Raw genomic sequence first — 140,175 nt, forward strand, 5'->3', positions numbered from 1 at the left:
TACTCAGTGGGCTGTGAGTGTTCCCCAGGCGGTGACCTGCTGGTGACGGGCAGCGCCGATGGCCGGGTCCTGATGTACAGCTTCCGCACAGCCAGCCGGGCATGCACGCTGCAGGGGCACACACAGGCCTGCGTTGGCACCACCTACCACCCCGTGCTGCCCTCTGTCCTCGCCACCTGCTCTTGGGGAGGGGACGTCAAGATCTGGCACTGAGCTTTTTGTCACGGAACTTCCCTGATGCCAGCTGGGGTGAATGAGAGGAATGAGCACAGAGATCGGCTGTGGGTCCTGGGCACCACCCTCTGAGCCCCAGTTTCCTCATCTGCAAAGTGGGGACAAAAGTCTGTTTGTCTCAGGAGTGTGAGGGCTACACTAATGAAATTGCCGGGCAGGCAGCCGGTGATGCTCAATAAATGTATGTTTTGCTATTTCTTCAGTTGTTTCAGCAACAAGCATGTGTTAGCAGCCTCTTCTCACCTCCCTCCTCCCAGGCCTGCTGGGGCCCTGGAGACAGAGAGAACTGTGCGAGCTTGAGATGGGGTCAAGCTCCAAGCTCACCTGAGCGCTCTGCAGGGGAGCCCTGAGGTGGGGGGGTCTGGGTCTTGGGTCTGCCCTCAGGGACTCCACCGGAGCTCTGCACCCACCAGCCTCACAGGCCCCAGCCCCTTGCGCTCCCCAGGAGTGTGGCCAGCTGGGCCCCTGGTTGGCCTAAGCCCTGATCGCCTTGGGCAGCCTCTTACCCTGCCAGTGTGCATGCTGCCCATGCAGGTGTGCCCGTCTGGTGAAGGAGCTACATGGAAAAGCAAGGTACCCTTAAGGAGCCTGGACAAGCTGGGCTGGGAGGAGGCCTGGCTCCCCAGGCACCTGCACAGGCTGATGAGATAGAACCCCTACCAGAATTGTAACTGAGGGGCCACTCCAGGAGCCCAGGGATCTGTCAACAGGTGAGGGTGGGGCCCACTGGTACCTTAGAAGGCTTCCTGGAGGAGGCAGACCTCAACTTGGTGAAGAGCATGTCCCCGGCAAGGGAGTCAGTGGAGAAAGGCAGAGGCTGTGAGGAGACTGCCCAGGGTCCAGAGCAGTGGGATACCCAGGAGGAGGTGGGCACTGGGCTCCCTTACCCCCAATTCAGTCCCCACACCACTGTCACTATAGCTGAGGTGAGGCCAGGCACCACTCCCTTCCCAGGTTCAGTTCTGCATCTGTAAAGTGGGCATTGGAAGAGCCAGCCTGCAGGCTCAAAGCGAGGGTCAGAGAAGGCCAAGTCTGTGGGGTGTCCTGGGAGGGTGCTAAAGCTGGCCTGGGGCTGGTGGGTGAAGACCTGTGTGGCAGTGTATCCAGGGGGTCCTCGGGATCTCTGGGCTCTGTGGGAGTATCCCAGACAGAGGGAAGAGCTGTGCAAAGGCCCCGAGGTGGGGCTTCTGAGGGCTGAGCCCTCCTGCCCCAGAGTCACTGCAGAGCCTGCCACATACACGGCAGGCATCGGAGCTGCAGCACCTACTGTGTGCTTGTCTGTGAGTGGGGAAGCTGGAGCTGAGCACTGGGGGTGCTGAGTGCATGGCCTTAGTGTCCCCCTACTGTGCCCCTGAGGACAGAGTGAGTTAGATCCCCTGGCCCACGTGGGGCAGTGTCCCCATGACCCATAGTGGGAGCACCTTCCATGTATTTCTACTTTCAGGCTCAAGATGGCTGCTTTGGTGAAAAGAGTTGCACCCCACGCCCGGCGAGCTTGGTCACCGGCAAAAGTGGAGACTGCCACTGGCCTGAGCCGGGCAGCGGGGGCTGAGGCTGGCGTGGGAGGTGGGCAGTCCCCACCCTCTGCCCCATGTGGCTGCTGTGGCTTCCCCCTTGTCACACCTCTGGCCTTTGCCCTTTCTCCTCCTGCTCTGAGAGAGAAGCTCCTGTGACCTATGGAGCCCACCCCATCCCTCCCGCCCAGGAGGCTGATGGTGCCCCAGGGCCTTTGCACCCACCCTTCCCCTCCCCTAGGCTCCCTCCTTCCCTCGGAAGCTGTCCTCACCCTCAGCCCCCTTTCCCCACAGAGCCCCCTGCCCTGCCCAGGGCCCACACCTGCATTTTCGGTGGAGCACATGGCACAGGCTGGGGTTCCCACTCCCTGCTGGTGCCTGGCCCCGGCACAGAGTGAGCCTTCCATGAGTGACTGCACGCGTGGCTCAACCACAGGATAGGGACCTGCCCTTGTCTTTCATTGCCGTGTGACTTTTGGCAAGCTGCCTAGCTTCCAGGGCCTCAATTCCACCTTCTGTGAAACGAGAACACGTAATGTCCATCTCCAGGGGATCATGAGGCTGGGTCTGTGTGTCTCCCACTAGGGCCCGTGTGTCATAGGCATCCAAGAGGCGGTGCTGGGACTTAGTGTCAGACCGACCACTTGACGCAGGAGCTGAGCCAGTTTAGGGCAGAGGTGGATGTGGCTCCCTTCTCAGACCTCGCCACAGTGGGCCGTGCGGTGGCGGGCCTTGCTCCTATCCTTGCTGTCCCTGTCACTCTCTGGGCATTGAGCTTGTCCAGGTTCAATCTCATGACAGAAGCCACCAGCTGGGGCTACTACCTTCATTTGTCCCCATTTGGCAAGTCCAGGGAAGGACTCAGATTGGCTAACTTCTGTCATATGCATGCTCCAGACCCAGGTTCCTCGGGCAGGTGTGGTGGGAACTGTAATTTGTAGAAGGGAAAGTGATTTCCTCCCCAAATGCAGGACCCCCCTACAAATACCTTCATGAGGATGTGTCTCCCCAGCTCCAGGCCTGAGCAGGGCTTAGCACCTGTTTGTGGAATGAATGAGGGCTATACGAATCAGCCTGGACGCAGGGCAGGGGGCAAGCTGCAGTGTTCAGGGTGGAGGGAGGCCTGGCCTCCTCCCGGCGTTTCTCACTCCCTTTCCCATCCCCACTTCTCACTGCCCCAGACCTCGGAGTCCAGATGCTCTGCTTCCTGACCCAGTGCAAACCCCAGTGCTTTTCCCCCTTCCTGACGACGATTTTGTGATTGAGAATTTCATTGCATCACTTGCTGATTGTTCCCTACTGTGATGTATTTCAGTTACCACTGACTTCATGGGAGCATCCATTGCACGTGGCACTGTGTCAGGCTTCTGAGTGCTGGGACATAGCTGCTTAGAGGCCTCCTGTCTACCTGGGCTCCTGGCCCCACTCCTGTGCTTGGCACACATCACTACTGCCTGCCACCTGTGGGACTTGCAGCCAAGAGACCAGCTCACGTCCCAGGGCCGTTTCCTGCTGGTCTGAGGCCTTTGCAGGGGCCTTGCTTCTCTGAGCCTTGTTTTCTCATCTGTAAAGTGGGCCTGTGGGGATGAGGAGAGATGAGGCAAAGGAAAGGACTTCGCAGATTGTCACCGAACTTCACTTGGGACAAATGCCATCAACATCTGTGCCCCTGAAGTCCATTTATTTTCCAAGCTGGTGTCCTTGAACCAGCCGAAATCTCTGACCCTGCTGGGGTGGGGGCCACCCAGGGCTCCGCAGAAAACCCACTGTGGCAGTTTCTTAGCTCCACCCTCTGCGGGTCTGATTTCTCAACACAGGCCCTGTGGGTGTCGGCCCCTTCCCTTTTTAGGTCATTTTATTGGGAAGAATGGCAGGCGTGCGCCATGCTTTTATGTTTCTTTTTCCAAACACTTTCTTCCAAAGAACATTCTTAAAGACTGACTTTGATCCTCAGCAAGGTGTCAGGGAGTTCACCGTTTGCAGTTTTAAAATAAGAAAGCTAAATTTAGAAAATGTGGAGCAGGAATAGAAAAGAAGTGTGGTCTCTTCCCTCCACCCGCCTTCCGAGGGCTGAGTGCTCACCTTCGTCCTCATCTAGAAAATCCGAGATGCCAGATCCGAAGCCGTCGTGGAGAAAAACAGCTTCACCTCCAGGTGCCATGCAGGCTGTATGTGCTGGCTGCACTGCAGTGCCGGGGTGGCCCTGACTTTTCTGAGTGGAGCTGATGCTCGCAGCTCCTGACAGGGTGTCCGTGATCCCCACTGTCCAGCAGAGGAAACTGCTGCCCTGGGGCAGGGAGCTATGCCTAGGGCCCCAAGCCTGTGCTCTTTTTTGCGCTTGAGATTCCTTCCAAAATGGCCTCCCTTGGGCTCCACCTCCACCTCACTGAGGCTCTCTGTACAGTGGGAGACCCAGCTGCCTAGAGGGTCCCTGGAAATTGCACTGATGAATGTCCTCAGGCTCCAGAAAGGGAAACTGGCCAGGAGGCCCCGGGTCTTGCCCAAGGTGACACTCAAATGATGGCAGAGCCCAACCCTGCGCTGCTCTGCTGAGAGTTGAGGAGAAACATACATGGACGTGTGGGCAGGTGGTGGATGCCAAGACAGGGCCTCCCTGAAGGCAGGGCAGGATCTCAGTGCAGGGAGAGGGCACGGGTGGAGGAGGGAACCCCGTGCCATGGCCAGCTGTCTGGGTAGATGGGGACTGTTCAGGACTTCCTGTCCAACTGTGGGGACAGTCCAAGTGTAGAATGTTGAAGGGCAGATCCAGAGAGAAGCTGCCAGCTCCAGAGCTCAGCCCCTTGGGAGCTCCATGGGAGCACTGAACAGTTTCTGGAATTCTTCAGCTGTCACAGATGTGTGCCTCTTCACGACTGTTTCATTTGCCAGAAATACCTGTTGAACTCCTATTCATCCTTCAACACCCAGTGTGGGCCTCTCCTCTGAGCCCTTTCAGCAGTGAGGGCCCTTCCTTCTCAGATGCCCACAGGCCCTGTGTTCTGGAAGCCCTGAACTGAGAGTTACACTGTCTGCCTTCGTCTTCCACCTCTGAGTTCCTTGTGGGCAGAGCCAGGTCCCCGAGGCCAGCATGAGGCTGTCAGCTGACACCAGCACCAGGGAGAGGAGGGTAGCACCGAGCCCGAGCCCAGGGGATCCTGGGAGAGAAGAGTCATGCGTCAGAGCCACAGGTGTTCCTGTCTCAGAGCCCTGCTGAGCCAGCTTTGAGCCGTGAGAATTGGGGGTGGTAAACCATGGCCCCCAGCCTCAGCACCACAAGGAGCAGTGTTCTGAGTGCCATGCCCAGCAGGCAGGCCCCCACCCAGAGGGCGTCAGCCTGACCCTGCTGCAGTGAGCTGCATAGACCCTTACCTTCCTCTTCTCTGCTGGGCCTGCAGGCTCCCTGGCTCTGCAGCCAAAGTCATCTACCCAGTCCTAGGCAGGGGCCTAATGGTCCTGGCTGCTCTGGGAACAGAACACCTTTGAGGCCCAGCTGTGGCAGGCTTTGCAGCCCCGGCAGGACAGCCCTGTGAGGAGCAGAGGCTCTGAGGTGGCAGTGTGGGAGCCAGCACCCTGAATCTGCCCCTCAGATCAGGGCTAAGGCTGCTGCCCAGCGCAGGTGCGTCCGATTTGGTAACCCCCACGAGTCAGAGCTGGGCAGGCTTTTGTTACTTAGATGTGAGAGCTGAGGCACCCCCCTCTTGCTGGCCTCAGCCTTCCCGTGTCTAGGCAACAGGTCTCACAGCTGACATTGGGGTGGCTGAGGCTTGAGTTCCCCTCTGCGAGTGCCTCTGCCCACCAGGTGACAGGTTATTTCTCTCTCCCACCCTCCCGGCTGCCCTCAGCTCAGTGAGGGATGCAGCCCCTGTTCTGTCTGCCCACAGGCCCCCCCCAGAGAGGAGACCGGAATCCCAAACCTCTCCAAGCTTCCTCCGGCTCAGGGAGACTGCTTCCTGGGGCGGCAGATATGGCTGAAGAGGACACAGCCAGGCTGGCTCTGGCTTCTTCCGCAGCGGAAGGGGAAGGGCAAGCGTGCAGGAAGCTATGGCTGATGCGCGCTCTCCTTGGAGTTGTCTGATCAGTGGCGGCCCCACGCTGGAGCTACACAAAGCCAGGTGTGCCAGGGAACCTCCAGGCATGAACCTGAGGTGAGGTGTTCCCTACTGGGACATGCCCCAGGCACCTACAGGGACAGCCATAAAGGTCCCCTTGGGGAGGAGCCTCCATCCTCGGCCTTGAACCCACACATGCACATCTTCAAGGGCAGGGGTGAGCATGTGTCAGATCAGCCGGTGTCCAGAGAAACAGGGCCACCGAAGCAGGAGCCCCGGGAAGGCCTGCACAGACCACCGTCTAGTCCAGACCAGCTTGTGAAACGGCTGCTCACCGTGTTGATAGAAATGAGACGAGCTAGAAGATACTCCAGGGAATGGGTAGCTACGAAAGTGGCACTGTGGATTTGTAAAACACCCAGATAGAACCTTAAGACATGGAAAACATGAACAACTGAAATGAAAAACTGTGTCTGTGTGTGGTAGCCGAGCAGACACAGGAGGGACTTAGTGAACTGGAAGAAAGGTGCGTGGTGCGGGAGGAGCGCAGCAGCCGTGGAGGGTGTGGTGTGGGCAGAAAGGGCCCGCTGCAGGCCTGAGGTGGCACAGGGCACGGTAGCGGGGTGACGGGGCCGCCACAGGCTCGAGGTAGCACAGGTCTGGGCAACAGACCCGGAGGAGAAAACAGAACGGGCAGAGAAATGTTTTAAAAAAATAATAGTTGAGAATTTTTCAGAACTGGTGAGGTACACCAATCCACACGTGTCAGACTCCCTGAGAATCCTAAGAAGATTCCTAAGAAGGAACGCCACACCCAGACACAGCCCAGGGAAACCGCAAAGCCAGAGTCAAAGAGAAAAATCTTAAAGAGCTGGGGAAGAGAAAGCAATTTTTCTTTCCAACCAAAGGAACGCCTCCCAGCCTGGCAGCCAGTTCCCAAATACCAACAGGAAGCCAGGGCAGAGCGGCAGCTCCCATGTGCCAAGGAGCAGCCGCTGGCCGACATTCTGTCCGCAGCCTGAGTACCTCTCAAGGAGAAGCAAAGTCTGAGACGTGAGGATTAGAGGCCAGGAAATCCGTGGGGCAGCGCACAGGGGCAGGAGATGAGAGGAAAGAGAGTCGTGTCCAGTGGGCTGGGAAAGGCCGGGGAATCCGCACCTTAGACAGGAACTTGGATACTGGGGTGGGGATGGGTGGATATGGGGATGGGGTGTGAAGTGGGGTTAAGGGGCTCAACTTGGCTGCAGAGAGCAAGGCTGAGGGCGGGGACACCAGGGACTCCAAGTTCCCAAGACCAAAAGGCAGGAGGAGGAGAAATAGCCCAATCTGGATTCTTTCCACCAGTGTCTTTTATTAATGAATGCAAAATACAATAGTAACTGACAGGGCATGCATCAGAGACGACAGGAACGCAAGCTACAGAAACTGGGAGTGGAGGGCCTCATCATGTCTGAGGTAGAGTAAGACGGTGTCAGGGATGGACGTGGGGGCGGGACGAGCGCCAGCCGCACTGGGGCATCATCCCCGCCCACCCGGGACTACGGGCCGTGGGGGGGCTCAGGGCGTTGTGGTGGCCACACTGCAAGAAATGGATTTTTAAAACACTTCATAGCCCCAAATTCGTTTCAGCTCCCTCTTCGTGGACACAACTTCTGAGTTCCCTTGTCACCGGCTTGTGGGGGTGGTCTCCCCACTTGCAGAGTCCAGTCTCCATGGGACACGGTCCTTCCCTTCCCTTCCAAGGGGCAGGCCCCACGCACCCTCACCCAAAAATAAAGGAGCTTTGTGTTGAAAACGCCAAGGCAGCCGTCCAGGGAGCTGGAGGCCAAGTGCGTTAAGAAAGACCCTTTTTCTCTATAAAAATAGTTTCGCTTTATAAAAGGGGGGATGCCCCTCTCAGATGGGGGAAGGACGAGTGTGAAAAACGTTTTAAGTGGAGTTCCACGGGGCGGGGCTGGTGGACACCGCAGTGCGGGGGGATCCTCCTCTTGGGCCTATGGGGTTGGGGAGGAGAGGAGGTACGGGGAGGAACAGACGCCTGGTTGTTGGCGGGGGCGGGGGAACAGCAAGGGCTGGGGGCTGAGGCTGGCCCCTTGGGGCGCCATGGGCTGGCGGGGAGAGGCCCACAGCCAGGCCTGCACGTGGTGCTCAGTTGAGCAAGGTTCCGTAGAGCTGGGCCTTGGTGAGGCTGTCCTTGCGGCTCAGCCCCGAGCTACCAGTCCTCGGGAAGGCCTGCTGGGGGCTGAGGCGGGCGGCGGGGTGCATTTCCGGGGAGGCCTCCATGGAGCTTGGCTCCAAGGAGTCCCTGGAGCCCGGCTCGGGCTCAGGGCTGCTGGTGGCCCCACACAGCTGCACCCCGAGCCTGTCCCCATCGCCCCCCTCACTGGGTGTGTAGCCGGGCAGTGGGTCAGCCGAGCGGCCGGGGCTGAGGCTCAGGTCCCCACCCGCGTGCAGGAAGCAGGGCTCTGCCAGGTGGCCCTGGGAGAGGTCATCCCCCTCGGAGAAGCTGTCGGCCTTGTAGCTGGCATAGAGTGGGCTGGTGCGGCCGTCGGCCTTCTTGCCCGGGCTGCCCCCGGCCCCACCGTAGTAGCGTTCAGAGAAGCTGCAGGGTGAGGCACGGCCAGCGGCACTAACCGGGTAGGAGTAGGCGCCGATGTCCTCCACGCTCAGGGGCCGCCACTGGCCCCGCATGTCCTCCCCGGAGAGCCGGGCAGTCCCCGGCTTGGCCCTTAGGCTCCACAGGTTTGGGGGCATCAGGGCCTGCTGGGGACCCGGAGAGGTCGGGAATCGGAAGGTCTCGGCTGGGTACGGTGACATGGTCCGCCCAAAGCCTGGGGCCACCTCGGCCTCCAGCGGGGCTGCCACCACGGCCGTGGCCTTGGCAAAGCGAGGGCTGCCCTCGTAGGTGGCGGAGGGCGGCTTGCGGTCGAAGAGCTCATCGCGGCTGTTCAGGTAGATGGCCTGCTGGGACGCGGTCAGCGTGCTGGCCTGCGCGTGCTCCTTCTCCTCCGACGTGGCGCTGAAGCTGGAGTAGGAGCTGGATGTGGGCAGCGAGCCCGCATAGCCAGGGAAGGCCTCGTGCGGGAAGGCCGCCGGGAAGGCCGCCGCCTCGGCCTCTTCCTCCTCCTCAGCCGCGCTGTCGGTGGAGTTCTGGGCCCGCAGGAAGCCCACGTCGGTCACGGGCGCGTCCACACTGGGCTGCCGGTCGTGCCGCCGCTCCTCTGGGCAGTAGAGGGCCGTGTCGCTGCAGTAGATGTCTCCCTTGTAGGGGGGCCGCGGGCCTGGCTTCTCCACCCCGTCGCAGAAGGCCAGGTCTCGGGCCGAGGCATCGGACAGGTGGGAGGACAGGCTGGCAGGGTCAGGCTTCTCTAGCACCTTGGCGATGACGCAGGTGGGGACGCTGTCGGCGTAGGCCGGGTGGCAGACAGAGGAGGGCAGGCTGCAGCCGTGCTTCTCCATGTGCAGGCTCACACGCTCCTGGAAGTCCGACGGCAGCTGGAGCAGGCGCAAGGAGTAGGGGGCGGGGACAGGGTCACTGTCAGCATGGTGGCCCAGTCCTGGCTCTGAAGCTGGGGACTGACGTTAGCCATGACCGACAGGCAGGCAGACGCACAGGGCCTCCCAGCTTCTCAAATCACACCGGGGGGAGCCGGGATCCAGAAGGCTGAACTGAACAAGCTCCCAGGGGTGTGGGTGCTGTGATGGCCTGGGGATCCCGGGTCACTTCCTCCCTCCCTACTCTGGGCCCAGGAGAGCCCAGAAGCTGAAGTCACCTGGAGAAGCTGGAACCTGGGTCTGATTCAGGCCACGCTCAAGGCTGCACACACCCCTACCCCCACCCATTTAGTGCCCAGAGAGGGGCTGACTTGCTCTCTGAGGTGCATGGGTTCTATGGAAGCAGGGGAACAAGACCCCCCCACCCCTCATCCTGCCTGAGCACTCCTGAAGAGGACAGACTCAAACAGATGCAACAAAGATTGAGGGCCAGGGCTGAGACTGCCTGGTGCCATGTGGGGGTGTCCCGCTACTGTTTGATCTATTTTCTAAGTGTCTCAGGTATGGCCCAGGACCAGGGGAAGGCACATAGGAGACTGCATGTGAGGGCGGGCAGGGGGCGCAGGGTGTGTGGCCGTAGGTGGGCGGGGGTGGGCTGCTGGCCCATCTGCCTTTGGCATCAGACAGCCTGGTTCTGGGTCCTGGCTCTGCTACCTGCCTGCCGTGTGGCCTCGGCCACGCCATCTTTCCGGAAGTGTTTTCTTTCTGAGATGGGCACTGTCAGTAACCGTGCCCAGACACGAGGCTCCTGCGAGGCTCACACGAGGTCACTGTACCATGTCAGTGCTCAGAGGGAGCAGGGACCTGGACAGCCCCCAAAGGAAACTGAGGGTGACGGGCAGCCAGGGTGGGCCAAGGGGGCTCTGGTGAGGGCCAGGGGCTGCCCGTCTGGGTGAGGTGGGTGCGTTTGGTGCCCCTCCACCACAGGAGCAAGGGGGACAGAGGAGGCTCGGGTTTAGCCAGCATCCTCCTCCTCCAGGATGGGAAGTGGCCTTGGGGTAAGACCAACACACAAGGAGGCCAGGGGTCCTGGGACGGGACGGCCTGGCTGTGGGGCCACGTTACCTCAGACACCTTGTGGACCCTGCCGTAGGTCTGGCTGCACTGCAGCAGCTGGGCCGCTAGATTGCAGTCCTTCCTATAGAGCTCCTAAAAGACAAGAGAAGGCGTTCGGCGCCCCTCCCCCCACTGGCTCTGGCCCTGTCTGGGCGCCATGCTCTTGCCTGCAAAACAAGGGCCTCATTCTGACCTGGGCTGCCAGAGCATCGAGGGCCCTGCCACTGCCCTAGCTGGTGCCCTCGGGGCCGTGCTAAGATAGGAACCCCCATAAGGTCGGGGGCAGTGGTAGGAGGAGGAGCCCCAATGGCCCTGAGCTCCTGGAGGCCCCCCCAGGCTCACAGAACAGGCCTGGTCTCCTTGTCCCTCGGGCTCCCAGAGTCCTTCCAAAGATGACTGGGTGGAAGTGCCAGGCAGGAATGGGTGGCAGGATGAGCCCCCAGCACCTCCCATCCTGCACCTCAGACTTGCTGCTCACACCCGCCTTCCCAGAGTGTGGTCTGGGAACAGGGTGGCTGGAGGGCTGGGCAGGGACCAGACAGGTGTGTGACCGCAGGCCCAGGCGGGCGCTGGCTCTGAAAACAGATGCCAACAGTAGATTTTCACCACTGAAAATCTCTGTCGCATGTGCCTGTGTTTGGGGCTTGCATGCCTGCCCCTCGGGGGTCCCCACTGCGAGGGCTCTGACGGCTAGCCCTGGGGCGACCCCGAAGCCCTGTGACCCACCCAAGCTGCCCCATGGCTGCTCCTGGCGAGGGCTGGCCAGTGTCCCAGCCCAACCAGCACTGCTGCCCAGGCAAGGCTGTCTCTGACACAGCACCTTTCTGTTCCCCCACCATGGCCCTGGAGCCTCCTTCACTGAGGCTGGTTCCCCCAACTTGGCCTACACGGTGGAGGGAATCGGAGTGGCCAAGCCCCTCTCAATGCCTCCCTGGGCCTCCTTGGAAGAGAACAGCACAGCTGCCTGAGCTGAGACCCGGCCCCTTTTGTAACCCCAGTCGACTGGCTGCCCCTGGGCACCAGAAGGGCTGCAGACACTGCCCAGCAAGCCCAGGTCTCCCACTGAGCCCCAACAGCCACAGCCAGGAGCAGATGCCACTGGGAAGCCCGTGCTGTGCCCACAGCCCCTGGGGCACCTGACTGGGCACCCAAGCGCCTGGGCTGTCCATGTGTGCGGTGGCTGGCTCTGGAACAGCTGGGAGCCTTTCCTGAGCAGCCACAACTGCTGGCCCAGGGAGGAAATGCTCACGGGACGCTCTGGCAGAGCCAGCAGGTGGAGGCAGGCGCTCTGGCTGCCCAGGGCCCTGGGCTGCTGGAGTCGGAGTCCCGAGCTTGAGTTCTGGCTCCATCTGTGAGCGACCACATGGATTACCTGGGAAGCCACTGAAGCTGGCTGTGCCTTAGTTTCCTCAGGTGCTCCGTCCCTGCAGAGGTCCCCGGGACTGGTGCCCACTTACGTAAGGGGTCTAGCCTTGTCACGTTAAGAAACACCTCTTGTCCTGAGCCCACGTCATCCTGTCCCCTCCTGTTAGAGCCACACTCCGCAGAAGGGCGGCCTGTGCCTGGGACCACCGCTGCACTCCACCACGGACCTCCAGGTCTCCAAATCCCAGCGCCTCTTCTTGGCCCTCTGACCTGATATCTCAGCAGCTGGTGAGCCAGCCGGCCAGGGCGCCGATGGCAGCCCCCTCCTCAAGTGGCCGTCGGGCCACCACACTCGCCTGGTGTCCCCCAGCCTGCTGGCCACTCCACCCCAGGCATCCTTGCTGGGCCTCCCTGCTTCTCATCAGCAGGCTGCCTCCGTGGTCTCCACGGGCGCGCCAGTCTTCACCCTCAGCTCCAGGCCTGGGCCTCCCGCTACCCTGGTAACATCTCCGCTCGAAGGGCTCCTGTGCATCTCCTACCCAGCTCCTGCCCCTCCCTTGCTGTCCCCAGCCAGGAATGGCCGGCAACGCCTTGTGTTTGGGCTCTGAACCTTGTAGCTGGGTTGGACTCAGTTCTTCTGGCAACCCACATCTCAAGTCTTGGTCAGTCCTATTGATTCTATTTCCAAAAGAACCAGAATTGCAGCTCTCTGCCCCATTCCACCACCACCATCGCCTGAGCCACCATCGGCCTTTGTACTAAGGCCCTGGCTGCCTCCTGATCTTCCCGCTCTTGCTCTCATTCCCATAGCCTGTTCCCAGCATGGCAGCCATGTGGGCCCTGGCAAGCTGTACGTGTGATCACGTTGCTCCTCTGTGTAGGAACCGTCTATGGCTCTCGACTACACTCAGAATGAAGCTCAGATCTCTGAGAGGAGCCTGTACAACATCGCCTCCTATCGTCTTTCTGACCCTGGCCGCCCCTCCCACTGGGCGCTCTCTGGCCTCTTTGGGGTCCTGCAAGTTATCCGGGTACAGCTGCACACCGTGGTTGCTTCGGCCTGGAAGCAACGCTCTTCCCACAGATGTCTGCGTGGTGGCCCCTTCACTCCCTCAGGTCCTGGCCCAGCAGCCCCTTCCAGAAGCACCCTCTTGAAATCTGCAGGCCCTGCAGCTGGCGACTCCCTGGTGCTGTTCCTCGCTCTCTGTTTCTATACAGCATTTCACACTTCTAACACACTCTAGAGTTTGCCCCACTCAGATGTGAACTCCACGTGGGCAGAGGTTTCTTTTTGTGTGTGTGTGTTTTGCCTGTGTTGTTCACACCATAATCTTGGAGCCTAGTAGGGTCTGGCAAGGAGCAGGAGCTGATTCGCGACAACGTGTAGGCAGCTGTCCCGGGCCTGCGGGGGCAATTGGGCCCATCTCACAAGGTCCCTGAAATTAGGCCCCCCTGGGCAGCCACATACACGGCTGTGATGTGACACTGGGACTGGCCAAGGGCGGGAGTCCTGGGTGGCCATGACCCTGCCTTGGGGTCAGGAAGCCTTGCCTTGAATGGGATGATATGGCTCCCCCTCCTCTAGCTTGTCCTTACAGCAGAGGGTCTGTTTAGGGACACCCCTGGCATCCTCAGAGAGGCAGCTCATCCTTCCCCAACTGCACCAGGTCCTTCTCAAAGCCCTGACCGGCCCGTCCATCCACCCGTACCCTGCACCAGCCCCTTGAGGCTGGGGCCAAAGCAGCTGGACTCAGGCCCCTTAGGAGTCAGCATGTGACTCCCGGCGCGTCCTGGGAAGCCCTCGCCTGGGCCCGCCGGTAGCCCTCAGTGGGCCGAGCGTGTGTGGCACTCACGTTGTCCTCCGACAGCTTGTCGATGGTCACCTTGGCTTCCAGCAGGTGGCTGTTGAGGGCAACAATCTCGTGGCTCAGTGCACGCTTCTCCTCCTCATAGTGCTGGCCCTGCGGGTGGGACGGTGGGAGGAGGAGGTCTCTGGTCAGCTCCTTGTCCCGTCACTTAGCTGCAGCACCCCCATGTTGCCCCTTGCAGCCATGAATGACAAGACACTTGGAGGGCCAAGGGTGCGGGGCTTACGAGCACAGACAGACCCTGGTTCAATGCCTGGGTCTGACACTGCCCAGCCAGACAGCCTTGGGCATGTCACTGCCTCCCCGAGCCTGCTTTTCATGTGCAACACAGAAGTGACAGTGTCCTGCCTCAGAAGCTGGGAGTGGGGACTCAGGACGGATGACTTGTGCCTGTCACAGAGCCCAGCCCATCTCACTGGAAAGACTGGGAAACTGAGGCTCAGAAAGGAAAGGGCCCGTGTCCAGGGACCCAGGCAGAGCCAGGTTCAGCCCCCAGGCCTGCCACCTCCCCAAAGGCAGCCAGGTTGTTGCTTTCGAAAACAAAACGAGCTGGTCACTGAACTAGAAAGAAGGGAAACCTCTTCATTCTAGTGATGGAGTGGCTCCAGAAGTCCTCACCCTGTCCCTCTTGGACATGTGTCCCAACAGTGCAGTCACAGAGAAAATGGCAACCCCACTGAAATCATCGGGGTCCCCATGAGAGGCACAATTGGGGCTGGAACCTGTCTCTGGCTCACTCAGAGCCTGAATTTGGGCCTCCCTCTCCTCCTGGGCCCGGGTCCCTGGAATGGCGGGCTGAGCTGGAGGGCCTGTTCCCAGCGTATGCCCTCCGTCCACAGCCCCTCTTACATGCCCCGAGGCTGGAGTGCTCAAATCTGCCACTCAGGCAGCACAGGGTAACCCTGGACCCTAGTACTTCCTTAGCCTTAGAGCACCCACCCCACCCTGCACGTTCTGTGGAGAAAGGGGTGGGACCAGCAAGACCTGTGTCCCAGCTCCTGAGTGGCCCAGGGGTGTCCGCTGGGTGGCTCTCCCAGGGAAGGAGGTGTGGGTTGGGGAGTGGGTGCTGTGTGGCGGCCTTACCATGCGGTACAGCTTGTCCTCCAGCTCCTGGTTGATCCTCTGCAGTGCCATGTAGTTGCTCTGAATCCTGGAGCAGGAGGCAATGGGGTCACTGGGGTACCAGGCCTGGCACTCCCACGACCCTCACGGCCGCACAGCCTGCTGAGCAGGGTGGGGCTGAACTGGGACCTCTGGAGCTCACCCCACCAGCCTCACCCTGGTGGAATGGAATGTGTGCCCCTCTGCGCAGGGCCGAAAACATCCCATTAAAGCAAACTTGTAGAGGCCTATCCTAGGCCAGGGTCCAGGACCATTTTCCCCCTTCGCCCTGGGAGCCCCTGAAGATGAGAAGCAAAGGCTTGTTATTCACAAGAGACTGTCCCATCTGCACGCAGAGCCAGTTTACTCACATTTGACCCACAATTCTTACAAACCTGTCATGGGGCTGACAGTTCGAATGCGAATGAGCCGGGAAGAGACTTAACTATGTGAGGGGTCCGGGGTGGGGCTGGAGCATCACAGTGAACAAGACACGGTTCTGCCGGGAAGCGTGAGTGGAGCCGAGTGCCAGATGGGAATCAGGTGCTTGGAGCGGCCATTGCTGGTGGGAGGGGCTTGGGGGTGGCGTCCACTCAGACAACCTATGTGTCCTGTGATGGCCCCGTCTTGCCAATGGGGAAACCGAAGTGAAACTTTAATTACTTAACAAACACAGTAACTGGCAGGGCCCAGACTTGAACTGAGGTCTGACTGCACTGCCCAAGCTTGGCTTCTACAGGAATGGAGAGTGACATTCAGAACACTCAGGAGGGCGGGGCTGTTCGGAGAGGACAAGCCCTCCACCCGCAATAAATCCTCCCTGGGCGGCACCAGTGGATACTCTACAAATACCGAAAACAAATCAAGCCAACAGCAAAATGTGCATGCTCCTTGCACGTTCTGTTTAAGAAGATGGGAAAGTGTATATGACATTTTAGAATATCCATCCTAAATGTGCACAAAAAAAGCTTTTAGAAAACTTTTGTAGCCGGCGCGGTGGCTCAAGCCTGTAATCCCAGCACTTTGGGAGGCCGAGGCGGGTGGATCACAAGGTCAAGAGATCGAGACCATCTTGGTCAACAAGGTGAAACCCCGTCTCTACTAAAAATACAAAAAATTAGCTGGGCATGGTGGTGCGTGCCTGTAATCCCAGCTACTCAGGAGGCTGAGACAGGAGAATCGCCTGAACCCAGGAGGCGGAGGTTGCGGTGAGCCGAGATCGCGCCATTGCACTCCAGCCTGGGTAACAAGAGCGAAACTCCATCTCAAAAAAAAAAAAAAAAAGAAAACTTTTGTATTTGAAGGAGTCTGGCAGGTGTGGCTAGACCGTCTCTTCATTGGCCTGCAGGCACTCAAGGGAAGGGTCCCTAAACCGGTTCCTCTCCTGGCTAGACACAGCTTTCCCCATCAGGGCTCAGGGGATCATGGCTGGGACCCGGGTGGATCAGTCTGGGTCTGGAGATCTGCCGGGTTCAAATCCTGGCTCCGCTGCTCCAAAGTAGGAGGAAGAGCTTCCCCATCCAGAACCTCTGGACTCCCCATCTGCGTGGGGTCAACAGCCGGCCTGAGAGAGGAGCACCACGTGCTGCTTCCCGGCCCCACGCTCGCTCCGCTTTCCTGGTCCCACGCTGGCGCTCCGCGACCCGCCCCCTGCCCCCTCGCCCCCCGCCCCCTCGCCCCGCCCCTCACCTGCGCAGCTTCTCCGTGACCTTCTCCAGCTCCTCCTGCGCGCGCCGCAGCTCGATCTCCAGGTAGTGGCGCGTGGAGTCGAACTCGGTCTCGAGCTTCTCGAGCTTGTGTGTGGTGTAGGACAGCCGCTTGCGCAGCTCGCCCTTCTGCTCCTGCAGCGCGCTGCAACGACACGGCGGCGGCGGACCGGGCCGCTGCGCTGAGCGGGGGAAACTGAGGCCCGCGAGCCCGCCCGGGCACGCCGCACTAACACGCGGGTACCCGCACGCGCGCGTACACACACACACACACACACACACACACACACACACACACACTCTCCTAGGCAACTGGAGACCCGAGTCAGACCCTCCGACCCCGAGCCAGTCTGGTCCTGGCCGTTCCTCAGACTCCACCAGTGCCGCCCTCACAGATAAATTCCAGGTGCTCGCTGAAGGAGTGGTTGACCCCAGAACTTGGCCAGTGTGTTGGGGGTGGTTTAAAGGACCAAGGCATAAAGAGCGCCCATCAGCACCCAGGCTGTCCGTCACAGAGCTGGACCCTGGTGGCACAGGGGCCCTCACTCCTGCTCCTCTACCGTGCTAGGGTGGGATCGCTGAGGCCCAGAGTCGTCCGTACCACACCCAAGACCAGACCTGCCTTTCCCCAACTAGCTGTGTGGCTCTGGCACTCTGAGGGTTGGTGACAATGCCCCATGCCCAGGCAGTGTCCATCACCATGGCCAGGGAGGCTGCACGCAGCACGGGAAACGTGGCAAGGCCCAGGCTCGCTCACGTTCCCCTTCCTTCAGGAAGCCTTCCAGAGGCCCAGACAGCTCTTGAGGCTCTGTTGTCTTCCCCCAGAATGGGAGCTCCTGGAGGTGGGACCCCAGGCTGTAGAGCCACACATGCTCAGGAAACAGACCCACCCTCTCCAACTGCCTGCGACAATTCACCTGAGCTAAAGCTGTGCAAAGCAGGAGGCTGGTGTGGGGGCCTCCAGCAGGGGCGGTGGGGAGCTCCCCAGGGCAGGGGCCACGCTTCCAGTTGGCTGGGGCAGGCAGAGCTGGCCGATCTTTCCTCCCTGTGAGTGCACAGCCCAGGGACTGTCTGGGGCCAACAGCTTTGGATGGCGTTGCTGTGAGATGGGGCAGGACAGAAGCCCCAGGTGTCACGCAGGAAACTGAGGTATGGAAGGGCCTGGAACCCTGACTCTGCCCGCATGTGCTGTGGGACCCTGGGCAAGAGCCCACGTTCTTGTGACCTTCCCGACCTTCCCGACCCAAACCCAAGTGCGGGGAGCAGAGGGCAGGCAGGAGGTTTCCTACCAGACCCACTAGGGACTGTCCCCCAGCCCCGAGCAGAGGCATCTTCTGTCTGGGCCCTGTGAGTAAACCCATGTGACGTCACAGGCACACACCAAGTAAGCCTCCAGCAAGCAGCCTTGGATTCCTGTCCAGGGCTCTATTTTTAAAAGTAAATAAAAATTAAGAGTTGCTTACGTTTTTGAGAACCTCAGAGAAGGGTGGGGCGGGTCTTCCCAAGAGTCAGTCCCCACAAGAGGATGTAGAGTAACAAGCAAAGAGGGAAGCCCCGAGACAGAGTGCCGCCGGGGAAGCGGGGAGGGCGTCATCCATCCACCGTGTGGCCACCTCAGCCCCGACTCCTCGCCCCTTCTCCAGCCACACCCCAGGCCTCACTGACCAGCCTCAGACCCTTGCTATTCTGAGACCTGCACCCCCAGATCACTGTGCCCCCTCACCCAGCCCTGCCCCTCCTGAGCACCCCGAGGCCCCTACCCTAACCTCTCAGAGCCAGCAACCTGTCTGAGACCTCACAGCCAGGAGTAAGACACTCCAGAGCCTGTGGTGCAGAGGGAGTCGGGCAGTGAACTAGGCAGGAATTCTCCACCGGCAGGCGTGGAAGGGGAGGGTGGAGGGGTTGTGGGGTGGGCTCGCGGCAGACATCTCACAAGTCAGCTTCACAGAGCCTCAGTTTACCCCTGGCCTTTGGATGGCCTTCCAGACACAGCGTCGACTCCCCGCTCCACCAGCCCGTAAATACTGCTCCCCTCCCCAAGTCCCTCGCACCCACCCACCTGCTACACCCAACCAATCTTTGGGCCTGCAGTGCCCCCAGCCCCTGACTCTCGCACCCCTCTCTGCCTCAGTGTCCGCTTGCTGCAGGTGTCGGACCCTGCACACGCACCCAGACCCCAGGCATAGCTGATGCCCCGAGCTTGGCTGCCCCCTGGTTCCTGCCACATCTTTCCCTACCTCTGCTGGTCCCTCCGTCACAACACAGGCCCCTCCCGACCTTGCCTGGGCTGTTCCCTTGCCCCCACCTCCTGCATGCTCAGGCCGAACCCCCTCCATGCCTCCTGCACGAGGACCCTCCCAGGCCCCCATCCGACTCCAGCAGGGTACCTGTCAGGCTCCACACCCCCACCACGGTCAGCCACCCCTGCCATGGCCCTCGGGCATCTCAACACCCAACCGTCCAGTGTAGCCGCATCCAGCACACGCTCACTGCCCTCCACGTCCCCACCCTGGGGGTGGCCATGGTGACCCCTTTACCCTTCACCCCTCACAGCCCTGTCACAAAGTCCTGGGGTTCAGCTTCTCAGAACCTCTGAACGTGTCTCTGCCCGGTCCAGGCTGCACACCTAGGGTCTGTGGTCACCCAGATAATGCCTCCTTCCCTGTCCAGTGTCCCCTCACCAGGCACTAACCAGAGCCTGCTGGGCCACAGCAGCCTCAGTCTCCACATCTGCAGAATGGGATGGTGCACCCAGACGGGGGGCAGGGCTGTGGCTGGTCCACATTCTATGTAGTAGCACCCCCCACACAGTGGATGATGTCAGAGGTGGCACTGTGTGTGGCACAGGCCACTGGGAATCTGAAGGCCTGCGGCTCAGAGCCCTCTGCCCCCTGTGCTGGGTGAAAAGGTGGCCTGGCAAGTGCTGAGTTGGGTCAGGGAGTCCCCAGCCTCTGGAAACAGCTCCTTAGCAGACACACAGAGAAGAGTGTGGTGACCAGAGGAGCCAGGGCCCCGCCCTCCAGGCTGGGGCCACCTTTCCAGGCCTGGGGACCTGGGGGGCCCTGCTGGGTTTGCTGCCTGGTAAGTTACACAAGGATCTGGGCCTAAACTGGCAGCGTGTGTGTGTGTGTGTGGGTGCCCGCGTGTGCATGCATATGTATGTGTGTGCGTGCATGTGTGCGTGCGTGCATGTGTGCATGTATGTGTGTGCATGCGCGTATGTGTGCGTGTGCGTGCATGTATGTGCGTGTGCGTGCATGTGCGCGGGTGCATGCGTGCATGTGTGCATGCGTGCATGTGTGCGTGGATGTGCATGTATGTGTGCATGCATGTGCATGTGTGTATGCGTGTGTGCACATGTGTGTGCATGCGCATGCATGTGTATGTGTGTGCACACCGGTGCAAGTGCTTTTCTTGGCTCCCTCCTTGCCTGTGGGAATTCCCCGAACAGAGCGAGTGCCCAGCTCCCCTGGCACATGGTGGGGCCTCGAGGGATCTCCCTTCTGCTTTCCACCAGGAGCCCCTTCTGGCCACTTGGCAGGGGCCCAAGCCCAAGGATGGTGCCCTTGGCTGGGCTGCTGGGGTGGGTGCTGTGAGGCTGTGCTGCCACCCCCCACCTTCACCTTCACCTTCTGGGCCTCCCTATCTGTCTTGGGGAGTTGGATGCAGACACTGGACAGATGTCTGGGGACTCACGCAGAGACACCAGGGAGCCAGGGAAGACAGCAGGTATGTTACCTGTCCCAGATCGAGGGCGAGGACCTGGCCAGCCGGCCCTGCAGGACTCGGGGCTGCCCGAGGCACAAGGGCACCCAGGGGCTGCGCAGCCTGTGGGCAAAGAGGACAGAGCTGCTCAGAACAGGCAGGGGTGGGCAGGGCATCAGGGCATAGCTACAGCCCCTCGCCTGAGACCCAAAGATGGGGAGTTGGTCCCCACCCCCTGCCAGGAAAAGTCCTTGTAATCTACAAAGTGGCAGGGGTTGGGGGGATGGTGGTACCAGAGAAGGGCCCCAGCCTGTGCACCTGCCAGCCCCCTCTGCTCACTCTGAAGGTCCCAGCTCAGCGGTGGCACCAAGTCCCACCGTGGCAAGGTCACTGGTCACTTGCTCCGTGCCTCTTGATCATCCTCTCCTACCACTGTGGGGAACGGCAGCAGCCCCTCAGGACAGTTGTTCCCTGCAGGGCGGCAGGCTGACCCTCAGCCCTGCCTCCACGTCGCAGCCTCCGAGGGGACCGACAGGACAAGCTCCCTGTTCCCACTAGCTCTGCGTCTGTCGGGTGAATGCCTGTTGCAGGCCTGGTTCCCGGCGTGCAGCATTGGCTGGTCAGGAGGAGGCCCTGATGGCTGATGTTGGGAATGTCCTGTAGGCTGCGGGGATCTGGTGGATGTTAGGGACCCGGGGTCCACTTCACCCTGCCCCTGCCTATGGCCTGTGTGGGCTGGACGGATGGGTGTGAGGAAGGACATGGGCCCACCGGAGCCCTGCTAGGGTGCTGGCCTGCCGCAGGACACAAGAAATATATCAAGGCCTCAGACAAGTGCCCACTTGGTTGTCCCCTTCCTGGGTGTTCTCTGGGACCAGCTGGTGGGCTCGCGGGGATGTCTGGGCAGCCCTACTGACCCTAGGCCAAGGTGGGAAATCTGACCTCTGCCTAGAGGGGCTGGTTCCATCAACAAAGGCTCTGATGCTGCCCCAGAAATTAGGCTTTCAAAGAGTACTTAAAGATATGGGCAGAGCTGGGCGCAGTGGCTCAAGCCTGTAATCCCAGCACTTTGGGAGGCCAAGGCGGGCGGATCACGAGGTCAAGAGATCGAGACCATCCTGGTCAACATGGTGAAACCCCGTCTCTACTAAAAATACAAAAAATGAGCTGGGCATGGTGGCGCGTGCCTGTAATCCCAGCTACTCAGGAGGCTGAGGCAGGAGAATTGCCTGAACCCAGGAGGCGGAGGTTGCAGTGAGCCGAGATCGTGCCATTGCACTCCAGCCTGGGTAACAAGAGCGAAACTCCGTCTCAAAAAAAAAAAAAAAAAAAAAAAAAAGATACAGGCAGATGGGAGCGCTCCGAAATAGAGCTGTATAATCCCGTTTAAAAAATCGCTGCCTGTGGACAGCCGCAGGCAACTTGAGCAATGAACTGTTAGTGTTGTCACACCTGCGTGGTGAAATGCTGGATGATTTAAAAATTTTCTTTTATGCTTTTCTTAATTTGTCATATTTTTTACAGTGAGGATGATAAATCAGGGAAAAAATGCTAAAGATCAAATTTTGGTACCCCCCCAAAGTCACCATGAGCACCCCATGGGTCAGCCCGAGGGGCAGCAGAGGTCAGGGAAAGCTCTTGGCCCTGGCCATGAGCCGCGTGTCCATCACCGCTGCGAGCGCTCTTTCCACATCGTAACATGGGGCCATGGCCCCTTGATTGCTGAGCAGAAGTGGGCAGGGGTCCCATGCCCAGCGCACGGTGGGGAGGGGAAGGGGTAGGGGCGGTGGGCCTGACCTCTGGCTGGACTGGACTTTGGAATTCCGGTCCCAGGTCCACCCTCAGCAAATGACCCCAGCGCTGCTGAGTGAACAGAAAGCAGGATGGGATGAACGCGTTTGCTTGAGAGCCGCCAGAAACAACTGCCCTGCCCCGGTGGCTTGACCAAGGCTAGTGTCCTCCTCCCAGCCCCTGCCAAGGAGACCCCACCCCAGCCGGTGCCCTCTGCAGGGGGCCTCATGGTAGGTGGAGTTTCTGAAGAATGAAGGCGCTCGGAGGAGAAAGGTCCCAGGGGAAACTGAGGCCCAGGAAAGGGGGGGCCTGCCTGTGGGCACAGTGGGCCGGGGCAGGGTCGTGACTTGATGCAGGCTCTGACTCTGCCGTCTCACAGGACGTTGACTAAGCATGACTGATGACCCGCTCTGGTTCTGAGCCAGGTAACAACACTGGGATGGAAGTTCTCACTCCCAGCCTGCGGCGCGGGGGGCGTCCCATCCTAGAGATGAGAAAACTGGGACCTAGAGAAGTTAAGCAAGAGGGCCCAAGATCGAAAAGCAGTCTCAGTGAGGACGAGAGCAGAACCGGGCTGCCAGGCCGTGCCGGGGCTGCCGCCCTCCTCTTCCTTGGCCTCCCCATGAAGGAAGGTGGGGGGTTATGCTACTGAGAGCCTGCCACAGAAGGGCTGCCCTGCTGAGAGCAAAGCAGGAGCCAGTAGAGCACGTGGGCCCCGGGGACAACCTGACTCAGTGTCCCCTCCAGCTGGGTGCATGGAACCACCTTCCTGCTCCTGCCGGCAGAAGGACCTGGTGACCGCTGGCTGCACAGGTGGACTGAGGCTTGGCCTGGGCCCCTGAGGCTGACCTGCCCAGAGATCTTGCCTTGGTGCCCCTTGGCAACCCTTGCGGACATGGGTGTCATCACGTGGGGAGCAGGTGCCACCTGGGCCCTCCGTGTCTCAGGATGAGATGACCCCAGGAAGCCTGGAGCCCTACAGGAGACTGTGCAGGTGCTGCCTATGCCTCCAGGACACACCTCCTCTCAGGGCTTGGACCCTGGGGTGGCACTGTCAACAGATGCCTGTCTTCCTCCCCGAGGGAATGGCTCGAAGGCTGCACAACCAGCTGCAGGCCTTGGCCGGTGGGGAAGGGGAATGGAACACTCAGGGTGCGCCAGGCAGGGACCACACGGTGCATGTGTCCTGTTCTCCCAGTGAGATGCCCCTCCCCCTCCATCTCAGTCCTGGGAAGGATGCCACCATCACCGCCATCCTACACATGCAGAAAAGCCTGTGGCCACCTGTGGGACACTGTGCCTGCCTCCACCCCACTCCAGGACAGAAACAGGGGAGGAAGCTGGTGACAGCGGAGTCTGGTCACACCCCAGCACCACACTCCTGGCCCCCAGGCAAGATGACAGGACAGTTTGCCTCAAGCCAGCCAGGCCCGGTTGTTCTTCTTGCCCTTGCTAAAAGAACTGTCTCTCTAGGCCTTCAGATTTCTCCCAAATCACACCCATCCAGACCCTTGTCCATGCTGTCTTCTCCTCTGGACATGTCCTCCCTCCCTTCTCTGTGTCCCCAGGTCCTCTCCTCTCTTGTGAGGCTCTGCTCAGATGGCGCCTCTTCCGGGAAGCCTTTCTGGGTTCCCCCTGCTGAAGGTCCCTCTCTTCCTCTTGGCTGCCTCCCCTCACCTCTGCTTGTGCTGGGCAACCCTCCTGCTAGGATACTGCTTCCCTCCTCGGCTGGGCTCTCTTGGCTCTGCCTCCCGAAAGGCCACTAAACAAGGCAGCCAGAGGGCACTTCCAAACAGAGGCGGGGTTCTCCCTGGCTCCCCACCGGACTGCAAGTCGTGGCCCTGCCAATGGAGTTCAGACAGGGTGACTCTGGTGGAGCAGGTAAGCCTCCACCTAGGGTCAGGGCTGGAGCCTCGGGGCCCTGCCTGACCACCTTGCGAAGCCACCGGGGCCCAGCCCTTCCTGCTCCCCTGATGCCCACGGGGCCCTGCTGGGCTGGGGTAGGACACAGCGTCCAGGGCCCCTGTGTCAGGAGGAAACCCTTCCCAGCTCCATGGTGGACTGGAGACACAGGATCCCTGAGCTCAGAGGGCGATGAGCAGGTTCCTGGAGGGCAGAGGTGTGCCCTGGAGGCTGTGGGGGAGGCCTGGCTCCCATCCTCCCACTGAACGTCATGGCGATGGGGTGGGGCTGGGCTTCGGCTGTCATTGTTGTGGTTGGCCGAGGCCTGAGTGCTCCTCCTGCCTGTATCCCTGACTGAGGTGGGATCCCGCCACACCCTGGCCACAGCCTGTCTTCCCTCGTCTGTCGTGGCTCTCAGCCTGGCCCCAGTCATGCTCCAGCAATGCCAAATTGCTCCTTCCGTCCAGGCTGCAGGCAGCCAGGCTCTCAGCTTGGTGACTTTCTCCCCGTGTCCCCATCCACCAGGATCTCACTCCTCCCTCTGGCTCCAAGTTAACTGCTCCCCATCTAGCACCTGAGGGGTCCCGAAGCCCCAGCTCACCCCACCCTGCCCTGGACGAGGTCAGTCGCTGCCCCTCACTCCCCACCACCTCCGTCTGTGAGTGTTAAATGCCTGGGTCTCCTGTTCCCACCCTGGCCCCCCCAAACTCCAGAACCCCCCAGACGGCTCATTTCTAGGCCAAATCAGACCATGCTCTCAGAGCTCCCAACTCCTTTCTGCACTAAGACTAAAAGCCCAGCTCCTCACCCTAAATTCCTGTCCCCTGGGGCCTACCGCCGCCCCAGCCTCGCTGGCCCAGGACCCGCCGCCTTCCCGCCAGGCACGCTGGCCTTCGGGCTGTGCACGTGGCCCCTAAGCGCCTGCCTTCCCACCTCCAATGCCTAAGAGCAGGCCGAGCAGGGGGGTCGCACCCCCACCCTCCCAGCCTCCACCGAGTTGATAGCAGCTATGGGAGGTCTTTGTCCCCAAAGCTGCTGCAACCCTGCCTGGTCTTTCCCAGCAGAAATTCCAGTTGACACCTGGGGGAGCCCACATTAGACCCTTAGGATGCCTGCTGCGGGCCCAGGGCTGAGTCCCCACACAGCTGCTTCTGCCCCAAACCAGGGCCATTCCAGATCTCCCTGCAGAAGACCTTTTGCCCCAACCCTTCCATCGAACGAGCAGCAACAGCACTGTGGGCACCTGGGCTGGGTGGGCAGAATCCCCTGGCCCAGCAGTATCCCCTCACCTGGCGGAACCCCCTCACCTGGCGGAAGCCCTCGCTCGGCGGAAGCCCTCACCTGGCGGTATCCCCTGGCCTGGCGGAGTCCCTCCTGTGCTGGGGGTCTGTGTTCCCTGCGCCCTCGGCCACCCCCGCTCTTTCCCTCTAGCTTGCTCCTGCCACACTGACTGCCCTTTGTGTTGCCCAGAATCCACCAGTGGACCACTCCCAGCAGAAGGTGGGACACCCCAGACTCCGCCCCACCATGTGCACCCATTTATTTAGTCCTCAGACCCCTGAAAGGGAGGTGTGTACCCCACCTCATTTTCCAGATGAGGAAACAAGTTCACAGCAGTCAAGGAACAGGGCCCGTCCGAGGTCACACAACCCGCCTGGGGTTCAATTCCAGGCCAGCAAATAGTGCTGCAATTTTAATGCAAATAGTGGCGCTTTAGCCGTCCTGGTGTCTCCTGCACGCTAGACAACTATGATGAGCTGCCCTCTGCCTCCCTGTGTGACTGGAGCGTGGGCCACAGCGGCCCCGGAGCCCACCAGAACAGCCCGTCACTGCTGTCCCTGCTCTGGGCTCAGCCACGCCCACCCAGGCCTGGACACTCCTGCGGCTGACCTCTGCAGTGACGACACCAGGGCTCCGCCTGCACAGAAAGAGGGACTCTGAATGTCACCACCGTGGCCGCCGGCTGTCATGCTGCTGCCCCTGGGGGACAGACACGTGCACGCGTATGTGCATGTGTGTACGTGGTGTGTAGGCCTGTGTGTGTCTAGTTGGGGGAGAACTGTCACAGTGCTGAGCCAGGTCCCACGGCCAGGAGGGGTGGCCTGGAGAGGAGTGAGCTGCCATCATCACCAGCTCAATTGGGGCCACCCTGATGGTGCAGACTTGGGCTCAAGGCCTCCCCTCCTGCTCCCCTGCCCTCTGCTGACCCCTCCTTCACAGGCCCCGCCTCATCCTTTGGACCCTTGGCCCTGGGATGACCGGGCCGGCTGTGGAGACTGGAGTCAGCAGGAAAAGCTTCATCTCGCCTCATCTTATCAGGCAGCCACAGCCCTGCCCAGCTGCCCCCCGTCTCTGCAGAACCATGTACTGGGAGCTAGCACACCATGTCCTGGGGAGCCCTGGGAGGGTGGGCAGACCCAGGACATGCCCTGGGGCGGGGCAAAGCAGGCCAACCCAGGGAGGTAGTTGAGGTGGTTATAGAGTCACCCCTGAACCTTGGCACAGGCTGCCCTCCTGCTCAGAGCATACTTTCCCTGCACATTGGTTCACTCTGCTCACCTCCTCCTGGAAGTCCTCCTTGACCTCCCCTAACCCGAGTCAGGAGCCCTCTTCTCCATCCTCATCCCAGCACTACAATGCAAGGGTGCTCTCTGGGCACAGGGGCTGTCTCCTCCTCAGCAGGGTCCCCATGCCTGCTGCAGGGCTGGATGCGCCTCAGGAGAGCACAGTCAGCTCTGAGCTCCCAGCTGTGCTTTCAGGAAAGACCTGCAGGGAGAAGGCCTGGGGACTCGGGCCCCCAGTGAGGGGACAGCTGGGTGTCCCAGGAGGGTGGGTGGAGCAGAGCTGACTGGGGCAGCAGGCTATGTCCCTGGGCACCCCTCCATGCCACCCTCTGCAAGTCACAGGCCGCCGCTGTCCCCGCTGATCTCCATTCATCCTGGATTTCAGACCGAGAGTGCAGACCGTAGGCAGCCGCATGACTGAATACCACCCCTGAGTCAAGGCCAAGCCCAGGCCTCCACTCTCAGCTTGGGGCTCTGTCCGCCTCTTCCAGCCACAGAACCTACAGAAAGGAGATAGCCAGGGAGCGCATTGGCCTCCAGAGCCCAGGACTGGGAGGTGGGATGGGGGCAGGGAAGGCGAGATCCTGGCTCTGAGCCTGGTGGGCAGGACACAAGCAATGCTTGCTGCGAGATGACCGCCATGGCGAGGCTGCCCGGCTGGAGGCGGGGAGGGGAGTCAGGCCCAGCTCCCAGACCCTCTGTGATGGCCACTGTGCTCGGACCCCTGTGCAGTCCCACTTCTGACACCCACTCTCTTTCCAACTCAGGCCTGAGGATGCCCCTTGCTCCCTCAGTGCCACTGGGGGCTCTCACAGCCCCTCTCCAGCCTTGCCCTCACTTGGCAGCCAAGGATGGCATGACGGCCTCCTCCCCATCACTCTCCTCACTGTACGAGGGTGCTAAACCCACCTCTCCATCTATTGGGCTCCTGCACCCACACAGATGGCAGGAGACAGTGGTGGGCAGACGGCCTCACTCTCTGTTCACCCACAGACGGACGCAGGAATCTTAGGCATGTCCGTTCCATTCCCTCCCCACTTGCCTGGAAAGTGACTTCACACCTTCCCCTCTCTGCCTCTCACCTCCCAACACCTCCTCCCCACCCCCACTCAGGCTGATTACCTCGCTTCCTTTCTTCCCATTCTGCTGAGAAATGAAACCATCCAAAGGGAACTGCCACAGATGTCACCTCCACGTTCCCCACCTACCAGCATCTGCCCCGACACCTGGTGCTGCCCGCTGTTACTTACAGACACCCAGCCAGGCAGCCCCTCAGCTGGGCTGGACTGTGGCCACCGGCCTCCCCCAGCTGCAGGGGGAGGTCCAGCTAATCTCCCTCACTCCTGAGCCATCCGTTTCTCCTCGCTTCCCGGTCATTCTCTGGTAGGCAAACCCAAACCCGTGGTTACTTTTCTCATATTGAGAACAGCCCTCTCTTCACCCTACAGGCACGGCCCCTGTGCCCCGCTCAGTGGAAGTGTCTGATCTTGCCACCTCTGCCTCCTCATTCCTAGCCTGCCAGGACCAAGGCCCACCAGGATCTTGTCCCCTCCGTATCACTGGACTGGTCCCGTCTCAGTCATCACCTGACCTGTGCCCTCAGCAGCAGGGGACACGCGGCCTCTCCCTGATCCCACACCTCCCACCCTCGCCAGGCCGTCTAGTCTAGCTGCCCCTTCTCGGGCTCCTGTGTGGGGTACTCCTCATCTCCCGGCTTCCTGGCACCAGCGCATCCTGGGGATCCGGCTCCAGCATCTCCTTCCCTGTGTGCACTCCCCAGTGGATACCCCCGCTAGCAAATATCATCTCTCTGCTCAGGACCCCCACATTTATGCCTCCCCAGCTTCACTGCCTCCCCTTTGTTTCATGGGCAGCACAGATCTGCCGGGCCCAGCCAAACTCCCCTCGCCCCACAAATCCACAGCCTACCCCCACACTCTGCAGCAAGACAAGTCCTCCCCGGGCCTCCACGCATCGTGACTCCGCTCCTCCTCTCTCGTCCTAGGCCGGCAGCAAGCCCCAGGCTCTGCCTCCAAAGTGTACCAGGAGCCTTGCCTTCCAGGACCACCCACCATGCTGGGCCCACTCCTCTCTCGTGGCTGCTGCACAGCCCCTCACCGGGCCCCAGTGCCTGCCCTCATCTGCTCTCAGCCCAAGACCTCCTTAATCAGCGTCAGACCCATCTGTGGGGAGGTGGGACATTCTGCGCAGGACGCATGGCTGGGAGCATGGTGGTGGGGTCAGGAGGCATCCTGGAGATGGTTGTGACCAGCGCCTGTGGCATGAGGGTTGTGGGGGTGTGGACAAGGGGTGGGCCTGGGGTCAGCCGGCAGAAGGCCCTGAGCATGTGCCGAAGCCTCTGCTCCTCTTTCTGGGGGCCCCAGAGATGCTCACACCGAGGAGGTCTGGAAGTTGGCTTGGGCTTGGGGCCGTCCTGCTGGCAAGAGGGCGGCACGGAGCAGGGAGCCTCAGGGGGGCTGTGTCCGAGAGGCAAGGGAAGCTTCGTGGTGGATCCAGGAGGTTCCTTGGCCCCCTGCCTGGGCCCCTTTCCCAGCACCAGCCTGGCACCGCTGTTCACCACTCCCTCATCTCTCCCTCTAGAGGGGATGGGACTGCCAGGGGGTAGGGCTGTACGCACCTTGGCCCTGGAACCCCTGCCTGGCTCTTCCACCCACAGTCAGCATGCAGGGGCAGGATGGGCAGACGGATGGCCACGGGCCGGCCCCATAGCCAGGAAAGAGCGCCTCATGGGACTCACACATTAACCCTGCGGTGCCTGCCACCCTCCCTGGTGTCCAGGAGAGAAGGGGCTGCGATTCAGCACTCACCTGATGACTGGCTTCATTACTGGCTACCAAGGAACCCACGCTGGCTTTGCTAATTTGGCCACCCCACCAGCCTGCTCACCATTGCAAACAGACGTGGGCACACTTATTAATTGGATCGGCAGGAGGGCTGCTTTCTGGAACTCCGGGGGTCGCAGAGCTAATCGGGGCAGCAGACACTTATAAGTAAACCTGGTTGGCAGGACCTGGGCCCCCTTCGCGCCCTGGGCCTCTCCGGGATGCCCTCCGTCCTGGGCTGGTCCCATTCCACCCTCACCTCTGCATATGCGTGCATCACACTCACATTCGCCAGGCGAGACCCAGTCTCCAAGAAAAGCCTGCAGCTACGGGGAGGGTGGTCAGCAGCAGCAAGGGCTGGAGGGAGGCGCCAGGGCGAGGAGGGAGCTAGGGGCACTGGTGGCATCTGCCCTCCCTCCCGAGGCCAGGCCCAGGGCTCCCTAGGCCTCCCTCTGGCAGTGTCTAGGATCCCCCCATCTCTGTATCAGCCCCAGGAGGGCTGAGAGGGTCTTGTGGACTATTTACCCTGCTGAATGATGTGGGCGGGAGAGGGTGGGTGGCTGAGCAGGCCCCAACTCAGCACTCTCTGCTCTGCCACAGGCCACTGGGGGTCCTGAGCTTGGCACTCGAGCTCTCAGAGCCTCAGTTTCCCCAAGGAGGAATGGGGGCAGAAGCCACAGCCAGCCCCTAGATGCCCCTGAGATCCGGGGATCATCCCGGTGGCCCCAACCCACTCTGAGCTGACACCCTCAGAGCTGCTCCGAAGGGAGGGTGACTCAGGCCTAACTCTTAGTGTCTTGGGTCCTCCTGTGTCCCCAGCAGCACCCACCTGCCCCTGCGTCTCTTTTTCTTCTGTCTTGCTTGGCAAAGCCCTACCCAGGGAAACCTTGCCATGTGCTTCCTCTGGGGACCCCACAGACACATGGCTGGGGCCTGTGGGGTGTCCAGCCTCAGCAGCCTGGGGTGGTGTGTGACAGGGCAGCCTCCCCTCCCTGGGACGGTCATTCCAAACGCCACCACCGGCCCCTCACACTCCAGCCAGGTCCCCAGGACACAGAGACACAGCACTGCTCGCTTCCCTGGCAGACCCACACCTGCCACCGTCACCCATGCTAGTGACCAGGAGGGGCAGAGGAAATGTGGCTGAGGAGCCCAGAAGAGCGGGTCCCAGGCCAGGCTGCCTCTCCCGCCTCCCGTCTCAGCTCCTGCTGCTGCTCAGGACAGACACCTTGGCTGCCCCGACATGAGCCCCAGAGCCTCAATGGGTCCATCAGGGGACGGAGCATGCGGCCTCTCTCAGGCTGCTCTGCAGACACAGGGGGACCTTGAAGAGACGGGCACAGTCCCCACCACAGAGCCCAGGCCTCGGAAGGATTTTCTGCCTGTAGTAGTGGGGTGGGGGGGATGAGGAAGGGGAGCCACATGCAGACCTGGCACGGAGCCCTGAGAAGCAGGAACGTGGCATCGCCTCCTCTAAAACACCCAGCAGCTGCCCTGCCCGTGAGAACAGTGCAGACAGGCAAAGACGCAGAAGAGCTGGCCCCGCCCCCAGCTCAGAGACCCTCCCACCGCCAGCCTGGCCCTCTCCTTCACAGGGGAATGATGGCACGGCTCGAGGGATGGCCAGCAAGGCCCAAGCAGGGCAGAGCCACCGGAGATGGGCAGAGCCTCCCCAAACAGGCAGGCCACAGCAGCCAGGCCCAGCCCACAAGCCAAGCGCACGTCCTGAGTTCACTGAATCCCCAGAGCTGAATCCCCAGAGCACCAGGCAGGTGCTGTTACTACCCCATTTATAAATGTGACACAAGAACCAGGAAGCTTCCTAAACCTGCCCAAGGCCGGGTGCGGTGGCTCATGTCTGCAATCCCAGCACTTTGGGAGGTTGAGGCGGGAGGATCACTTGAGCCCAGGAGTTCAAGACCGGCCTGGGTGACATGGTGACACCCCATCTCTACCAAAAATACAAACTTAGCCAGGCATGGTGGCACATGTCTGCCTGTAGTCCCCCTTATTTGGGAGAGGCTGAGGTGGGAAGATTGCTTGAGCCCCGGACTGCACTCCAGCCTGGTGAAAAGAGCAAGGCTGTGTCTCAAAAACCAAACCAAACAAAACAAATTTGCTGAAGGCCACACAGCCAGAAGGTGACAGACGGGGGTTTGAAACCTAGGCACGCCCACCTTCTTAACCACATCCCCCATCAGGGAGGCCTTGCTGAGGAGTGGGAACTCAACTGGGCACCCTGGCCCCGCCTGTAACCCCAGCCCCCCCAGCTGGTACTACCAGAGCTGCTCCAGCTTAGGTGTGACTCCCAGACTCAGGCCCCAGCTCTCAGTGTCTTGGGTGTCTTGGGTCCTCACCCCCTGAGCCCCTAGCCGCAAACAGAGAAAGCAAAGTGAGGCAGTCATTCACACCTTAGTGGGAGTGAGTCCATAAGACTTCCTCCAGCAGGATGAGGTTTAGAAGTGGGCTAGAGCACCTCGAAGGATCACACTCAGGGAGGGGTGTGGGGTAGTGGGTGGGTTGGAGGAGACAAGAGACGGAGAGCGGGGCCCTGGGGGGAAGGGATAAAGAAACTCAACAGCTATCCTGAAAGTCGGTGCCAGCAGGTGGCCAGCCCCACCCCAGGATGTCTCTCCCTGAGTTGTCGGGGCCCAGACCACAATGAAATCAGTTCCCCACCCTCAGTGAGCACCTACTGCATGCCCAGAGAACCCAATCTGGATGCCATCTAGGACAGGAGCCTGCCCAAAGCAAGTGCGGAGCAGGGGTTGCTAAATAAAAGGGGACACCTCAAACCGGCACACCCCCAAACCCGCTCCTCCCATCACTGTCCCCACCTCAGGTGAAGGAAGTTCAGCCTTTCAGCTTCTCACGCCCAGTGCCCTGGAGTCGCCTTTGACACCCGCTTCCCCCCACACCCCATGTCACACCCATCGGCAGACCCCATCGCCAGATCTTTCAGCACATCCAGAACGCAGCCACCTCTGCCCTCCTCCACGGCCGCTGGCCCTTGCTGCTTCCTGCAGGCCACCGTCCCACTAGCTGCTCCCTCTGCCTGGACCTCCTGGTGCTTTGACCTGGTGGCACCTGCTTCGGACCTTCCCAGGCCATGCTGTACAAGTCACCCACTCGCCCCCCCCCCACCCACTGCCTTCCTTTCTTTTTGTCCCGGTGGCACTTGTCATCGTGATATTTATTTTAAAAAGTCTCCTGTTCCCGCCAACTAGAAGATTCTGCCTGTGCGGTCAGTGCGGTGCCCTCAGCACCTGCAGTGGCCTCTGGTTCAGCGAGTGCGTGTGGAATCCGTGATCGGTGAACAAGAGTGGCAGGGACGGCCGTGGGGCCCAGGAGGGAGGCTCGGGTGGGAGAGGGTGTCTCCTCAGGGCAAAGCATGGAGGGACAGGGCAGGGCAGGACTCGAATCTTGGAGGCCGCCTGATCTCCATGTGGCTCCATCCCTGGGATGTCAGCCTGGCGTTCAGCAGAGCGTCTTAGCCTGGACAAGCATCCGACATGCACAGGGTCACAGGAGTGAAAGAGAGTGTGGCCCCGGCACTTGGCTGTCCTTGTGCAAAACCAAAACCAAAAACAAAAGGGAGCTCAACCTTGCCCTCTAACCACAGGCAAAACCAAGTTCAAGTGGATGAAGAGCCAATAGCCTGATGATTTCAGGAGGGTTCCTTAAGCAAGACACAAAACGCTTTAATCAGAAAGTGAAAACACTGGAGACATTCAACAAAATTAAAATTAAGAACTTCTGTTCATCAAAGGACCGTGAGAACAGCGAGACGCGGCATCCCGAGGGAGGTGTTTCTGCTACACGTGTAACTGACAACGTGAAGAGCTCCTGCAAATCAATTAGAAAAACACAGACACCTTGGTAGAAAGTGCACACAGCTTTTGCCAGCGAGGAAACCCAGAGGGCGACAACCCAGGGCAGTGTGGTTTGCGCTACGCCCACCCCAGCAACACTGGAGGGACAGTGGCAGGGAGAAGCGGTTTCGAGAGTCCGGTCTGATCCTCCAGAGCTGACCCTACGAGCACCCTGTGCCCGGAGGTCCCACTGAGGGTGCACGCCCAGAATCGCAGCCACATCCCCGGATGCCTGCACAGGAGTTCCTAAGGTCGCTCAGGCTGCACACTGCCCAGCAGTCCACCAGGAAACAAACAGATTGCAGGGGAGTCACCAGAAAGGCTATTTGTCCTGACAACAACAACTGGTAGCTCCACCTACTGCCACGAGGGGCCCTCACAAACAGAATAGTTTTGGTGAAAAAAAAAAAAAAGCCAACTCCAAAGCGCAGGCTGAAGGAATCCAGCTATGAGGTCCCAAAGCATGCAAAATGCAACCATCTCTGCTGGGGACGCCCTCTCAGGTGTCAGAACCATGATGACAGCAAGGAGCCCCTGAGCACAATGTCGGTGTCCCGGCGACCACTGAGAGCAGGATGGGGCTAGCTCTGGGGAAGGGTCTCGGGGGATCTCAGGGCTGGCTGCATTGAACTTCTTGACCAGGGTGGTGGTCGCCAGGTGGGTGTTCTGAACTTAACCGCTGAACTGTGCGGCTGTTTATTAATGTCTCTGCATGCCTATCACAGTTCATGACTGAAAAATTCTATTTCGGGGGGAAAATGTGGACACTGAACAGGAGTAGCTCTGGGCACCCCAGGAGCCATGAGAGGCGACTGACCCACTTCCCTGTTTGACAGAGGAGGGAACCAAAGCTCAAACAGAAAACGGGGCTGCCCCGCAGCAGGCGGCAGGAGGCGGGCAGGAGGGACCCTGTGCGGAGGGAGAGGAGGGAATTAATTTGAGGGATTAGCAATGCAGCGGCCCTGAGCACACAGAGAGCCAACCGGGACGTGGTAATATCTATAAATATTTGAGAGTCACAGGAATAGTTTTTCAAGCAGTCGGAGGCAGGATAGCTAAGCGTGGCTGAGCAAGGGTCAAGGGACGAGAGCTAAGGTGGCCAGGCCATCAAATGCTGTGGCTGCATATCTCCCATGTGGCCCCCACCCCCGGCCTGTGGGAGCCCTACTGTGCGCCAGCCTCTGCCAGGCACTGGGGCTGGTGGAACGCCAGGGGCCAGACCCAGGCTCCGCTCTCTAGGTTGCCCATCTGGAGCCCTGGGGAGGACAGGACACTCCAGGTGTCAGTGAGGTCCCCGTGGACCTCCATTCCCCACCCCTCACCCGTCTCCCTGAGCACATCTGCTCTGGGCAGCCCCCAGCCAGGCCTTTGTGCCTCTTGGAAGGTGGCCTGTCTGTCCTTGGAAACTCATATTCATCCTTCATGCCTCGGCTCAAGTGTCCCTGCTTCCGGGAAGCTCTTCCCAATACCCCAAGCCAGGGTTCAAAACCTGAGACCCCAGCACATTCCAGGCAAACCTCTACTATATTCTATCTGCTGGCTGAGGAGGATTTGTCATCAGCCTGTGTCTCTGGCACTGGAGGACCAGCCTGAGTCTTTTGTGGAGCCGGTACCCGGACGGGCCCGGAGCCCACTTGGGAGGGAGGGGCAAGAGCGTCATGAAAATCACAGGGAAAAGGCTACAGGGAAGAGACAGGGTTTGGCACGTGGACAAGAAGGCAGGGAAGGGCATTCTCTACAGCGGGGGCTGCGTGGGCAAAGGCAGAGGCAGGAAGGTGGCAGCTTGTGGGGGACTTGAAACAGGGCGACAGCATGGGGGGCAGTCAGCTGGACGGCCAGGGAAGGGAAACCCCTCAGTGTACACCTGCCCACCAAAGGGAGCCACTGAGGACCACGGTGCCACCAGGTGACACTGTCCTTTTACTCTTCCGCAAATATTTACAGGACTCTCCTGTACTGGCTCCAGGTCCTGGGGGGTCCGGGAGAGGAGGGGGCCAGGACCACCGCCCTCAGAGCTTAATCCAGACCCACAGGCCCGGCCTGTGATATGCAGACCCCACATCTAAGGGCCAGGAGGCAGGACCAGCTACAGGGTCATCCCTCTGGACACCCCAGGACCCCTTCACTATGACCACTGTGTGGTCTCATGTCCCCCAGAGACCCTCTACCTGGGACTGCTCTGGGCCAGATCCCAGGAGAGGCGCTTCCACCACAGGGGCTCATGGCACCCGACATCCCTGCAACCTAGTTGTGGTTAGGACACCCACTTTACAGATGAGAAAACTGAGGCCCAGCCAGAGCCAGGACTTTGCCAGTGACTGGGTCTGTGGGACCCCAAATCCCATGCCTTTCCCTGCAGGAAGCCATGCTGACCAACTTCCCTTACATGCCCCTGGGCTTTTGGTTCCCATCTCTGGCACTAAATGCAGGACAGAAATCCACTGGGGCAGCCCAGACACTGGCCAGGAGGGAAGGTTCTGGAAAACCCCTTGAGGCAACTCTGAGAACATTACTTGGGTTAGAGGGAGAGGAGGGCAGGACCTCTCCCCAGTTCTAGGAGGCCATGCCGAGTCCTTGCCTGACACCACCCCTGGCAACTCCAGAAAGGCCTCATGGTCCAGTGCAGCCCAGGAGCGCAGCCCCTGGCCACCACCTCCGTGTTTATGGCTTCACCCAGGGAAGCCTCAGCCCACCTGGGACAGCAGTGCTGATGCCATCAGCAGCTCAGGCAGCAGATCCGCCCACCTGGCGCCCCGTCTACCTGTGCACAGCTGGCGGGGGGGAGGTCATGCCTGTCCTCAGTGTTGGAGAGCCTTGGCTGGGCACAGGGAAGGAGGGACAGAAACGGAACCACCATGGGGAAACCCCAGACTGGACTCAGAGCACCCCACGAATGCTACGTTTTTCCTTAAGTCAGCTGAGTGTTCCCTCCCCCACAGGCGGTGCCACCCAGGCCATGAAATAACAGCCAATGTGGGGCATCAGGGAGGGCCCTGGGCTGGGCCAGAGCCTGAGTTTGGGCCTGAGGTCATCAGTGTGACCACAGCCAGGGCCATCGATCTTTGGGCCTCCCTGCCACCACCTGGACCTTGGCCACAAGAAGGTGGGCCTGGGTGACAGATATCGGATGTTTCCGGTCTGCGATGGTACCACCTCAGAGACTGGACTCTTCCTCCCAGCACAGGACATGGTGTTCCTTTCGCTGCGGGACCCACAGTGGGGGCTGCACACCAGCTCCCTGGCCCAGGAGATGGCCCTGCTCTGAGCATCCAGCCTGGGTCTCAGAGCCCACCTGTCTCCAGGCTCCCACCTGGGTATTTCCAAGCCACTTGCCCACAGCACTAAGGGTCAGCTGGCAGGGTCCAGGGCCCCTCTGCCCTAGACCTCGGCCCAGCCTGGGCCTGCTGGGGCTCTGCTCCGTGGGGGAGGGGTGCTTTTCTACCCAGCCTCCTCCCCAGGATGCCAATTCTGGCCTCAGGAGGGAGAGGGGAGGACAACGACCCTCTAGGCCAGGGGAGACAGAGCTGAAACCCAGCAGCCAGAGCTGGGCCTGCCGCCCACGCAACGCCTCGGCTCAGGCTCCGGAAGGAAAACACGGGAGGGCTGTTCCCAAAGTAGGGGTCAGGGTGCCAGGGGAAGTCGCGAAGGAAGTGGTCAATATTCCAACGGGCTGATCCCAGGCCTGCCGCGCAGGTGGCCCCGTTAAGTCTACCGAGGCTTAAAGTTTAGCACCGGGAGGGAGGCCGCGGGGAACACTCCCCAGACGCGGTCGCGGGATTCCCCTAAAATGGCTCCAAGACGCGGCTGCCTGGTCCAGCCGCGAGGACTCCATCCCCCACCCCCGCCCCCAAGAGGCGAACACTTAAAAGCTCAGATCCAGGCAACTGGCAGCCCGGGGAAAGGGGGGGTGGGGGGCGAGCCAGCGTCGGGGGCGGTGCGGAACTGCACGAACGGAACCTAACCCGGAGGGTCCCCGGGGACCAGCGAGGCTCCCCGGCAGGTCGCACCGGGGCGCCCAGGACCTGGCAGGACCCGGCGGCCCGGGGTCGGGGGCCGCCCGGCCCTGAGTGACACGCGCCCCGGCTCCCGCCGCAGCGGCCCGGGTCAGCCGAGGAGCCCCCGCGCGGGGCTTCCCATCGCCTCGCGGCGCGCACACACGCACCACACACGCACCCGGCCCGCAGCCCCGCCGAGGCCGCCCGCGGGCCCTGGGGGGCTGCGCTCGGGTGGCGCCCCTCCCCCCGCCTCCCCTCTACTCCCCCCAGCGCCCTCAACCCCGACCCGGCCCCCCGTGAGCCGCCGCACGGGAGACGCTCCACTCACCTGAGTTTCTCCATGTCTGCGGCAGAGGCCTGCGAGAAACCAAACGAGAGGGTCAGCAGGCAGGAGGCGTGCGCTCCGCGGCCGCGCTTGGCAGAGCCGGGCACAGCGGGCACGGCCGGGCGCCGCGGCGGGGCAAGCCCGCCGGGCCCCGTCCGTGGGAACCCCGGCCCCGCGCGTCCCCCAGCGCCCAGTCCCCTCCACGGCCCCCGTGACTCAGTGGGCGCTCTGGGCCGGGGCCGAGTAACAGGTGAGCCCGGCCGCCCGGGCCACCGCGCTCCCAGCACCGAGTTACGCCCCCCGGGGCGAATACGGGGCCGGCCCGGGACGGCCGGGCCAGGGACGGTCTCAGCCTCTCCGGGAGGAGGGGGACTCGGCCTGTCCCCGCGAACTCCCCGGCGGCCGCGGCCCCGGCCCCGCTCTCCCCCCGCCCCGCCCCGCCCGTTAACCCTTCCTGCCCCGCGTTCCCTCTCGGAGGAAGCCGAGCCCCAGAATCGCAGGATCTCCAGAGTCCGAAAATGTTGGGGAATTCGCGGCCGCGCAGGATTGTAGAACCTGACACACGATCCGAAGGCGATGGCATTTAGAGCCTCAACTCCTCAACCAGGGACCCGCTGCCCTCAGATTCTGGGGTTCTGGGCCTGGCTCGCCCCTCCCGGGCCCGAGGGATTAACCCGCGAGCGCCCGGCTAGCCCGCGGGGCTCCCAGTCGGGCTTGCGCAGACCCACCCGCGCGCGGCTTGAGACCCTCCCGGCCCAGCCCCGCGCGGCCAGGCAGCCCCTCCGCGCGCCGGGCGGGGGGACCCACTCGCTGCCGTTAACCTTGTGGGCGCGGGCAAGCGACGGGGACCGCGAGCGGCCCGGGCGGGATCGCACTTCCTGCGTGGAGCGAGGGGCGCGGGGCGGGCTCTCCACCACCCGGGAGAGGCAGCTCCCCCGTGCTTTCCCCGTCTCTCTGTGCCGCGACTGGCTCTCAAGGGGGACGGGGGTCCAAGCCCAGGGACCATGCGACAGACCTGGGAAGACTGATGACTGCCCATCCCGGCCCCTCGCGCCGGGCGCCGCCGCCGCGTCCGCCGGGAGCGCGCTCCGCTCGGGTCCGGGCCCCACGCCGCCTCCCCCACCGCCCCGCCGGGCGAGGGCGCAGCCCGGCCGCAGCGCCAGGCTAGAAGGCCCAGCCCGGGGGCCTCGGCCAGGCTCGGCCACCAACTTCCCGGGTGCTCAGGCCGGCCTTCCGGCGCTCTCCCGGCCTCAGTTTCCTCACCTGAAAGCTGGGGGGAAGGGGAAGTAGCTTGACGAGGCGCTCCGCTGCCCTTCGGCACCCGCGGGCTGCGGAGGGGCTGGGATGGGAGAAGGAATTTCAGGGGAAGAGAACCCCAAGGGGCCCGGATGGCGGCTGCCCTCCCCAGACGCTCTAAAAGTTGTCCAAGACCACGAGCCTGGACCCCCTCCATAAACCCTCCTCCTGCAAGACAGGGAGTTTGCGGGGAAGACTTTGCCGGCGGCCAGCGCGACCCCCACACGCCTCTCTTCCCCAGGCCCACCTTTCCGGGTCCCCATGACAGCGCTCCTCCTCATGCTAGGTCCCAGCATACAGCAGGCGCTCAATAAACACGGACAGTGCATGCCTGGATCCTACGGCACAGGAGCCTGTCTCTCCCGGCCCTTTCCCCTCCTGGCTGCGAGCTCCCGGGCAGGAGCCCTGTGTTTTCACCAGGACACCCCCAAGCACCCAGCAGGCTTGGCCTCCACTGAGCCAGCGCAGGGTGGGAGGAGCCGTCCACTCAGAGGGTCAGACCTGAACCAGGATCAAACCAAACCCAAGAAATCCAAGTGTTCCTCCACCGACGACACCCACTCATTCACTAGCTCTGGGCTAAGTTCTCCAGCAGAGAGGGGACAGCAGAGGAGGCGAGCCCTGCTCTCCGCGGCTAATGATGAAGACCCCCCACCCCCACCTCAGGTCCCAGGAGGCCACCCTCAGCAGAATGGCCACAATCATCATAACAATCACGTCCACCGCCCCTTAGACACCACAGCGCGCATTCCACTGCCCCTCGCCACAGCTCTACCGTGGAAGCCCCGTACCCCCCATTTTACGGATGCGGGAGCAAAGCTTGGAGAGAAGAGGCTTGCTGGAGGTCCCGCAGCTGAAGCGGCCAGCTGCACCTCGACCCCACTGCTCAGGAGCCTTGCCCACCCAAAGGCTGTCTTCGGTTCCCTCAATCACTCACTGTGAATGCCCTGCTAGGGAGTTTGTCTAAAATTAATAAGAATGTATTAAAATTTAATTAAAAAAATCTAGCATTAATTATTTACATTGAATGTTTCAGCTCTTCTAAAAGGCCTGTCTGGGAATTCCCCCCACCCCAGAAGGGAACTGGGGGGAAAGGTGGGGGAGGTTGCTGAGCTGCCCTGATGGAGGGTGGGGGCTGGGCAGGGCAGGAGACAGGCAGGGAGCAGGCAGGCCCCGCCCTTCACGCCTATTCCAGAGCCTCAAGCCTGGCTTCGATCCTCCTGTGGCTCAAATCCTCCTCTGACCCAGTGCCTTAGGTGCAGCCACTGCCCTCGACCTTGGAGCTGTGTCCTCTATGCGGCCCTCAGTGGGAATTCAGTGGAGTCACTGAGTTCACCGCCACATCAGATGGGACAGGGTTCTGTGTCTCAGCTCTGCGTTCCTGGGCCAGCCTAGCACCTGGCAGGGTGGGGGAGGGGGACCAAGACAAGGGTTGTGCCTGAGGCGCAGGCATCTTTGTACGTGGCTAGGGAGGACACAGAAGGGAAGCTGTGCCCTCAGGGACAGTCTCCTATGAGGCTCCTGCAAGGGACCAGCACCCCGAGTGCAAGTTTCAACTCAGCCATTCATTGACCACAGGACTACATGATGTTGCATGAGGCCCTTGCTGTGGGTGGGGAAACTGAGGCCAGCGCATGAGTGGCTGCTCCAGTCCCCTGAGGTTAGCCGGCCTGCCAAATGGGCTGGAGAACGGGTGCTGCCTGGGTCTTGGGCCAGTGGATTGGGGCCATGAGGATGAGGAGTCTGTGGGGTGGTCAGGGTTCCCACTGTGAACTGGGGGCGGGACCTGCCACAGGGCAGTGGGGAGCACAGGCTGCACCCCGTGCTCTCGGGGGTCCTTAGGGCACAGTTCTTCCCTGCCTCTGGGCACTGTCCAGCCACGCTCACACCCACTGCCTCTTCCTGCAACACACTTCTCCCCACCGTCTGCCAGTAAGTCCCCTGCCTCTTTCTGGGGGTCCAGCCCAGCAGCCACCTGTATCTCCTGAGCCTTCACAGGAGCTCTGCCTGTTGGCCACTGGCCCCAGCTCTCTCCTCACTCCCGCCGGTGGCTGGCAGGGTCCGGATATGGGCTGAGTCCTGCGGAGCTCCTGGCTGGCCCCCTTCCATCCCCTGCTTCCTCTCCTTACCAGTGTTGGGAGGGCTGCCTGGGTCGGAAATAGGCCCATCCACCCCTTCCTTCGCTGCTCTGTCCCCAGGGTGGCCTTGGGCCCGGTCACAGAAATCAGTTCCACTGAAGCATCACAGCAGCTTTGCCGGCGGGTCACATCAGCTGTGCATTTGCAGTTTACAGGCAGGACCCTGGGGATTGGGGACCAGGGCCCTTGCCAACCTCCCTGTGGCACCTGGGCACAGAGCTGACACACAGTGGGGCCTCCCAAGACAAGGTGGGGGGGGGGGACTCCGTGCCACCTGTCAGGCCTCCATGAGGGGTTGGTAAATGCTGACCCAGCGCTGCCTAACCCTCCGACCCCCACGCTCAGCAGGATCCCCTCACTAGGCACATCATGGCCACGCCGGTCGCCTTACTGGTCCCAGGCTCAGCTGGCCCATCCCTGTCTCGGGCCTGTGCACTACTTCCTTGAATCTGGAATGCTCTGCCCTGACCGAGGGCCAGGGCCTCCCTTCCCTGACCACCCATCTAAAGCACCGGTGGCGCCCTGGGCTCCTCCCTTCTGCCGCTGCATCTGCCTGTGTTCAGGGCCTGGCTTGCAGGCCGTGCGCTGGTCTGAAGGAATGCGGTGCACCTTAACCCCCAGCCGGAGGCACCTGCTCCCCAGCCCTGAGCATCCCTCCTGCTCTCCCCGCAAGGTCCTTATCGTTCACACACCATCCTTGTCCCTTCTTCAAGCCTGCCCCTGTGCCAGAGAGCACAGAGTCCCCTTGGTACCCAATGCAGTATCTTTGAGAGCTCTGCCCTGGGAAACCCCTCTGCAGATGTGGGTCAGTCTTGCTGCGACCCCGATGACCAAGGGCCTAAATCCTCTCCTGGACCATCTGGCCCCATTGCATGGCTGCCCACTGCCCCCTAAATCCAGCCGATTTCTGACAGCATGAAGAGGAGAATGAGCCCCTCTGCGGGGGCCTGCCAGGTGCTGAGGCCATGCCAGGAACAGAGGCCTGGTTCCTGTCCCAGCTCTGCCTCTGACCCAGGCCAGCCCCACCCTCCCTCAGCGCACGGGGCTGGCCTCCCCCACCCCAACCCCAGTGCTTGGCCCCCTGGGCCTCCTCATACCCATGCTGGGCTCCAGTTTCCTCAGTTTCCCCTGCATCTGGCTGCCCCTACCCCTCCTTGGGGGAAAGTAATGAGCCTAACATGTGGAGGGCAGAGAAGAGGCCTGGAGGGCGGGGCCTTGTATGCAGCTGTGGAACCTTGGGCAAGGCCCTCCACCTCTCTGAAACTCAGCTACTCATCTAGGAAAGATGGAAAAGCCCTCACCGGGAGCGACAAGGTGGCTGTGTATAAGGGACCGTCCTGGGGCCAGGACTGGGAAAGGGCTGTGGCTGTTCTGGAGACCAGTCTTTTCACTGACCACTTGGGGCGGATCCCCTTCTAAGATGTTTTACATGGTACCCTGCCTCCTGACATTAATGCAGCAAACATTTCCTGTGTGTAAATTCTGGGGCATTCAGCACTGGTGAAGCTGGATGAAATTCTCTGTTCTCACTGTGCTGATATTCTCATGCAGGGAAACAGACTCCAAGAGAGGAATCAGTAAGCCACCCTTCCACCCTGTGTGTCCGATGGGGATATATGTACAGAGGAGGATGGGAGGCAGAGTGGGGCAGGGAAGGGTGCAGTGAAAACGGAGGCCCCCATGAAGTGGGCTGAGCCCAGGAGCAGATGAGGCTCAGGAGCTGCGGGAGGAGGGGTGGGTGAGTCAGGGTGTGGGGGGCCTGCCGGAGGAGGGGTGGGTGAGTCCCGGGGACCATCAGAGGAAGGGCAGGTGAGTGGGGGGACTGCTGGAGAAGGGGGGTGCGTGGGGGACTGCTGGAGGAGGGGGTGGGTGAGTCCCGGGGACCATCAGAGGAAAGGTGGGTGAGTAGGGGGGCTGCTAGAGGAAGGACAGGTGAGTGGGGGGCTGCTGGAGGAGGGGTGGGTGAGTTCTGGGGACCACCAGAGGAGGGGCGGGTGAGTGGGGGGGCTGCTGGAAGAGGGGCAGGTGAGTGGGGGGGCAGCTGGAGGAAGGGGTAAGTGGGGGGCTGCTGGAGGAGGGGGTGAGTGGGGGGCTGCTGGAGGAGGGGGTGCGTGGGGGCTGCTGGAGGAGGGGCAGGTGAGTGGGGGCTGCTGGAGGAGGGGCAGGTAAGTGGGGGCTGCTGGAGGAGGGGGTGAGTGGGGGGCTGCTGGAGGAGGGGGTGCGTGGGGGCTGCTGGAGGAGGGGCAGGTGAGTAGGGGCTGCTGGAGGAGGGGCAGGTGAGTGGGGGCTGCTGGAGGAGGGGCAGGTAAGTGGGGGCTGCTGGAGGAGGGGGTGAGTGGGGGGCTGCTGGAGGAGGGGCAGGTGAGTGGGGGCTGCTGGAGGAGGGGGTGAGTGGGGGGCTGCTGGAGGAGGAGGTGAGGGGCTGCTGGAGGACAGGCAGGTGAGTGGGGGGCTGCTGGAGTAGGGGCAGGTGAGTGGGGGCTTCTGGAGGAGGGGAGTGAGTGGGGGGGCTGATGGAGGAGGGGGTGAGTGGGGGGCTGCGGGAAGAGATGTGGGTGAGTCCTGCCGGGCCGCTGGAGGAGCAGCCCTGGGGCTGTGCTTGCTGAGTTTGGGAAGCATTGCAGTCACCGGTGGAAAGGAGCGGCTGGAGTGTGGCCCCGTGGGCCCTTGTCAGGACCTTGGCTTCTGCCAGGAGAGGACGGGAACCCCTGGAAGAAGGTGTGTCCTTCGCACTGCAGTGCGGAGAGGGGCAAGGGCAGGCCCAGGGCATCCAGCCAGGCCCACAGCCCAGGCTGGAGGTGGGAGGGATTCTCGGATTCCCAGACAGTCTAGAAGCGGATATGGAAGGAAGAGACACCCCGAGGTGACAGAAGCATTGTGATGAGAGCAGCTGGAGGCAGGAAGGGGGAACATGGGGAACTCAGGTCCGGAGGTGTCCCTTGGCCACCCCAGAGGAGACACCAAGGGCTAGGAAACGGGCTTGGGGTTCAGGGGAGGCTTCAGGAGATGTCAGCCTGGGAGTGGTCAGATCAGAGAGGACACAGCTGCAGCACTGGGAGGCCGCTGGCACAGCCATGGTGGAAGGGGACAGGGGCTGGGACAGAGCCGGGGACTCTGCCACTATCAGGGGTTAGGAGGCGAGCAGGACCAGGGAGACTGGGAAGAGGCGAGCGGGAGGTGGGGGGAGAGTCTGCAGTGGGGCAGGGTGGTCATTCGGGGGCTGTCTGAAGGAGGAGAGTGGGGTCAGCAGTGTACGGGCTGACCCACAGGTAGGACAAGGACACCCCCAAGGGCCTCGCCAGTGCTGGGCGCACGGTGGGTCTCCCCAGAGCATCTGCTGCAGTACCAAAGGAGCTGTGTGCACTCTTGGCCTTAGCTGATCAATGGGAGAGCGGAGAGCGCTTGCCCAAGGTTACTCAGCGAGTTGAGGATCTGAACCCAGGCCCTGGCTTGGGGCTGTCCCCAGATGGGCAAAGAATGTCCTTCCCCTGGGGAACCCGGGGCACCTGGCCTCGGCTGCAGAGGTGACCCTGTCCCACCTGTGACCTGAGCCCCGGGTCTTGTCTAGGCTCCGTGTGACTTCACACAGGGCCTCCCTTTCCCCAGCTGTGCCTCAGTGCTGCTGCGGGCTAGGCTGGTGACTGCGAACTGGCCTCCTGGAGCTAAATCTGGCCCACCAGCATGTTGTATTTGGCCTGCACAAGGGTTTTTTTTTTTTTTTTTTTTTTTTTTTTTTAAACATTTGAGCCAACATTCAAAAATTGGGAGAGTTTACATTTTAAAATTTGTATTTTTGGCTTCTACTGAAAATTTTGGAAGATCTGGCAACGTCAGCCCACATTCCCACATGGCAACAGTCGGGGGCTGGAAAGCAGCTGCCCCCTCTCCAGGCACCTTGGGGGTCCCCCATTCATGAGAGGCACCATCCACACCTGAGCTTTCCTTATCATCGGGAGGCTGACGCGGGGGGCAGAGTGACTGATTCAAGGTCACTCAGCTGGAAAGCCTCTCGGACAGGATCCAACTGCAGCCTTGGGGACTGGCATTGGGGGTACTGTCATGACGCCACCCAGGGCCATGCCCCTGGCCCCTGTGCCTCCTGCTCCTTCTTGACTTTTGTTCTCAGATAAAGATTGGATTGAGTCATTCACACTGTAGTATAAATGAGGCTCAGTCCCAAGTCTGTGATAACTAGAGGTCCCAGAGACCTTCTAGAGTAGCCTCTTGTTTGCTGAGCAATGAAGAGGAGGAACAGGGACTCACCTACGGCCATTCAGCCAGGCAGGACAGCACAGGACAGGCCTGAAACCCTGGGCCCTCCTGGGTGGCAGTGTCCTCCCAGAGTGGTTCAAAGCCCCAGGCATTGTCTCTCAAGAAAGGGCTTGCGGGCGGGCAACTGCAGCCAGGGGTCTGCCTCGCTTCCCCAGAGTTTACCTCTCGGGAAAGCATTCTGGGGACACAGGCGTGTCCAGGCCGGGAAGGGAGGAGGAGGTAGAGACACACAGTGGGTATCAAATCGACAGGCAACTCCTGTGGAGGGCTGGCATCACTGTCTTTACCGCCACCATCATTCCAGCGGCTGAATCCCTACCTTGTGCCAGGGTCCTTCCCCAGGTATCTCTAATGTCCCCATGGAGACACCAGGGGGTGTGACTTGAGCCAGGGTACAGCCCAACCAGGCCTCTGCTGGCCCCTCAGTGCCCGGTCCATGGAGTGAGCCTGACCCTAGGGTCACTGTCACAGGCTTGCTGTGTTTGATTTGAGGCTGGAGCTGGGGGGCTCAGAGTTGGTGCCCACCATGAGATACGATCCTGTGGGGGCTGGTGGGGGAAGGTGGGGGGCAGCAGGAGTTAGGCCTAGAGACAGGGGCCTCCAAGGCCAGCCCCTCCTGCCAGGGCTGCTGCCCACCTCTCGCTCCCAGGAGCCAAGCTGGGCTCCAAGGTAGGGCCACCTGGCCAGGCCCCAGGGTGCAGCCTCGCCCCAAACACACTGTTGGGCCCCAACATGCCCCAAGGCCCTGTGCAGCTCGGTGGCGTCAAGAGATACGTGCGAGAAGCCCTGTGGAATCCTCCAGGGCCTGGGTGGCACCAGGACTCCCTTGGGGCCCAGCAGTTCCCAGGGCAGAGTCCTCTGTGTGGTAAGTGGAGCCCAGAGCAGCAGAGAAGCGGGGCTCCCAGCTCACCACCCTCTGGAGGAACAGGGAGGGACACAATGCTTATTAGGTGCCTGTGGTAATGACTTTCACTGCTGGGGAAACTGAGGCACAATGAGGCTGGGTGACCTTTCCAGAGTCACACAGAGAACCACTGACCCTTGAGATGCACTTCCCAGAGCCGCCCTGCCCTAGCTGGCCACGCAGACCTACAGGGAAAGAGCTGGCAAGGCTTCATCACCAGAACGTCCCACCAGCCGGACTGTCGCTGGCCATCCTGGGACAGAGAAGGCCACCTGAGGGCCAGCAGCATGCACAGAGGAGGAGGGCAAACTGCCTGGGTCCAACCCGGCTCCTCTGCCTCCCTTCTCCGTGCACGGGGGAACATGACGATGGTGCCATTCTCCTGGGGTTGCGCCCAGGCTGAGGGTCAGAAGCAGAGTCAATGCTCAGCGAGTATCCGCCGCCTGCTCACCGGGATTTGTCTTCAGAACAGACCCTCTCCCGGCAGGAAAGCCTTCCCGGGAGGCTGTGGGTTGACATCACACAAAACCAGCCCATGGCCTCTGCCTCCGTCCTGCGTCAGGAGAAGGTGGAACTGGGGCACGAGCCACGTCCCTGGCAGCCCAGGAGGACCCTCCCTGACCCAGGGGACACAGATGGCGCAGGACATGGAAGGTCACCACCAAGGTATGGGTGCCAGCCCCTGGGTGAGGTCCCCCTGCCCAACGTTCTGCACAGCTCTGTCCCCGGCGCAGCCAAGGAAATCTCACTACATCTTTGCCCGTCGCCTGTCCATCTGTCTCACGCCAGAGTGCACGTGTGGATGGGTACAGAGAACGAGCTCACAGCTCAATCCTGGACTCCGTGTCACCCGGGGCAAGTGGCAGCCCCTCACAACCTCAGTTTCCAACTCCATATAATGGGGGCATCTATGAAGGCTCCCCGACCCACCCGACAGGCCTGTGGGACAGCCTGCCTCTTGTGGGTCGGTCTCAGGTTCAAACATGTGAAAGGAGAGCCACAGGAAAGCCCGAGGCGAACCACCAAGGCTCTGCCGCAGCAGGGAAGGGATGATTACTACTGTCCTCTTTACTGTTCACTCTTGCGTTCTATACAGAAACAGTCCGCCCGCCCCAAAGCCAGAAATTTCACCTTAGAGATTCATTCCTTTGGCGCTTAAGGTCTTTCCTGTTACAGACATCATAAAAGGGTGTGAGGAGGAGACTCAGAGCAGGTCGGCCAGGACCTGTGAGGAAACAGCATGTGGGGAGGGAAGAGACCTCTGGGGTTGAGACTCACCCGACCTGGAGGCCTCCAAGGGGAGGCAGCTCGGCCTCCGTGCTTGCTGCTGCCCAAGCAAGGCCCTCTGGTTTCCACAGCCTGGCCTGGCCCCACTCTGCCTGTAGCCTCTGCAGCTGCCTCCAAAGAAAGCTGGGGGCTCAGGGCTGGGGCCTTCTCCCCTGGGGCTGCCGCTCCTTCAAGGCCCTCCTGGGCCAGGCCTGGGCCTCGATCGACTGCAGAGGGCTCTGGGCTGCGGCCTCTGGGCACCCTGAAGGCCTCCAGGGTCCCAGGGTCCAGAACCCGCACAGTGACCTCATCCAGGAACCTGGAGAAGGGCAGTCTGGCCTCCCGCCGGCGGCCCAGGCGTGCGAGGGAGCCCGTGAGAGCCCTGCTGCCTGGGTTCAGGGACTCCGGGGAGGACGGTCGGGTGGGTGACACCCGGGCCGTCTCCTGGCCGGGCCGAGCTGCCCAGCTGGGGTGAGATGCTTTGCCCTCGGGGTTGTGACCCGGCTTAGGGCTCGGCGTGTGGCTTCGAAAGTCCTGTCTGTGCACTTCCTTGATGGGAGCCTCTGCCCTGGGCTCTGGGAGAGAGCCGTAGCCATCCTGCCTGGGACAGGCAGGGTTGGGGCCCCGGGCCTGGGAACTGGCCCCCGAGAGCATCCTCCCGAGTCAGTCCAAGGTCTGTGCTCCCCAAGAGTGCCGTGACCCACTCCTCTCCTCCCATGGGACCGGGATCCCTGTGCCCTCTTGGGGGCTGTGCCTCCCGTCCTCACAGGCCAGGGCAACCAGCCAGATGCCCGCCTGCCCATTGATCCAGCAGCAGGGCCTCATGGCTCCCACCCCCAAATCGATTATCACTAAATGGGAGCTGAGCTCCAGGGCTTGGAAAGTGCTAGAGAGGGGAAGGTCGTGTCCTGGGCTCTGCCTGGGGAGGCAGCCTGCCCTGAGTGAGCTCCCGTGGTGCACAGGGCCCTGGGCTGGGCCTCCCCTCTCCTGCTGTCACATCTCTTCTGCCAGGTGTGGTGCAGGGTGCAGGGCACAGAGGGCAGGCAGTGGATGGATGACCACGATGGCCACCATGACAGTGTGAGCACTGGGCCCGAAGCAGGGCAAACAGCAACTGCAGCAAACTAGCAAACAGAAGTGGGTGGCAGAGACCGTGGGCGGCCCACTGTCCTCCCATGCATCCTTATTACAGAGCCTTTCTTTTCTTTTGGGATACAGGATAGTCAGCTAAAAGACCACCTTTCCCAGCTTCCTATACAGCCAGGCTATCAGATGGCCAATGAACTACAAACAGAAGTTGCCAGTGGCAGAGCTATGCAAAAGAGATCAGACGGCCGGCCTATGTCCTTTTTCCACTCCCTATCCTCCTGCTTCCTTTCTAGAATGTGGAAGTGATGGCTGGAGCTGTGGCAGCCATTTTGCACTATGAGAAAAACTTGTGGCAGAAGCCATATATAAAAGATGAAAAGCAGAAGAACAAAAGGAATCCTGATCTCTGATGACCACTGAATCATCACACCAGCCCTGCATTATTTGTCTCTGGTACCTCCTTTTTTTTTTTTTTTTTTTTTTTGAGATGGATTTCCCTCTTGTTGCTAGGCTGGAGTGCAGTGGCATGATCATGGCTCACTGCAACTTCTGCCTCCCAGGTTCAAGTGATTCTCCTGCCTCAGCCTCCAAAGTACCTGGGACTACAGGCGTGTGCCACCTTGCCCAATGAATTTTTGTATTTTTAGTAGAGACAGGGTTTCACCATGTTGGTCAGGCTAGTCTCGAACTCCTGACCTCAGGTGATCTGCACACCCTCAGCCTCCCAACGTGTTGGGATTCCAGGCATGAGCCACCGCTCCTGGCTTGCCTCTGGTACTTCTTTAACTTGAAAGAAAAATAACCCCTTGCCTTCTTTAAGCTATGGTTAGTTCATCTCTGTTGGTAGCTGCTATGCGCAATTCTCCAGTGTTATACGGGAGACAGGGTGAGAAAAGGCAGGTGCTAACGCTATTAGCAACAGCCTTCGGCACATGGAAGCCTGGGCTGTAGTTAGGTGGGAGTGGGGTGGGGCAGAGAAACTCAGAGAAGAGCCAGAACCAGGCTCTGTGTGAAGGGAAAAACGCATGCCTGGTGTGTCCTCTGCAGAGATCCTTCCTAGGATGCACTTTTGTGGACACTAGAGTGAAAGGAAGCCTCGCTAGGGGCGGCAAGTGGCAGCCCGGGTCCTTGGCTGGCCAGCTGGCGGGCATCACTACCATCCCCGGCCTGGCCTCTGGAGCTGCTTGGAGCGAGGCCGACGCCCTGTGCGGCATGCCATGGCTGCACACCTGGCCCTGTCTGGATGCCTCCCTCAGGTGCTGGGGATCCCTGCTTTTCCAGGCTCAGCCGGACACCTCTCGAATGCCCAAGGCACCAGACAGTCTGTAAAACTAATGCATGACCTCACCATGGCCTCAGCCACCCAAGACAGGAAGGGGGGCTGCTTCGACTCTTTCCTCCCCTCTTCCCCGTCCCCACCCCTGGCCACCAGGCCCGGGCGGTTCAGTCCTCTCAGACCTGGGTATCTCCCCGCATCCTCACCATCAGTTTGCTAGTACCAGATACCACCATGGATACCTGTGACCGTCCCTCCCTGCGGCTCCTGACTCCATGCTGACCCAGCCCATCGCATCCCACACACACGGCCCATAGGACCTTTTAAAACCGCAGACCAGGCTGGACATGGTGGCTCACGCCTTTAATCCCAGCAATTTGGGAGGCCCATGAGGGCAGATCACCTGAGGTCAGGAGTTCGAGACTAGCCTGATCAACATGGTGAAGCCCCATCTCTACTAAAAATACAAAAATTAGCCAGGTGTGGTGGCACCTGCCTATGGTCCTAGCTACTTGGGAGGCTGAAGCAGAAGAATCGCTTGAACCCTGGAGGCAGAGGTTGCAGTGAGCCGAGATCGCACCACTGTATTCCAGCCTGGGCAACAGAGCAAGACTCCATCTCAAAATAAAAAATTCATACATAAATAAAAAATAAATAAAACCATAGGCCAGGAGACTAGACAATGTCACACCTTCATACACACTGCAAGGCCCTGGCAATTGCTGGTGTCTTCTCTCCCTGCGACCCTCCCACCCCGTGCCCCCACTGTCACGGAACGGCTCTCAGGTTCCTGAATGTGCTAAGCTCTGTCTGACCTCAGGGCCTTTGCACTCGCTTTCCCTCTGCCAGAAACACTATCACTCTCTCTCTTCCCCTCCTTCCCATCATCTAATTCCCAGCTAACCTTCAGGGTCCCAGTTTCACAGACTGTCCCCCTCTGTCCCTCAGATTAGATCAAGTAGCCCTGCGGCAGCCCCTTACAGCCCTGGCCCCCAACTGTATTTAAGGGGTTTAGCAAGTATTTGTTATCTGTGTGTGCCCCCACTAGAATGTGAGTTCCACTCTATCCCAGCTCTCTGCATAGGACCTGGCACATAGCAGGTGCTCAATACACAGTTCTTGAATGACTGACTGAATGAATGGCATGGCAGGTTCAGGCTGTCAGTTCACAAACATCCCGAGCCTGGTGTGGGCCTACTCTGACTGGACACAGAATGGGAATACAGGGGAGGGGTCGCAGGCTCTTGAGAGGCCATAGTGTCCTCCTCCCACCCCGTAGCCCCCGACAAATCACCCCTCTATGCCTGGACAGCCCTTCCTCAGCAGCCGCCCAGCCCCTGCCCTATCACCAGCGGGAAAGAGACTTGGAGGCTGGCAGATCCAAGTTCAAATCCCTTCTTAACACTCCAACAGGCCCGTGGGCAAGCCACATCCCTCCTCACCTGTCAGGGGGGCGTGAGGCAGGACTCAGCCCACGGCAGTGCTGGGAAGGGGCTTCAGCGAGGGACTCCAGGACTCATTAGCACCGGGGCTCTAATTTGTCCATTTCACTAGCATGCATGGTCACAGGAGTGCGCTGGGGGCTCTGGCCAACCAGTCCTCTGAGCTGCTTCCAGAGTTCTAGGCCGCATCAGACGAGTTTCCATTGTCATAACAACCTGCCGGCTCTCAGGCACCTGGGCCCTAGGCTCTGAGGATGCTCGCGGCGTGGGCCTGCCCACTTAGCAGCAGCCTGACGACCTCTCCTGAAGGGGCTTCCGGCTCCTGGCACCGCAGCCCCTGCCTCCTGACTCATCTCACTCAATCCTGCTTCCCAAGCCCCTCCCATGTGCCAAGCTCCGTGCTGGGCATGCGTCATCACCCCAAATCCTACCTGCCCGTGCGGCAGGACGGCCAGAGGCTCTATTTTCTGCTAAAAGGAGCAGAGTCCCAGAAAGGTGCAGTGACTCCTTGGAGGTCACATGGTTCGGGCATGGCAGGCCCAGGACGGAACCCCAAAGGTCAGGCATTCACCCCTGCTTCCTCTCCAGGACGCCCAAGCCCCTCGTGCTGCCTGGCACACACTGCCCCCACGGTCGGAAAGCCAGCCCCTGCCAGCTCCGAGAGAAGGGGCACGAGGCTGCCCACTGCCTGCTGGGACTGGAGCAGGAAGACCGGCCACAGGAGGTCGGGAGGACCCTGCCGTGTGAGCAGGCCTGCCGGGCTCTGCTAAAAGTGCCACGCATCAGCTCGCGTCATTCTTACCACAGGCCTGCAAGCTAGGAGCAGCCACGCCACTTCAGAGGAGGAAACTGGGCTCCGAGGGTCTCGGGTAAACCCCCACGGCGTAGGCACCTGTCAGGGGCTGCAGCGTAGGCCATTTGGGGTGCAGTCACCTTCACTAACCCTCTCCTAGTCCCAGCCCAGGAGTTTCTATTATTATGCCCCTTTTGCAGATGAGGACAGAGGCTCTGGAAATCTGCACACGTGTGCTCCTAACGACCTGCCCCGCTGTGCGGTGGGTTTTCCACACTGGCCTGAGAGTCCCCAGGGGCAGCCATGGTCTCGCTGTCCCCTGCACCACGCACGGGCTGTGCCGTCCGCGCAGGAATTCTGCTGCAGCTCCCCTTCCTCAGATGGGACATGCACACGGCTAGCCGGGCCTTCCAGGGAGCCCCCTCGGGCAAGGACGCCGCTGCGGGGCCCCGGCTGGCCGCCGACCGTTAGAAGGGGCCTCACTGCTGCTCCCACATTTCCTGAGCATGCCTTCCAGGGCAGCGTGAGACTGGAAAGGCCAAATGGCTGTTAGGCTGTTAGTTTGGACTGGCTTTTCTCCCAACGAACACTCAAGGTGGGGTTAGGTCTCCGCGTCTGATCAGCCCCCTCCTGGCCCTGTGGCCTGCCTAGTATACTGTCTCTGAAGCAGAGGGATGTGGGGTCTGTGAGGAAGACACCGCTCCCTGGGAAATCAAGGCATGAGTGGCCTGAAGCCCCACCCATTCAACCCCCCATCCTCCACCACCCACCCGCGACCCATTTACAGGTGCCGTCCACGCACCAACACAACCCTTTATGTCTGAGTCCATCGCCGGTGACAGGGACTCGCCTGTCCACTGGTCCCCTCACTCCTGTCTCCACCCGTCCGCCTGCCCATCTCTCCCTGTGTCTGTCCATGCTCTGTTACTTGTGTCTCCTATCCATGCAACTATGCACTGATTTGTATCCATTTGTGCATGGATCCGCCTTCTCAGGCCTCCATCCACACATCCATCAATACACACTCACCACCTATGCATGAGCTCTTCCAGTGTTCATTCATTTCTCCATCCACCATTTATGCACATGTACTCAAGTATTCACCCACCCAGCCCAGCATCTGGGCACCACCTGTATCCATCCCTTCATCCATCCATCCATCCAAAGATCCTTCTATCCATTCATCTACCAATCTTGTCTTGTGTATCAGAAGTCTCCCTCCCTCCACCCACATATCAAACATCCGTTGATATTTTGTCTATAAATCCAGTCCTTTATCCACATCAACTTTTCCATCCGTCCACCCATCCATCACTATCTTGCTGCTGACATCCATCAGCCATCAGCCTCTCCTCATATCCATCTATTCCTCTAGCTTTATTTTATTTATTTAATTATTTTTTTGAGACGGAGTCTTACTCTGTCGCCCAGGGGCCGGAGTGCAGTGGCATGATCTTGGGTCACTGCCACCTCACCTCTGCCTCCTGGGTTCAAGCAATTCTCCGGTCTCACCCTCCCAAGTAGCTAGGACTACAGGCGCACGCCACCACGCCCAACTAATTTTTTTTTGTATTTTTAGTAGAGAAGTGGTTTCACCAATATCGATCAGGCTAGTCTCAAACTCCTAAACTCAGGTGATCCACTCACCTCGGCCTTCCAAAGTGCTGGGATTACAGGCGTGAGCCACCATGCCCGGCCTATCCCTCTAGCTTTATACCCATCCATCCACCGCTCTACCCTCTAGTGCTACCCTTCTATCGAGCATTACCCGCCCGGACGTCCCCTTCAGCAGCATACGGTGCTTCCCCACCTCACGCACCTCTTGATCCCAGCATGCACTCGCTGCGGGATGACGAGGTTTCCATGTCTGGCTTCCCCAGGCAAAGCCCAGGCCTGACCCATCTTCACCCCCGACTTGGGTTCAGGCCTTGCTGATTCAACCAATGACTGCAATTCTCCTGCTTGGCTCAGAGCTGGGCCCTGGCTGATCCCCCCCAGGCAGACCCCAGAGGCTGCTGTACTGTCCTCCAGACTTACAGCCTACTGAGGCAGGGGCCACTTCTGAGTTCTCTTCCTGGCCAGAGGGGCAGAGAAGAGCCCCAGCAGCTCCTGACTCCTGAGGCACTGGCCAGGGTCCATTTCTCCCAGCAGACGGTGGACTCACGGAGGGCAAGGTCAGTGGCAGACTCACCTAAATGACCCCTATGAGCAGTGAAGAGTGGGTGCTTAGGGAGAGCATGTTAGGTGAGTGTGGAATTAATCCACTCATTCACTCATTCATTCACTCATTCATTCCTATAATGATTAAAGCAATAGAGACACCTCTGGCCAGCTTCTCCCACCACAGGCTACAATCTGGTACCTGCTCTCAGGCCACAGAAGTCACTCCCCTGACCGTAATGGGCCTTGCTGATATCGAGCTTCTGATACAGAGCCCTAGAGAGGAGACAGTGAGTCAGCAGCAGAGGAGGAACCAGAACCCAGGGCTGCAGACCTCCATCCGGGCCTCTCCACCAGGCTAGGGACCGGCTCTGCGACAAGAGGGGGAGTCAGGAGAGAACCCTGCGGGGTGATTCTAGACCAACATGGCATGTCTCAGGATCACCCTCTAATCTTCCCTGGATCCTTACCTCCCTTGAGGAGAGAAGCCCCGCCTCCCCTCCCTCATGGCCTTGCCCTTGGCCTCCACACGTCAGCAGGACACAGCCTCTCTAAGTCTTGAGACTTAAACCCTCTACAGTCTCCCCGTCACCTTCAGGCCTTGGGCCAGGCTCCTGTAACATGCCTTGACCCCCTCATCTGTTCAGCAACTTTGCAGTCCTTGGGCCCCACCTCCTGGGACCCTGGGAAATGATTTGTGGACTGTCTCCAATAGCCATGGACTCGTGGGCTGCGGCCATTTCCATCCATCCATCCCTCCGTCCATCCATCCATCCATCCATCCATCCATCCGCTCTTCCACACCGGGAAGCGCCTGCAGGAGTAGGGAAGCGCCTTCAAAGTGTTGCCGTGGAGATGATGCGTGGCAATGCTGATCCAGGGCCCAGCACATAGCAGGCGTTCCATAAATGGTAGCTATGTGGGCCAGACCCTGTGCCCAAGTCTTGGGAGAGTGGATGGAAGATCATCCAGAATGCTTCGGACTCACTTCCTCTCCCCGGCCCTGGGCCCTCACAGATGTCCTCCCACCCCACCCCAGCCCATGGAAAACTCGTCCTCCAGGCGGAGGTTCCAGGCGGCCCTCCCCTCAGCTCCCAGGTGCGAACAGCTCCAGGTTTTGACGACAAGCGGAACGCCGAGCCTAGAAATCTATAAATATGAGACAAAAGCTGGGGAGGGCCCTCCGCGGCAGCGCAGCCGCCCATCGCCCCGAGCCCGCAAGAGCCGCATCTGCCACCATGCTTGCTTTTCCAAGCCGCCCTGATTATAGTGAAAGTCGCGAAAATTAAAGGTTTGCAGGATGCTGCCAGGGCCCTCGCCGCTGCCTCCCAGCCCTTCGTGTCACAGATACCAGGCAGAGCCACCCCCAACGGCCAGTTGCCCCACCTAGCAGGACCAAGGCCAGCCTGGCAGGGCTACACACCGCAGCTCGTTAGGGGCTTTCGCCCACGTTACTGGTGGGAGCCTGGCCCTAGGAGTGGTGGGGGTCTCTGCTGCTCCTGGCAGGCAGAGGAACTGGGGCCCAGATAAGGCAAAGGAACTGTCCATGGCCTCCAGAGAGCCAGGACACTGGGGCCTCAGACATAGCCTGGCCGTGGAGACCCCGCCCACTCCACGCCCCCGGGGCTGGACCCCCAGGCTGCACTGGCGGCCGACCTTGGCCATGCGCACTCATCCAGCCCCGCTCGCGGGTGCCCACTCTGCTCCCATTCTGCTCAGGAGACTCCAGCGCGTCGCCCACGCTGTTCCTGCCCTGAAGAAACCACACTGGGGATGGGGTGGGGCACAGACGAGGAAGGAAACACCTCCGAACCAAGCAGGAAGCGGAAACGCTGGGGCAGAAATTCCCATCCCACGTGCTGGGACTTAGGGAGCGTGAGCGCGCCAGCTGAGCCGCCCTGGGCGAGGCCCTGGCCTCAGTTTCCTCGCCTGTAAAGGGGCAGGATGATAGTACCTGCCGCGAGGTACTGAATGGGACGGCGGTGTCCGAGGCTCGTGCGCGCCCACGCGCTGCAAACGCTCAAGGAGGCGGCCCCGGGTCCAGCCTCCTTCCGGCTGCCGGGCCTTTCTCCGGCCTCCAGAGCTGCGGCTGGCCCTGCCCCCTGACGCGGGTCGGACTGGGCCTGCCCGCACCCTCGCCACCCACCCCGGACAGCGCCGGGTCCCCTCTCCTCCGGCTGCGCCCTGGGTCCCCCGTCCCTCCCTTCCTCCCGCCTCAGGGACGCGCGTGTCGGGGCGCAAGGACCCCGCCATTGGACCCGGGCGCTTCGGCCGGCGCGCAGAGGCCGGGCGTCCCCGCCCCACCCTAGGGTACCCCCTCCCTAGGGGACCCGCCCGCCTCCTCCCGGGCCAGTGAAGCCGCCATGGCGGGGAAGCAGCACGGAGGGGAGCAGGGCGGGGGCCCGGCCACCTCCCGCGCCGAGCAGGGACCGCCCCGGGCGTGGGTGGCGCCCGCCCCGCCTCCGCGCCCGCGCCCGCGCCAGCGCCCTGCCCTCCCGGCTCGCAGGTACTCACCGCTCGGCGCAGCCGGCCGGGCCGGCGACCGCCTGTCCACATGGTTCCGGGGTAGCCGCGCCGCTCGCCACAGCCGCCGCGCTCCGGTCCCGCCGCCGCCGCCGCCGCCGCCGCCGCCCCTCCCCTCCCCTCCGAGGCGGAGCGCGCCGGGAGCCGGCGCGGCCGGGGCTCCCCCACCCCGCCCGGCTTCCCGCAGGGAGCGCCCGCCCCACGCCCCCAGCCCGGCTCCCAGCCAGACCCGGCCCCGCGCAGCCGCGGCTGAGCCCGCGCTTCCCCCTCGCAGCGCCGGGCCCGGGCGCACGTGGTGGGCGCGGGGCCGGACAGGGGCGCGGGGGTGCAGCGTGCGCGGGGGCCGGGCAGGGAATGGTGGCGGGGCAGGGAATGAATGAACCCGCGCGTGCATGAATGGCGGAGCGCATGAATGAATGAGTGCTGTAGAGCGTGCGGGAGGAATGAATAAATGAGGGAACTAATGCATGGGCACCACGGTGAGTGAGGGAGTGACTGGGCCACTGAAGCCCAGAGGCTGTCAGTAACCACCTACCCAACCTTTTCATCGTCCATTCAATCCTTCAACATCTATTAGACGCCTACTGTGTACCAACCAGCGCTGCTATAGACCCCAGGGGGGTACAGCAGCGAGGGAAACCAAGTTCCTGCCCTCGCAGAGTCACAGTTTACAGATGAGAAAACCCTGGCTCCCAAGGGTGCCGCCTGGCCAAGCTGCCCCTTTCCCCACCCCTGCTCTGCCCTGGCCCCCAGTCGGTGGCTTCCAGGGCCTGCCTTCTCACCAGGGAGCTCTCAGGAAGGGAAGGTGGCTTCAGGAGGACCAGTGTGCCCCTGCCTCTCCTCCTAGTCTAAAGCATCCCACCGACCTGCCCAGGTAGAGCCAGGCTGGCCCAGTCCTGCCCTGGAAGAGGTGCTCTCTCCTCCCGAAGGCATCGGGCCCAAGCCAGGTTGGAGCCTCCTTAGAAGCAGGCAAGGGGCAGTCCTGAGGGTGCCAGCTGCATGAGGGTCTTCCATCCCAGCCAGCCCAGCAGCTGCCAGCGTGGGGACCCGGGGAGGAGCGCTGGCAGCCAGGGAGTGTCTTGCATGGTGAAAACAGAGCTCACAAAGCCTGTGTGCTTAGCTCATGTCCTCCTTCGGCACCTATGGGCTCATGATTCACACATGCTTATATCATTTCCAAATACATGGCAGATTAGATGTTGCCAATGAGTATTTTGTATATATATTTTTAATTGTGGAATAACGTGCAAAACATGCAATTTACCATTTTAAGCACTTTTAAAGTGTACAATTCAGGGCATTAAGGCCCACTGCTGGGCTGCCGTCACCACTACCCTTGTATGCCGTATGCCGTATGCTTTGCAGTTTCTACGCGCTCTCATTGGGGAGTAGGTTGCTACCTTCAGGCAGTGTCAGTGCTGAGAAGAGGCACTGATAGCAGGGAAAGAGAGAAAACCCAGAAAAAAAGGAGACAAGGAAAAGAACCCGCAGCTGACTGGAGCCATGTCGTGTCAAGCAAAATCCTGTCTGTGCTCCTTCTCAGGCCCCAGTGACATACATGACTGGGTAACAATGGACAGAGGGAGGTGCCTGCAGGTGCAGCCACAGTCAAGACGAAATGGGAGGCAGCAGCGCACGGTGGGCTCTCCGGGTCATTTGAGTGCGGACTGACTGTCCAAACCTAGTCGCTGGTGTGCGCCGCGGGACGGGCCTCTGCTCAAGGGCCTTAGTTTCCCCAGCAGGAGCAGGGACAGGCTCCCTGACCTCCGCTCTGGCCTCTCAGGTTCTGACACTGTTAAGGCAGCACACAGTAGTGGAGGCACTGGGGGCCCAGCCTGCCAGCTCCAGTGTCCCTTCCCTCCCCAGTCCCCCAGGGCACAAACACCATGGGGGGGATGTGGAACCTGGGGTGCAGGCGGGCCTCTGCCCACATTGCCTCCTCCTGGGCTGCAGCCCTTCCCCAGAGGCTGGTCCTGCTCAGATGGTGCCAGAATGTTCACCGCCCGCCCTGGCACTGCTGCTGCCAACGCCACAGATGGCTGGGGAGGCGGGGGAGGGGCGGGCGGGGTGGGGGCGGCTCCTGCTTCAGCTCCAGCAGCTTGCAGGCTTTAGCTCCGGCCTGCCTGGGAAGGCCCCAGGAGAGCCCCTCCCCCAAGCTGCACCCACCTCCTGTCCCCACCCTCCCTGCCCTCTCTTCCAGCCTTCCCACTCCAGCCCCTCATGCTGGAAAGGAGGAGAGGAAGCAGGCATTGGCTGTGGGTCTGGGAGCATCCCTGTAATGCCCTTGGGGGGGAAGGAGTACCAGCCCCCTTTTGCAGATGGGGAAGCTACAGTCAGAGCAGCAGGGCCTGGGACATCAGGCAGGCTTCCTGGAGGAGGTGAGGTTTCAGCTGGGGGTGGGAAGAAGGGATGAAGATGGCAGGACTGGGAGATGACGCTCTGAGGCTGTGACAAACACTCTCCCCAGACCCCTGCCCTCATTCAGACCTCTGAGGACCGCTCTGTTGGACAGCACCATCCCCATGGCTCAATCCCATTGCCCTGTTTTGTTTTCTGTGTGTCTCTTACTGTGTTCTTACCCTGGGGTGTGTGGTCCTCTACCGTGGTGGGAGGCAGGGCAGGAAGTGGCACCACATTGGGTATTATGGTTAAGTGTGCCAAAGAATGGATGGATCGGCTGGGCGTGCTGGCTCACACTTGTAATCCCAGCACTGTGGGAGGCCAAGGTGGGCAGATGATCTGAGTGCCTGAGGTCAGGGATGGCCGAAAGCCGGGCTGCCTGGAGGCCGGGCACCAACTCCTGCCGTGCTCGCCTAGCACTGCCCTGAGCGATGTGGATTGGAGGTGGAGACCACGGCAGTGTGGAGGTGGGACGCTGGCCCAAAAGATGGCAGCTGAGGGTGCCTGGAGCCTGGCAGACCCCCACACCCCCATTCCCAGCTGAGGAGCTCCCTCCTCCTCCTGGGGAGTCCCAAGGTCTCCTGCCTGCCCCTGTCTCTGAAACCTGCCTGTGTCTGTTCCAGTGCCCTCTCACTCTGAACCTCCCCTGCTCAAGAACCTGCCTGCCTGCTGCAGCCTATCCAGGCACTCAAGGCCTTCCATGGGCTCACTGGTGTCTCTGAGGTGACTCATCCTCTCGGCGGATGCTGAGGCTCTGCTGCTCCCTCATTCCCCTTGCAGCCCGCCCTCCACCCACCCTGTCTATCCACAGGCACAATCACGCAGCCTCCTTTCCCCTTGTCCCTGCTCAAGACGGGAGGCAACATTCCCACAAAAAAAGAGGCTCCATCGGGCGTGGCGTAATCCTAGCACCTTGAGTAGCCGAGGTGGGAGGCTCACTTGAGCCCAAGGATGGGAGGATCACTTGAGCCCAGGAGTTCAAGACCAGCTTGAGCATCATAGGGAGATGCCATCTCTATGAAAAGTAAAAATTAAAAAAAAAAATTAGCTTAGCATGGTGGCACATGCCTGTGGTCCCAGCTACTGAGGAGGCTGAGGTGGGAGGATCACTTGAGCCTGGGAGGTCAAGGTTTCAGTGAATTGTGATTTCACACTGTATTCCAGCCTGGGTGACAGAGCAAGACCCTGTCTCTTAAAAAGGAAGAAAAAAGAGGCTCCTGTGATCCTGGGCCCCTGGAATGGTGGTGGGGGAGGGGCTGGTCTGTGCAACCCCATCTCTGTCCAGGACACCATTTCTTGGCCCTGAAGACACACCTGTCTTCACCACTCCATCCTGTAATGCCCCCACATGCACTCCTCCCAGCCTAATGGTGGCCGCTCGAGGGTGTGCCTACCTCCGCTCCTCTTCTGGCTCCTAGCCAGGACAGTGCCAGTCAAGGCATGGGTGACCCATACGTTCCCCAGATGTCCACACGGCACTAGTCAGACCTCCTGCTAGGGCCCCAGGAAACCTGGGGTCTGGCCCTGCCTGCCCACCACCGCCCCAGGCAAGGCATTCTCCTCTCTGAGCCCAGTTTCCTTATCTCTTCGTCTGTGGACTGGTAACGCACCCAGCTGGGGTCCACTTCTCACATGACTGTTGAGAAAATCTTCCCTGTGAGCAGGGGATCAGGCGACCAACAGGAGGCATTTTTGCAGTTTTGGTCCTGGGGGCCAATAACTGGGAGACCCTGACGCTGGGGCATCCTCTGTGCCCGGCACGGAGCTCCTCGTAAAGGGACACGAGGTGGCGGCAGGGTTTCGGCTGTGGGTGCCCCCGGCTGCCCTTGGAAACGGGCTGCAGAGGCGGCCGTCAATTTGCCTCACTCCACTGGGCAGGAAAATTATTTCTGCCTCTTCCTGTGTTCCAGCCGCTTCTAGTGCCTGCAAGGGATCCAGGGGCCGCGTGGCTTGTGGATCTGTGGCTGCGGCCATCCTCAAAGGCACGGTGTGCACAGGGATGTCCCGCTCCAGCCAGGACTGGGGGGCCGGAGGCAGGAGCTGTCCTGGCCCAGGCCTGTGGACTGAGTCTTCTTTCACCAACATCTCTGGCCACCTCCCAGCCTTCTCAGGGTGACAGGGCTCTTCCCAGCAGCTCCCATCCCATGTTTACCTTGCTCTGGGCTCTGTGCTGGTGACCCCCAAACAAGGCCGGTGTGTTCCCTCTGGGATCCACACATGGAAAGTGAGGGCCAGGAAGGAAGAGACCATGGAGCAGAGACTCCGTGGCCCCAGAGCCCTTTATGCACCACCGTGGTGGGTCCAGCTGTCGCAGCGCAGGACCTGGGGGTAAGTGTACACCACGGCACGGGGTCTGGGGTTTGAACTGGATCTGCTGTCGCAACAGGAAGGCAGGGGCCGCACAGGCCCCCATTGTCCCTCTGACCCCAGAGCCTGGGGAGGGGCCGGTGCCCCCACCTCCATCCAGGCTCCTTCCTCACCAATGGAACCCCAGTAAGCCACTAGTGGGGGAACGCGGCCAGCCAGAGGCTGCGTTTCCCAGCCACCCTTGCAGCCAGACATGACCAGGACTGTGTGGAGGAAGTCGTTGAAAGAGACTCTTCCTTTGTTGGTTTTTTTTTTTTTTTTTTTACAGCTTTATTGAGGCATAATTGACTTACAGTAAACTGCTCATGGTTAAAGGACATTATTGGATAAGCTTTGACATGTGCACACTCTTGAAACCATCACCACCATCAAGATAACGGATATTTCTATCAACGGCAAATATTTCCTGGCGTTTGCCTGGTAAACCACCCCTCCCTCCGCCCCTGCTCCTAGGGAATCACTGACCTGCCTTCTGTCATTAGATATTAGTTTGCATTTTTCTGGACTTCTGCATCAGCAGCACCCTACAGTGCGTCCTTTTCCCGGTGGGATAGTGTGCCTCCTTCCACTCTGAATCATGATTTTTGAGATTCACTCACGTTGCAGTGTGTATCAATAGCTCATTCCTTTTTATCATTGAGTGACAGTCCACCATATGAATATGCTATAATTTGTTTAATCATTCATCTACTAATGGATATTAGGGATTTTCCAGTTTGGGGTTGTTATAAACAGATTCTCTGAACATTTGTGTACAAGTCTTTGTGTGAAGACATATTGCTTTAATTTCTCTTGGATAAATACCTCAGAGTGGAATGGTTGAGTTATTTGGGAGATGTTAAGTCTAACTCGTTACGAAACTGCCAGACTGTGCAGAGTGATCGCCCCGTTTTATATTCCACCAGCAGAGTATGAGCGATTCAGTTACTCCACATCCTTGCTGAAATGGTCTGTCTTGTTAATTTTAGCCGTTCTAATAGGTGTGTAGTGACAGCTCAGTATGATTTTAATTCTAATTTTCTTAGTGACAGATGATGCTAAAAACCTACCGTAGTGAATGCTCTGTTCAAATATTTTGCCCATTTCTTTCTTGTTTCCTTTTTTCTGAGTCAGAGTCTCACTCTGTCGCCCAGGCTGGAGTGCAGTGGCCAATGTCAGCTCACTGCAACCTCTGCCTTCCAAGTTCAAGCAATTCTTCCTGCCTCAGCCTCCTGAGTAGCTAGGATTACAGGCGCCAGCCACCACATCCAGCTAATTTTTGTATTTTTAGTAGTGATGGAGTTTCACCACATTGGCCAGGCTAGTCTCAAACTCCTGACCTCAGGTGATCGGCCAGCCTCAGCCTCCCAAAGTGCTGGGATTACAGGCGTGAGCCACCGCGCCCGGCCTGCCATGTCTTCATTGGGTTGTTTGTGTTACTGTGGCTCAGTTGTAAGTGTTCTTCGTCTATTCTGGATATGAGTTATTTGTCAGATAAGTGTTTGATAACCTACAGATTGCATTTGTCAGGCTTCCAAATTAAATGCCATGGTTAGTCTTATGATTCATGGCTTACATTCTGTTCCTGAGTAAAGAATCTTATCGTGAGTCCTTCAGACTCTTGACCTACCGATTAATATGTAATCTGCGGACACTGATTTTTCTAAATCATGGAGTTTTGCTCATTTTTTTCTGAATCATGAAGTTTTACTGATTGCCTTACATGTAGAATGTGTTAGCCTATATGTGGTCATCTGTAGCCAATGATTGTAACTTCTGTATAGATATACCCACCAATGGAAAAGGACAATGGCTCACACCGTAATCCTGGCACTCTGGGAAGCTAAGGCAGGCAGATCGCTTTAGCCCAGGAGTTCAAGACCAGTCCCAGCAACATGGCGAAACCCTGTGCCTACAACACAAGACAAAAATTAGCTAAGTATGCCAGAGCACAGCTGTAGTCCTATCTACTCAGAAGGCCGAGGTAGAAGGACGCCTTGAGCCTGGGAGGCAAAGGTTGCAATAAGCTGAGATTGTGCCACTGCATTCCAGCCTGAGCAACAGAGCAAGACTGTCTCAAAAAAACAAAAAAGGCCAACTTTAATATAAGGAGCCCTCCTTCCTGCTGCCACGTTTCTCACAAAAGCACTCCAACTAGTAACAGACTTCGGAATGTGCCCAGCTTTGCTGGTGAGTCTTCCCGGGCTGAGCCTTAAGTTTGGATTCCAGCAAGCCTTGATCAAATTCTTTCTGCCTCAACAGCCTTCATTTCAGTTGACGTGTTTTATAAATATTCTCTCCCAGCCTTTTACTTGCCTTTTAATTTTCTTAAAAGTCACTTTCAAAGAGGAAAACAAGGTTTTAGTTTTGTGAAAATCCCCTCCATTGATTTTTCTTTTACAGTTCGTGTTTGCTGCATGAAGGCGTCTTTCCTCACCAGCTGTTTGTTGCTAGTATACAGAAGTCAGCGGACCCTGCGCCTGGCGATCTTGTGAGTCCTGTATATTAGTACCAGTGCTTTTTTGCAAATTCCTTAGAAATCTTTACACCTTCTTTGCACATCTTTACCATGTCATCTTCTCCAAGGACACTCGTATTTCTTGCGTTGCAATCTGAATGACTTTCATCTTGTTCTGTTTTGTTTTTCTGGCCCTACTGCATATGTGGGGCCTCCAGGGCAATATTGAACAGAAGCAGTGAGAGTATACACCCTTGTCTTCTTCCCTATCTTAGAAAGCAAGCTGTGGGCCCCTTACTGTTAAGTGTAATGTACCACTAAGCTGTTAAACTTGTCTTAGATGCCCTTTATCCGGTTGAGAAAGTTTCTTTTTTCTTTTCTTTTTTTTCCCTTTGAGACGAGGTCTTACCCTGACGCCCAGGCTGGAATGCAGTGGTGTGATTTAGATCACTGCAGCCTCGACCTCTGGGGCTCAGGTGATTCTCACACCTCAGCCTCCTGAGTAACTGGGACTATGAGTGACTCAGAAAAACCTAAGTTATATATATATATATTTTAATATCATGATGGGGGATCTTGCTATGTTGCCCAGGCTGGTCTCGAACCCCTGGGCTTAAGACCACCCACCTTGGCTTCCCAAAGTGTTGGGATCACAGGTGTGAGCCACCGTGCCCAGCTGAGAAGATTTCTGTATGCTCTCAGTTTACTGAGTCTTTGTTAGAAATGGAAGTTGAAGTTCATAAAAAATGTTTTTTGTATCTACCAATATGATCATATGTGTTTTTCTTTTTAGCCTGTTAATATTCTGAATTATACTGATTGATTTTCAAATGTTAAAGCAGTCTCATATTGCTGAGCTAAACCCCATTTTGACATAATGTCATTCTCTTTATATTTTGTTGGGTTCACTTTGCAAATATTTTGTTAAGAATTACTGCGTCGATTTCATGAGAAATACTGGTCTGCAGCTTTCTTCTCCTGTGATGCTGTTTCCCAGTTTTGGCATCAGGGTGATGTTAGCCTCAAAACGAGGTGAAAAGTTCTCTTTACTTCTCTTTGGGAAGAGTTTCTGTAGAATGGGTACTATATCTATCTTCCTTAAGTGCTTTGGTAGAATTTTCCAGAAAAGCCATCTGGGTCTGGAATTTTCTTTGTGAAAGGTTCTTGAACTACAAATGCACTTTCTTTAACAAAAGTGTGGCTATTCAGAGATCTATTAATTCTTGACAGAGCCTCAGTCGTTTGTACACTTCAGAGATTTTCCAGTTCATCTGGGTTGTCGGATTTGTTGGCAAAAAATTGTTCAGAATATTCATTTGTTATCCTTTCAATGTCTGTGAGTTCCGTAATGATGGCTCTCATACCCGACATTAGTAATATATGTTTTCTCTCTTTTTCTCCTGATCAATCTGGCCAGAGGTTTAATCATTTTATTGATTTCTTTAAAAAGCAGCTTTTGTTTTTACTAATTTTTCTGGTGTTTTAATGTTTTCCATTTCACTAATTTCTGTTCTTAACCCTTTTCATTTCCTTTCTTCTGCTTAATTTGGATTTTTCTAGTTTCTTAAGGTAAAAGCTGAGGTTATTGATTGGAGACTTTCTTCTTTATAACATAAGCCTTTCGTGCTGTAAATTCCCTCGAACCATTGCCTTAGCTGCATTTTTACATGCCGTCTTTTCACTGCATTCAACGTAAAACATTTACTAATTTCCATGTGATTTCTTCTGGAACTCATGGATTACATAGCAGTTTGTTGTTTAGTGTCCGAAGGTTTGGTGATTTTCTTGGCATCTTTCTGTTATTGATTTCTAGTTTAATTCCATTAGGGTCAGAAAATATATTTGGTAGGATTTCAGTTCTTTAAAAATTCACTGAGACTTGTTGATTGCCCAAAACGCATTTTATTTTGTTAACTAATTTGTGTTCTCTGAAAAAGAGTCTGTATTCTGCTGTTGTTGGGTGGTGTGTTGTATAAATGTCAAGCTCATTGTTAGTGTTATTCACGATCTTCTACATCCTTACTGATTTTCTGTCTGCTTCTGTCAATTACTGAGAAAGTAGTGTTGAAGTCTCCAATTACAGTTGTGTATTTGTTAATTTCTGTTTGCGGTTCTCTTGGTGTTTATATCACACATTTAAGATTATTTAAGATTATTAAGATTATTTAAGATTATTTAAGATTATTATGAACTCATTCAATAGTTGACCTAATCATTACAAAACTACCCACTTTATTCCTGGTAATGTTCTTTTCTTTTAAATCTGTTTTGCCTGATATTAGTCTGATAATAGACACTCTAACTTTCTTTCAGTTAGCTTTAATGTAGTTAATCTTTTTCTATGTATTTTACTGTTTGTCTGTCTGTGCCTCTATGCTTATGTGTAATAGGTTTCATGAATGTATAGTGGGTTTCTTGCAGGCACTATGTAATTGGGTCTTGGTTTTTCTTCTGTTTGATAAACTCTGCCTTATAATTGGTGAATTTGTTGTTTTATATTTTATTTTATTTTTATATTTATTTCTTTATTTTTTTAGATGGAGTCTCACTCTGTTGTCCAGGCTGGAGTGCAGTGGCACAATCTTGGCTTACTGCAACCTCTACCTCCTGGGTTCAAGTAATTCTCCTGCCTCTGCCTCCCATGTAGCTGGGATTACAGGCACCCGCCACCACACCTGACTAATTTTTGTATTTTTAGTAGAGATGGGTCACCATGTTGGCCAGGCTGGTCTTGAACTCCTGACCTCATGATCCAGACCGCCTAGGCCACCCAGAGTGATGGGGTTACAGGTGTGAGCCACTGCACCCAGCCGCAATTTACATTTTGATTATGAATTTTGTTCAGTTTAATTAGATTGTCTTAATACTTACTTCTATTTGGCTTGTTTTTAGACCCCTTTTTCTCTTTTCCTTCCTTCTTTTTGGATTGAGTAGTATTTATGATTACATTTTACCCTGGTGTTGGCTCATCAGCTATACTTCTTTGTTTTATGTGTATATGTGTGCTGTTATCGTTGTTATTATTGTACTTTAGGTATACATATTTCACTTAGGTGTATACATTTAACTCACTTTAGTGGTATACGTATTTCACTTATCATACTCTCCCTTCAAATAATATTAGATTATTTGATGAGCAATATAAGAATCTCACCAAAATATACTTTCACCTTCCCCTACCCTAGATTTTGGGTTATTTTGTTATACATTTTATTTCTACATATAAGGCCCAAAATACATTGTTATCATTTTTGCTTTAGAAAGTTACATGTCTTGTAAAGAGATCTTTAAAAACATAAAACAAAGTCTTTTATATTTTTCTACATAATAGCCATTTTTGGTGTTCTTTATTCTTTGGGGTAGATTCAGATTCCTTCTGGTATAACTTTCCTTCTATTTGAAGGATTCCCTTTCACATTTAATTCTGGACTGCTGTTGGTGAATTCCCTCTGATTTCAAAGGTCTGAAAAAGGCTCCATTTCACCTCCATGTTTGAAAGATATTTTTGCTGAATGTTATGTTTTAGGTTGTTTTTTTTTCCTTTCAGTAAAGATGTTGCTCCATTTTCTTTTGGCTTGGGTTATTTCCAACATAAAGTCTGTTGTCATTCTTTTCTTTGTTTCTCTACATAACGTGTCTTTTTACTCTGCTTTTATGAGTTTTCAGACTTTGGTTATTAACGTGGCTTGGTATAGTTTTCTTTCTGTTTCTTTTTTTCTGCTTAAGGTTCATTGGGGCTCTGGAACTGTAGATACATTATTTTCATCAAATTTAGAAGAAAATTTGATTATTATGTCTTCAATTTTTTTTTTTTTTTTTTTTTTTTTTTTTGAGATGGGGTTTCGCTCTTGTTACCCAGGCTGGAGTGCAATGGCACGATCTCGGCTCACCACAACCTCCGCCTCCTGGGTTCAGGCAATTCTCCTGCCTCAGCCTCCTGAGCAGCTGGGATTACAGGCACACGCCACCATGCCCACCTAATTTTCTGTATTTTTAGTAGAGATGGGGTTTCACCATGTTGACCAGGATGGTCTCGATCTCTTGACCTCGTGATCCACCTGCCTCAGCCTCCCAAAGTGCTGGGATTACAGGAGTGAGCCACTCCCTCCTCCCTAAGACTCAGTTACACATGTGTCAGGCCACTTGATGTTATCCCACAACTCAATTATCCTCTGTTCATTTTTCCCCCAGTAATTTTCCACGGTTATATGTTGAATAGTTTCAATTGCCATATCTTTATATTCAATCTTTCCTTTTACAGTGTTTAATCTTCTGTTAATCCCATATAATCTGTTGTTAATCTTATCTAATCTAGTGTATTTTTTATCTTGCACATTTTATTTTTTAACTCTTAAAAGCTCAATTTGGGTCTTTTAAAATATATTCTATTTGTCTCTTTTTCTCTTCTTTTTCGTTTGGAGATGGAGTCTTGTTCTGTCACCAGGCTGGAGTGCAGTGGTGCGATCTTGGCAACTTCCCCCTCCTGGGTTCAAGTGATTATCATGCCTCAGCCTCCCAAGTGGCTGGGATTACAAGCATGCACTACCATGCCCAGCTAATTTTATATTTTTAGTAGAGAGTGGTTTTCACCATCTTGGCCAGGCTGATCTTGAAATCCTGACCTCAGGTGATTCATCCACCTCAGCCTCTCAAAATGCTGACGTTACAGGTGTGAGCCACCATGGCTGGCCTATTTGTTTCTTTTTCATGCGTATGATTTCTGCTACCTTCCCGAAAATATACCTATTTTACCAATGATTTTACTCATTTTATCATCAGGTCATTTCCAGAGCTGTTTCATTTTTCTTCTTCTTATGGGCCACATTTTCTTCCTTCTTTGCATGCCTGGTAATTTTTTACTGGATGCCAGACATTGTCATTTTAGTTTGTTAGGTCCTGGAGGTTTTTTGGCCTTGTTCTAAGATACAGTTGAGTTACTCAGAGACAGTTTGTTCAAGACTTACTTTTAAGCTTTGGAGGCAGATCCAGGTCAGCCTTTAGTCTCAGGCTAATTTGACCCCATGACCAAGGCAATACCCTTCTGAACACTCTACGGTCTATCGTGAGGAGGTCTTTCTACTCTGGCCAGTGGGAAGATAAACTATTTTCATTCCGCGGTGTGATTGTTCTGCCTCTTCCTTTCTGATTGCCCCTTCCTCAGTGTTGGTAGCTTCCTCAAGCTTGTGCACTGATCAATCCTTAGCTAAAGATTGGAAGAGAAGCCCCTGCAGACCTCTGAAACTCTTCCGCTCTGTGCAGCATTCTCACCTCTGGTGTCCTACACTATGAATCGTAGGTGTCTTGTGTTCTCTGAACTCTGCGTTCCAACTCAGAGACATCGTGGGGCTCTCTATTTTCCTTACTGAGAATATAGCCTGGAAATTCTCTCCAGGGCTAGTCAGAGGGTTTGCTTATGTTTGCTTTGAGCTCATTCTTCTGAGCTACCTTTCATCCAGTGTCTGAAAACCGTAATTTCATATGTGTGCATGTGTGGGGGTGTCGAGTGTAAAGTTGGAGGGTAAATCTGATCCGTGTTACTCAGTTTTACCAGGAAATGGAAGTTCTTAGCTTGACTTCTCAGAGGGAGCAGACAAGTGGGCCACTCCGCCCCTGGCATTCCTGCTTTTCTCTTTCCTGCTGTCTGGGATGAAGATGTAATAGCTAGAGTTCTGGGATCTTTCTTAGACCAGGAGATTTTTTTGAGTGATGGAAATTACATGCTGAAGGTATGGGAAAAGATAGACGCATGGAAGGAGCCAGGATCCTTGATGAGCTGCCAGCCCTGGATGGCTTATCTCCCGAACGATTTTACTGGAGAAAATAAATCCTTGAGTGTTGAATCCTGTGCTATTCCATGCCTCCTGTTTTGCAGCCAAATCTAATTCTAATGAACGCAGAGCCCTCATCCCAAAACATCCTCATTTTTCTTGGCAATGTCCAGGCAGAAAGTACCTGGAGGATGACCACCCACAGCAGGGGAGCCATGAAGCTGGTGGGGTTCCTGTGATGACCCCTTCCCTTGCTCAGCCAGGACTTGGTGCCAGCAGGTGACTCCAGGACCCCTCCCGCCCCTGCTTTACCCAGTTTTCTTCCTCGCTGTTGCTTCCCACCTCTGGTTCCGTCTTCCTCCTCTGATTGGCGGCCCCTCCGCAGTTGGCCAGGGCGGCCAATCTCCCTGGCTGTGGTCTCGGTATCTTTCCTCAAAACCCTGGTCTGGCCCACACTGGACTTTGTTCCCAGTCCTGCCTCCCTTTCCTGCCCTCGCTCCCCACATACCACGCCAGCCTTGGTCCAGCCCAGCTGGGCCCACATACCTTGTCAGGAGCAGTGATGAGGACAGTGCAGTCTGCAGCCCTGTGGGATGCAGTCCCGGGGGTGGGGCAGTGGCGTGAGGGGCGCATGGGTGGAGCCATGGGGGTGGTTTGGTAGTAGAGGCGACACAGGGAGTCCCGGTGGTGGGGTGGGGTGCTGTGCAAGGCTGTGACTTTGGCGTGGATGATATGACTTCCCTCGCACTCCTGCCTCCCACAGGCTGCTGTTCCCTGGCAAGGGTGGCCAACCTGTGGAGTGTTGCTGCCTGATACCTTTCCCCTCACCCCCTTGCCCGTCCTTCCATCTTGCTAAGAGAACCCTGATTTGCTCTGATCACCTGGTTTCTTGCAGGTGGCCATGTGACCACCAAGCCAATCGTGGCATTGGTCTTGCCAGCAACGGTTCAGGATGGGTATCGAGGTGGCTGGGGCGGGCCCAAGGAGATGGGAAAAAGTTTTCTCACCCATCAAAGAGGCTCATGGGAAAGACGCCATCCTCCCTGAGGGTGTGTGAACATGTGCAGGCGGTGTCTGGAACCGAGGCCACCTTGGGACGTCGGGGATGCACGCTGAGCAGCGAAGGCTGGGAGAGCAGACAGTGGAGGGACCGAGTCTCCCAGGCGCGGAGACAACCCGCCTGCACCGCGTCCTCTGAGAGCAGGCCCTCCTCATGGCCGTGGTGCGGGGACAAGAGGCACCAGCTGCCTGCGTCATCAGGAGGAGGGGACTCCCGGGACAGGCTGTGGGCCCGCTATGCACCCCAGCAGGGCTTGTTTTCTTTCCTTGAAGTGGGGGTGGCGGTAGCAAGAGAATATGGGTCCCAGATGGTCCCCACCTCACCCCGGGGCACACAGAGGACTTCAATATTATTTGTAATGTTTCTATATTTTGCACTAAAAAAGGGAAAGACTTGAAACAATCGGGACAGAATGCTAGTGATTGTCCTTTCTGTGTGGCGGGCGCACAGCTGTGCGTGCTTTGTTCAGCCTACTGTTACGAAATGAAATAAAACGAAACTCAGAGGCGCCCTCTCCGCCCCGCGCCTGGTCTGCAGGCCTGTGGGGCCACGTGGTGCGCGGAGTGTCCCCTGCTCTGGGTTCAGGACGGGTCCCTGGCTCAGCCCAGCGCCCTCCCCATCCCTGTCCTTGCCAGCGCTGCCAGCTCACGCTCCTCCCTGCAGCCCTCGTGCTTGGAGGAGAGGAGCAGATGGCGGCTCCAAGGGCCACCTGGGTGCCCTAGACGCTTCTCCCTTCCCTGCACCATGCAGGGCCTGCGGCCTGCCAGTAGCTCGGGGTGAGGCTGTGGAGGCTGCTGTGGGCTGAGAGCTCAGGGAGGGGGATCCTGGTCTCCGCAGGGAGGAGGGAACCAAGGGGAAGGGTCACTCTTCGCTTCTCTCCCGAAAGCAGCTTTGCAGCTGCTGGCTCTGTGTGTGTTGGGGAAGGGGGATGCTATCAAGAAATCCAGTAACTAGGGGTCCATCTTAATGTTTGGGCTTCAAGGGATGTCCCCAGCAGGGCCCCAAAGAGCAGGCGTCAGGCTCAACACATGCACAGTGGCAGGACGCCTCGGCTCACCTCTGCCCAGTGAGTCCCCCCATTCCAACCAGTGTCTGGGTCCCCCTCGGGCCTTGCTGCTTGTCTCTCTGCGACTGTCAGAGCCCAAGGAGTTCTCACCCCGCCTGGGTGCTGGGTCCACGAGGGGACACAGCAGAGGGCAAGTTCAAGCCAGCTCAGAGCAGAGGGGCTGGGGGCTGGTTTGGGGGATGGGCTCTGCAGGGCAGGGGGCGGTGGCTCGGAGTGTGGGTGCGAGCAGATTTGAGGAGGGCGAGTGCCTGGCCGAGGGAGGAAAGGGGAGCTGGATTTGTCCTGCTCTGGGTCTCAGAAAGTCTGAATGACTTGGAAGAACCACCCTGCCTTCCAGCCTCCGATTCAGCCTTTTGTAAAATGGGCCTGTGATGGACTCGGGGTTGTTGAACGGAGCGTGCGTCGCCCTGGCGCTTTTCCGTAAGTACTGCTGTTCCTGCCTCCGGGCAGGTTGCTCACCACCTCTGAGCACCAGGCATTAGAGAGGCCTTGCTGCGGGCTCTGGGCATGTGCTTGGTCTCTGTTTGGGCTTATCCAGGGCCTTATGGCCACCGGGCCACCCATGCGCCCAGCAGCCTGCTACCCTGAAAGCTGGCCTCTGGTGTCCCTGTATACCATCTTTGTCCTGAACCACCTGCTCCAAGCTGTCAGGAGTGCCGGCGTTGCGCCGGCTAAGTGCTGAACGCGTGATGGCTATTTCACTATTGTCACAGAAAGGAAAAGCTGGCAGTTCTCACCCCCATCCTCCTTGCCAGCGTCTCTGGAAGCACGAATGTGTTAACTGTGTCAGGCAAAGTTGAGATTTCTAAGCTCCGCAAGCCCCGGGCCGCCCAGCCTCCACCTCCCTCCCACGCGCCTCTCTCCCCCGCCACAGCTCCCCGGCGAAGAGCGACTCCCAAGGTCTCCAGGCTTTGCAAAGCTCATCGTGGGCTGCATCGCCGGAGGTTTTCTTCACACTGAAATGATCCAGAGGGAAGGCGAGAGCCCCTGCGTGTCCTCCGTAGGCGTGCTTGTCAAGCGGACGCTGGCGGAGTGGGCCCGTGTGTGTGCAGAACGCCCACCTTTTTGCTGCCTCACCTTGCCTCTGTGGCCTGTGGTTACAACCGAGGCCCCTGCCTGCCTGGCTGGCCACGTGGTCATTCAAGGCGCCTCTGAGGTGTCCTCAGGGCGTCACAGTAGCCGAGCCAAGAGTGACTTGGCTGTAGCAATAAGCAGGAAGCCAGCTGAGCTTCCCAGCCTCTTCTTCGTCCGCCCACTGGCCCCAGACTAGAAAGCCCTTGTTCTTCCTGTTCGTTCAGTGAATCTCATGTTTTACATTCCCACTCTTGGGTCTCAGGAAACCAGGGAGATGCCCTATTTGTCAGGACTCATCAGGTTGCAAAGAACAAAGGATACAACTCCCGGTGGCGTCAACATAAAGGAAATGTATTGGCTTATGTAAAGCAGGAGTTCAGAAGCTGCAGGTAAGGCTTGATCCAGCAGCTCAAAAGACTGTCACCACAGACCCAGCTGTATTCTGCCTCTCTTCATCCTTGGGATCCAAATGGTGCCCCCAGCATGCCCAGACGCTCCCCTTTTGGTAGTGAAGTGTCTGCCCGGACTGCAAACTCATACCCTTAGGTCTCCTCACCACTCCGTTCTGGGGCAGAAAGGATCCATTTCAGTAACACTAAACAGTCCTAAAATTGCCTCTTTTATTGGCTAAAAGTAGGTCACATGCCCCTTCCCAACCAATCCCTGTAACCAGGGGCAGGAGGTGTTGATCAACTTAAGCCAATCATGGCCACGTTAGAGTGGAGTTAGAGGCAGTTGTGGAGAGCTGACTCTCAGTTGGCTGGAGAAAGGAGAGATGACCAACGAATGTCCACTAGAGTCACCTAGCCCAGGCAATACCTTGTCACTTACTGAGCGCCTGTGACATACAGGATCTGTCTGCTGCGCTTGCTCATGTGCATGGTCCCATTCAATCCTCACGACAGCCCTGAGAGAGGAGCACTCTGGGCTTCATCTTCCAGCAAGGATGCTAAGCTCCCGTGGTGCAGCCACGTCGCCACACAGCCACGCAGCCACACAGCCACGCAGCCACGGCCCCACAACTCAAAGGAACAGAATTAAGGTTGGTGCCCAGGTCTGGTTTTCCATTTACAGCAGGGGCTTTGTGCAAGACTGGAGCTAAAAGCCGGCATGAATTAGATCATCAGCATTTCCTGAACTATGCCCCCTGCCCACCCTGGAGGGTACTGGGGACTTATGTTGTCCTGCTGAGGGTTTCTCTGGCCGTGGTCCCATACTTTGGCCTACAGGCACTGGGCAGGCCGGAAGTGCCAGAGGTAACAGCCCTGGAGCAAATCCTCAACTAACAAGTGATGGGAGTGGTGAACAAATATCCTAGCTTCCTTGCCCTGCAGCGGGACGGCTCCCAGGTGCATTCTGCCCCACCGCATAGAGGGCCCTGGCAGCCTAAGCCCTGGTGGCCACAGAGTTAACCTGCTCACTGACACCTCCACCCTGTCTCACTTCCCCATTCCTGCACATGCGTCCTGGAATCACCTCCCACAGATGCCCCCGGTACCCAAATGCTTGTCTCAGGGTTGACTGTGAGGCTTCAAACTAAGACAGCAAGATGGCCTGTGGCCAAGTACATTGGGCATCGACTTTTAATTTAACCTCTGCATGAGTGTTCCCTATGCTGGCTCAGGGTCTGGGGGCAGGGCCAGGAGAGGAAGAGAAGGCCAGGCCCTCCAGGTCTAGGTGAGGCCATAGGCCACCATACGGTACCTGATCTGGTGTTCGAAGGACACTTCCTTATACTCCCTACCTGATGCCTAAATACTCCCTACAACTTTCCTGCCCCAGTCATTCCACTCCACTTGCACACCCCTAGAGATGGGGAGCTCACTACCCTTGTCCCAACCAGCTCTGTCTATAGAATCCCCTGACTGCTTGAAACGTTTTAGCTACTTAACAAATTATGCATATTGAGTTAATGTCTAAACAAAACAACTATTTTGACATCAAATCTCCAAGTGCCTCCTTTTGGAGATAGCCAGAAACACACAATCATACTGGGAACGAAGGGCAGGCTTGCATTTAGGGTGTCTTCCATAATCTAATTTAGTGGGCCAAATCTGGCCACCGTCTCCTTTTGTCCATGCTGCAAACTAAGAATGGTTTCTACATTTTAAAATGGTTAGAAAAAAAGAAGAATATTTTGTGATATGTAAAATTATATGAAAGTCAAGACCCAGTGTCCACAACCGAGTGTTCCTGGAGCCCAGCCAAGCCCACTGGTTCCCGTCCCATCTGTGGCCACTCCGACAACCCGGCGGCAGAGCTGAGTGTTTGCGACAGAGGCGGCTTGGCCCATGGAGCCTAAGATATTTACGATCTGGCCCTGAAAAAGTGTGCTGGCTCCTGGTCTGACTCACCCTTGCCAACAATGGGAACCCCTCTTTACCTTTGAGGAAACAGAGGCTCAGTGAGCCCAGAATGGGAAGATGACCCCAGAGCCAGGAGATCTCCGTCAGCCTGTGCTCAGACCCTCTGAGAGCCGGGTCCTCCCTCCCCTGTCCTCGCTGGTCCTGCTGGGCACCTCTGTGCTGCGCAGGGTGGGTGCAATCAGAGGCTCATTGATGCGCTGGCTTTCCACGTCGGAGAATCAATGTTGCTTTCCCGGGCAGCTGGTGAAGGCTGAAAAGTGGGTCAAGTCCCGGGAGGGGTAGTCTGTTTTTAGCTTTCATTAGGGCTTCATTCATTAATTCTTTCATTTAATATTTACTGAGCAGCTACTCAGTTCCAGCCCCTGCCAAGGGCTGGGCGCTGCGGGGTTGCAGTGGGGCTCCCGGGCCTGAAGGTGCCCGCACACTGGTGTGTGCGGGGCAATTATAGAAACAAGCATAAAGTGGGGGTGTGATCAGGTGGAGAAGTAGCCCCTCAGCACCCGCGTTCAGTGGGGCAGACCGGTGGAAGGTGAGAAGGCCCCCTGACATCTGCGCGGGCCCGTATGCGGGGTACATCGGGAGGGAAGGCTTGCCAGGCAGAAGGACCTGCGTGTGCAAAGGTGTGGAGGTGTAAGGGTGGCGGGGAGGGCTTGGCCAGCTGATGCGTGTGTGATGTTGGGGGCTGGCGCCATGCAGGGCGAGGAGGCAGCAGAGTGGGTGGACACAGGGACTCCACAGGGAGGAAAGCAGGTCCCACGTGCAGTAGGGGAAAGGGCCCAGTGACGGCTTTGGGATGGGGTCCAGGGTCAGGCCTGCCACTTAGGAAGGTCACCTTGGACCCGCAATGCAGATGGGGTCCTGAGCCAGGCACCAGGGACAGAAGGAACAGAGGGGACAAGGGTGAGAGAGGCTTGAGTAGAGTGAGTGAGCGGGCGCTGGGCAGCAGGAGGTTGCAGGCCGGGAGGCTCGTGGGGACCCTTGGAGGGTTCAATGGCCTCCGAACCCAAGCACTCCTACTCTCTGCTGCTGTCCCAGGGAGGGGCAGAGGTGGTGGTGCTGGGGTCCTCCAAAGGTGCACCCCCAGCAGCCACCTGCCCTCAGCCTCCCCACCAGGTCCCTCCTCTGCCAGGACCCCTCGTCCCAGCACTGCCACCTTGGAGAGGCTCCCCTGCTGTGCCTTGTTTTCTGGCCCACAGTATCCCTGCCTTCCTAAGACCCCGCCCCTGGGGACCCAGCAGGCTCATGGATCCCCATCTGGTTCTAGATCAAGGCCGGATGCAGGTCCCATCGGAGGACAGCCTGGCATGGTCGTTGCCATGGCCTTCCCCACGGCACCAGCTGGTGGAGGAGCGTGGGGTGCTCGGGGTGGGCCTTTAGACCTCTGGGGCTCTGGGCATCCACAGGGCGTGTTCTGAAAGCCTCCCTGGAGCCCTGCGTGTGTCTGCACCTTCTCTGCCCCGCGGTGCAGTCCATGCTGTGTCTGCTGCCCTCCTGCCCTTGACTGTGATGAAAGGTTGAGGAGACTGTTCTCCCTGGAGGCTGGGCCCTGGGGTGCAGTTCCTGTCCTCAGCCCCGTGGACCACCCCTCCTGTGAGCCCAGAAGCTGTGAAAGGAGTTACCAGATAGCCAGGGCCACATGGACTTGGGTGACAGGCATTTCTGGGTGACCAGCTGGGTGGCAAATGGGCCTCCTGGAGCCAGGCCAAGCAAACAGCCACCCATTGGCTTTGGGGTCTGAACCAGCCCAGGGCGGGGCCCAGGGAGCCAGGTGCCTGGTGGCAGTGGGTGGGGCGAGGTAGAGCAGTGCAGGGCCACGGTTCATTGCTGAGGAGGGGCTGCTGAGGGGAGTAGGGGCCTGGTGGGGGTGGGTGCCACTGCCACTGCCACTGAGCTCTCAGATGAGAAAGAGTGCCAGTTTCTGCCACGCCTCAAAGCCCTCCTCACAGTCCTGGGTCCCAGGTGGACTTTTCAGACCCCTCAGACTGCGCATGGTACCCTCAGTGGCTGTGAGCCCCGGCTCCTGGCACTGCGCTGAGGTCCTGTTGCCCCGGGTACTGTCCCTGAGCCGCCCACTGCGCCTCTCCTCCAGCCAGCCGCCCTCGCCCAGGCCTTTCCACCAGGCTGTTGCTCTGGATGTGGCCCAGTGCCTTATTGCTGGGAAATCGCCCTTGTTCCAGCTGTAAACATGTGATTGAGCCTCAATCATTGCCACTGGCTGCCATGGGGGTAATGAGAGAGTGTGCGTCAGGGTTTCTAAGTGCTGCTGGTGGGGGTGCACCTCAAGGCGGGGACACCGAAGCCTTGGGAAGGCCCGCTCTTGTCTACCTGGCCTCCTGGGGTAGCTAGGGTCCTCCTCGAGTGGGAGGGGCAGCGTGGAGCCCCTGCCTTCACTGCCAGTCTCGGGCAAAGCATCTGGTTTGTGGGAGACACTCGCCAGGCTGTGAGGTGAGCCGCGATGTTACCCTGGAGAGAGAGGCAGGTGCTAACCCCAGGGGCCTCCCAGGGTGGCTAGGCCCTCTGGGGTGCATGCCTCTGGAAGACCTTGACTCAGTTTCCCTCTAGTCACAGGCTGGTGGTTGTCTCAAGAAGTGTCTTGGCCAGGTGCGGTGCTCAGTCCTGTAATCTCAGCACTTTGGGAGGCCGGGGAAGGAAGATTGCTTGAACTTGGAGGTTCAAGACCAACCTGGGCAACATGACAAAACCCCAAAATACAGAAATTAGCTGGATATGGTGTTGGCGCCTGTGGTCCCAGCTACTTGGGAGGCTGAGGTACAAGAATCTCTTGAACCTGGGAGTCAGAGGTTGCAGTAAGCCGAGATCACTCCAGCCTGGCAACAAAGCGAGATTCTGTCTAAAAGAAAATCAAATTATCCCAGCAGTGGGTTGCTTGGACTGCCCCCTTCACAAGACAGTGAGTGCCCATGGGACCAGCCTTTCAGGTCAATGGGTCCTTCGGTGGGATAACTGCTCACTTTCAAATGGGACCCACTGAAGACCCACCCTTGGCGCCAAGTCTACCCATCCTTAGCTGTTGTAGATCAAAACCTGCGTCAAAAAATGAAACAGAATTACCATTTGGTCCAGCAATTCCACTTCCGGGTATATATAGGCAAAAGAAGGGAAAGCAGGTGTGTGCTGACAGATGTTTGCACATCTGTGTTCACGGCAGCGTTATTCAGCAGAGCTAAGAGGCAGAAACAATGGAGCGTCTGTGGAGGGATGGGTGGATAAACAAAATGTGGTCCATCCACACAATGGAATATTATTCAGCCTTGAAAAGGAAGGAGATTCCCACCACAAGCTACAGGGTGGATGAACCTTGAGGCCGTCGTGCCGGGTGAACTGAGCCAGTAACGTAAGAACAAGCCCTGTATGATTCTAATTGGATGAGGTACCCAGAGGAGTCACATGCACTGAGGCAGAAAGTAGAGTGCTTTCCAGGGCCTGGAGGGAGAGGGCAGGGGGGCATTGCTTTACAGATAGAGGTCCTTCAGCTTGAGGAACCTGAGAATGTTCTGGAGATGGATGGTGATGATGTTTGTACAATGTGAACGTATTAATGTCACTGAACTGTACACTTAAGCGTGGTTAAAATGGTCTCTTTTTGTTTTGTTTTGTTTTGAGAGTTTTGCTCTGTCACCAGGCTGGAGTGCCGTGGTGCAACTCGCCTCACTGCGACCTCTGCCTCTCGGGTTCAAGCGATTCACCTGCCTCAGCCTCCCAAGTAGTTGAGACTACAGGCGCGCACCACCATGCCCAGCTAATTTTTGTAGTTTTAGTTAGAGACGGGGTTTTACCAGGTTGGCCAGGATGGTCTTGATCTCTTGACCTTAGGATCCTCTGGCCTTGGACTTCCAAAGTGCTGGGATTACAGGCATGAACCACCAGGCCCAGACCATAAAACGGTATCTTTTATGCTATATGTATTTTACCACAATTTAAACAAATTCTTTATTTTTATTTTTTGAGATGGAGTCTCACTTTGGCACCCAGGCTGGAGGGCAGAGACACAACCTCAACCCCCCCAGGTTCAGGCAATTCTCCTGCCTCTACCTCCTGAGTAGCTGGGACTACAGGCACCCGCCACCACATCCAGCAAATTTTTGTATTTTTAGTAGAGATGGGCTCTCACCATGTTGGCCAGGATGGTCTTGAACTACTGACCTCAGGTGATCTGCCCATCTCAGCCTCCCAAACTGCTGGGATTACAGGCGTGAGCTGCTGTGCCTGGCCAATTTTTAAAAATTTAAGAGAAAAAAACAAAATAGAAAACCTTTGCCAACCTCCATATCGAAAGGCCTGCTTTGAACTCCAGCCCAGGCCCCCAAGCCCTGCTAAGTGTTAGCCCTGATCTCCCCTCCCCTCCTGGGACCTGATCCAAACCCTTAAGCAGTAGCTGGCAGGAGGTAGTCGGCTCTGCCTTGCCTCGGAGCAATGGTTCTGTTGGTCTTTTCCAGGAATAAGCAGCAGTCACGTGGCTATGCACTGGGATACTGTGGCCTGGGATTTCCATGTAGAACCTGTTCTCTGAGTCAAGATGGCCCAAGAGGTCACCTGTCTGCCCTAGGGTATTGGGCACCACATCCCCAAAAAGTCTGCTGTGATAGTGCCAGCAAGTCCTCGTGCGGCTGCTCTGTGTGGAGGCTGGTCAGACGCATGGGAAGACGCAGGGTTGGAGAGCCAGCTGGAGTGGACGGGACTGGCAGAAGGAAGATGGGGTGCACAATGCTGGGGGACCCTGGACAGCATCTGTGTATGTAGCTGCTGCTCCTGACAACATCTGGATGCTTCCACAGGCCCACGGAATAATGGCCAGCGGCACACACGGATGTGGTTGTGCCGGTTGCTTGATTGGCTGGGTGTAGAAAAGAGTTTCGCCTCTCCCAAAAAGAGTTCAGGTCTTTGCTTTCAACTCCAGAGAGGTGACCTCTAGGCTCTTGGAATGTCCTACCTAAGAGCGTCTTCTCTCTGCAAGCTTTGGGCCTGACCAGCAAATCTAACAAGGTGATTCGAGGTGGGCAATTTGAGTCACACGGGAGCGCGGTGTCAGCTAGACGTCCGGAGGGGCTGTGGACTGGGGTCAGCCAGGTAGATAGTTGACCCCGGAGACTCCAGGGAAGATCCTGAGCCGAATGCCAAGGCTTGGGAGAGCTTCCCCACTCGGCAGAACTCCACGTCACAGGAAGCAACGCTGCCCGTGACGCCACGGGGAGAAGACAGCGGGAAGCTCCATGTCTGGAACTTTCCTGAGCCCTGCCCCGTACACCTTCTCCCTCGGGGAGTCTCGTCTGTGTCCCTTCCCTTTCATCCGCTCACTGTGACCATAGCAGCTTCTGGTGAGTTCTGTGAGTCCTTCCATCAAATTCTGAAAACGCAGCGTGGTCTTGGGAAACTCCCAACCTGCAGGTGGTGTCAGAAGTGAGGGTGCCTTGTGGCCTGTCCTCCCTCACCGTGACTCCCTGACTGGCAATGCCTGAGCAGAGCTGGATATGTTGGCTAGCACCTTCCTGGGCAGGATTTTGAGAAAGAGCAGTTGATGCCTGTCCCCTTTTATAGGTGATCCTTGAGCAGCTGAGAGAGAGAGAGGAGACTTCCCGCCTCAGCTCAGGACTCACTGGGTAGCTGCTTCCCGGCAGATCGGTGCGAGGGTGCCACCCCAGAAAGTTGGAGTGAGGGAAAAGGGGAGTGGGGGAGGGTACGCACAGGAGCACGCAGGAGAAGCACAGCCTTTGTTCTGTCTCCTGGGATGACTTCAGAGGCTGCTTGGAAACTCTTACGCGGAGCATGTGTATGGGCGGTGGGAGGGAGAAGAAATGATCCGAAACTCCTACCTCCCATTGGTCACAGCACTGGGGTGATCCCTAGCCTCCAGAGCAACCGGAGTGAGGGATGCTGGTTCCCCAAGCTGTGCGTGGGAAGGAGGCAGCCGGGGTGAGGCGCTGCGGATTTGCAGAGACCTGGCAGGCTGGCCTGGGCAGGGTTTCCAGGGCAAGAACTCCTGGGAGTACCCAGGGTCCTTCCAGCTGTTGGACTTCTTGAATGAACATCCAACATACCCTTCTCATAACAGAGGAGCCTTAAAGACGTTGGTCCCTGGGATGGAACCAGAACCAGGAGAGTTTGAGCTAAAACAAAGAGCCCCCTTATGGAGGGCGGCTTTTCGAAAGCCTCCCTTGTTTGGGAACCTTGCTAAAATAACACTGTTGGAAAGCTAAGACAAGAGTTCGCTTGTGCAAACCACAGGGAGTTTCAATCTGTGCTGGCTTGCACCCGCCAGCTCCGCACGTGCTCGGAACTGGAGGCCAGGCTCCGGAGGGTTCTCTGCTGGGGTGGCGTGAACGAGGCCTTGGTGCAGAAGCAGAACCCACCCCCACTCTGTGGCTTCTCTGAAGGATGGTAGCAGGCTCTAGGGCCCTGAGTGGGGCACTGATCAAACACGTGGGTCCTTCCTAGGATCTTTTTCACCGGCTGCTCCCTCTTTAATCACACTCAGTTCCCATGGGCATCTCTGCCCTTCTGAAAGAAGAGGCTGCCTCCTGCCCACCCTGCCCTAGGCAGCGGCAGCCAGGGGCCTGGAATGGGGAGGGAGCTGCCCCTGGCGAGGAGGGTCTCTTTCTCCAAGCAGCTGCGGCTGGCTGCCCAGAGCTTTCTGGGGAAGTAGGATCAGAGCTGTGGCTTTGATGGGGTTTTCTCTGCCCCCGGGCAAGGGTGAGAAAAATGAGGAAGTCAGGTCACTGCTCCCCTTCCTGGAAGGAGACTGGGGAAAGCCTTCTAATGTTCTGGCTCAAATCCTCTTTGTGAGAAAGTACTGTGAGTCCAGAAAGGACAGGATCACCATCTGACTTCAAAGGCGATTGGACACTGGGTGCCACTCCTCAGAGCCCCCCGAGATTCTGCCGCCCGGGGAGGGTGGTGGGGGTCGGCCACAGCAGGAACTGACACTTCCTGGCAAATGCTGCCTTGTTTATCATTGTACCCAGAAAATTAATGGTGGTAACAGGAGCAGTTCCTGGCAGCCAGGCTCGCTGCTAATCTCACGATCGCCTTTAAGCCTCACCACAGCCCTTATCCTCACTTCCAAATGCACCGCGCTCTAAAATTTGCAAACGTTTTCCTCAGCTTGGCAGCACAGCCCAGTGCGATTCGACACCAGGCTATTTGTGGTCTTTATTGATCCCTCGGAGTGAATATGCACAGAGCGCACCGGGAGATATTGATGTTTGATTAGGGGGTGCTTCCCGGCCACTGGGGGGTGTCACGTGATAGATGGTATAGGCGCCATGTGACCTTTCTGAGAGCCACACAACTTGAATTTCTAGAAGACTTTTGGCCTTGAGAGTTCCGGATAAGGGACTCGGGACCTATATTCGCCTTATTTTATAGAGGGGTCTTTTGAAGCGTTGGAATCAGAAAGGGAAACGGAGCTGGGGGATTTGCTCCCAGCTCCGTGAGGCCTGAAGCCTGGGCACTTTGCAGGCCACCCATGCAGAACCCAGGCTGGCTCTGAGGTCCAGGCTCAGTCTGCTCAAAGGAAAGTTTTCTCCAGTGTTGTCTGGATTTGCGTGGCCTTCAGAAGAGCACAGGTATGTCCAGTTCATGCGGTGCCACCACCGTCACATTTGCCATGATGATCTCGCCTGAGCCTCACAGTCGTGGGAGTGGGTGGCATCGCCCCCATTTTACAGGGATACCCAGGACCCTGCTGACAGGCTCATAGGTGACCTGACTGGAAGGGGAAGTTGAGGCTCCAGATTTTGCCCAAGGTTTGCAGGAGTTTCCCCAGGAGGGAGGGGTGACTTAGTAAGCGATACTAACTTGGAAGCTGCTGGAGATCTAGAGATGGGACTGGCCTGAGCCCTGTCCCCAGGGAACCTCCCAGTCTAGTTCAGGAGCAGTGCTGCAGCAGGCCGAGGGCAGAGATCATCTAAGGAAGCACATCTCCAGGGACCTTCCAAGGGCCATGACCCCAGGGGACCCTAGCTGGATGCTGGGGTGCCTGTGGCTTCTCCCCTGTGCACCTTCCCTGCAGCCCTGAGCCCTGAAGGAAAAGCTGATCCAGGGAGGCCTTGCCTGCGAGGGTGGAAAGGAAGCAGCTACGGTGGGTGCTCTCTTGGCAGGTGCTATCAGCACTCTGGCTTCCAGGCCCCCTTGCAGTTTAGGGGAAAGGCTGGGACTGGCTTTCTACAAGTGCTAATTTTCAGCTCTTGCATTCATGTGGAACCTAAAAATTAATTAGCTCCGACACGAGCTCCAGCCTGAGTGCATTAAAAAGGATCCTTGTTAGGAAAACTTCATCCTTTGGTTGGCAGGAGGCTGGCAGCTGGAAGTCAGGTCTATGGAGAGGTAATGGCGCAGGGGCTCAGCGAGGGCAGGCCCTACTCGTCCCTAACCCTTCAGCTCGTGCCTGCCTCCCTGAGAAAACTGGTGCTTCCAAAGCCCATTGCCATCCTGCAGGTGTCCCCGAGTGTGGACCTAATGCCAGGCTTTGAAGAGTCCTGGGCTACCCAGTAAGAAGCCCTAGAGGATGTCATTCGGACGGGATGTCAGAGAAGGCCCATTTAAGGTGACTTAGTGACATTTAAGGAGGAACCCACAGTAGGAGTTAGCCAGGCAGGGGACAGAGGGAACAGCTTTCCAGGCAGGGGAACAACCCTTGCAAATAGCCCGAGTTGAAAAAGAGCTTGGCAGAGAGCCACGGTGTCTGGAGCATAGTGAATGCAGTGGAGTGTGGCGGCAAGGGACAGTCTAGACAGGGCTTTGGATGCCGGCAGGAGAGTTTGATCTTTATTCTAAGAACTACAGGGATCTAGAAGGGTTTGGGCAGGGAGAAGACTGGCCCAGGCACCTTCCAAAAGGACTCCCCCTCCACTGCTGTCTCCAAAGAGGGAGGAATCCCCCCAGCCCCTTCCCTGCCGCCGACAGCGGCTAGCTCCACTGCCATCATCACTGTGGGTAATTGCTAGGTGTGCCAGGCAAGTACTTTCTCTTCTGCTGAGCCTGCAGCGGGCAGGCGATAATCACAGCTTTCACCATCCTCCCTCCAGCCAGCCTCCACCCCCATCCCCCGTCCCCACATCTTTTATTTGGCAGAGCCCCAAGGAGACTGCAAAAAGGCTCAGGACCTAAGGACTGAGAGGAGTCCCGAGAGGCTGCTGAAGAGGGACAGGCATCAGGCCAGTCCTTCCAAACATAATAAATAACGTTGCTGTCGTTTATAAGAAGGATGATAAGGAGCCAGCATTTGCCAAGCCTTTGCTTTGCTCAGGCACAATTATGTGAATTTCCTCATTGAATGTTCTTCTTCTTCTTCTTTTTTTTTTTTCTGGTGACAGAGTTCTGCTCTTGTTACCAAGGCTGGAGTGCAGTGGCGCGATCTTGGCTCTCTGCAACCTCCGCCTCCTGGGTTCAAGTGATTCTCCTACCTCAGCCTCCTGAGTAGCTGGGATTACAGGTGTGTGTCATCATGTCTGGCTAACTTTTTTTGTATGTTTAGTGGAGATGGGGTTTCACCATGTTGACCAGGCTGGTCTTGAATTCCTGACTTCAGGTGATCCACCTGCCTTACCCTCCCAAAGTGCTGTGATTATAGGCGTGAGCCACTGTACCCGGCCTAATCTTCTTTTGAAATGTGTAATCTTTTGGGTTCGTTGTTGGTGTATATATTTATGGGGTGCATGAAAGGTTTTGATACAGGCATGCAATGCATAATAATCCCATCAGCCTCATTCAACCTTTTACTCCAACTTTATGGGATGGAGACGGTTATGAGCCCATTTTATAGAGCAAAAAATGGAGGTGTGGAGAGGCAGAGTGACTTGTGGAAGATCCCACAGCAGGGTGGCACATGGCACTACACCAGGGCGTATACCTCAGCACGACCTCCCTTCACCTTCAGTCCGCAAGGGTTTCTTGGTACCCACTAGCACTGGGCTGGGGGGGTCTGTCCCATTATGTTGGCCACACCCCCAGCACCCACTAGGGGCAGCCCTAAGAAGGCCGTGTGACCACAACCCCACAGCCCCAGCTGATTGGTCCAAGGTAGACACACCCCTGGAGGGCAGCCAATCCACGTGGCAGGGTGTGGCGTGCCAAGATGAATGGGACCAGTCAGATGTTCTCTCTCAAGCGGGGCACCGAAGCAGAGAGAAGGAGCCTCGCCTGGGACGGTGTGTCTGAGAGGGCCAATGCACACAAAGAGGCGGAGAGGCAGTGATGTCCAAGGAGGCCCAAGGCACAAAGCAGCAGTCAGACTTCAAGGCAGAGGGAGGAGAGCAAGAGGCTGCCCCAGAGGGGGCCCGTCACCGTGGACCCAGAAGGACTCCCCTCTTGCTCCCTCCCTGGCTGGGCTGTCCAGCTTGACTGGGTCCTGTGTGGGTCTCCTCTCCCCGAAGCCGGGGCCAACAGGATGTGAGCGGAAGTCGCAGAACAGCTCCTGAAAGGGACCGGTTCAGCTGGCAGGCATCATCTTGCCCTTCCTCTTCCCCCCTCCTCCTGCTGGAATGAGGAGGTGGCAGCTGAAGTCATCCTGGGAGCATGAGACCACCTCAGGGACAGCTATCATGCCCCGTCGATAAACAAGGCGACATCCTGCTGCCTCCCCACCAGCCCTGCCTCCTGGCCTGTAGACTCGTGAGGCGAGAGAGCCTGTGATGCTTGTCTCTGGACCTCATAACCGGCAGCTGAAGGCAGCCCCTAGCTGAGTGCTGTGCCTGATGTCTCTATCATAGCTCCCTCGACACACAGCAATTACAGATTGTGCCCCTATGCTCTAAAGAGTAGCACTAGGACCCCTGCAATAGCGCTCTGAGGAAGGGATGTTCAGCCTCATCTTCAGGTCCCATCAACCCTGTGTCTTATCCTCAGGCTGAAAGGGAGATAAGAATGAATCTTATCAAATGCAGAATGTGGGTGGGGCTCCTGGTACAGAGCAAGCTCACTGGCGGTCATTCACAACTGATTCCTAAAAATCCCAATGCATCCATCTCTGACCCACAGACCTCACTGCCCGCTTCCCTGCCTGACCTCCCATCAACAGCTGTACCATGTCTAAGTGGTGGGGGCATAGGTTTCTGTTTGGGGGTTTCAGGTATATTTAAACGTTGCCTTTACACTGACCAAGAAAAATCAGCCAACTGAATAAATGATTACTTGCCTTCCAGAGCTGGTGAGAAGGGGCAAGTGGATTGATTATGTGCTGCCGGCGGGATCCTCTGTGCCGCTGTGGTATGTCTATTGATGCCAGGGCAGCGGGAGTGCCGGGTGGCTAGGGCAGCTATGGGCTAGGCTGTGATGCCCCCACCTAGCTGGGGGATATAGGATTGCAGGTCTGGCTGGCTGTACTGCTTTTGGCCAAAGGCCTTCTCAAGACCACCGGGGAGAGTTGGAGTTCAGGGCAGTGAAAATTTTTTTTCAGGGGTGATTTAATAAGAGAAAACTCAGTGCATCTTGGGTTTGTTTAGCTGTGGAGCCAGCAAGGACAGCAGCCGCACTTCCCGACCCCCACATCATGCACGAATGGACAATGCTGGGGATCAGCTGCAGCTAACCCATTGTGACCCTGAGGCTATGACAGCATTTCAGGTCTCAGGAAAAGGCTATTTGGAATGATAGAAAAGGAAGGCACCTGCATGTTTTTCATGCCAAGTTTGTGCCTGCCTTTTCTACATCACTGTGGGCAGGTGTCCCAGTGGGCCATAGCAGCTGCCTCTTCCAGGAAGCCCTCCCCGATGCACCTTCCAAGACCCCTGTGGCTCACTCCTTCCTACCTCTGCTGCTCAGTCCCAGCTTCTGCGTTTTGGGTGCCTGCATGTCTGGCTCAGCCTCTCCCAGCAGACTATGAGCCCCCACTGTCCAATTCAGTTCTGTATCCCCAGAACCTGCTTACTTACAAACCGGCTGGAGGAACCAAATTTGACCGCCCATGGCTCCTGGGAAGCCCCCTGGTTCCAGCCTCTGCATTTTTTCTCCAGCTGTAGCCTCCACCTGGGATGCTGTTCCTGAGTCTTGGCCCCTTCAAAGCGAACTCATTTTCGAGGACTAGGGAGGTCATCTCCTTAAGGCTGACCTCCTTGCAGCTGTAAGCTAATGGCTCCACCGTGGCTCTCTGGCAACCTGTACTTCTCCATGTAGGCCACATACACACAGTTCAACCAAACTTGGTCTAAGCCTTGGCAGAAAGCCAGGAGAGCATGGGGGCTTGTGAGGAGCTGCCCAGCACCCACTGATCTTCCTCCTCCCTTCTTCCAGGCTGGTGGGCAGGAGGCCAGGTCCCATCCCTCCTGGTTTCCGATGAAGCATGAGGCCTTCTGCCTTGCCCCTCGGGGTTGAGCTGCAGGCTGCAAAGCTGCTCCCCTGCACAGGTAGCAGGCTCCTTGGCAATGGGCTGCCTGGCATCCACGGGGCAGTCGCCCGGCCCCTCTTGCTTCTGTGTTGCCCTGCGTAAAGGAGACCCAGTGCTACTGCTCTCCTGCTTTTGTGATATAAATAGTCGGTTGTCTGAATCTAAGAAAGAGCCCTTTGATTCTTTGCTGGCTGGGTCTCTCAGCTTCACCTCTTGACACATCCTGCTCCCTCTTCTGGGATCCCAGGACACAGTGCTTGCGTCTGCTCCTCGATTTGTGACACTCTACATCTAGGAATCCCAATGACATAATCACAGTGAACCACAGAAACTCCAAGGCTAGGATGGTGGTGGTGGTGATAGTCATGTTGACGGCCACGTGGGAAAGCTGAGGATGGGATGCACCAGGTGCTAGACAGCCTGGAGTGCACCCTGGGGGGTTGGCACCATTGCCACTTCCATTTCTCTAACATGGCAATGGATGTGCAGCGGGGCTTGATAACTGGCCCAGGGCTACGCAGCGTGAGTGAGTGAGTGAGTGAGTGATGGAGAAGGGATTTGGGCTCGGGAGGTGTGGCTTTGAACACACACTTGACCACCATGTGTGTCCATCAGATGCTGGACTTTTTGGCTGATTCTGAATCCCTCTTTCTTGAAACTGAACATTGACCCTTGTCAACAGACAGACCCTGTCTCCAAATTCCATCACACTGGGGATTAGGACTTCAATGTATGAACTTTGAGGGGGACACAAACATTCAGTCTGCTCTTAAGGTCTGCCTTCTTGCTGTATTTTCTTTTCTTTTTTTTTTTTGAGGCGGAGTTTCGCTCTTGTTACCCAGGCTGGAGTGCAATGTCCCGATCTTGGCTCACCGCAACCTCTGCCTCCTGGGTTCAGGCAATTCTCCTGCCTCAGCCTCCTGAGTAGCTGGGATTACAGGCACGCGCCACCGTGCCCAGTTAATTTTTTTTTTTGTATTTTTAGTAGAGATGGGGTTTCACCTTGTTGACTAGGATGGTCTCGATCTCTTGACCACGTGATCCACCCACTTTGGCCTCCCAAAGTGCTGGGATTACAGGCGTGAGCCACCGCGCCCGGCCCTGGCTGTATTTTCAATGGTGGGCATACACACATACACACACACAAATACACACACATACACATACAAATACACACATATATACACGTACACACATATCTACACATATACACAAACACACATATACACATATATACACACACATATACACAAATACACACATATACACATAGGTACACACATATACACATATATACACACATGCATATATATACACATACACATATACACATTCATATGCACACATATACACACATGCACAAACATACGTAATACACACATGTGCACACATATACATGAACACATATGTACACATATACACACATACACACTGGGTGGTGGTGTCGGGGGGAGAGAGAGAATGCTTTCTGATCTTTTTCTGAGGGCACTGATCCTATCATGAAAGCTTCACCCTCGTGACTTCATCTGAACCTAATTACTACCCAAGACGCCATCTCCAAATCCTGTCGCATTCAGGATCAGGGCTTCAGCATATAAATTTGGGGGGACACAGTTGTTCGGGTCACAGCAGCCCCATCGCCAATGCTTTGCATTGCCTGAGTTTGATTTTTGGCTTGGATTGGTTCCCAGATGTTCCCCAAGAAGGACACAAAGGGTAAGCGTGAAAAAATACACGTCATAGGCGTTGTTACTCCACGGTGTGGATGAGGAGCTGAGACTCAGGCTGGGAAACCTGCTCGGAGTCACACAGCAGGTATGCAGAAAAAAAGACAAGAAGCCAAGTCCAAGGCTCTCTGCCTCTCGTCTCCTGGATGCTGCTGGAGTTCTCCACCGTGGCCCACCCGCTGCAGTACCGATTTGGGGAAGGAGCCACAGAGGAGAGGTGGCTTGGCTGGCAGTCAGTATCTGCTGGCCTCGGAAGAGGCACTAAAAATCTCCCGGACCTTTCAGCATTGAGGCCCTGCGAAGGCCTAGGGGAATGCTCACACCTTTCTCTTTCCCTAGCCTGGAAGGAAGAGAAAGGTGACAGTGGCCACTGTCAAGCAGGCCATCCAGTGACACTCAGCCAGAAGAGGCCACGGCTCCTGCACAGAGGTTGGCCCCAGACCTTGCAATCAAAGAAGAGCCCCTGGGCTACTCTCCCCACCCCATCTCCCATCGTCCCCACTGGCCTGAGGGCTCCTGCAAGTTTGCAGCCTGTCCTCAGCGGCCAAGTCCCTAATGCCTGCCGGTCTCTGGCCCCTTTACTCCTTCTACACCCCTCCCGCGTCTCCTTCGCACAGAGGTCTTCACCTGGAAGCTCCTGTCTCATGCCTCTTAGGACAGGTTCTGCAGGAAGCCCTGAATCGAGGCCCCATGTGCAGCTGCTCGATGAAGGGGGTGCTCCAGGGGACACTGGTGCGGGGGCAGGAATCAGGACAGGGAAGGGAGGAGGCCTGGCCAAGGGTGATGACAGGACACCCCTCAAGGTCAGCTCCGGCCTGATTCCTGGGCGTTCGGTGCCCCCAGCCCATCCCGACCCAGCTGGGGCTTCCGCGCTCCTGCATTGGTCAGTTGTCGGCTGAGTGCTGCTCCAGGAGGCTGTGGCTGCCCGGCCATCCGGCTCTCCGGGATCTTCGCCAACACAGCAACACAGCTTCAGGAGCCGAAGCAGAACCCCTGTGGGAGGCCACTGAAGCAGAGCTCGCTGAGGCTGGGGAGGGGTAGGTGGGATGGAAGGGATCTGCCAGGGCACTGACAGGCTGGGTCTGCTCCAGGGTCCCGCGGTCCCACAGATGTTCTGCAGGGTTTGGCCAGCTGCGTGGAGGCGGCGGGGATGCCTGCAGTCACAGCCCTCTAGGGTCTGATAATAACTGCAAGGATGACTAGTAACCCTCCCGCCAGCCGGGCCCTGGGGCACCTGCTGCCACATTTCCAGCCAGAGGTGTAGGGTCGGGCGGTCTCCTGCACCCTCCACCCCCACTCGGCAGCACCAGAATGGTCCTTGGGCCTGGAGTGCTTCCTTCCCCAAGACAAAGGGTCCCTTGCGGCCTGGGCAGGGCTTGCTGCTATGTGTGGGAAGACTTCTTCCTGGTTCAGGCTGTGTCTTTGCCCTGCTTAAATCTGTGTGTTACACAGCATATGGACACCCGCCCACTGCGGGGAGCAAGAAGGGCCCTCCTACTGCCACGCAGGAGAGATGACTGCTGGCCAGTGGCCCTGCCCCAGCTGCCACGCGGGATGCACTGGCCGTGGGGACCAGTGGCCACCACTGGAGCCAGTCCTGCCTCGTCCCTTCTCCATGTGAATAAAGCCTCGTTCCAGCCAGTGCCTGACTGCCTTTTTCTTGACGACTCAGAGGCCAAGATGCAGGGTGCCCGGACTTCTACTCCCAGTAGCCAGCAACAGAGTCCCCCTGCTCGATGAAAGGGTCTTATCAGAGATCAGGACTTGGACAGACTCCAGGACACCCTGTCCCCAGCCCCCACGGCACACTCTTCCCCAGGGCCAGCATCTCCCACCCTGCTCGACAGTCCCCTTCCTGCACATCACTGAGGTTGTGTGACCTGACAGGCAGGTTTGACAGACCTTCAGCTGTATCCTGGGAGCTCCGGCTGTCTGTCGCAGCCTCTGCCCTTGAGCCTTAGAAGAGCTGGCCTTGGTGCTCTGGCCGCGCCCAATGCTCTTGCGATGCAGCCAACATCTGATTGGCCCAGAGCCTTGTGAGCACCTGGAGCAGGTCCCCAGAGCAGACACTTGTGACACGTGTAGACCCTCAGGCCCCACCCTCTGAGACCCAAATTCTGCAGGCGCCCCCGGTGACTCCAGTGCAGGGGGTCTAGGGGCCTCACTTTGAGAAACCCGGAACAGGGGCAAAATGGGAAAGTCATCGAAGACAAAGAAAATGGAGGTTGCCGCCAGGAAGCCTGACCGCAGGTGAGGAATTGCAGCCTGGAAGACCAGGACCTTCCAGAAGCAGCTTTCAGAGGAGTGAGGAGTCTGGAATTCTCCCCCAGGCCCTACTGAGACCACCCTATGAACTTGGATACCTCTCAAAGTCTGCACCCTATAACAGGAGATTATACTTCCTTTTCTGTCATCATGGGGTATTTATAATCATTGACCATGTATAAGGCCACAGACTGGCCTCAGTAAATATCAACATGCAGGTGCTATCCAGGCCTCGCTGTCCCCCTACGACACAACAACAAGAGAAATAACAAAACCGAAGACAAAGAAAAAACTTAACGCTCTACTACACACATCTTGAGTCAAAGAAGATGTGAGCATTTCAGCAGCAAAATACTTAAAAAATAATGATCTTGAGAATAATACTTACAGGGTATAGACAAAGCAGTAACCACAGGCAAATTCATAACAAATATTTTCAACTGCTAGGTGCAGTGGCTCACGTGTGTAATCACATGTGCTACGGGGGGCCAAGGTGGGAGGACCACTTGAGGCCAGGAGTTCACGATCAGCCTTGGAAACATAGTGAGACATTGTCTGTACAAAAAAAACTTAAGACTTATCTGGGCATAGTGGTGTGCACCAGTAGTCCCAGCTACTAGGGAGCCTAAGGCAGGAGAATTGCTTTGAGCCCAGGAGTTAGAAGCTGCTATGAGCCATAATTGCACCACTGCACTCTAGCCTAGATGACAGAGAAAGATCTTGATTTAAAAAAAAAAATAGCGGGATGCTAGGGCAGGTGGATTGCCTGAGCTCAGGAGTTCAAGACCAGCCTGGGCAACACAGTGAAACCCTGTCTCTACTAAAATACAAAAAAGTAGCTGGGCGTGCTGGAGGGCACCTGTAATCCCAGCTGCTCGGGAGACTGAGGCAGGAGAATTGCTTGAACCCTGGAGGCAGAAGTTGCAGTGAGCGGAGATCACACCACTGCCTTCCAGCCTGGGCAACAGAGCAAAACACTGTCTCAACAAAAGAAGACATAAAGGAAAAAGCAGCTGGGCTGCTGATGGAGGTTTTGGGAGCTGCGCTGGGAAGGCAGGTCTTTCCGACTCTCACCCTTGCATTTCTCCACACGGCTCAACACCTCCCTCCCAACCTGTTTTAGTTTCCTGGGGCTGCCAGAAAAAAATTACCACAAACTGGGAGGCCTCACAAAACATGCATTTAGTCCACAGCTGTTCTGGAGGCTGGAAGTCCAGAATCAAGGTGCCAGCCGGGCCACGCCCCCTCGGAGGCCACCTGCGAAGCTCCCTGCCTCTGTTTACCTTCCTCGGCGCCTGACCGCAGCACTCCAGTCTTTCTCTGCAGTGTCACATGGGCTGCTTCCGTGTGTGTCTCTGTGCCCTCCCCCTTTTCTTATAGGAACACCCGTCATCAGAATGAAGGCCTGTTCAAGCCCAGTGGGACCTCGGCTAACCAGATCTGTGAGGACCTACTTCTAAATGACAGCACAGTCGCAGCTTCCAGAGGACGTGAGTTTTGCAGGGGCACAACTGAAGTCAATACACAGCCTGATCAGCGTTTGGAACCGAAAACTGCCCCTTCCTTTTACAGTGCAAACTGACTCCTGGGCAGAACCAACCTGTGGATGCTGATGCGTCTCCTGCTGCCCTCCCGCCCCCTCCCTCATGGCTCATCTCCTTATGGGGTCATGTGACACCCACCCCAGTGCGTGGGGCAGGGGAACCACCCCAGGCAGGTACCTCCCCAGCTGCGTGTGTGTGTGCGCTTTCCCGAACCCGGGAGGAGGCAGCCCCCATCTCCTCGCCAGCTTCCGGGTAAATCGACACGCTGAGGCTCCACCATGCCAGAGTTAACTCAGCAAGGTGGATTTTTAAACCAAATTGGCCGAAAGTGTTGAAGTCCTAAAAACAAACTGTAATTATGCGTCTAGAATCTAGTGACGAGCACACAGATCCATTTTATTTTTGGCAATGCAACACCCTGTGTCTATGCTTTTTGGGACACTTTCTGAGTGCCCATTTGGGGCTAGGATCTTTTCTTGACACATGTAATTGAACTCCCTAACAATCCTGTACAGAGGATGTCCTTATCCTCGTTTCATAGATGAGGAAGCAGGGCCCAGACAGGGTAACTGGCTCACTCAGCCTTGGTAGTTCTGAAGTAGCAGAGTTCAGCTTCGAACCCAGGACCCTGTGACTTCAATGCCCATGTTCTTGCCCTCATCCTACAGGCAGGGCAGGCTGCAGAGGGTTTATTTATCAGGTAGCGAGAGCAGAAGACGCACAGAGTTTAGATTAGCAAGCTAAGCGGGGTGAGCCGTGTTCTTGATGAAACTTGGGCTGATTTCACCTGGGGACAGAGCTCTGATCCTGCTCCTCATTAGCTGGGCCTCACAGCCGGATGCAGCCAAGTCAAAGCGTGGTTGCAAGAACCGCGCGGGCAGGTCAACTCTAGCCCAGGGCTGGCGTCTCGGCAGCCGGGCGGCTCATCTGAGGCTGGCAGAGGCTTTCTGGAAGTGAGTGCTCAGGGGTGCAGATTACAGCGCCAGAGCCAAACAGGTGAGCTGGCCGTGGGCTGCAAGCCCCTCAGGAGCCCGCGGTGAACTAGTGACGAAACTTCTGTCCGTCCTGCTGCTGATGCTCGGTGCTCCAGCCTGCAGAGAGGACACCGGGGCCTCCATAAATCAGGGACAGGGCAGCCGGCAGCAAAGCAACGGTCCCCTCTGAGGGCAGCTTGGGGACAATCACGCTTCACAGGGGACCCCAGGCTTCCCTAGCAAGTGAACTGGGCTGCGCGGTGTTGCCCTGGGTGATTCCAAGGGCCATCCGTACCAGCAGGTTTGGAGGCTGAGGAGCAGTTCTTGGGGGCAGTGGGATTTATACTGAGAAAACTCTGACTTGATCTTTTTTCTGTGCATTGGAAAATAAGCTCCCGTTTTTCCATTTTTAATGTTGGCTGAACCCCAACACGCTGCAGGAATATGGCTTATTACCTGGGGCGCAGCCTCTCCCCGCTGCTGAGGGCGGCAAGGGACAGAGACCCCTGCAGAATCCCATGTGTCTGGTTTACATCTTGGTACTCCAGAAAATGCTTCTCACCTGGCCTCCATCTGTGATCTCTCTTGACTCCTGTTTTGAACTTTTGGGGCCAAGACGACATTAAGGTCCAGGATTGGGTCTACAGATGGCCCTGAGAAGAAGCAGAAAAGAAGGCCACGGCCATGCTGCTCCATGCTCATTGTCTTGGAAACAGAGACATCCTCTCAGGGTCTCGGCAGGGGCTGGAGGGCACCTGGGTACCTGGGGCTGGGTGTTCATTCCCTGGTCCCAAACCATCTTGCTGCTATCAAATGAGACTAGAGGATCCGTTTGGGGTCACTGGGGGAGAGGCGCCACTCTTCCTGAAGTGTGGACTGTTTGCAAATGTGCCAGCAGCCACCGGGGTGGGTCAGACGTCACCTCCCCTAACACAGACAGAGAGGTTCTGGAAATTCACACTGCAGTTAATGGCTCTTCTGTAGAGCAGCAGACTCTGGGGTTACTGTCCCGCCCTGATCACACAACCACCCCGGCCCTACCTGGAGGTATCTGCGTGAGCCTTCCACAGAAACCACCCTTGTCTCCTTTGGTGGGGTGTTGGCCAGGAAGCTCAGCAGGTTATTTTGGGGGAGTCAGGAGACATGGGAGTCGTGTGCTCTGCAGGCGTCTGAGTGACAGGGGCTGTACTTGGCAGATCACCACGATGAAAGGCCACAATTGGCCTCTTGGCTTCTGGAGGTGCAGGCAACTCAGACAGAGCTGGGTAGATTCTCCAGGGAAATCATACCCCTGTCATCTCTGCCTCTGCTACCGTGTGCTCAGAGAAATCACACACACACACACACACACACACACACACACACACACACACACTGCATCCCCAAGCTGTGGCTTCCCTCACTCCCTCACTCCCTCACTTCCAGGTGGGAAGCTGCCCCATTGGCTCTGCAGATCCTAGAGCGTGCCGGTTGGTGGGACACGTTCTCTGTCTGTGTCCCTAGCATGGCCACTGAGCGCTCAGAATACTGCTAGTGTGACTGAGGAACTCATGTTGCTTTCTCATTTAATTTTAATACATTTAAATTAAAAGAGCCACCTGGGGCTAGTGGTTCTCAAATTGGTTAGCCAGAAGCCGACTGCCTCTCCTGGCCTTGCGTGCCAGCCCTGTCCTGCAACGGTCCCCTGCCCTGTGGACACTGGTGTCCTTCCCTTCCATCTTCTCACTTCAGCCTTTACCAGGGGAGGCTGATAAAAGTCCATCTGCTCAGAGGCTGCACAGGGACCTGGCCCTGTCCTCACGAGGTCTGTGGGCCCCGCTGCACCTCCAACGCCACTCCCCTCCTTCCCCTGCCCCGCTCCACTGTCGGAGTGATCCTGCGCTCCCGTGTGCTCTCCCGCCGCTGCCGCAGGGCCTTTGAGCTGGCTGTGCCCTCTGCTCCATGCCCTTTCATTAGACACCACGTGGCTCACTGTTTCTCTTCCTTCCGACTCTGCTCAGATTCCACTTTCTCAGAGAGGCCTTTCCTGACGACGCGAAAGAGGGCATACGTGAGTGACGCGGCTCCCTCCGTGTCCCCCTTTGGGCAGATGTCTTTTCTTTAAAACATTCACCACCACCTGGCATCATATTGCTTTTCAATTCATTGTTTATTTTCTGCCTCCCCTGACTTCAATGTAAATTCCGTGAGGACAGAGACCTTTTTTCTTTTGTTTTGTTCAGTGATGTCTCCCAAGCTCCTGGGAGAGCCCTTGGCACACAGTAGGTGCTCAATCAATGCTGATGGATTGGGGGAAAGATTATCCCAATCAATCATCACCGTAACCCAAGGGGAAGGTATCCTTATCGCCAGGCTACAGGTGGGAAATCGGAGGCTGTGTGTGCGCCTGAAATGAGGTGCATTCAACTTGGAAACTCACAGACATAATCACCACCACGTCTCAGCCATGAGACCGCCTCACAGCCTCCGTTTCCTCCTCTATAGAGTGCGGGTAAGTGCCACCTGCCCATGGCAGTGTTGTGAGAAATCAGGGCCAGCTATTGGGCAGTCAGTGAACCGGACCCCCACTTCGCCTTCTGAGAGCACCTATTTCTGGGTGTCTCTGTAACCTGGCAGGGACTGGGTGCAGAGGGGACCGACCCTGACCCTGAATTAGGGGGAAGGTTTTCCCAACAGTGCAGGACAAGGATGTCCTGGTAAACGCCACTCTGGGCACATGAGAGCAGGGAGGCATGGGGCCTGGCCAGGGGCAATCCCTCCCTCCCTCACTCTCTCCTTCACTCCCTCACTCCCTCCCTCCCTCCCTCACTCCCTGAATCCCTCCGCCCCTCCTTCCCTCCCTCTCTACCTCCCTCAATCCCTCCCTCCCTCCTTCACTCCCTCACTCTCTCCCTCCCTGACTCACTCACCCCCTCACTCCCTCCCTAACTCCCTCCCTCCCTCACTCACTCCCTGAATCCCTCCGTCCCTCCTTCCCTCACTCTCTACCTCCCTCAATCCCTCCCTCCCTCCCTCCCTCCCTCCCTCACTCCCTCAATCACTCCCTCCCTCCCTCACTCCCTCCCTCCCTCACTCCCTCCCTCACTCACTCACCCCCTAACTCCCTCCCTCAATCCCTCCCTCCCTCCCTCCCTCAATCACTCCCTCCCTCTCTCCTTCCCTCACTCCCTCAATCCCTCCCTCCCTCACTCCCTCCCTCCCTCCCCCCCACTCACTCCCTGAATCCCTCCGTCCCTCCTTCCCTCCCTCAATCCCTCCCTCCCTCCCTCACTCCCTCCCTCCCCCACTCACTCACTTCCTTCCTCCCTCCCTCCCTCACTCGCTCCCTCCCTCCCTCCTTCCCTCCCTCCTTCCCTCACTCCCTCCCTCCCTCCCTCCCTCCCTCACTTCCTTCCTCACTCCCTCACTCCCTCCCTCCCTCAATCCCTCACTCCCTCCCTCCCTCAATCCCTCACTCCCTCCCTCACTCACTCACTCCTTCCCTCCCTCCCTCACTCACGCCCTTACTCCCTCACTGACTCCCTCTCTTTCTCCCTCCCTCTGTCAGTCACTCACTCTGTACCAGGCCTGTGTCAACTTCTGGTGTCTCAACCATTCCTCATTTGCAAGATCCATCCAGATGCAGGAGCTGTGAGTACTCAAGGCACAGGGGTGGCTGATTTAGAGAGAAAGACACTCAAGCTCCTTGGGCCGAGGGGAAGGCGTGTGCCTTCTTGTAAAAGGAGAGCCAGGCCCCAAGCCCATGTTGGGGGCTGCATCCTGTGCCTTCCCACCCCATGGGCTGGGTGGATGCGGCCTTGGCGTCCATGCCTCTCCGTGCCCTGGAGTCGTGGGTACCAGCAGCCCTCTGCTGTCCCAGCAGAAGGCCGGGCCTGCCCCTTGCCTCTCCAGGTTTCATCTGAAGAGTATGGGCTCTCCTGCTTGCGAACAGGGTGTTTGTACCAGTAGCCTCAGCCTGCTTCCCCTCTGGGGAATTCCTTGGTTGCCCAGATACACAGGCTCAGGGAGGCCTGTGGGTCGAGAGGCCTGGGCCTGTAGGGCACATGGCCTGCTGTGTTCAGGGGCATGGTGCCAGCTGTCAGGGCCTGCTGAGGACCCAGGCTGGCCCCACTCACCCGCTCAGCCCTCCTCGCAGCCGAGCCTGACTGGAGCCAGGGAGTCCCTGCTTCCCCTGTTCCCGTGGGCCTGACCCCAGTCCTAGGCACACAGCCCTCGCCACCTGCTGGGCCTCAGCCTCGCTCACTGTCTGCTGGTCTCATCTGACTTGTTCCCTGCAGGCCTTAGACCTGAGGTATTCGCTCTTACAAACGATGCAGCCGCTGACATCCTTGAATGGGATTTATGGTGCACACATGTACGTGCTCTTGTTAGACATATACCTAAAACAGGGGCTGTTGGGCCACAGAGTAAGAATATACTCAGCTGTAGTGGATGCTGCCTCTTTCTAAGGTGGTTGCACCAATCTATATCCCCTCACGTGTGTGCGAACACCCTTCAGTGTTCACTCCAGCTCTGGGCTGGAGCTCTGGGCTGGAGCAGAGCTTGGCATAAGGGGTTGTGGTTTGCTAGGAAGGAAGTCAGGGAGGGCTTCCCAGGGGGCACATTGAAAGGGCCTTGAGGGATGCATAAGAGTTTAAGACAGACAAGGTGGAAATGACCTTCCAGGGTGGGTGAAGCATGTGAGGCTGGGACAGGAGAAGGGCCCCGGAATTTTGGGAGTTGGCCTCTTTACTGGGAGGAGTGGGGATCCATGAAGATTTTTAAGCAGGGGCATGACGTAGTGGGAGTTGGCTCTTTAAACCTCGCCAGCTCCAGGGTAGAGCATACATTGGCCAGCCTGGTGGTGGGAGAGTGGCGAGGATCTGCTGCAGGCTGTGAGTCAGGCCCAACATGCAGGGTTTGCCCGAGATGCCTCCTTCTGCCGTCCTGCAGACCCCACCTGAGTAGCTCTACACGGGCTTCCCAGGGCTTGGCCAAGCTTCTAGAACACTCTGGAGGCTTCTAGGTCAGAGGTTCCGTCTCCCAACCCCAACGATGCCCTCGTTTCTCAGTGGTACCCACCCGCACCAGAGCAAGAATCCTCAAGGATGAGCCATATGGCAGAGGGGGAGAGGGGGCAGTGTGGGAAAGGGAGGAGGAGGGAGAACGCATTGGGGGCGTGTCTTGGAAGGCAGGGCGTGGCTTCTACCTGCATGTCCCCGGGCCCAGGTAGAGGCTGACTCAGAGGAGCCCCTCAACCAACATGGGAAAGTCAAAGTGAACACACCCAGTGAGGGGCACTGTCAGGGAGGAAAAGAATGTCCGCGCTGCCGCCTGCCTTGCCGAGCCCTCCTCCCCTGCCCGGCCATCTCCTCCTCTGGTTGGTCACCCTCTTTCTAGCTGTTTCTGCCTCGAGGGAGCCTTCTAGGCCCCTGCTGTGGGCTCTTTGTGCCCCACACCTCTTCCCCAGCTGGCTTTGCAGGTCATGAGTTAATGAATGGGACAATGACTTGCTTGCTTCTGTCTCACCCACCAGACCTGGGTCTGTCTGTTCACTTCTGTGTCCCAGTGTGCGGAGGGACGCCTGCCCCACATGGGGCCTTGACAAACTCTGGTTGCTTAAAGGAATGAGTGGTCAACGAAGATGTAAATCCAAACAGACCATGGCTTGTGCCTGCAGTATGCTTGAAATCACCGGGTGGCACCCCAGGGCGGGACACAGAGCCTGGCCTCTGCCCCGGGCTCCTGGCCACCAAGCCGACGCTCTGAGTTAAGTGGATCCTGGCCAGCAGAGGCCACCACAACTGCCGCTACAGGCTCCACAGCCCTCCCCGATGCCTCATCTGAGGGTCCTGGCTGTTTCCTGGGGATGGGGATTTCGGAGATACAAATCCCTCATGGGGGTTGCTCAGTCAGTCCTGAGGCATGAATTCCTCCAGTGTGGGCCCCAGAGAATGTGCTCTTCCTGCAATACGGTGTCTTCAGAACATGAATCGCGATTATGAAAGAAAACGAGCCACGGATCCTGCGAGGAAGCTTCTGGAGTCAGGATGTGGTGGGAGACTTGGGTCCCTCCCAGCCCTGGCAGGCCAGGCGTTAAGAGCACAGGCTCTGCTGCCGGGTGATCTGGGTTGCAGGGTCTGCCCTGCCACTGCCTCCTGGCAGTCTGGGCTGTCTCGAGCCTCTGCTTCTAGTCTGGTTCGTGGGGACCGGAATCTCTGTCCTGCACTGGAAGCCCGGGCGGAGAGGACGCAGTCCTGTGCCTGGCATCCAGGAAGTGCTCAGCATTCCCTGGGACTCTGGGCAGCTGGCTTCCTCTGCTAGTCAATTTCCTCATCTGTAGATGGTGATATGAGGGTTACTCCCACGGGTTGCTGGGAGGGTTTAATGAGGTAATTAATAACAGAAACAGTAAGGGAAGTTGCTAACACTTGTTAAGAACTTAAGCACCAGGTGCCATTCAAACTGCTTCTTTATCCCTATTTTACAGATAAGAAAACTGAGGCATGATGCTTTAGTGATCTGCACAGGGTCCCATGTCAGGGATGTGTGGCTGCTAATCTTGTCTTGTGGCCAGTTTAGCTCTGAGGCTAGGCTCCAGGTGGCTACGCCCCATGGCCACGTCCCATGGCTCAGTGAGGCAGTGAGGCTCAGTAGGTGGGCTGGGATCCCGCCTCCCTCCTGGCCCCCACACTCAGGTGCGGTTTATCTCTTCCAGGTCACTGCGACTTGCTGGGCCTCAGCTCTCCTCCTCCTGCATCCTCTGCCTGCAGTCCCCACTGCATCTCAGCTGCCTGACAGCACTGCCTCTATTTGGATGGCATATGGATCTGGCCAGGGCTCTTCCTGCTGGGCATGGGCACCGCTCCCCCGCCCCCAGCACCCTGCTCCCTCCCCAGCCTGCCTCCAAGGCCCTCAGTGCTGCAGACACCCCTGACCATTGGCAGTGGTTCTATCTCCAGCCATTGCTCCTGGACACCCTCCTTGTGCCTGGCTATGTCCAGCCCTCCCATTAAGCCCCAGTGAGACCGTCTCTGACCACCCCATGCTGTGCTCCCCAGACTCCCTCGCCCCCACAGCGCCCTGTGCTGTCTCTACAGATCAGCCGCTCCCACTGGCCTCTCGGCAGCTCCAGAGTCATCCCTGTGTCCTTCTCACCAAGTCACCAGCCCAGGCCAGGCCAGAAGGGGACTGGGGAGGAGGTGAGGGCCCAGTAAGTGTCATTATTTAGAAGCCAGGGGGCATCGAGGTCATGGGCCTGAGCTGCGGATGAATGAGGACCAGAGTGGGAAGACTGAGGGGCCATGGGCTGGCTCCAGGTGGAGGGCATGAGACTGGCGTGGGGGCCTAAGTGCAGAGGAGGAAGGGCTGGGAGGTAAGCTGATCTTCATAACAGCTTATACTGTGGGAGCCTCTACCTGGGCTGAGGCCAGTGATAGAGAGCTGGCCCCACTCCAGGGAGATGATCCTGAGTGGCGGGCACATGAGCAGGTAACTCCAATCCAGTGGCTCCGGGGCACGGATAGACAGGCCTGGGGGAAACAGGGGCATTGCAATACCATCCAGTTAGATGAGGTCACACCGGAATAAGGTGGCCCTAATCCAAGAACTAGTGTTCATACAAGAGGAGAGAGGCCGGGCACAGGGGCTCGCATCTGGAATCCCAGCACTCTGGGAGGCCAAGGAGGGAGGATCACCTGAGATCAGCCTGGCCAACATGGTGAAACCCTGTTTCTACTAAAAATATAAAAATTAGCCAGGCATTTTGGTGGGCACCTGTAATCCCAGCTACTCGGGAGGCTGAGGCAAGAGAATTGCTTGAACCCAGGAGGTGGAGGTTGCAGTGAGCTGAGATTGCATCATTGCACTCCAGCCTGGGCGACAGAGCAAGAGTCCATCTCAAAAAAAAAAAGAAGAGGAGAGGCCACAGAGGGACATACTGGGGAGAAGCCATAGAGACAGATGCAGAAACGGGGATGATCTGTCCATAGCCAGAGGTTGCAGCAGTCACCAGACTTCAGAGAGCACAGTTTCCAGACTTGGTTGCCAGGAAGCATCTCCCTTAGTGCCTCCAGAGGGAGTGTGACCCTGACAACACCTCAATCCCAGGCTTCTCGCCTCCGGAACCCCGAGAGAACAGATTTCTGTTGCTTGTGCCCCTCGGTCTGTGGCACTTTGTTAAGGCAGCTGTGGGAAGCTAGTGCAGACCCCAGGGCCCCTCTGATCCTTAGCCCCAGGAGAGACCGGGGGCAGAGACAGGGACCCCAAACCAAGACTGAGAACTGTGTGCAAAAGCGATGTGAAACTCCATTTTAGGAAAACACAGTAAGTAGCATTTCCAGTGTGCCTGAGTTTACAGACTGAGGTTCCAGGCTGTCGCGTGGGGGCCTTGTGATTTGGGCTGGAGCAAAGGTGTGCCCGCTTGTGCCTGCTGGCCGCATCTCCCGTGCCTGGGTTGGCGTCATCTGTGACCGCTGGGGCTGTGCTGGAGGTGAGTATGTGAGTAGCCGCTGCGTCTGCTACCCCAAATTAATATTTGATGGTGTTGAATCACTTTTTTCTGAGACAGAGAAAGAGGCCATCACACATGGGTAATAAGATGCGCTGGGCTGCTCGGCGCAGCCGGGCCTGAGGAGGTTGACGGGGCTGTGAATAATTCATCCACCTGTAATGATTTTCTAGGTCTTGCGTCCCTCTTGGCCAGAGAGCCTGACCCGCCCTCCCAGCCCTGGCAATCAGCCCAGTGCCTGGTCACTCTCGGCCACACCAACCTGAGCATGAGAGGCACACATTCCCCCTTGCTGGGTGGTCTGGGACCTGGCCTCAGTTTCCCCAGCTGCACCAGGAAGAGAGCTGTGTGCATTGCTCCTACGCACGAGGTGCAGAGCGCCAGGTGCCGCGGCGCTGACCTGGACTTGGCGCCACCCACGTGCCGTGTGACCTGGAGCACCTCTCCGGACCTTGGTCCCGCTGCTCTGTACACGGGGACAGGAGCACTTGCTGCCTCACCTGTCTCATGGGGTGTCATTTTTGCGTTTTGATCATTCCCGGTACGAGGTATAGCGTCAGCTGTATTCATTGAGTCTGTTTTTGTTTTTTTGAGATGGTCTCTCTCTGTCACTCAGGCTGGAGTGCAGTGGCATAATCTTGGCTCACTGCAACCTCTGCCTCCCGGGTTCAAGAGATTCTCCTGCCTCAGCCTCCCAAGTAGCTGGAACTACAGGCGCACGCAACCACGCTCGGCCTCGACCTATTCTTTACCACTTCCTCATCCTGTTTTCCTGTATTTTTGGATTTTGTATTTTTGGTAGAGATGGGGTTTCACCATATTGGCCAAGTCGGTCTCAGACTCCTAACCTCAAGTGATCCAGCCACCTCGGCCTCCTAAAGTGCTGGGATTACAGGCATGAGTCCCCGCACCCGGCCTCATTTAGTCTGCTTGACCTCGGTGGTCTGGTCAGTGCTGCCTCACTGAGTGGGTGATATCCCAGTGGCAGAGACAGGAAGGGGCAGGGACTGACCTGGAGGCAGATGTCTACACTGTGAATAAGTGAGAGCACCCAGGAAGCGCACAGGAGACCTGAGGTGGAACTGTGGAGCAGAGCGGAGGCGATGATGAGCTTGAGTCTGAGAAGACTGCCTGGAGGAGGCAGCGGTGAAACTAACGACTGTGGGAAGAAAATACGCACACGGTGTTCACAGTAACAGCAACAGCAACAGCAACAGCAGCAAGCACTGACTGGGCACAGCCTCTTCCACTTTCCCCCATCCTACGAAACGTAAGCTTCACATTTTAAAACATGGCTTTTGCCGGGCGCGGTGGCTCAAGCCTGTAATCCCAGCACTTTGGGAGGCCGAGGCAGGTGGATCACGAGGTCAAGAGATCGAGACCATCCTGGTCAACATGGTGAAACCCCGTCTCTACTAAAAATACAAAAAATTGGCTGGGCATGGTGGCGCCTGCCTGTAATCCCAGCTACTCAGGAGGCTGAGGCAGGAGAATTGCCTGAACCCAGGAGGCGGAGGTTGCGGTGAGCCGAGATCGCGCCATTGCACTCCAGCCTGGGTAACAAGAGCGAAACTCCGTCTCAAAAAAACAAAAAACAAACAAACAAAAAACCACGGCTTTTATGCATATTTGGATTAAACCCCTTCAGGGACTTCCTACTGACTCCAAATAACATCCACTCCGGCCTGCAAGGCCCCCATCAACTGTCCCTGTCTTTTCTCAGACCCATTCTCTGTTTTTTTAGGGTTTTTTTTTTTTTTTTTTTTTGGTGTTTTTTTGAGGTGGAGTCTTGCTGTTGTCACCCAGGCTGGAGTGCAAGGGTACCACCTCAGCTCACCGCAACCTCCGCCTCCTGGGGTAAGTGATTTTCCTGCCTCAGCCTCCTGAGTAGTTGAGATTATAGGTTTCTGCCACCATGCCCAGCTAATTTTTGTATTTTTAAGAGAGACGGGTTTCATCATGTTGGCCAGGATGGTCTCGAACTCCCGACCAAATGATCCACCCACCTCGGCCTCCCAAAGTGCTGGGATTACAGGCATGAGCCACCGCGCTTGGCCTCAGACCTATTCTTTACCACTTCCTCCTCGTGTTTTCCGGTAACTCCTGGTCTTCTTTCTGTTGTACAAAAATGCCTGATCAAAGCCCATGTCGGGGCCTTTGCAATCCCTCTTTCTGCCCCAGGAATGATCCCTCTGCCCCTGCCTTTCCTTGAGATTCTTCAGTCTTAGAGTGAACATCGTCTCCACACAGAGGCCTTTCCTGAACACCCCCCAGAGTTGCCACCCACTCCCAGCCCTGGCCACTGCATGGAATTGCTCTTGGAATTTCACTCCACCGCTCTTCACACTGTAGGACATTTTCTAGTGCAGTCACATCTTTGCCTGTGACACTTTGCCTAGTGTCTGCCTGTCCCCCTAGGTTTTAAACTTGCCAGGGCAGAGGCCATGCCCCTTTGGTGCCTGTATCTCGGGATACGGTGGCCGGCATATGGTGACCTCTTAAGGAGGATTTACTGCAGTTGGAATCATTCTAAGCCATGCCCTAACTTCCGGGTGTTCAGCTCAGTGCAGCAGCCAGACTCCAGTCAGGAGACAGAATCCGCACAGTAATCTGATCAAGGAAAGTTGATAGGTTATTGATTATAACAGGGATCTGCAGTCATGAGGAACTGGGAAGTAAAGAGTGACAGGAACTTGAAAGAACATAGTGGTTGCAGGTGTAAGGAGCAGCTGCTACCCCAGCTCTGAGACAGAGTCGTCAAAGAAGACCCTTCCCCATGGGGGTGGGGGGCGGGCACAGCTGTGGCTTAGTGCACGTGGCTGTAAGCTGCACCAGCAGAGCTTGCTGGAAATCATCCTTTAGGGTGCTGGGGAGGCTGTTCATGGGGAGATATCTGCTACAAACCCACCCTAGAGACAGCAGAGGGACACTGCCTACTGGTTCACCACACTGCTAGAGAGGCCACCCACACCACAGGAGCCGGTCCAGCCAGCACCCAGAACCAGAAGGGACAATCCCTGCCTCCTGCCCTGTCTCTCCAGCGCCCTCTGCTGACGAAGCTTAACGTGGTGTCGTCAGGCAAAGAAAATCACAAAGGCACCAGCTCACTTTTTAATGCAACAGCCAATGCAGGGCAGATTCGGAGCTGGGAGACACTAAATTGATCACTGGCACGGGCCACCCCTTTGGCTACTCACCTTCCATGTGTACGACGCACATTTAGATGCCTGTGAGCAAAACAACTGTGTATCTCCACCTAACGAGGCCCAGCTGCAGATCGCACAGATGATAGTTTCTGCCTCTCCTTGAAACGAGGGGAGCTGCAGTCCACAGCCATTGTTTCCATCACTGACTATGTGAGTTCCTCCTCAAACTCATTTGCATCGCCACTAAATATTTTATTACCTACATACTAAACTGTGAGGTTAACTTCTAACAGTTTGAATATAAAATAAAAATGGAAAGGAGGGAGAAGAGAATAATTAGTCTAGGCTGGGTGTGGTGGCTCATGTCTGTAATCCCAGCACTTTGGGAGGCTGAACCAGGAAGATTACTTGAGCCCAGGAGTTCGAGACCAGCCTGGGCAACATAGGAAGACCCCACCTCTACATAAAATTTACAGAATTAGCTAGGCATGGTGGTACCTGCCTGTGGTCCCAGCTACTTGGGAGGCTGAGGTGGGAGGATCACTTGAGCCTGGGAAGTTGAGGCTGTAGGGAGTGGTGATCATGCCACTGCACTCTAGCCTGGACAACAGTGAAGCCCTGTCTAAAAAAATAAAAATGATAAGCCTATACAGACAAGAATGTACATAAAACAAACAAGTAGAAAATAGCTACTATGGGACTCATTTCTGTAAGCTAACTGTGAGACAAGAATTGATACTAATGGCCTCCTCCTTCACAGACCCCTTCTGCACTTCCCTTGTCCTCAGCTGGAACCTCAGCCGGCCTCTGCCTAGTGAAGCGAGCCCCGTCTCCCTTCCATTAACCATTTGCTAGGATCTGAATGTTGGCAAAATCCGTACGTTAAAATCTGACATCCTAGGTGATGGTGTTAGGAGGTGGCCTTTGAGAGGTGAGCCCTCCCGATGGGTGTAAGTGCCCTTACAAAGGAAACTCCAGAGCTGGTCTTCCACTCCCACCACGTGAGGACACTGCAAGATGCTGTCTGTGAGGAATCAGACCTCTCTCCCAAACACCAAGTCTGCCAGCCCCTCGATCTACTTCCCAGCCTCTGGAGCGATGGAAAATGCATTTCCGTTGTGTATAAGACACTCAGTTTACGGTACTTTGTTACAGAAGCCAAGATGGACGAAGACGGAAACTCGGTACAGAAAAATAGAGGTGCTGCCGTAACACGTACCTAAAAATGTGTAAGTGGCTTTGAAACTAGGTAATGGGTACAGACTGCCAAGAGTTTTGAGGTGCATTCTGGGAAAAGCCTACCTTACAGTGAGTGGACTGTATGGGGGAATTCTAGTGAGGGCCCAGAAGGGGAGGAGCAGGGCTGCAGAAAAAGCCTCAAGCTTCTTAGAGAACACCTAAGCGTCCATTAACAGAAGGTTGGTAGAAACGGATGGGACAGGCCATTCTGATGAGGCCTCAGACAGAAGGAGAAGTGCGTCATTGGACAAGGAAGGAAAGACCACCCTTGTTAGAAAGTACAAAGGACTTGGCTGAACCGTCTTCATGTTCTAGCGTTGTGAGGAAGATAGAGCTTGTGAACGGTGAAACTGGATATTTGATGGAGGAAACTTCTAAGCAAAGTGTTGAAGGTGTAGCCTGGTTTCTCTCGATCGATTATAGTAAAATGTGACAAGAGAGGAATGATTCAAAGAGAGAATTGTGAATCGAAAGGGAAGCAAAACTTAAAAATTTGGAAAATTTTCAGCCCATCCATATTGGAAAAAATGAGAAAACGTATTTGAGAGAGAACAAGGATGTGGCTGAATGACTGATAGATAAGTCATAGATCAATGTGGGCCGGGCGTGGCGGCTCACACCCGTCATCCCAGCACTTTGGGAGGCTGAGGCGGGTGGATCACCTGAGGTCAGGAGTTTGAGATCAGCCTGGCCAACATGGCAAAACCCTGTCTCTAATAAAAATACAAAAATTAGCCAGGTGTGGTGGCATGTGCGTGTAGTCCCGGCTACTCAGGAGGCTGAGGCTGGAGAATTGTTTGAACCCAGGAGGTGGAGGTTGCAGTGATTCAATTACACCATTGCTGTCCAACCTTGGTGACAAGACAGAAGCTCCATCTCAAAAAGAGAGAGAGAGAGAGAGAGAGAGAGAGAGGGAGAGAGATAAGTATGGACTGGCCATCTCAACAGAAGCCAGGAGTTATTCATTAAGATGGCCGGGGGATGAGTCAGCCATGTACATGTAAACCAGGGGTGTGCGGTGTTTCGGCTTCCCTGGGCCATGTTGGAAGAATTGTTTTGGGCCACACATAAAATGCACTGACACTAACCATTGCTGATTAGATTAAAAACAACAACAACTCATGATCTCTTAAGAGTTTATCTCCATTTAAGAGCTGGAGAGATAACCCCGGTGGGGGTGGCATCCATGGACCCGCTGGGCCCACTGAGAACCAGACCTGAGCTAAAACTCCATCTATCGCCTTCCCACCACCCACGTCCTTTTAGATTGCTGGGCCACAGTGGCATTTTGGGGCCTCAGAATTAGCATTAGTCGGCGGCTGCATTCAAAGCTGAACTGGGCCACATGAGACCCACGGGCCATGAGTTGGATAAGCTTGATCTGAACAGAAGCCAGAACCTGTTGTCCAAAATGATGGAAGACTTGGGGGCTGTCCTTTCCCTCACATCCCAGAGTACCAGGGCCTGGAGGGCAGGATGATCTCAAAGGACCGGGCACCACCACTGCCATGCAGCACTGCTGCCCACTTCCCTTCACGCACTCCATCGCTGAGCTCCTCGTCCACCCCAGGTGTGGCTCCCGCAGGCCCTAGAGTGGCACACACTGTGCCCAGCAAGGCTGTCAAGGCTTGGCTGCCTCCCGCTAGATTTCAAAGAGCCCAGAGACAGAAACAAGGGACAAGACCCTCATAGAATAATTCCAAGAGCCAGGGGGTGGGACCATCTCCACAAAGCCAGACCGACAGGGCCACTGGAATGTGATTCTAGCCTGGGGACACCACAGACATGAAATCCCAACCTGTGAGAGCTGTAGCATGCGGTGTGCCCAGCATCGCCATGGAGGCAGGACCACCATCTCTGTGTGTCCAACGGGCAGGATCTCCACCCCAGTAAGCCTGGTGGGCAGATCACCAAGCCAAAGCAGATTATTTTTGAACCTTCAGGTTTTGGGGCTTGGCCAGGACCTGTGAGTCCTTCCTTCTTTCCAGTGTTTCCCTTTTGGAATGGGAATGTCTATCCTATGCCCGTTCTACCATTGTATTTAGGAAGCACGTAACATGTTTGATATCACAGGCTCCCGGCTGGAGAGCAATTTCCTCAGAATGAATCATACCTTGATTCTCATCCATATCTGATACAGATGATATTTAGATGAGACTCTGGACTTTACACTTTTGAGTTGATGCTGGAACAAGTTAAGATGTTCGGGGCAATTGGGATGGAATGAATGTGTCTTGCATGAAAGGAGCATATTAACTTTGGGGCCCAGGGGAAAATGAAGTGGGTGTTTATGTCTCTCAAATGCATATGCTGAAATCTTAACCCCCGTGGTGGTGGCATTAGGTGAGGAGATGCTGCAGTTTAAATGTGTCCCCCAAAGTTTGTGTTTTGGGAACTTAATCCCCAATACAACAACGTTGGGAGACAGGGTCTGATAAAAGGTGATTAGGTCGTGAGGACTTTGCCTTCCTGAACGGATTAATGTCATTACTGTGGGAGTGAGTTAACTTTCACAAGAGTGGGTGTGTTATATAGGTGAGTTTGGACCCCCTTGCTCCCTCCCTCTTGCCTTCTCTTGCCCTTGCTCTTCTGGCTTTCACCATGGGATGACGCAGCACGGAGGCCCTCACCAAATGCTGGCACCATGCTGTTGGACTTCGCAGCCTTCAGAACCTTGAGCCGAATACATTTCCATTGGTAATAAATTACCCAGTCTGTGACAGTCTGTTTATAGCAACACAAAATGGACTAAAACAGGAGGAGATTAGATGATGAAGACAGAGCTCTCGTGACTGGGATGGGTGCCTTTGTAAAACAAGACCCCAGAGTGCTCTTTCCCCTCCCAGCATGTGAGAGCGGAAGGAGAAGGTGCTATCTATGAGGAAGCGGGCCCTCACCGGACACCGAATCTGGTGGTGCTTTAATCTTGGACTTTCCAGGCTCCAGAACGGAGAGAAATCAATTTCCGTTGTTTAGAACCATTCAATTTGTAGTATTTTGTGACAGCAAACAGACCAAGACGCCATTACTTTGGCCACAGAAGAACTAAGAGAGGTGTCCCGGAGACTCCCCTGAGTTTCAGAGATGTTCCCCCCTGTCCTCACTGTGTATTAGCAGCCCAGTTTCCCCTTGCTAATCAGAATCAATCACGCCAGCCAGTAGAGTCATTTCTTTTCTTTTTGTGTTGATTCAGTGGCTTAAGGAGTCCGAAACGGCCAGGCGAGAGTCTCATCTTCCAGCTCAGTGAAACCATTGCTGTGTTTGCCGGTGACAGTGTCCCACCTGACTTCTGAACAGGACAAACTGGGAAGCTGCATGCAGTGTGACAGGTATGACCGTCTCTGCTTCTTGTCAGTGACATTAGTCTCTCAAATTCCCGTGGGATAAAGTATAGCTTCTGGTTCAACGAACTTAGATGGGAGTGGAAGTTTCAGGGATTTCCACTAAGTCCTTCTGGTGATAACGGCCCTCACCACCTGGGTCATGGAGCTAATTCGGGGATGCTGACAGCTGCTAAGTATGTTTCTTCCAATTACACATTTAAGAGCTGGAGGCTGGGTTCAGTGGCTCTCGCCTGTAATCCCAGCACTCTGGGAGGCCAAGGCAGGTGGATCACGAGGTCAAGAGATCGAGACCATCCTGGCCAACGTGATGAAACCCCGTCTCTACTAAAAAATACAAAAATTAGCTGGGCGTGGCAGCACGTGCCTGTAGTTCTAGCTACTCGGGAGGCTGAGGCAGGGGAATCGCTTGAACCCGGGAGACAGAGGTTGCAGTGAGCTGAGATTGTGCCACTGCACTCCAGCCTGGCGCCTGGTGACCGAACGAGACTCTGTCTCCAAAAAAATTAAAAAAAAAAAAAAAAAAGAGCCGGAGAGATAACCACCAGTGGGGGTGACATCCGTGGGCCACCTGGGCCTGCTGAGCAGCTGACCTGAGTGAAGATGCTGTCTATCGTGTTCCCACTGTCCACTTCCCTTTGGATTGCTGGGCCACAGTGGCATTTTGGGGCCTCTGGAATGAGCATTAGGTCAGAACCACTGTCTGGCGATCCCCAAACCTTCTAGACGTTTCCTTTCCCTACTGCACACTCCCTGTAGTAAATGGCCATGGGGCCCCTGGGAATGGCTGGGAGGAAGGCGGACAGCATGTATAGATAGCTACACTGGCCTCCCCTCGACCAAGTCGCTCAGGGTCTACGAATTTGCTGCGATCTGGAACTTGGGTGAGAGGCCATGATTCTTCACCGTGACAACTCAAGTCAGACTTGACACTCCCAGGCCTTGAGCTTTCCCGGTTGTGTTTCCTATTTAAATCAAGGCTGTCGCAGGCTGCCCATCTCTTTCACTCCCAGGGACGCCATGATGAAGTAGCCACCACCAACGATCTCTGGGCCAAGGCCTGTTGACTGCTTGTGCACCCCTGCAGTCCTCCACGCAGAGGTACCCACTCTGTCACTGGCAGTGAAGTGATGATGCCATCTGGCTTCTGCCACTCTGCAATCTCACCATTCCCGTTAAAATCGGGGCACACAAGTCAGTGGCGGCATCCCCCACCGCCAGGCCTGCCTAGGAAGGACTGCAGCCCCAGAGATTTCCAGGGAAGCAGGCGTGCCACGCACCAGTGCATTTTTCAATTCCTCATGAAGGAAGTGTCTCCTGGGCCCTCTTGCCGAATAGTTGAGGGATGGTGGTTGCAGCTTTCGCTTGTCAGATCCAGCCCCGCATTCCTATCCACAAAGCCTTTGGGCTCCCTCCTCCGCATCACGCCTTGGAAGCGCTGCCATCTCCACCTTACCGCCTGCGGGTCACCGGCGAGTCCAAGGCTTAGTCAAGAATCAACCACGTAATCTGTTAGATCCACCTCCTGCTGGTGGCAGGAAGACTTCCAACGATCCCTGTCTCCTGTCATTCATCCCTTCGTGTAACTCCCTTCCTTTGAGTATGGATGGGCTTGTGACATGCTTTTAACCAATAGAATATGACGGAGCTGGTGGGCGCTGGCTGCTGTGAGGCGCCTCTGTACGGTGGTAGCAGACTCTCTCAGGTGCCTTGCAGTCTCTGATAAAGTAAGTGACCGTGGCGAAGAGGGACAGAAGGGTAGCCTTCCACCAGAGCCGCCTGGTAACGGAGGCCTTCAGCCCAACAGCCGGCAGGGAATGACTCCCGCAACAACTTTGTGTGCTTGGACGTGGATGGTTTCTCAGGGAACCCTTCAGCTCTGGCTGACATCTGGATGGCCGCCCTGTGAGAATCCTGGCCCAGAGGAGCCACTTCATCTGTGCCCAGGTTCCTACCCTATAGACGCTGTGAGATTTAAAATGTTGCCTTGAAATTTGTGGTAATCTGGCACATGGCAATAGATGACTAACGTTTCATCATACAAACTAGCATATTGGATCCAGATTTTCTAGTAAGTGCAGTTATGCCAAAATATTTGGCCTGGTCTAATGTTGGATTAATATTTCTCCCTGTGTGGTCCAACCCCCTTAGAATCCACCCTGCACGTGGTGCCCAAGCTTTTCTCCACATATATAAAAGCAAAGTCTTGCAATTCTTTCGGTGGTGAAGTGTGTACTGTGCCCCTGGAGCATGCTGGGATTGGAGCCCAGCTGTGGGTCTCGTGGCCACAGGGTGGCTGTGATGGATCTTGAGATGAATGGGCGCCTCCTTCCAGGGCATCTGCCCTGGGTGAGTTTACCCCATGGTATCCAAGCCGAGGAGAGGCAGTCTCTTCAGACATGAGATGGCTAGCTGCCTCCACCTGCAAGGGAGGCTCCGTGTGACTTGGGGACTCAAGATTGGCAGTCTCATTTGGGTCCAATCAGATATGTTCATTCCAGGTTTGGAGATCTGATTCTCTACTAATCATGGTTCTACTTTCACACGAGAAACTTGTCGAGAGCATGAATTCCATTGTTATACATCAGCAGCCTGCACAATTAAAGTTTGTATTTGATTTTCGTCAATATCAGCCCTGCAGCTACATGAAATCAGAGCTTCTTTTAGAGCTGTCAGTGAAGCTCGCTGGCTCACAGACTGTGACTCGAGCTGAAGGCTAACGGATGCGAGCTTGTCATTTTCTCTGTGTAAGGGCTTGAGTGCACTCAGAAGAATCCACGCCTCATCAGAGTCCTTATAGTCGTCGTTACTGCGGTAATGGTCAAGTTCAGCAGTCACTTGGGTTCCTTGGACAGGAGCCACTTCATTGCAATCAATAGCAGGTGATAGCTGATTAACCGCAATGCCGCTGCTCTCAGGGATTACTAACATCCCATTTCCCATTGGCAAGGAGCTCATCTCTGTGTTCAAACCCAAAGGCGTGACCAAACCCATCCCCGAATCCCACCCATCACCTGGAATCACTCTTGGTACCAAGTTTGTGTCAGGGTCCCTTTGCCGCCTTCCCGTAGCCTTTAGATCGTGGTCCCAGCACAGCCTTTGGGGTGTGCAGATAATTCGGCTCCCCATGGATGAGAAAACTGAGGCCTGGGGAGGGGAAATAATCTCCAGGATCACCCAGTGAGGACGCCTCTGAATCAGAGCTTGAACACAGGTCTCTGGGCTCCAAATTCAGCTCTGTGGCTGCTGTGAGATACTGCCTCCTGGTGGCTGCCTAAGCCACAAGCAGCTGGGGGTGGGATTCTTGGGTGGCTTCAAGCAAATTTTCCCAGGGTGGCTACATCCCAGCCGCACACACACCAGTGAGCCTCTCCTCACCCTGGCTACCCGATTCTCTAGGAGCAACCTGGGGGATTCCTACAGATGCAATCCCTACCACGTGCTAAGTACTGAAGATGGTCGACCGCTCCATGTCACCCTCCCTGCAGCCTGGCAAGGTAGGTACTGTCACTCCCAACTAAGCAGGGTGGGGGCGGCAGGGAAGAAAATGAGGCTCAGAGAGGCAAAGAGACTTGACTAAGGCCACACAGTTGGAAAGCAGCTATATTGGGGCTTGACTGAAAACCAGAGGAAAGATATGCCCAGCATTCCTGTCCCTTGGCTCTGGGAGGTCCTGGCACGGGGGTGGAGGCAGAACTGAGAGCAGGGGTGAGAGCAGAGGGCTGGCTCCCTAAGAGAATGCCAGTCCCGGCTGGGCAAACAATGGCCCCTCTGGGGTCAGGGCTGTTTCTCTCCTGCTGTGGGGCTTCCTGAAGGAGTGTGGTGGGAAGCAGGGGTCCCCGTTTCAACGGGACAGGGGAGACACTCTGGAGTGACATTGGCCACCTACCACTCTCTAATGATCAGAGTGGGAGTAAACGGATCTGGGCCTCAGAGTAATTGGCCAGGGAACCCTGAGCCTCGGCTGGGTCCAGGGCCGCTGAGGCTGGGGAGTTAATGAAGCAAACTCTCCCCACAGGGTCAGAGGCTGCCTCCTGCCCCCCTGCAGAGGACAAAACTTTCAGCAGCAGTTTTTCAAGGTTCCAAGAAGAAAGAAGGAGGGGCAGAACGGGAAGGCGTTGTTTGCAGGCCGCTTGCTTCATTTGCATAAGGTGAAAAAATGTTTCCATAGAAACAACCAGAGTCTGTAATTTTTGAATAACGATTTCTGCACACAGCACAACCTGTCTTTTTTCCAAAGGGGAATTGAGAAATTCTCAACAGCGTTTCTCACAACAAAAGGCAAAGTTTCCCCATTCTAGCATTGCTGCTCCGGAAGGGAGGGCCTCGGCTCCAGTCCCTACCCTCTCTGGGCCTCAGTTTACCCCTCCTGTGAAATGGGGCGAATGAGGGCGGAATTAGACTCTGCAGGGATGAAGCCGCCTGCACTGTGGAAGGGGAGGGCGGGCGCTGGAGGGAGATGGGATTCCTGGGTCAGGGATGGGCGGCCGCAGGGCCGGGCAGTGTTGGAAGGAGCTTTCCGGAAGAGGAGGGGCAGGGGCCGAGGACCCGAGGACCACCCAGGCCACACGGAGAGGCCTCCCCCAGCCCCTGCCCCCCCGGGGTCTCCTCTGAGGCGAGGAGCGGGGACATGGGACCCCAGGGCACAGCGCGGCAGGTCCGGACAGCCCGAACGGCCACGGCCTCTCCGGGCGCCTCTGCCCCCTTGTGGCCTGAGGCCACCGCAGCACCCACTGGCCCGGGGCGCTCCTCCGCCAGGGCCTGACCTCCCTCCTGGTGCCTTTGCAGAGGGGGAGCAGCAACAGGGCCTGGGGGTGGGGTTACGCTGGGAGAGGGACCCCAGGATCCTCCGGCCACCTGCCCTCCTCTCAGGCCTTGGCACACACCGTTCCACGGAGGGGCTCCCTGGGGCACCTCGGGAAGGGCAGATTACGGGGCCTGCGTCTGCAGGTCTGACCCAGGAGACTGGGACATGGCAGCTAAAATGGCGAGGACCAAAGTGAGGCCTGCAGAGGGTAATGTGGGGGACTTATCTGCTCCCCCATATTACAGATGAGAAAACTGAGGGCCTGCGTGGGGGCCCCCGTGTCCATGGCTTCCCACCAAGGAGGTCCCGAACGTTCTGTGGGTCCTCTGACTGCGCAGTGAGCAAGGCAGCTGGGTGGTCTGGGTCTGCAGAGATGGTCACCGGGCTGTTGTACTTGGAGTCCTGACCCGCCTTTATTTATCCTCCCCCTTTAACTGGGGCTGATGACTGTGCAGGGACTGAGCTGGGCCGGCAGCGCCTGGTATCTCTGGCTTAATTACAGCCGGAGGAGATGGGAGCAATGAGCCGTGAGCTGCCGGTGACTCCAACGCAGGAAACGCGGCTGCAGGCGTCCTTCCCTCCTCATTTTTAAGAAATGCGTGTACAATGCCTTCCCGATGGAAAAGTAATGACTCCACTGGACGGGGACTTTGGCGGGGGCAGCAGTGTCTGCCGTCAGCCTCGCCCTTCTGGAGCCCTCCACGCTCTCCCCTTTAGCCTCCACCTTCTGACCTCCGCCCTCAGCAGGCTCCCAACACTCCCTCGGGCTCCAGGTGGCAGGGACGGGTTGGAGAGGTGGCACTGTGAGGTGGGGAGGCCCATGCAGGTGGTCTTGGACAGAGGCTGTGGTTAGGGTTGCAGGTGAGACAGATAGGTACAGATGGGCAGACCCCACGGCTCTGAAAGTTCGGGGGTCAGCCCAGGGTGGCCCGCCCTGCTGGGGCAGCAGCATCCCGGGCAGCTGGAAGTCAGCCGGCAGCAAAGGGCACAGAGTAGACAGAAGCATGGAACCGAGACCAGGCGGCCCATCCCAGCCCTCGGTGTTCTGCGGCAGGACAGCCTCCCGTCAGGTGAAACAGGGTGGCCTCGGGGCCCCACAGACAGAGCACGGGCCATGTCACTGGGAAGGAGCTCACCAGGAGACAGATGGTGCCTTGGGAAAGCTGCCTCATGTTGTGGAGCCTCAGTTTCCTCATCTGCGACGTGGGGCTTTTGTGAGGGTTGCTGTGAGAATGAAGAGTGAGTGATTTGTGAAGCGCTGGCTCATGGCTGAGTGCCCTTGGCTTGGAGGAGGAGAAGGAAAACGGGCCGTTCTCTTCCCCAGCTGGAGGCTTGGAGGAGAGCCGCTGCCCACGGGGAATGGAACTGTAGGTCCCAAGGCCGCTTCGAAACGACCCGAGGCTGCTTACCCTGCGCCCAGCTCCGCTGTGGTTGCTACTGGCTGGTTCACTGGTGAAAAACCTCAGCACTTTTTATTTTTTGTTGGGAATTAGTACCAATGACGCGGCACGTGTATTTGGAAACCCTAACACTCCATCGGCACATGTGAGTGGTTTGCGATGCAACTCAATCCTCACAACCCTGAGGAAACACAGTTGGGAAACTGAGGCACATGGAGGAGGTGGCTCACCTAGGGCCACATGGCGGGGAGATGTGGCAGCTCTGATGGAGGGGGTCCAACCTGGTGGCATCTCAGTGTATACAGTTAGGGGGTCCCTCTTAGAGTGAAGGAATACAAAATCCCGTGGTGGGGGGATATTCAGAGACAGGAGTGAAATCCCAACAAGTGGCCCATTTTCTATCAGGCAAATATCAGAGATGGTCACGTGGCCAGGCCTTCCCTGCCAGGAAGTGTAGAGACCCTGAGGACTCAGCACCTGCTGTCACTTGAACCCAGGCCCGACTCCTGCCCCATTGCTCTCTCCACCAAAGCAGCTTCCTCGAAGGCACCCGGATTCCCGGGAGTGAGCTTCTTAGCGACCGGAATGAACCAACGATCCAGACGAGGATTTCAGGGTGGTTCTGCCCTGCCTGCCTCACAGCCCCCTTCCCAGAGCAGGCAGGGGAGCGAGAAGCAGGGTGGCTCTTGCCTGGGGACAGGACGGGGGTGGGGGCAGAGGCAGCTCTGAGCTCCGCGCCCACTCACATGCCCTGCTCACCATCAGGAGCCCTCCTTCCCTGCCCTGGTTCCTCAAGGCACAGCTTCCCCAGGCAGATGAAAGCTTCCTGGAGTTTTGCGACATGAAAGTCAGTCGGAGGGAAGAGCCTTGAACAGTTCTGCGTGAGAGAGAGAGGCAGGTGCCCGAAAGTATTTTACGACAAAGGCAGCGCTCGCTGCCACAGACACCCGGAGGGGAAAGAAGCCCGGGAAACGGGTCGTTTCCTTCATGGAAAAATGGGAACTGCTCTGAAGCATTTTGGGAGATGTGCTGTGAAGCAGGTGACACCAGAAGACGGGGACACTGGGTGCTCCCTTGCCAGGAGGTGCAAAGGCAACTTCCCTTTGAGGGTCAGAGGAGCCCGGACGCGAACGTCTCCGGAGGGTGACTTGGGGCCGGTTGCCGAAAGGCCACGCCCTTAGGAATACAGGTAGGTCCCAGCTCAGGTAAGCCTGAACCTTCTCCATCCAGAGGCTCCCGTGGGAGGAGCTCAGGTGGAGAGGAGTTGGAGGTCAGGGTTTTCTGCCTCGTTCATTGGCTTTGGGGTTCCCTTTAGGGTGGACAACCAGTGGAGGCTGTGGGAGGTGAGGGTGAAGCAGAGGACAGCAAGCCTGGTGGCTCTGGCAAGGCAGCCTTGGAAGGAGCAGATGCCTTTGTCCTGGGAGCGAAAGGGTAAGGCCCCGTTCTAGGTCACTCTAGGTCATTTCTTCATTCAACAAACATGGGTTGAATTGTGCTCTATGCTGGCCTCAGAGAAGCTCAAGAAAAGAAAGATGCTGTCATTGTCCCGAGGAGCTGCTGTCTGGCGTGCCGGCCAACTGTGACAAGTTGCGGTCCAGGTGAGGGTGGGGTCTGGACAAGGCAGGGTGTCCACTGTGGTTGAGCCCGGGAATGGGGAGAAGCCTCAGAGACGGGCCATATACACAAACATATACATATACATGTACGTATACACAGAGACATACACAGAAGGTTACATGTGCGGCCCGAGCCTGCTCTGCCTCGGTCCAGGCCTAGGAGGCCGAGGGTCCGGCTGGGGCAGCATCCCTGGGCAGTGGTGTGGCCGGGGGACTCCTTGCCAGGGGATATGCCACAGAGCCCTGCTTAACAACTCAGGGCTGTCCCTGTCCCTCTGCAGGGGGGACCCTGCTTGAGGCCACCCCAAACTCATGGGGAGCGAAGTTTGAGGGCCCAGTGGGACTCACTTGGCCAAAAATGGGCTGGCTCCTTTGAGAATTTCCAAGAGGATCCCAAATCCCAGGAGCTCGTCAGGCTTCTGCCGGCTGGGGCCAGGGCACTTCCGTGACTCCCCAGTTCTCCTGCCAGAAAGATGGCGCTAAGAGTCTTGCTCTGGCCACCACAGGGGCTGATCGGGAGAATAAAATGTGGCCAAACATCTGCAGAAAGCTTGGGTCTGCGCGATGTGGGGGCTGGGATGCGGGCCCCACACAGGCAGCATGGGAAGGGCAGGGCAATCAGCTGCGTTTCGTGAGCCTTGGACTTGGACAAACAGACACTGGGTCCCATGTCAGCAGGCCCAAGGCTGGAAGCGCGGCTCCCTGCTTGTCTCCAGACAGGGGCTCGGGGGCCCAGACAGGGATTTGGAGGCCTTCAGGCCCCAGCACCACACCCGAGCTCCACAGGAGGAGAGGCGCTCAGGCCTCCGCTTCCTTGAAGCCAGTGGTGGGAATTCGGGATGGGAGTTGTGCGAGGTGAGGAAAATGGTTTCTAGTTCCCTCTTCACGGGGCCTGAGCTGGGCCCCTGTGTCTACCACTGAGGCAGGCCTGGGCCCAGCTGTGGACAGCTACCATGCTGGCCACTTCCCTGCTGGCTCTGCCAAGCCCTGTCCCCGTGGGGCCGCCCTCCACCCTGGCTCTACTGTACCGGAGGGGAGGTCCCTGGGGTCCGGGAGGCAGGCGACTTTTCACGTGGGAAGCCAGACCAAACCACTGGGTTCCATTTTCCTGCTAAAGGGAAACAGAAAACCTGGAACCCGTGAGTTGTCATTGGGGACAGAGGGGACAGGGCCACCTCAATCCTGTCCCCCAAGACCTGAGACAAAGATGTACAAGGTGGGGGGCAGGCAGCAGGACCAGCTTCACTCCCAGAAGCCCGGGCGTGGTGAACTAGGGGAGCCTGAGGCTTCGGGGTCACTGGAGAGAGTCAAACGCCGTGAGAGAGCTCAGTGACCTCTTTGCCGACCTGCTCTGGGTTCAGCTGGGATTCCAGGGACTATCAGCAATTGGAGGGGAGTGTCCCTCCCCACTGAGATACCTGGGGAAGGACAAGAGCAGACAGCCCTGCAAATGAGTCATCCCTGCCCTCCAAGCCTCAGTGCCCTCATCTGTGAAATGGGTATAATAAGAATGTCCCTCTTCATAGCGTTGCAAGGATGAAATGTGATAACACATCTAGAGCTGTTAGTGTGGGCGGCCACGCAGGTAGTAAGTGATTAATGGTGGCATGAGTCACAGTTATTCATATTATTATTCATATCCCCAGAGCCTCACCAGATGCCCTTCGGCTTCTTCAAGAACATGCACTGAGCTGGCCTCACTCCGGCCTGGTTTACTTTCGCTTATCTTCACGAGGTAATTGAGAAGAGGCCCAAAGAGGGCGAGGGCCGACTCTCAGGCTGCCTGCTTCCCTGGCCGGGCTGTTTCCTTCTCCAGGGCCACCTCTGCAAAGTCTTCAAAAGAAACAAGGTCATACTCCCTGTCTAAGCAAGGGAGGAAACCAAAGGCAGCTTTGATATGTCGACTTGGGGAGCAAGCTGCCCGCGCGCTCCTTTCTCCTGAGCAAATGGCTCTAAATGGCGCACTTCAGGCTCTCTTAATGTGCTGGGTGTTTATGATTTTTTAAAAAGTGCCTCATCAAAAAAAATGCAATAGTGATGTTCCTAACTTAGCAGCGGCGTTTTAGAAGAGATGAATTATTCACATCAGAGATGAAATAGGGACGTACACACTGGGCCAGCTGAGGCAGTCCCTTCCCCGGGAACTATTTTTATCTTCTCTTACAGTCTTTCATCTTGGGAGACACGCGGTTCGCAACGTAAGGGGAGCCCACTGCTCGGAGCCCAAGCTGGCAGGATGTCAAACCCTGAAGTACCAGGCGTCTCGGAGCTTCTGCCTGGAGTACAAAATCCGAGGAAACTCAAGTGTGGAAAACGGGGCCGCAGCGACGTGAATGAGGATGACTGAGGGGTTCTGGGGACTCCCGGTTTCTTACCCTCGGAGGACTCTCAGAGGCTTCTCCATTGTCGACCCAGGGCACCGTGGAGCTATCTTGCCCTTTCTTTTTCTGGCATCCAATTATTCCCCACCCAATAATGCGCAGAGCACTTGGGAAGGAGTATGGATTCTGTATGGTGCGCACGGAGCAGCAGGCCCTGAGCAAGGAAGGGATTTCATTATCGCAAGACCAGCAGCGTCCCAAACTCCACAGGCCTTGATAGACCAGCATCGCCACACTCAACCCCGGCCCATTTGCTTTAAAAAGCACCTAGACCCACATCTTCTGAGATAGCGGCCATGAACCACTGGGTACTGAGAACTTGAAATGCAGTTGGAACCAAATCGAGAGGCACTGTGAGTGTGCAGCAGACACGGGACCCCAAAGACTTAGCTCCAAAGGGGAGTGCGAACTGTCGAGCTCACATTTTTATATTGATTACACATGGAGATAATATTTTGAATACATTGGGCTAAATAACAATATATTGTTAAAATTAACTTCACCTGGTTGATAGCCAGGTGAAATTTACTTTTCAAAACATGTTGCTAGAAATCGTGAAATCACCTGTCTCGCTCACTTTACAGTTTTATTTATTTATTTATTTTTGAAATGGAGTTTTGCTCTTGTTGCCCAGGCTGGAGTGCAGTGGCCGGATCTCAGCTTACTGCAACCTCCACCTCCTGGGTTCAAGTGATTCTCCTGCCTCAGCCTCCTGAGTAGCTGGGATTACAGGCATGCGCCACCATGCCGGGCTAATTTTATATTTTTCGTAGAGACCAGGTTTCTCCATGTTGGTCAGGCTGGTCTTGAACTCCTGCCCTCAGGTGATCCACCCGCCTTGGCCTCCCAAAATCCTGGGATTACAGATGTGAGCTACTGAATCTGGCCTTTTTTTTTTTTTTTTTTTTTTTTTTTTGAGACAGAGTCTCACTATGTTGCCCAGGCTGCAGTGTAGTGGTGCAGTCTTGGCTCATTGTAACCTCTGCCTCTGAGGGTCAAGCGATTCTTCTGCCTCAGCTTCCTGAGTAGCTGGGATTACAGGCATGTGTCACCACACTGGGCTAATTTGTATTTTTAGTAGAGATGGGGTTTTGCCATGTTGGCCAGGCTGGTCTCGAACTCCTGACCTCAGGTAATCTGCCCACCTCGGCCTCCCAAAATGCTGGGATACAGGCGTGAGCCACGTATCCTAGCTCTTTGGGAGGTGCTAGAATTTGTTACCTTTGGGAGGTGCTGGCCTCATTTTCCATTTTTATTGGACAGCCCTGCTCCAGAAAGGGAGCTAGGAAGCTAGTAACTAGTGGCTGACTTTTGGTGGTAGATTTACAGATGCCTTCCCCGCCTCCTTTTAAAAATAATTTTTCTGTGTTTTCTAAGCTTTGCAGAAATGCCAGAACTAGCCATTCTTGCTTTCTCTCTGCAAAGGCACAACTGCTATTGTTTTTAATGCCTCTCAGAGCTTGTTGGGAAACGGGACGGAGTTAAGCAGCTTCCCTGAAAGCGTTAGTGTCAGCAACTATGCTGTGGGGAGAGTCCGGGAACAGCAAGAGGGTCGGGGGTTTGGAGACCTCCAGAGACTAGCACTGTGGCTCGGGGTTCGAGAGCTCAGGTAGGAAGCGGAACCCCAGCGAGCGGCGACGGGGAAGCTTATCAGTGAAACACAGGAAGTGGCTCCCGTGGTGGCTTTGGCCTGGCGGGGTCTTTTCCGGTGTACGTGGCAGGAAGCTGTGCTCTTCCTGCTGGACGTCAGCTCCTATCTCTCCCGGGGGGGCGGAGGCTGCTCTGGAGCGGGGCCAAGATCGGGAGGCCCAGGAGCGCCAAGGGCCTGGGATCTACCTCCCAGTCCACAAGATGTCGTAATAGAAACAGAGCCAGCAGTCACTCAGCGCTTCTAACGGTGCCAGGGGCCGCTTCACACACTTTCCGTGTTTTAACTCATCCATTCCTCGGTTGCAGTCGATGAGCTAGGAATTACCCTTGTCCCCATTTCACAGGTGAGGAAACAGGTGCAGAGCCGAGGCGGAACCTGCGCTGATCTCCGGTGGAAAAACGCCCTTGGTGAGATGAATGTACCCGCTCGGCCACCGGGGGCGCTGCTCGCGCGGCCTGGACTCCAGCCCCTGAAGCCACGTCTCCAAAAAGGACACGAGAGCAGTGAAAGGAGCGTGATACATTTTTTTTAACTCGGTATATCCAAATAGTATCATTTTGCCATGGGAGCTACACAACATGTATGGATGAGATACTTTGCATTCTTTTTTGTTAGACTAAGTCTTGAAATCCAGCATGTTGTTGGTACTTAAATGCGCTTCAGACGCGAGTTCCGTTTTAGGCGCCCGGTAACCATAGGTGGCTCGTGACTACTGTCGTGGACAGTTCAGCCACTGAAATCAGAAAACCAGCCCGGGATGGCGAATTGGTCCATCTGGTCTACCAATGCTGGTTGTTGGTGTTGGTGCTTAGAGGCGTGCTGTGATTAATTAGCAATGTCTGCTGTGGACATGGAAGGGGGGCTGTGGGAGAGTCTGTGTCCCCTGTATACTGACTGATGGTGAGCCATGTCTGCGCGGTGAAAAGGGACCTCTGTATTCCTGTGGCTGGGCATGCCATGCACCAAGGGTCTTGGTGACCTCCCCCTTGTCTGCCCTCCTGTGGGTTTTACTGTGTGCAGTGGGCCAGGCTCCAGGTGTACTGATCCTGGGTTCTGTGTTCATATCCCTGTGCCTCAGTTTTCTGGCTGTGACTCCAGATGAGCCACTATACTTCTGTGAGCCTCAGCTTCCACATCTGAAAAATGGGTGTAATAACCACTGGGTAGCGGGACTGCTAAATATATGAAGAATTGGCACAGAATAGATGTGGAGTGAGCGGTGGCTCCCCATTCTTCCTCCTGCTTCCCCCCAATCCCCTCAGGACACACTCAAAGTCGGCCTTCACCCAAAACCCTCTCGGGAGGCAGACAGCTCCTTACTGCACCTGCTTGGTGATCTCTCGGCTCCGTCCAAGGCTGAGTGAGGCCTCTTGCTTGATGGCTTCCAGCAGAGCCCTTCTGCGAGCCCCTTCTGTCAAGGACAAGGACGGTCTCAGCGCTCAGCAGGCTAGCACAACAGCCCTCCCCCGTCTCTGGCTGCACTGCTGGGCTCCAAGCGGGCTCTCACCTATCACACAGCTGATGACGCTGAGATGCTCTGCTGCTCCCATGTTCGTTTATTTGTTTTTGTTTTTGTTTTTTTTGAGACAGTCTTGCTCTGTCACCCAGGCTGGAATGCAGTGGCATGGTCTTGGCTTACTGCAACTTTTGCCTCCCGAGTTCAAGCAATACTCCTGCCTCAGCCTCCTGAGTAGGTGGGATTACAGGTGTGTGTCACCATGCCTGGCTACGTGTTTTTTGTTTTTAGTACATACGGGGTTTCACCGTATCAGCCAGGCTGGTCTTGAACTCCTGACCTTGTGATCCACCTGTCTTGGCCTCCCAAAGTGTTGGGATTATAGGTGTGAGCCACTGCTCCCGGCCCTGGTCCCATGTTTTTAAATAACCACCCCCTCTTCCCGGCCTCCCATTAGGAAACCGACTGTCCTCCAGCCTAGCACAGAGGCATCCCATGTTCTGTGCCAGTTAGCACCTCTCCCAAGACACCTTGGGGCCCCTTCTGGGGAGGAATTTACATCCAGCAACATCTGGCAGAGAATGAACTGTAAATGGTGAACGCGCTGGCGAGGCAGCGACTCCAATTAGGAAGCAACCAGATTTCTCTAAGTATGACGGGAAAGGAATTCTCTGGCCAACAGAGTTTAATCAGAATGTTTTATGCAAGACGTATCCCTGACCCTGGCAAATCTTCCCCTTCTTGCTGGAAATTAAACAAATATATTGTCAGCGCGGATTCCGATGAGCGCATAAACAGATGCGGGCCGGTCCAATCATGAGGTTGAGGGGTTTCAACGAACTGAGATGAGCAAAGAATGGGCTGGAAGCTCTGCTTTGTCCTCTGGGCTTTCAGCCACGCCTGCTGTGTGCTGGGGGCCCCAGGAAAGCGAAGGCTTTCTGTCTTTTCCGTGGCGTCTCTGCATATCCCACCCCCAAAGCGACGTTTTCTCTCCTTGTGGCCCTGTAGTCTGAATGGCATCCCGAGTTCCCTTCAGTTCCAGCTCCTGCCACCCTGTCCTTCGAGCATTTGCCCCGCATCTGTCTCCCCTGGCAGGCCGTTCTGATGTGTCTTCACTGCCCTGGCATCCAGGACAATGCCTGGCACACAGCAGATCTTGAACAACTGTTTGTGAGAGGAAGAGGGAGGGTGGGAGGGTGAAGTCTGGGGACTCTGCCTTCCAGGGGGTTCCGTGATCAAAACCTGACGTGCTTCTGAGTCTGGGGCGCTGAGCTGCAGCTCGGCTAGGTTGCAACTCTGTGTGAGGCACCGTTTACTGACCAGGAAAGTGGGCGGAATGGCAGGTGTCGCTGTGAGAAGTACTCAAGGCAGCCACTCGGCTGGCAGAGATGAGGCATGAGTTGGTGGAGGTGGCAGTCGGTGGCTCAAGTTCCATGGGAAGCAACACTCACTGTGCTGAGTGCCTTGGTGGCAATGTGGGGAAAAGACGTTTGGAGACAGAGGGAGGGTGGGAGGAACACCAATGGTTCCATCCTGGGGAGGGTGCTACGGGGCTGGCTCTTGAAGGCCCAGAGAGGTGACTCACCTAAAATCACCCGAAGGAGATGTTCTCAGGGCAGCCACTTGCCCAGCGCCTCCCGAACCTGACGCCTCTGCTTTCCCCTGCACTTCCCAGGCGCTGCCGGGAGCGTGTGGACTCATGGACCCTCATCCGGGTCTTCTCATGGGCTGTGGAAGAATCACCCGGAAAACTTTAGTTAGCCTGGGAGGTTCTCATTCAGGAACAGCAGGATGGACCCTGCCTTGGGGTTTGGAACAAGCTGCCCAGGTGTGGACCATCCATTTAGCAAATGACTGTCAATGGTGGCGCTTTAGTGACTTGAGGCCTCAGGGGCATCCAGACAGACAGAGCAGGTAAGGGACAGAGCCGGCGCTTCGCCCTGCTCTCCACTCTCCAGCACTTCCCACCGTGTTCACCTGGGGCCAGGGATTTCCGTGGCACAGGGAAGGAATGTGCTGTGCACAGGGACACCTCCCCCACGGATCCCCAGCCCGGGACCAGAGTGCTGCCTGGCCCCCTGCTGCAGAGATGCCGTGTTTTCCTTTCTCTTTGAGTTGGTCCTGTTATCTCAACAGTCTTGGCTTTCTGGGTGAAGGTCAGCAGCCATCCAGGCAGGCATTGCAGAATGATGGATTCTAGGGTCAGACAGGCTGGTGCCGTCCTTATGTTATTGACAAAGAAGAAAAAGAGCTCAGGGTCAGAGTGGACCCCATCAACATTCTGGCTTTGGAGATGTGAGACTGTTCCTCTCCTCCTCATGAGACACAGGGAAGAATTCGGGGGGATAAATAGAGACTATGCCAGTAGTTCTCAGACAGTCTTGACCTGCATCTCCAGGTGTCCAGGGGGTTGTGAGGTGTGTGGGGCTGGTGAAAAATGCTGAGGTCGCCCTCATGCCTCCCAAGCCTACCTCAGGCATCTTGGAGAGGGGCTGCAGAGAGCTGACTCCTCAGGGGAGCACACGAGGTAGCCCCCAGCCCTCAGCCTTCACTCCCCTGGCCCTACCTCTCCCAGGCTCATGGCACCCTCTCTCCAGCCACCCGTGTGACTGCGGCCACCATCATGGGTCTGAGTAGCACATGGCTGTCAGGGAGGTGAGTGGGGTTTGAGTCTCTTCATTTTACAGATGAGGAACGTGAGCTTGGGGAGGCAAAGGACAAAGCCAGGCCTGCGAGACGCCAAACTTCACCTCTACCAGGAGGATGACGTCATCCCCATTTCTCAGACGAGGAAACTGAGGCTCAGAGAGATGCAGTGACCCAGCAAGGCTGGGGCAGGGACGCTGGCCCTCAGCACCCACCCTGGGCCCCCATCACCCTGGCTGCTTGTGTGACCCCGGCCCGCCGGGCCATTTTGATCTATTTTGTGCATTTGGGGCCCGTGCGTGAGGACATGTTTGGAGAACTATGCTTTATAGCAAGAAGGTTTGAATTCACCTGACTCAGCCTTTCAGCATAGAAGGGAGGCTGAGGCTGGAGAGGGCGAGGCAGGAGCCTGGCCCATGTGAGGGACTGGGAGCCTCCCTGGGCAGCAGAGGGTCTGGGCAGGGTATGGATGTCCACATGGTTATTAAGAAGGGGTGGCTGGGCACCCTGCCTGAAATGTCCTCAGTCACCCACTCACGTTCCAGGAAGCAACTGGGCCCCAGGAACAAATTCTCCAGGCCTCCCGAGGAGCATTCATTAGCCACGCACGCAGATGCAGAGCAGCGGCGCCCGGGGGGCAGGAAGCAGCCCCTCACTCCTCGCCAGCAGATCCAGTGTTCCCTGGCCGGGCCGACATGGGTATTAGCCCTCTCTCGTCCCCTAAACCCTGATGCCTGGTCTCATCTCGAAAAAACTGTCCCTGAGGCAGTGCCAGGCAGCTGGGCTCTCACAGAGGGGGCCGCTTGGCCTCAGGACTTCCCAGAGCCCATCCGGCCTGCCCTGACCACCCAGGCAGTTGTGATCACACCTGGGACGCCATCATGCACCGTGGGCCTGGGCCAGAGGCTTGCCCAGGACTAACTCAGCGGCGTTGGAGGCATGGGAGAGGGCAAGGTCTCTGGCCTCCTGGACGGAGTTTAGAGACAAGGAGTGCCAAGAGCCCTGGCCAGTGTAGGGGAGACGCACACAGAAGACAAAGCACAGACAGACCAAGATAGACGGGGGCAGTGGTGAAGGGTGGACGCGAAGGAAGCTTCTGGAATCAGGCTGGGGAAGGGAGGGGGGTCAACTACTGGCTCTTCAAGAGAGACTGCTATAGCTGATTTGTAAGGCATGGACCCTTCAGCAGCCTCCCACGTGCACACACATACACATGTGTTCACATCATATGCCCTCACACACACCCGCACACACACTCTCCTGTTCCCCATGAACACGCAGGCCCAGGCCATGCCCCGGGAAGAATGGGCTGTGTCCAGAGCCATGTGGGCAGTCCAGTTAGCACACGTGAGGGAGGCAGGCGGGCTTCCTGGTACACAGTCCTGGAGGTGGCCTTCCCTGGGCTGGAACGCCTTGGAAACCCCGCCCTGCACCCAGGCTTGACGAGGCCTTCCCTGGGGCAGCACAGGCCGGGCCCGGGAGAACTGAGCTGGCTGAAGTGATGCCCACCTCTCTGTGGTCTGCTCCATTTGTCTGGGCTGGGTCTCAGGGTGCCCATCCCCCCGGTGTCCTGTGTCCTGGGGCTCCGAGGGCTCGGGTTCCTGTCCACCTGCCTCTCTGCATCCAGTGGCCCCTGAGAAGGGGCTCTGGCTGGGGGTCTGGCTGTGGCCATTGCTTTGCTTGGTTCCCGCCAGGGGCTGCCAGCCTCAGCACGCTTGTCCTTCCGCACAGGCGCCTCCTCCGTGCCCAGGTCCTGGCACGCCAATCTCAGGAACTGGCTGCACAGGCTGGGCTGAGGCCTCCGTGCCCGTGTGTTTTCACGACTTCCTCGAAGGAGGCTCAGGCTGGCTGCGGACTCTGACATGAAGGCGCGTCCTGCTAGAAGGAGGCCCTGAGGGGCTGCGTCTTCCCGGGGTCTTCATTCCTGCATGGGGCCCTCCTTCCGAACAGTCCATGGAGGCCTGCCAGGCACTGGTGCAGGCTGGCATCGGGGCCTTCACACGCTGCCCCTTGCCTTGGCACAGCTGGCCCCGGGGACCGCCCTCTCACCCTTCCTTTCCCGCCTGACAGACACTGGTTGCTCCCGGGTGAGGGAGAGCAAGCCATGTAAATGTGTCCCCAGATGGAAGTGGTCCATGTGTGAACGGACAGGGGAAAGCACTCCAGCCAGGGGGACTGAGGGAAGGCTTCCCAGAGGAGGTGACCCTGGCATTGGGCTCCCAGGGGTGAAGCAGCGTGTGACAATCAGCAAGGTGCAGGACAGCGTCCCAGATGAGGAGGCTGCGCGTTGAGGCGAGGAGCAAGGCCAGCCGCAGCCCCGGATGTCGGGAGCTGAGATCTTCTTAGGAGGCCCCTCGAGCACTTTCCAGCCTGGTAAGAGCCCTGATTCCAGAGGGCTCAGAGCACTTAGCTCACCCCTGCGTCCTCCTGCTGGGCACAGTGCTGATGCCAGTCTCAGCTGAATATGCGAACAGGAAAACCATCCCCCCACCCTCCACTCCCCGATGCCCCAACACACACACACAGAGACACTGTTGCAGAAACAGAATGTTCAATGCTGGCTGCCATACAGTGACAGAAGAACCATTGGGGGAAAATACGCCTTCCACCTCAGGGTCTCCACACACGCTGTCCACCTGGCAGAACGCTGTGCCATGCCTGCTCCCACTCCGTTCTAGGGCGTGCTGTGTCTGTGCTGTCCCTCCTGACATGCACAGGGCTGGCCCTTGGTAAATATTTATTGCTTGAATTCATGGGCTCCAGACACAGAAATATATGCTCCATACCATTTAGTAAATGGGGTTGCTAAAACGAGTGTCCACACAGGGCTCCTGGCTGATGACAGAAGACTAAGACCCAGCAAGAAAAGGGGGAAGTGGGGCAAACACGCACCAGGCTTCCGTCTGGCCATGCGTCTCCACGTAGAGAAATGGCCCCAGCTGTCTCAGCCACCACTCCTCACTCAGAGAGCAAGACGTCCCTTCCTCTCGGTGCATGCGGAGCAGCCCTGCAGCCTCAGTTTCCCCATCTGCAGCCTGGGGACAGGGATGAGCCTCCAGGGCTATTGTGAGGATTGGTCATAATAACATGGACCGCTCAGCCCCGGAGGTGGTGACGGCCGCCCCCCTGCAACAGAGTGCGGCTCTTCCAGGGATGGTGGCAAAGCTCCGGCCACCTTGGCAGTGACTGAACACCAGCCACAGTCTCCAGCCACAGTCTGCCCCCTTGAGGGCCCTGCCCATGCCTGGCATCCCAAACTTGCTCTTGGGCCTCACAATAGCCCTGGAGGCTCATCCCTGTCCCCAGGCTGCAGATGGGGAAACTGAGGCTGCAGGGCTGCTCCACGTGCAGAGAGGCAGGGAAAGTCTTGTTTTCTGAGCAAGGAGGGGTGGCTTCGACAGGCAGCTAGGGGCCAAGAGAGATCGACCTGATCCCTCTTATCCACCCAGACTCAGTTTCCCCACCTGGTAACTTGGGGCCAGTTGAACAGGCTGACATTCCCTGACAAACAGCCTGTTGTTCTAGTGCCGCCTGTTACAAGAGCAGCTTTCACTTTCTGCAAAGAAGAAAAGAAACAAAACGACTTTTGCTTCCTGGCATTCTGGGGGCTTGCTCAACTGGGGGTGGACCGAAGGCGGGCTTCTTTTCAGGGGTGCCGGCACTGTGACCTCCCACAGGGCCCATCTCCATGGGGGCGGCTGGAGGGGGAGAAGCTGGCCTGACTTCCCACTCCCCACGGGCCTGCCACTTCCAGCACAGAAGCAATTTGCTTTCATTATGAAGGCCATGGCAGAGTCTGTTTGCAGAAGGACTCAGCTTCTCAGCTGCCTGTACTGCGGGGAAAATTTTCCTTAATTATTTTTTTATAGCCTAACTTTTGTGTGAGAGGGTTTGTTATTATCCCTGCCTCGCTTGAGAGTCATAAGCCCGCAAGAAGAACCATAAATAAAACTTTACTTAATATTCAAAGTCCACTCCATGGGATGATGGATGGGGGCAGGGGAGGCGGCCCCCCCACTCTGGCGGAGGTGCACCCGGAAGGCAATTAACTTTCAGCTCCTTGTAATCAGAATGGCTTCCTACCTCTGCATGTTGTTTTCCAACTTTCTCATTTAGAACCCGGATGCGCAACATTGTATCCCATTTGTATCGAGTCGGAGAAGATTGCTTGGGGCCTTGCTGCACCCAGGGCCACCGGGATGGCAATATTTTACCTGAGAATCCACTCTGAAACACTGGAGCATGGTGGCAGCAAAGGCAGGGCCATGATTTGATCTCCAGATTCTGAAGGGTGGGGGACAAATGCCTGGCAGTGGAATTAATTTTTCCTGAGGAATAGGAGAGCTGTAACTTTTCCCTATATTATTTCAAAACCTGGAGGAGGCTCGCTCTCTAGGGGCCTGAGCTACCGCGGGTAAAGTAGAAATGGAGAGGGCTGTCATGGAATACACCAGCGTTCCTGATTCCTCTTCTCCCAGGATGTGCTGTGTGACCTTCTACAAGTTCCTGACCCTCTCTGGGCTGCAGCCACCTTATTCAGAAAATGGGAGGCTAGACAGGAAAATGATACTAGCATCACCCGTTTCTGAGCTGGCATTTTGTTGAGCACCTACTAAGTGCTGGGCATTTTGCTAAGCCCTTCATGCACACTACCATGAGAAATCAGCAACCCCAGAGACGGTTCATCAATAACTCACTGGCAAATACTTCCTGAGGCCCCCCCGCGTGCCAAGCACAGGTATAGGTACTGGGCACACCTCAATGAATAGGGGAAGTGAGGCTGTGACTTTTCTAGACCTTTCTGTCTAGAAGAGGAGATGGTGAATAACTATGTAAACAAGCAAGATTACTCTGGAGACACAGTGGGCAGGTGCTTCAGAGACAGTGAAATCAGATGATGTGCTAGGTGGTAACAGAGAGAGGTCGAAGGGAGAGAGAGGGCCGTGACAGGCTCTCTGAGAAGCTGAAATCCAGGCAGAGCCTGAAAGATGAGGAGCAACTCAGATACTTAACGACTGGGAAAAGCATTCAGGGAGAGGGAACGGTGTGTGCGGAGGCCCTGTGGTGGGTGCAGTAGACACCACAGCTCTCCTCACTCGAGACCACTCCAAGCACCCCCTGCCCTCTTGTGCCACAGAGCTCAGAAGGCTAAAGCAATGTTCCCCAGAGGTCCTGTGGCCAAGGTCCCACATGGGCCTGGGTGACCCCTGCAGAAACTTCTGTGCAGCTCTGTGCAGGGCAAGGCAGGAGTGTCAGAAAGCCTGTCTCCAGTGAGTACCGGGCAGAGAGCCTCATCATGGTGTCCCAGGTGCTGAGGAGAGCTGAGGCAGCAGAGGGGTTCCCTAGAGCAGTGGGGGCCCTGCCTGTGCCCTTGTTCTCTGCCCTCCCTGCCCTCTGGTCTGACATCCCATTGGCATCACACACGATGCCTCTCCAAGGCTCTCTTGTGCCAGAGAATTAGGTCCTTTGGGAGCAGCCGTCAGCCAGCAGCGAGCCCGCAGGAGGATGCTCCAGGCTGTGTCCACCCCGGGGCCAGAGGCCCTGAGATGGAGCGTCATTGTGGAGGCAGTGACCTCTTGATGAAGCTGCCTGGGCTGGCTCCTTCCTGCCTCGTTCCCTGTTCCCTGCTGTCCTGCAACCACCTTCCAAATAAACCACGTGCCCTTGCTGGAGTCCTTGCCTCTGGGTCTGCGTCTGGGCACCTGCATGGCACGTGCTTGCGTGTTTCAGCTGATTTTGTTCCCACACGGGCAGAATCGAGCTTGATTTCCTGGGGATCCTACAAGGCTTCAGGCATCTCCTGACCCGCCACGTTCTGATGAAATTCCTGAGAGGGGATCCGGCCATTGAAAACGAAGACCTACCAGATACTCTACAGATGCTCTAGGTGGCATTACTCTCAGCCCCTTTCTCCAGGAGAGGTCGTGAGACTTGGGGAGCGCGCCGTCCTGGCTCCCAGGCTCCTGCCTTGTCCCGGGCTGGCCCACCTGGACCCGAGATCCCTCATCCTTTGGTAAATGTGCTCTTTGCAAGAACTGAAAAGGTTAATGGGGCTTCTGCAGGCTCCCAGCCAGCTGCCAGGTAGCAGCTTGGACAGCCAAACCATGTAGCTCATTAGGTGGCTGATTACAGATGAGGACAGCAGCATTATCTCACTCCTCAGGCGAGAGGCAGCCGCGAGCCGGCCGCCCTGCCAGCTCTCTGACGACAGCGCCCGCTTGTTTGCTCAGCTCAGGCAAACACGCGGCTCTACCCGGCCGGGGCTTGCGGGCTGGGCTCTGGGACTCAGAGAGGAAGCAGCTCAGCCTCTCTCCAGGGGCACCCAGCAGACGGTGAAAGTGCCAGCCAAGGCCCCTGGTTAACAGGAGACAGAGGGCTCCTGCCGCCCTGACGCCCCTTGACCCGCAGATGAGGTGGGTGGGAGCCCACTAGCATCCTGTGACCGACGCCGGCAGGCAGGCAGCGAGGGCTGGGAGGGGGAAGAGCTAGCCCAAGGTCCCAAGGGATTCATGGAGCTGTGGAGCCAACACCAGCAACTGTCCACCTTCAGGCTTCTCACTAAGTGAGGGGAAAAAAAAGCCTCGCTTGTTTAAACCGACGGACTCCGGCTGAGTTTGCTGTAACTTGCCTCCGCTATCGTTTCTAATTTATATGCTCACGTGAAGGCCCACAGAGGCAATCTGAACAAATTCAGAAAGTCTAAATCACTTGAGTCATGGTAAGAACAGCGCGGGTCTCCTTGTTTATGAACTCAGGGAATAACCGAGGAGTGACCTCGTCCAGGCCACCACCCCAGCCTTGACCGTCCCTAAAGCACTCTGCCACATCTTCACATACATGTGCAGCGTGCACCTTAGACTGTAAGCTCTAGAGGCCAGCAAGCAACCTGGGGCCTGGCGCAGAGCCCGACGTGGGGAGATGGTCAGATGGTGTTTGTTGAATGACTGAACGGTGTGCATGAATAAATGAAGTGGGCTTCTCACGAGAAGGGCAGATCGACCCTTTCCAATTCTGTGAGCCCACAATTCCTTGTTGAAATTTGGGGCTAGTGAGGGAAGAACTGGGAGTTGAGTTGGTGCTGAACTAAAGCCCTGGGATGTGGTGTTTGCCAATTTCCCTGGTGTAAATACTCCCACCATGGCTGGTTCAAGCTGCCAAATGTTTAAAAAACAGCTCACAAGCTCTCTTGAAAATTTAACAACGGGTTCTTACGAGCCAGCCAAGCCATCTCCAGCCGTGCATTTATTTCTACTCATTTTCCTTCCTCCTGAGCAGGAGGCGTCAGGGAGTCCGTCTCTGCAATGGAGACTGGATGGGAAGAGGGTGGGCCTGCAGATGGAGGAAGGGGCTTGGAGTTCGTCCTAAGGGCAGCGTTATTTATTTTTACGCGCGTTCAGATTGGCGTTTTAATATGCTCCTGAGTGCAGAGAGAAGGGGATTAGAGCCAAGTTGCCATAGGCGGCCGGGGGAGCTGGGAGGCTGCTGGTCCCATCCCAGCGGAGAAGAAGTGGGGGATTAAGAATTGCTGAGAGGGGGCGCTGCTGCAGCCTCATGCTGGCATGACTGTGGCTGCCCTGGGGGCTGTCACAGGTGGGTGACCCAGCTGGGCCACTGGATGAGTGCTGGTGCCATTTTCTGAGATAGAAAAAAAAAAAAAAAATGGGAGGAGGAGTGAGATTTAGGTGAAAGAAGAGAAACTCTTGCCTGCCCGCCTGTTTTCCTCCTGAATTCTCCTCTTTGGGGAGCTGTGTTCTGGAGCCTGGGGGGCATTTGCATAAGGCACAGCCTGCCATTTGGTTAGTAGGGGAGGGGATGCGGGAGTGGATGACAGATTGAGCAGATACTGACTATGGCTGTGCGTATAGGGACTTCTGAAGGATCTCGACCCGAGGGGACGCAGTGAGGACGCCCCCCAGTGCCCGCTGGGGTCAAGGGACCCAGCTTGACATGTACAACAGATCAAGCCCCAGAGGACTCTGAACGCCAGGGAGCAAAATGGGAGTAACAGCCAGCAACCTGCGGCCCTCCGGCTGCGATCTGGCTGGGGTCTGAGATGGCCCCCCACTGGCTTTGGGGGACTGCAAGGGCAGCCAGAAGGCCAGCTCAGGGCTTCTTCTGGGGGCACATGACACAGTCGTTTCCCAGACAGGTACACAGGATTAATAAGGCCGACACGCTGTCCCGGGGGTGTGCGGCTGAGCTAGCCTGGCTCCCAGTGAACCATCAATCACTCCCCCCAATAGCTCTGCAGGCCGCCGCTCCCCCCGCCGAATTTCAAGCGAGAATCCAGGCTGCCGAGAGGAAGATGCTGCAGCCCTTAACCATCGTAATTATGAAGTCTTGGTGGAAAGAGATGCTTATCTTTAATGTGAAGTGAACAGAGCAGGAGCCCAATGTCCCGCCTGCGTGCGTGCAGCGGCGTCGGCCTGGAAACAGGGCTGCCGAGAACCTGTCACTCTCAAAGTGGGGGTGGAGACGGGCCGGGGGGACTGCATACAATTAAAACCGCAATTCGTAATATTGATACCTTATTCTTTATTTTAAAATGTTATATTTTCTCCTTACCTTAAGAGGAATCAGCTCACTGTGAAATAGCGGGGAACTATTTGAAGATGAAGAGGGAAAGGCAGACCCCATAGGACCCTGCCTGCAGGCGGATGACCGTGGTGGGTCTTTTTGTTTGGGTTTTGCCCCTGGCTACATGCATGCACATTTGCTTTGCACTGTTGTTTTTACGGAGTGGAGATGATTCACTGTATTTTTAATATGTATTTTTAAGTAAGTGACTAGTCCCAGGGATGAGGCTGAACTGGGAAGGCACATTTTGTTAATTTGACCGGTAAACCCAATTTTCAAATTTCCCTTACAGGGAGAGAAAGGAGAATATTTTGCTCGCTTTGAATTGATATTGACACATTCCCCCAAAGCCGGCAATATCGACCCCAAAGCTGGCATCATCGCCTCAAAGCCGGCAATATCCGGCAACTTCCGGAGCCACTCCGGCATGAGGGGTTGATGTGGGTGCTCCGAGGGGGCTAGAGCCCTCACCCGGCCCACACTGGCCTGGGACGAAGAGGCAGCTACGAAGTGCGGAGGGTCAGGGGCTGTACCCGGAGGAGGCTTCTCTGTGGTTCTTCCAACTGTGGTTCTCTGTGGCTTAGAAGTCAGGAACGAGGCTGGTGAAGCTCTGTCCCGGAAAGGCATTCTGGGTGGGGGAACAGCCTAAGCAAAGGCGGGGAGGCAGGAGGCAGATAAGAGGAGACAGGCAGACTGCAGTTCGGCTGGCTGGGAACGCAGGCAGCTTTTCTTTGGGTGTAGTCTTTTGTGCCCAGGTCACTCGGAAGAGTTACCTGGACTCTGAAGAGGCTCCCTGGTCACTGCCCACTTTTCCTCAAAGCTCCTGTGCTGCTTCCTCTGGGAAGTCTTCCATGGTTTCTCTGAGTGAGACGCTCCCCTAAGCCAGGCCTGCAGCACTTAACACACTGAGATGAAAAATTGGTGTGATGAATGGGTTCAAATATGCTCCCCTCCCCTGGACTTTACAGGGGGCCAGGCTGCTGGCTCGTGTTCCCAGTGCCAAGCCCAGGGCCTGGGTGCTCAGCCGTGTGGAAGGAAGGTACTCACAGTCTCCACAATCTGTCAGCCCACCCTGTGGGTGGAGGGACAGTGACTGTGGCCCCACAACCCTGCCCCCAACCGAGCCCCTGCCTGGCTGGACCTGCTTGGTCTCCCAGCTCTTTGTTGCAAGGTTCTAGGCATGGAGATGATTTTCTAGTGACTGGCTATTTTTCTTCCTTTTTTTTTTCTGGTGACCTTCCATGTAATTAAAAGACAGCTATTTGTCTGGGTGTCGTGGCTCACGCCTGTAATCCCAGCACTTTGGGAAGCCAACGCAGGCGGATCACCTGAGGTCGAGAGTTCGAGACCAGCCTGATCAACATGGTGAAACCCTGTCTCTACTAAAGACACAAGATGTATGGTGGCGGGTGCCTGTAATTCCAGCTACTTGGAAGGCTGAGGCAGGAGAATCTCTTGAACCCAGGAGGCAGAGGTTGTGGTGAGCCGAGATTGCGCCACTGCACTCCAGCCTGGACAATAAGAGCAAAACTCTGTCTCAAAAAAAAAAAAAAAAGACAGCTATTATTCCAGAATACGAGGCAGTTGGAAGCAGAGACGTTGCTCTCTGTGTACTTGTGTGGAAATTTATTGTCTAGAGCACAGAATTCTGCTTGAGGCTCTGGTGTCAAAGCAAACTCTGGGGGTGAAGACCCGGCCCAGCCTCCCACTCAGGCCTGCTTTGGGCCCACCCTTATCCACATGGTGGCTTCCTGAAGCTCCTGCCACCCCACTGGGTGGGGTGACAGCCTCCATTTCTTCGGGGGCACTAACTCTGCCAGTCTGATGACATCCATGGAATCTGTGAGCCTCATGACAGGGGCAACCCAGCCTGGCAGCCATGGTGTCCGCCTGGAACCTGCCCTTCCGGCCTTGGGAGTCTTGAAGCCCCTACTCCTTCCACTGGGCGCGCTGCCGGTGCTGGGTACCCCGGGGAGCGCCGCGGTAAGGCTCCCGCCTCCCCAACACAGAAGCCCGAGCCCGTGTTCCTGCCTGGCCCGGCCGTTTGAGAGGCCCCTTCCTTCCCCCAGAACAGGAAACTCCAGGCAATGTCAAGGTCATGCCCAGCCTAGAGGAAGTGCCTGTAATCGGCCTAGCCCAGAGTACGGTGGGTGCAGCCCCCAGTGGAAAGAGCGGGGTTCAACCCCCAGCACCCACTCGCTGGCCACGTGCCTCTAGCAGCCCACTCTGGGAAATGTATTTTCTGGTTGGAAATCCTCTGTGGGTTGGGCCTTGGTGGTACTGGCATCTGTGAACCCCTTTCAGCACCTCTGGGAACAGCACCCCCCAAAGTCGCTGGGCCCCAGGGTGGAGGGTTCGGAGGTCCGGGTGGCCTCGGAGCCCCTGCCTGGCCAGGCCTCCGCCCCTTGGCTCGCCGCAGCCCACAGCTGCGGAGGATAAAGCACGCTTTGGCCTGCGTCCAGCCCCCCTAAGCCACGGAGAATTGCAGTTTAGCAAGTTCGTCAAATCCGCCCGAGGCTGGAGCCCAGAGCCGCATCTGCAGCGTCCAGGCATCCCGGCAGCTTCCTTATCGCGTCCGCCTCCACCCAGGGCCTCTTCCCACAGCCCTGGATTAGGCCCCCGGCAGCTGGGCGGGGGCGGGCGCCAGGGGGGCAGGGGATGCTGAGCTGGGGGCCCAGGGCCTCTCTGGCTGGGGCCCTGGTCTGCTCCGCCCCTGCTTCCTTGTGTGGGCCTGAGGAGGGAGCTGCAGCCTTCTCCGTGGCTGGGTCCTCCTGCCCGTCCACGGGGTCCTGGAGGTGGCAGGCACAGCCCAGCAAACCCGTACCTCCAGGCCAGGAGAGAGCATCTGGAGGAGGGGGAGGCAGGAATGCTGGGGAGATGCCCCGGTGGGGCAAGGTCTTAAGGGGAGGGGCCCCCCTGTGTCGGTGACGCTGGGTCTGGAGCAGGAAAGGCAGGAGGGATCTGAGGCCTCGACAGACAGGGTGCAAAAGCCCCCTCCCCTGTATTCTCATCCTGGAGCCCAAGGATGTGGCATCCAGAGGCACCTGTTTGGACCCTCAAAGCATCTGTGAGGTCTGCCAGGCACTTCCATGGTGGGGACACATCAGTGGCCCCTTCCCCTAGAGGAACACTACAGGCCACTCATCCACAGTGTCCCAGATGCAGTGACTTGCTTACCTCTGGGACTAGAGAGCTCACTACCTCACTGGAAGTTCATCCTTTGTGAAGGAGCTCTCATAGCTAGGAAGGGGCTTTCTAGAACGGCTCCTGGGCCCCAGCACATCTGGAGGTGACAACCATGACCTTCTGGGACTCTTCCCTCCACACCAAGTCTCAGGGGTTCTCCCACCTGCTCCTGGCAAGACCCGCTTCAGTGCCCTCTTCTGAACGGGAGTCAGTTGTCAATTTCTCCTGGAACTGAGTGTTAGTGCCTAGGTACAGATGCAGCTGGCTCTCACCTCCCTAGCTATGAATACCATGCTCCTGTTAATTGAGCCCTAGGCGATCTCTCTGCTGTTTTTTTTTTTTTGTTGTTGTTGTTGTCTGATGAACCCATCACCCTGTTGAGTCTTGTGGAGTGGTGGTGTTGGTGTTTCTGGTGGCAATTGTGGATGAAGCAGGGGGATGACACATCCAGCTTGGGGAAACTGAGGCCCAGAGGGACAAGGCCCGGCTCAAAGTTACACAATCCATGGGTGGCAGGACTGAGAGGAGAGTCACACTTCCTGACCTCTGCCAGCAGCCGGCCCAGCCAGCACACGGTTCCTCCATCTAGGCAAAAAGAGGGGACTATACTCACTCTCCCTCCTCCCTCTTCCCTCCTCCCTTCCCGGGGCCTCTCAGCCAAGCCGGGGAAGGTAGAGCGTGGCGCCCCATGGGTCCTCAGATGGTCTTGATTACCGGCAGAGGGAGAGAGGCCCTTGCCCTGTGTCCTGCTAACTGTTCCAGGGAATCCAGCGCTCTCAGAGGCCTGCGGGCCAAGGCCTCACACAGCTGACCGCGTCCAGCACATTCTGCAGACTCTGGGCGTTTCCAGAGATCGCTGGGCCTGCACATTCCTTCCTGCTGAGGGAACTCCCCAGCAAGGCGGAGAAGGGCGGCTAGCTCCAAGAGGGCCTCATGGTGGGAAAGGAGAGAGCGTGCGTCCACACGGCGGCTAATGCACACCAGGTGCTGGCCGGTCTCTCCCTTGTGACACGGGAGAGTGGGTGCCACACTCTCCTCTTGCAGAGGGGAATGTGACTGAGAGGAGACAATAATGGTGGCCCCTTCCAGGGCTGTTACGACTGACTTGGCTCACGTGAGAGCTCAGCTCGGAGCCTGGAACCAATGGGAATCTTACCAGGAATCTTATTGCCATTGTACTAAGCCACATGGCTAGGTGGCAGCAGACCAGGGATTTGAACTTGTGTCCAGGATACAACCCACGGTGGCTCCCTTGTAATAAGGGCCACCCTGTTTGGTAATGCCCCCCTTCCTGCACTGCAGCTTGGTCCCTGACCCAGAGGCTCCCGAGTGGTCATGACCCTGGTTGGAGTGTCCTGAGGACTTGGTTGGCATGAGTCGACAGCCCCTGCCTCCAGTACCTGCTGAGAACGTCTGGCTGTGGGAAGCTGCGGATGACCACCCCTGAACCGGGGTCCCCTTCCCTCTGCCTCCCCCCATTGCCAGAGGCCACGCGGGTATCCTGCGGGCAGGGCTCCGCCGCCACCACAGAGGGCTGGCCAGCAGCCCACAAGTTTCCACCAACTAATAATTTTTACAAACCTCCAGCCTCATAAAAACTCACAGTGGCCTGAACAACCATGGCCAAGAGTCTTGTGGGAAAACGGATGGCCCTGAGGCCAGGCACAGGCGATCTCGGCCAGAGGCCACTTCCTGCCTCTACTCAGACCTTTCCTAAGGCGCCCCTGTGGCCCCCTGGATAAAGGCTACGCCCCTCCTGCAAGGGACCGGAAGAGGCCCTCATCGCCGGCTACCGAGCCCCAGCCCCACGCCCTCCTGCCTCGGCTCTCTGCTCAGCTGCCTGGGGAAGTGAGTGAACTGTCCCTGTGCTCCTGCTGCTGAGTGCAAGCCTTTGCATGGACCGTTCCTTCTGCCTGAATGCCGTTCTTGTCCCACCATTAGGAACACAGAGATAACGGACACGTTCTTATCCCAGAGGGCCCCGGGGGGCCATGGCATGTGATTGGACAGTGACATCGACGGCTCTGATTGGGACCTGGGAGGGAGTGATGCGGGGTCTGCATCTGGCTACTCTTCGGAACGTGGGCCCGGGTAGCAAGGGTCACTCTGCGGCAGGGAACAGCAGGCTCCAGGGGGAAGGGACCCCGGAAGGACCCCGGAAAGGTCCATGATGCAAACCCATCCCTGAGCGGTCCTCTGGGGACCAGAGGGGCTGATGTGGAGAGTGCTCGGAGCAGAGGCGAGGGGGC

General features: G+C 57.0%; 2 protein-coding genes across 15 annotated transcripts in view; one reads left to right on the forward strand and one right to left on the reverse strand.

Annotated features, from left to right (window-relative positions):
* WDR25 (WD repeat domain 25) overlaps nucleotides 1-436 on the forward strand; it is a 153,312-nt gene extending 152,876 nt beyond the window's left edge. For all 5 annotated transcript variants that reach the window (XM_010352366.3, XM_003941610.4, XM_010352368.3 and 2 more), the window contains exon 7: nucleotides 1-436. This exon is cut by the window's left edge and continues 9 nt beyond it. In XM_010352366.3, the coding sequence (XP_010350668.1) occupies nucleotides 1-213 (213 nt within the window). In that variant the 3' untranslated portion in view covers nucleotides 214-436.
* A 6,692-nt stretch (nucleotides 437-7,128) lies between these two features.
* BEGAIN (brain enriched guanylate kinase associated) lies at nucleotides 7,129-56,766 on the reverse strand. Of its 10 annotated transcripts, none has more exons than XM_039462748.2 (8): nucleotides 56,596-56,766; nucleotides 37,449-37,477; nucleotides 20,187-20,276; nucleotides 16,432-16,593; nucleotides 14,725-14,791; nucleotides 13,627-13,734; nucleotides 10,418-10,501; nucleotides 7,129-9,292 (listed from the first exon to the last, which is right to left on the reverse strand). In XM_039462748.2, the coding sequence occupies exons 1-8, from the start codon at nucleotides 56,635-56,637 to the stop codon at nucleotides 7,946-7,948; spliced, it is 1,929 nt and encodes a 642-aa protein (XP_039318682.2). In that variant the 5' UTR covers nucleotides 56,638-56,766; the 3' UTR covers nucleotides 7,129-7,945. The 10 variants fall into 10 exon arrangements, with proteins under 10 accessions (XP_039318682.2, XP_039318684.2, XP_039318683.2 ...); XM_039462750.2 differs by lacking the exon at nucleotides 56,596-56,766 and adding an exon at nucleotides 38,989-39,309; XM_039462749.2 differs by lacking the exon at nucleotides 56,596-56,766 and adding an exon at nucleotides 38,461-38,560.
* Between the last annotated feature and the right edge of the window lie 83,409 nt (nucleotides 56,767-140,175).

This window comes from Saimiri boliviensis, chromosome 2 (genome assembly GCF_048565385.1).
Source record: "Saimiri boliviensis isolate mSaiBol1 chromosome 2, mSaiBol1.pri, whole genome shotgun sequence".
Classification (NCBI taxonomy): domain Eukaryota; kingdom Metazoa; phylum Chordata; class Mammalia; order Primates; family Cebidae; genus Saimiri; species Saimiri boliviensis.

Excerpts from the sequence above, each read along its gene's own strand:
- BEGAIN (XM_039462748.2), bottom strand. The coding sequence starts at position 56,637 with ATGTGGACAGGCGGTCGCCGGCCCGGCCGGCTGCGCCGAGCG. Across the intron at positions 20,277-37,448 it reads GCAGACATGGAGAAACTCAG|GCTGCGCAGCCCCTGGGTGC; the intron begins GTGAGTGGAGCG and ends CTTTGCCCACAG. Across the intron at positions 14,792-16,431 it reads GTCACGGAGAAGCTGCGCAG|GATTCAGAGCAACTACATGG; the intron begins GTGAGGGGCGGG and ends CTCCTGCTCCAG.